At 39.0% G+C, this 138,818-nt stretch overlaps 7 protein-coding genes across 20 annotated transcripts; 4 read left to right on the forward strand and 3 right to left on the reverse strand.

Annotated features, from left to right (window-relative positions):
* Window positions 1-7,459: 7,459 nt before the first annotated feature.
* On the forward strand, window positions 7,460-24,967 carry LOC137183592 (BTB/POZ domain-containing protein kctd15-like). Its single transcript, XM_067590754.1, has 5 exons — window positions 7,460-8,370; window positions 14,598-14,773; window positions 17,778-17,922; window positions 23,199-23,501; window positions 24,531-24,967. Exons 1-5 carry the CDS (start codon window positions 8,344-8,346, stop codon window positions 24,690-24,692), a joined length of 813 nt encoding a protein of 270 aa, XP_067446855.1. The 5' UTR covers window positions 7,460-8,343; the 3' UTR covers window positions 24,693-24,967.
* Window positions 24,968-25,859: 892 nt separating this feature from the next.
* On the reverse strand, window positions 25,860-58,870 carry LOC137183593 (transcription initiation factor TFIID subunit 4-like). Of its 2 annotated transcripts, none has more exons than XM_067590756.1 (15): window positions 57,460-58,870; window positions 55,167-55,333; window positions 54,143-54,232; window positions 52,152-52,343; window positions 51,845-51,967; window positions 51,646-51,735; window positions 50,167-50,358; window positions 49,282-49,357; window positions 48,976-49,081; window positions 45,910-46,079; window positions 42,136-42,266; window positions 40,340-40,465; window positions 38,452-38,508; window positions 34,817-34,939; window positions 25,860-28,603 (listed from the first exon to the last, which is right to left on the reverse strand). In XM_067590756.1, exons 1-15 carry the CDS (start codon window positions 58,781-58,783, stop codon window positions 28,442-28,444), a joined length of 3,129 nt encoding a protein of 1,042 aa, XP_067446857.1. In that variant the 5' UTR covers window positions 58,784-58,870; the 3' UTR covers window positions 25,860-28,441. The 2 variants fall into 2 exon arrangements, with proteins under 2 accessions (XP_067446857.1, XP_067446856.1); XM_067590755.1 differs by having other exon boundaries at window positions 52,152-52,346; window positions 57,460-58,866.
* Window positions 58,871-62,431: 3,561 nt separating this feature from the next.
* On the forward strand, window positions 62,432-72,700 carry lsm14aa (LSM14A mRNA processing body assembly factor a). Of its 7 annotated transcripts, none has more exons than XM_067590758.1 (11): window positions 62,432-62,765; window positions 66,051-66,214; window positions 66,295-66,454; window positions 67,250-67,369; window positions 68,723-69,064; window positions 69,291-69,371; window positions 69,927-70,109; window positions 70,871-71,045; window positions 71,221-71,259; window positions 71,618-71,858; window positions 72,619-72,700. In XM_067590758.1, the coding sequence occupies exons 1-11, from the start codon at window positions 62,645-62,647 to the stop codon at window positions 72,637-72,639; spliced, it is 1,647 nt and encodes a 548-aa protein (XP_067446859.1). In that variant the 5' UTR covers window positions 62,432-62,644; the 3' UTR covers window positions 72,640-72,700. The 7 variants fall into 7 exon arrangements, with proteins under 7 accessions (XP_067446859.1, XP_067446858.1, XP_067446861.1 ...); XM_067590757.1 differs by having other exon boundaries at window positions 62,434-62,765; window positions 72,616-72,700; XM_067590760.1 differs by lacking the exon at window positions 69,291-69,371 and having other exon boundaries at window positions 62,436-62,765; window positions 69,930-70,109; window positions 72,616-72,700.
* A 7,428-nt stretch (window positions 72,701-80,128) lies between these two features.
* gpia (glucose-6-phosphate isomerase a) lies at window positions 80,129-101,465 on the forward strand. The gene is made up of 18 exons (XM_067590764.1): window positions 80,129-80,403; window positions 82,979-83,069; window positions 84,618-84,686; window positions 87,162-87,281; window positions 87,407-87,490; window positions 88,856-89,002; window positions 89,348-89,419; window positions 89,692-89,736; window positions 90,212-90,265; window positions 90,626-90,686; window positions 92,602-92,645; window positions 93,457-93,609; window positions 93,927-94,056; window positions 95,665-95,741; window positions 96,720-96,848; window positions 97,396-97,471; window positions 99,298-99,364; window positions 101,040-101,465. Exons 1-18 carry the CDS (start codon window positions 80,285-80,287, stop codon window positions 101,161-101,163), a joined length of 1,662 nt encoding a protein of 553 aa, XP_067446865.1. The 5' UTR covers window positions 80,129-80,284; the 3' UTR covers window positions 101,164-101,465.
* Window positions 101,466-103,649: 2,184 nt separating this feature from the next.
* hsd17b2 (hydroxysteroid (17-beta) dehydrogenase 2) lies at window positions 103,650-117,159 on the forward strand. Its single transcript, XM_067590765.1, has 5 exons — window positions 103,650-105,275; window positions 108,060-108,272; window positions 110,163-110,348; window positions 114,623-114,760; window positions 115,257-117,159. The coding sequence occupies exons 1-5, from the start codon at window positions 105,029-105,031 to the stop codon at window positions 115,601-115,603; spliced, it is 1,131 nt and encodes a 376-aa protein (XP_067446866.1). The 5' UTR covers window positions 103,650-105,028; the 3' UTR covers window positions 115,604-117,159.
* Window positions 117,160-117,996: 837 nt separating this feature from the next.
* On the reverse strand, window positions 117,997-123,100 carry mphosph6 (M-phase phosphoprotein 6). Its single transcript, XM_067590774.1, has 5 exons — window positions 122,921-123,100; window positions 121,085-121,197; window positions 119,993-120,083; window positions 118,673-118,776; window positions 117,997-118,422 (listed from the first exon to the last, which is right to left on the reverse strand). Exons 1-5 carry the CDS (start codon window positions 122,966-122,968, stop codon window positions 118,284-118,286), a joined length of 495 nt encoding a protein of 164 aa, XP_067446875.1. The 5' UTR covers window positions 122,969-123,100; the 3' UTR covers window positions 117,997-118,283.
* Window positions 123,101-124,931: 1,831 nt separating this feature from the next.
* snx20 (sorting nexin 20) lies at window positions 124,932-133,658 on the reverse strand. Of its 7 annotated transcripts, none has more exons than XM_067590771.1 (6): window positions 133,149-133,658; window positions 132,400-132,450; window positions 131,831-132,314; window positions 131,010-131,061; window positions 129,451-129,593; window positions 124,932-128,110 (listed from the first exon to the last, which is right to left on the reverse strand). In XM_067590771.1, exons 4-6 carry the CDS (start codon window positions 131,050-131,052, stop codon window positions 127,439-127,441), a joined length of 858 nt encoding a protein of 285 aa, XP_067446872.1. In that variant the 5' UTR covers window positions 131,053-131,061; window positions 131,831-132,314; window positions 132,400-132,450; window positions 133,149-133,658; the 3' UTR covers window positions 124,932-127,438. The 7 variants fall into 7 exon arrangements, with proteins under 7 accessions (XP_067446872.1, XP_067446870.1, XP_067446868.1 ...); XM_067590769.1 differs by having other exon boundaries at window positions 131,010-131,064; window positions 131,827-132,314; XM_067590767.1 differs by having other exon boundaries at window positions 131,827-132,314; window positions 133,149-133,657.
* Window positions 133,659-138,818: the final 5,160 nt, after the last annotated feature.

Raw genomic sequence — 138,818 nt, forward strand, 5'->3', positions numbered from 1 at the left:
ATCACAGGTATAAAACATGTCTTTGATGTCTTTGTCACAAAATGTACATCAAAAATTAAAACTCAAAAACTCAGTACAGGGTAGTTTGAATTAGCTTGAATCAGTATCTTACTGATTTAAAATACTGTACTTAATTTTCATGTACAGTAATAGTATTATAACTGTAAAATAAAACAGTACTTGTTAATTAGACTTAAATTAAACTAATATTTCAGTTTCCTTCAAAGATCCAAGAAGGATAAGTACTGTACAATTTTAAGGTATTAATACTTTATTTGAGCATTTCCATTTTATGCTACTTCATACTTCTACTTCATTACATCTCAGAGGGAAATATTGTACTTTTTACTGCATTTATCTGACAGCGAATTATTGGTTTCCTCATTCAGATTTTACATAAAAACGTGATCAGTTTATAGATGAACTGCAGCACAGACTAGTAAAAATCATCCAACTACAACGTGAAATTTATTTTATACATCCATACATATAATAGTGAAATAGTATAATAATAAATAATTATATAGGGGCTATTCTGCATAATAAGTACTTTTACTTATGATACTAAGTACAGTTTACTGCATATATTTCTGTACTTTAACTTCAGAACTCTTTTATATAGAGTTCTTTTATTTGTAACTGAGAGTATTTTACATTGTGCTTCTTTTGGTTTCAATACTTTTTCCACCACTGATGTTCACCATGTTCACTGTGTTAGTTTAGCATGTTAACATGCTAACGTCTATGCTAATTGCAGAGGTAGGCAGGTTTAAAGTACTCCTGAAGACATTGATGTGATTTTTGTGATCTTGGTTGTTGTCGAGGATGAAATTCATTTTGTATTCCGTTCCCTGACTTGAGGAATTATTTGTTTGAAAAGATCCAATTGAAGCTGATATGTTGAGTTATTTTTTTAATATGGAGATTTTTGTTTTGATTTATAGGAGATGTTTGGCAGCTAAGACAAAGAACACTGCATCCATCATCATTCTCTTTCTGAATCTGTCATAATTATAATTTGTCATGTGGCTGTCCTGGTTTCTGTTGTTTAGTGTCTTGTGAGCCCATCTGGGCTGGACAGCAGAAAGATGGAGGACACTTAAATAAACAATCAATCAATCAGTGAATTAAAGTACAGCTAAAGCAGCTATGTCATAAGTTTAGAAGGTATTTGGTCATAAACAAAAGACATTTTGACCAAATGGTGGTGCTGGATGAAAAGTCAGAGGATCACTAAGGTCAGTAGGATTCATCTCCTGGGGAACAGATAGTTAAGATATTTCAGTCTGGACCGAAGTGACCAACTAACTGAACGTCCACAGATCGACGATTTTAAAAATCAGGCAGAACAGATGAAAGTTCCTTTTTACTTAGTTACTTTTACTTCCTTTTTGCTCTGAAGGACTTTAAGAAGGAGGAAATTTTAAACACTTTGTGACGTCTGCTCGTGAAAGGTTCCATGTAAATAAACGTACTTACACAGTGACAGTACTGCTGCATTTAAAATTAGCTGATGTGGCTAATGTTAGCTCATAATCGCTAATAGAGCTGCAATGATTAAACAATTAGCTGTCAACTATTAAATTAATCACCAACTATTTTGATAATTGATTAATCATTTTAAGTCATTTTTTAATGAAAAAAGGTCCAAATTCTGTGATTCCAGCTTCTTAAATGTGAATATTTATATAGTCCTAGTTTAGTAGTTCCTAGTTTATTTAGTCCTCTCTGACAGTAAACTGAATATTTTTGAGTTGCGGACAAAACAAGACATTTTGAAGATGTCACTTTGGGCTCTGGGAAACACTGATCAACATTTTTCACCATTTTCAGACATTTTATGGATCAAACAACCAATCAATTAATCAAGAAGATAATCAACAGATTAATTGATAATGAAGCCCTGGTTTCAATCAGCTGCAGGTGAACCCTGCTGGCACTGTAAATTATGGTAGTTTTGTTGAAATAAGCCAGTCAAACACTGATTTCATATTTTAGGTTTTTCTTGGCTAAAAAGAAGATTTTTTATTTTAAATACTGTATTTTTAGTAGCAGTATTATAATTCTAAAATAAAACTTTGGATACTGTAATTTCAGGTACAGTAGTATTGTAATTGTAAAATAACACATAATAACTTCTTAATACTGTATTTTCAAGGACAATAATAGTATTGTAATTGTAAAATATCAGTAAAACACTTATTTCATATTCTACGTTCTGCTTGGTTAAAAAGAAGAATTTTTATTTTAAATACTGTACTTTTAGTAGTAGTATTATTATTCTAAAATAAAACTTTTAACACTGTAATTTCAGGTACAGTAGTAATGTAACTGTAAAATAACACATAATAACTTCTTAATACTGTATTTTTAGTAGTAGTATTATAATTCTAAAATAAAACTTTTAATACTGTAATTTCAGGTACAGTAGTATTATAACTGTAAAATAATACATAATAACTTATTAATACTGTATTTTCAAGGACAATAATAGTATTGTAATTGTAAAATATCAGTAAAACACTGATTTCATATTTCAGGTTCTTCTTGGTTTTATAAGTAGACAGACTCAGAATGATGTTCTTCCTCATGATGTGTTGAAGAACAAAGAGATGTTTGTGTCCTGAAGCATCAGCTCGATGTCTCACAGTGTGGCGTCTGTCACCTTTTCATGGACTCTCAGGGCGTCTCACTCTCTCGTGCCTTCAGGGGGGGCAGCCTAGTACCCGACACCCCCTCCTCCCCCCCAACATCCCTTTGTCTTATGAGGCCTTAGATGCCCTGAGGGTCACTGTCAGGAGAAACCTTCACCCTCCCCAGCTCCCCCTCCTCCACCTCTTCATCAACACATCATATATATACATAAATATAAAGTGTTTTTATGTAAATCCTATTGTAATTATTTAATTTAAAGGACCTCTGAAAGCTGCTTCATCCAACCAATCAAAGCTAATCTACACTGACAGGCAGCATTCAGCTCCCCTCAATATGCTGCTGTAGTTATTCTGGCTGATATCTGAACTCCACAGCAGCACCTGATAATGTGTTCAAAGCTATAATGTACAATGTTATGCTTTAATGTGATGTACGCTTGCTAACTTAGCATTGTTCAGTTGGGCTATTGGCTGCCTATATAAGCTGAGTCCAAAGGCCGATTATGGATATGGCTTGTTTTTTCTTCTCGTTATTTGTCTTTATATTGTTCTTCTCATTATTTGTGTTTGTGTATACTTGTATATATTATGAACGAGTATTCTTGATGTGTGTGTGTGTCTAATGACTGTGACTGATTCATTATACTTGTGTAATAGATGGGTGTTTATGGGATGCATTGTTGTCAAGTGCTCTGCTAAACTACGTCTTCATTATGTCTAAACTTATTGATAGAAACATTCAAACTGTGTATTCTGCATCACTGTAACTATTTCCTGTAATATGCTGCCTGGAGACGTCGTTTTTTAAGCCCCTGGAGGGTTTTTAGGGAAATTCTCCTTCACGTTTCCACGAAAATTATATGTTGTATGTTTTTTAAAATGTGTATATGTGTATATAAAGAAACAGAATGATTCACATACCCACTTATTGTGATAAAAAAAAATTGGACAAAACACTGCAAACAGATGGCTTAAAATTCAGTTGGACAGAAATAAAGGCATCCCATAATAAATGCTGCATGTAATGTGACATGAAGATGTGATATTTACAGTAATTAACTGGCAGCAAAATTATAATTCAATTTTAAGATAATTATAATTTGATTGCATTTATAGTTACAGTTACAGTAGCAATGATGTGACTGTACAATAAAACACAGCAATTTTAAATACTGTATTGTTAGTTACAGTAATACCACTGTAATTATAAAACGTTAATACTATAATTGTACTGTCATTGTAATATAAATCATTTTCAATACTGTGTTTTTTGACATAGTAATAGTATTGTATCATCATCATCACTGTTATTGTCATCATCATCATCTTCTTTCCTTTGGCCTCAAAACGTCAAGACTGACGGAGGACCAACCGCCCCTCCTCCCCTCCTCCTGCTGCGCTCTTCTTCCTCCCTTCTTCATCTTCATCCTCCCCTCCCTCCATGCATAAAGAGAAGTCAGAGATTACAAACGGAGCAGGCGGCGCCTCTGGCAGGTTTAGGAGATATTGAAATCTTTAAATTGGTAACACGGCTCCTCCGTACTTCATCTAATTGAAGTTACTGCAGGGTTTCTTTAATTAGGAGGAAAATAGCAGACGGAGAGAATCAAGTGTTTCTGCTGGTTTGCACAGTAAAGAGAGACACACTCAGCCCAGAGCCAAAACACATAAAACACATGGAAGCAGAGCATGTGTGTGTGTGTATATGTGTGTGTGTGTGAGTGTGTGTGTGTGTGTGTATGTGAGTGTATGTGTGTGTGAGTCCTTCAGACAAATGAAGACATGTAACTGGTTCAGTGTGTCTCTGTGTCACTAGTCTTGCATAGTCAGACCTACAGTACGGCTGCATCCATTATCATTGTGATACAGGGGAAAAAAACCTGCTTTGGCTTGTTTGTATTTCTTTAAACCAATCACAATCATCTTGGGCGGCACTAAGAACAGGATGCAGCGATGGGGCCTTTGTAAAATATTGTAGGGGGGGGGGACTAGTTTTGGTGGAACATTTCCATGTGGGGAGGCAAGGCCTGGCATTAAAGTCGAGATGAAATATCTTTTTAACTCTTTTAGATCACATCCCCGGTCATACTGTGCATCTATTTAAGAATATATGCCAAAAAAACAAAAAATTCTTATATCAAAATATCTTCTCATGCGTTTTTTTCAATTTGTACACAACAAAATGTGAATGGAAACACTGGAAATTCAAAAAAAAAAAAAAAAAGTCAAAATATATCAAAAATATACTTGGATGCAAAGTTACATATCAGACAGAAAAGCACCGGACAGGATGGTACGACCGAACTTGTGGGCTCGCCTGAGGAAGCCGCTTGGACCATCACTTCCTCTTGATGATGTCATCAGGAAACATAACATACAGTAAACCTTCATAGCTACGCTGATGATATGCAGTTTGTATATACATCCTTTAATCTTTCAGATACTGACATCATTAACCTCTTCAACTAGCGGATGCAGAATAACTTTTTAAAACTAAATGAGGACAAAACAGAGATATTATTGATTGGGCCAAAACCTAAAGGGACTGAGTGCTCTGCTAAATGGGACAATTGACTAACAAAACTACATCAGAAGTTACCAGTCCGGTAGTCTTAACTTAAAATTTAACTCCCACATAAATTATATCACAATAACAGCCTTTTTTCACCTCAAGAGTATCAAGAGACTTCGATCACTCTTAACAAAAAAAGATGCAGAAAAACTCACATCTTGACTACACTGTAACGCAGTTTTTACAGGACTCGCCAAAGAAATCAGTAAAACAACTATGTGTCATTCAGAACTCAGCTACCAGAACCAGGAAGAGTGAGCACATTATTAATGTATTTTCATGTTTTATTCTCTTATTTTTAATCTACTTAATATTCTGTTATTTTTAATGTATTTCACATATTTTTAATGTTTGAACCTTGACTTACAACTACCGTAGGAAACGTGCTATACAAATAAATAAACTTAACTTAAAAGTTGATGTGTTAATAAAAGACAAGAAAAGACACCAACGGAGGTCTAAGACACAGAGGAATAAGATATATCAGACTTTGGATACACACACAATATTTGTTAGTAGATCAGTTCATTGCTGGTTTGGCTCCAAACATGAGATTTGTTGACAATAAGAAAAACATTAAAAAATGGCTGGCCTTACCCTTTAATGTGATGTTAAATTTACAGTAAATATGAGCTAAAAACAATCTGCACCTTTGTTCCCACCGGTGGTGATTTCAGGTAATACAGGTGAGACGTTTCACTCAGTAGTTTGATGTCATGTTAAAGGTGCAGTGTGCAGAATTTAGTGGCATCTAGCAGAACAGACTTGGCAGAAATGGAATACAATATTCATAAATATGTTTTAATTACTGTTTAATCACCTGAAAATAAGAATCGTTGTGTTTTTGTTACCTTTATATCTACAGAGTGAGCGGGTCCTCTTCCACGGAGGCCGCCATGTTTCTACAGTAGCCCAGAGCAGACAAACCAAACAATCACTCTAGAGATGGACTTTCACGTTTTTCACAAGTTTTGCGGCCACTGTAGATTCTCCTACACACTTAGAGGGAGAGGGGTATTAAGTTGGTTGCAATCTGCAACCTCACCACTAGATGCCACTAAATTCTACACACTGCACCTTTAAGTCTGCTGTACAAAACATGATGACACTCTCTTTACTGAGACATGAAGAAGAACCTGATTGGACAAAAGCATTTGGAAACACTGACATCACATCACGCATTCAAACGCCACATCAAAAAATATGTTTTATAAAAAATCGTTAAGGAAAAATGCCTAAAATTCACTGATTTAAATCTTCTCAAATGTGAATATTTGCTGTGACAGTAAACTGAATCATTTTGGGTTTTGGACGGTTGGTTGAAAAAACCTTTAAATATATCAACTTGTGCTCTGGTGAACTGTGAGGTCTACAGGCCAACATTTTATAATATACTATATATGACATTTCATTTAGAAAATCATTAGCAGACTAATCACTAATAGTAAGTGTTTGTTGCAGACCTATAATCAGTTTAAAAAGCTGGAACGACCTTATTGTGCATTTTTACAGTGTGGATGATTGAATTAAACTGCTCCACTGCTCATTAAAAATATCCATTTGACTCTTCCAGTCACCTCTCTGCTCTGCAGAGGGCGACAACATGCAGGACGTTACAGAGTTCAGCTTCTCTACCAATGATGGAACAACAACATGACATCCTGCTGCTGCTGTCACTGTCCTGATGTTTCCCCCCGGAGCCTCCACAGCTTACACACAAAGACAGGAGAGGACGTTCATAACAAATATATAATTACTGCTGGTTCTGATGCACACAGACAGACAGACATGGACATTTTCCACATTACTGTTTATGAAACATTGATTTTTTTTTTGTAGCACTTTTTAAATCAATGTCACAAAGTGTTAAAGGTGTAGAAACAGATGCGGGCAGACAGGTGTCTTTTTCTCTGGAAACTGTAAAATCTCTGTGACCTTCTGACCTCAGTCTGGGTTTCTCTTGTATCACAGCTCAAGATATAAAAGTGTTGCTCAATTAACTGGAGTTCGGATATTCTGAAGCGAGCCGAGCCAGAGCAGATGTGTGGATCTGATTTGTCTTTTCGGTTGTGGAGGTAAAAAAAAAAACAAAAAACGAGACAGTGGAGCTGCTGGATGCTTCAGTAAACTGCAGCAGAAGTGATGAGTGACTGAGTGGGAGTCGGTGGGTGAAATGTGACAGCCGGGAGCCACATCACAGCCCGGCTGAGGTCTCTGCGTAAAGCCGTGCGCACTGGAACACAAAATGGTTCCTGACGGCGCCGAGCGGACCAAAACTCCGCTGAATTATCACTGAATCCGATCCTTTCTCCTGATCTCAGAGAGACGCAGCAGCGCGGAGATATTCTGGATTCATTCCGAGAGATGAGGAGAATAAAACGGATCTGTGTGCGCACCCTCCCGGCGCACATCTCCATCTACCAGTGCGCAATAATTGAAATGGCGCATTTGGCCGCAGGCTGCTGGAAGGGCATAATGCATGACGATAGACGTCATTTGGCTCCAGAGCCAGAGGGATGTTTGGTGTTGCTAAAATATATGAGTTATCGGGCAGAAAGACGTGGATGTGCAGGGCAGACAGTGAAGATGTGTGCAGGCCAGCTCCATATTGGAAACACACAGAAGGAGTAAGAAGCTGCAGAAAACAGATTGTTGTATTTCTCAACAACAAGACGGATTTTTTTTTTTGTTTAAAGGCTCAGATGGTTTGATGGGTAATAAATTCCTCTGATAAATCATCCAAGATATTTCTAAACAGGCGGAGGATCGCGCTTTTTTTCTCTCTCTCTTGACAGAAACGAGTTTGGGCGAGAGAACAGAACAAACCGCCCGCGTTATTGTAACCTAATCCTGGCCCCTGGGGGTCTGAAGGGCCCCGGGCGAGACTTCTCTTTCAGCCCTCCTCTTTATTTTTGCGGAGGAGACGCGGGCTGGCTTGGTTTTTTTTTCTCTCCTTCTGCTTCACACACACACACATACACACACACACACACACACACACACACACACATAGAGACCGGAGGACAGAGAGAGGCAGACTGACGAGGACGTGAAGTGAAGAGCAGCCGGTATCCTCAGATTTACACGCCGGGAGGGAGCACACAGACGCCGGTCTCCATGTCTTCTGTGTCGGTGTCTTCTCAGGTAAGCAGAACCGGTTTGACTCTATGAGAGATTTAAGCGCAAAGTGTCCCAAGTTTACGATTTCAAAGCCCCCTTATTTCGGAAACATTCGCGGGGGTTTCGAGTAGTCTTGACGCACTGGTCTTTACCGTATCACCAAACTCCCATTTAAAATACACCCGTTTAAAGTCTCCAGTGATATCGACACACGTATATACAAAGGATAGAAAAACATTTTGTATTTTCTGTATTGATATTATGCACTCTTAAATTCGGCGTACATTAACTGCACCAAAGCTGGACTTATTTAAGCAAAACTTGAAGTTTTACTGTTTGCTCGCCTGTTGTTTCTGCCATCTTTCTCCTTTTAAAAAAGCGCCGAATTTGGCGAAGCGACTTCTGTGACTCTGTGATAAAAGTAAAGTCTACAGAAACTAATCAGTACTCTGTGGCTTATTTATATCCCGAATTTACCAAAAGACCATTAACTAAAGATAAAAGCTCTTAAATCGTGGTTATGTGATATTTAGCATCTGCCGATCAACAAGTCAACGTTAAATGTTGAGATTTTTTAATGGAGTCTGGCGCGTGACGTTCACACACGAGCGAGACCGGCGTATGAATCTGAACAGGTTATCTCTCCGGATCTGACGATTTCGCAACGATTCAGTTTAAAAGTATTAAAGTTAACATCCAAAATTTAAAGCTCCCAAAGCTCAGTTTTTTTTTTTATAGGCCTTCATGTTTAATGTGTTCACATGTGTTCACTTGATTTATAGGCCAGAGTTTGACAGTTTATGTGATTCTCAGCTGGTTTTCCTGGTTTTTTTTTTTACTGATGCACACGCACACTTTCATCATCACAGAACATATTGGATGTAGCTCCTGTTTAGTTTCACTGTGTGTATTTAAAGACACGTCAATCAAATGGAGAGAAAGCTTCCAGTATTTTGATTAGACAGTTTGTAGTCAAGCAGACAGAGATGGAAGAAGTATTCAAATCGTTTATTTAAGTAAAAGTACCAATACATCAATGTAAAAATACTTCATTACAAGTAAAAGTCCTGCATGAAAAATCCTGCTTAAGTAAAAGTACATAAGTATTATGAGCTTGATGTAGTTAAAGTATTGCAGTAAAAGTACATAAGTATTATGAGCTTGATGTAGTTAAAGTATTGCAGTAAAAGTACATAAGTATTATGAGCTTGATGTAGTTAAAGTATTGCAGTAAAAGTAGTGGTTTGGTCCCTCTGACTGATATATTATTATATATGACATCATTAGATTATTAATAGTGAAGCATCAGTGTTAGAGCAGCATGTTACTGTTGTAGCTGCTGGAGGTGGAGCTAGTTTACACTACTTTATATACAGTTAGCTAGTTTAGTCCAGTGGTTCCCAACCTAGGGGTCGGGCCCCTCCAAAGGGTCAGCAGATAAATCTGAGGGGTGGTGAGATGATTAATGGGAGAGGAAAGAAGAAAAAACAAAGTTCTGATACACAAATCTGTTTTCAGTTTTTTGGACTTTTTCTCTAATCTTTGATTTTTGCTGAAATATTGGATCATTTGAACATTTATTGAAATGAAAGCATGTGAGAAGTTTAGAGGGAAAAATCAATATTTGGTGGAGCTGTTAACAACTCATAGACATGTGAAATGTGACCCCGACTACACACTGCTTTTTGTAAGATGTCAAAAATCAAAAAGGTTGGAAACCACTGGTTAAAAAGTGCAGTGTGCAGAATATAGTGGCATCTAGTGAAACAGACTTGACAGAAATGGAATATAATATTCATAATTATGTTTTAATTAGTGTTTAATCACCTGAAAATAGACTGTTGTGTATTTGGTACCTTACAATGAGCCCTTTATATCTACATAGGGAGTGGGTCCTCTTCCATGGAGGCCGCCATGTTGCTACAGTAGCCCAGAATGGACAAACCAAACATTGTCTCTAGAGAGGGCCTTATGCGGCCACTGCATACGTTCTTGTACACACTTGGAGGGGGAGGGGTATTCAGTTGGTTGCAATCTGCGACCTCACCTCTAGATGCCACTAAATCTCACACACTGCACCTTTAATCTTTAACAATGTGTTGTATTTTAAAAGCTTGTTATATTATCCATTGTGTCAAATCTTCATCTGAAAAGTAACTAAAGCTGTCAAATAAATGTAGTGGAGTGGAAGTATAAAGTAGCATCAAACGGAAATACTCAAGTAAAGTACTTCAATATTCTGATTAAGTACAGTACTTGATTAAATACACTTTCCACCACTGGTTCAGCTCATTAAATGTTTTATCTGGTATCTTTAATGTAACAGCTGAAACATTATGTTAGATTATAACCTGTGACTGAATAACTGGAGCCTGTAATCGTCAGAGAGCTGCAGACGGGAGTGCAGTCGGTTATTTCCTGTGATTCCTGGTGCTCCAGTTTCCAGAGGAGTTCTTTAGTTTCACCACAGCAGCAGCAGCAGCAGCAGCAGACAGAGACAGAAAGAGGAGAGCAGTGTTTGTCAGTTTGGCCCGGGGCGTCGTGCAGGCCGCGGGGCAGAGACTCTGAAAGCTGCAGCCCGCCTCCTGTTCACCTTTCATGCTTCAAAGCTCTTCTTTACAATTGAGAGACTTTCTGTGAAGGGGGGAGGGGGAGGGAGGGGGGGGTCAATTAATCCAGAGTGTGCCTGGCCCTGCAGCCCCTCAGGTCGTCACCATCCTCTGTTTCATCAGTGAGGCTGCCCTCCTCAACCACCGCAGCTCCATGAATATTACATTCATGGAAATCTGGAGACGAGGTTGTTTTTAATCTAACGGGGGAGTCACTTCACCGAAACCCCCCGAGGAGGAGCTACGTCCGACTGTCTGACAGATCCACGACTGTAGTACAGCGAGAAGTACTCACAGTCTTTAGTAAAAGTACTAATACCACAGTGTAGAAATACTATTACAAGTAAAAGTTTAGACTCCTGCTTCTGTAAAAATACACAAGTATTATCAGCTTCATGTAGTCAAAGTATCACAATAAAAGTACAAAAGTACACAAGTATTTTCAGCTTTGTGTAGTTTAAGTATCACAGTAAAAGTACAAAAGTACACAAGTATTTTCAGCTTTGTGTAGTTAAAGTATTGCAGTAAAAGTACACAAGTATTATCAGCTTTGTGTAGTTTAAGTATCACAGTAAAAGTACAAAAGTACACAAGTATTATCAGCTTTGTGTAGTTTAAGTATCACAGTAAAAGTACAAAAGTACACAAGTATTATCAGCTTTGTGTAGTTAAAGTATTGCAGTAAAAGTACAAAAGTACACAAGTATTATCAGCTTTGTGTAGTTTAAGTATCACAGTAAAAGTACAAAAGTACACAAGTATTATCAGCTTTGTGTAGTTAAAGTATTGCAGTAAAAGTACAAAAGTACACAAGTATTATCAGCTTTGTGTAGTTTAAGTATCACAGTAAAAGTACAAAAGTACACAAGTATTATCAGCTTTGTGTAGTTAAAGTATTGCAGTAAAAGTACACAAGTATTATCAGGTTTGTGTAGTTTAAGTATCACAGTAAAAGTACAAAAGTACACAAGTATTTTCAGCTTTGTGTAGTTTAAGTATCACAGTAAAAGTACAAAAGTACACAAGTATTTTCAGCTTTGTGTAGTTTAAGTATCACAGTAAAAGTACAAAAGTACACAAGTATTTTCAGCTTTGTGTAGTTAAAGTATTGCAGTAAAAGTACACAAGTATTATCAGCTTTGTGTAGTTTAAGTATCACAGTAAAAGTACAAAAGTACACAAGTATTATCAGCTTTGTGTAGTTAAAGTATTGCAGTAAAAGTACAAAAGTACACAAGTATTATCAGCTTTGTGTAGTTTAAGTATCACAGTAAAAGTACAAAAGTACACAAGTATTATCAGCTTTGTGTAGTTAAAGTATTGCAGTAAAAGTACAAAAGTACACAAGTATTATCAGCTTTGTGTAGTTAAAGTATTGCAGTAAAAGTACAAAAGTACACAAGTATTATCAGCTTTGTGTAGTTAAAGTATTGCAGTAAAAGTACAAAAGTACACAAGTATTATCAGCTTTGTGTAGTTTAAGTATCACAGTAAAAGTACAAAGGTACACAAGTATCATCAGCTTTGTGTAGTTAAAGTATTGCAGTAAAAGTACACAAGCATTATCAGCTTTGTGTAGTTAAAATATCACAAGTATTATAAGCTTCATGTAGTTAAAGTACTGCAGTAAAAGTACCTTTTACTTCAGAGAGGGTTTTCTCTTCACTCAGGCGATGGATCTTCTTCTTCATGTGTCTGACTGGATGAAACTTGCTCTCACTGTTAAATGAAGCCAGTTAGAGAGCCGGCAGCAGAGTGAAGCCTGCAGACTTCAAACAGACGACGGTTCAGACAGCAGCTCTGCAGCTCGACTCCTGATAGTCAAAGTTATAGAAGAAACTCAGAGCGAGAAGCTGCTGCGACCAACACATCATCCTGCTGCGACACACCTCACATCACTCAGCTAGATCAGGTTCAATCTGCAGTCTGAGAGATTTATTGAGATATTGAGTTTAAAAGATATGTTAATAATTCTTCAAGTGTGTCTTAAACCAGCAGTCAGGTGTTCATATGAGCAGTGAAAGAGGTTTTCCTCGCTGTAATCATTCCTCCTGTTCATACTGGATATTAAAAGATCCTTCAAATGTGTTTTCAATGTAAATGATGGAGACCAAAATCCACAGTGTGTCCACACAGTCATTTAAAAGTTGATGTGAAACTTATATGAGGCTTCAGCAGTCTGAGTTAGTCATATCAAGTGGATATCTGACACGTTTACAGTCTTTTTAGCATCAAATTCCCTCTTTGTATTTCCTCGGACAGTGTTTCCCTGTTGAGCTGCAGGTGGAAGTATAGTAACAAAAAGAGGGACTTTGACACTAAAAAGACTGTAACGTTGAAAGATATCTACTTGATTTGACTCATTTGGACGCTGAAGCTTCATATTAGCTTCAAATAAACTTTTATGAAGGGATCTTCTAATGGTCAGTATGAACAGGAGGAAGATTACTGCAAGAAAAACAGGTTTCACTGCTCATTTGGGCTCCTGACTGTTGTTTTAAGACAGACTTGAAAGATTGTGAACTCGTCCTTTAAAGGAGACATCAGGCTTTTATGGATTTATATTCTGTTCTGATGTCGGATGTTAAACATGCTTAAAGTTCCAAAACTTGAGGTGAATGTATGTAGAAATGCTCCCTGCAAGTCAAAATCCAGGGCTTCAGCCTGCTCTGAACACTTCATTTGCATCAGGAGGCGGGTCTTAAAGAGACAGGAGCTAAAACGGCCTGTTTCAGACAGAGGCTGAACTGAGGGGCTGCATAAAGGACCAGTAGAAGATAAATAAGGAGTTTTTTAACTGTAAATCATGCAAATATATGCAGAATATACTTCACATCCTAGAGAACAAAACTGATACACAGTAAAGTTTTCTTTTACTGGTTAAAATAACTTAAGAACCTGAAGGTACTGCAATGATCAGTCAATCGATTACTTAACAAAAAATTAATCTGCAATTATTTTGATAATCAATTTTTCAAGCAAAAATGCCAAATATTTGATGTTTCCAGCTTTCCAAATGTTATTTGTCATATATGACAGTTTATTGAATATCTTAACATTTTAATAAGACAAAACAAGCAAACTGAACACATCAGTGGGCTCTGAGAGATTGTGAACGCCGACTTTTCACTATTTACTACAACTACACTACTACAACTACTACCACTATCACATTTTCCACATGGTTTTCCATCGTTTAAGCTTTGACTGCTGCTCTTTTAATGACGTCATCTCGTTGTGTCTTCTTCTTCTGCGGTGGTTTAATGGCACCGACTGGAGAATTAGCGCCACCAGCTGTTTATCTCCTAATAATCACACAGCAGTAGTGGATGGAAACAAACATTCAGAATATTTTCTTTTGATAATTTTCTGAAAAGTCAGTTAAAGTTTGAGCTACGTTTGGATTAAAAACTTCACTAGAAAGCAGTGAGGTGGTTCCTTTTTTCATGTTTTAGGGTCATTCAATCATAAAACATGAAAAACAAATGTACATAAAGTGTTTATAAGTTGTCAAAGAAATGTTTCACACAGCAACAATGTCACATAAGGTCATGAAACGTCTCCTCACTCTGACATTGAGCTTGTTGTCAGAGATGTTGTTCAGGTTAAAGGTTTGTTCTGACGTGTTGTTGTCTGTGACAGGAGGGGCGGAGCATGTCCAGGATGTCTCTGAGTCGCTCGCCAGTGTCGCCTATGACCGCCCAGGGCATCCCGTCACCCGCCCAGCTCACCAAGGCCAACGCCCCGGTCCACATCGACGTAGGGGGGCACATGTACACCAGCAGCCTGGCAACGCTCACCAAATACCCCGAGTCCAGGTAAGACCGGGTCAAGGACACCTGTGACAGGTTCATTTTGTTCCTGGTGGTTCTGTTCAGTTCCCATCAGAGACTAAAAATGTTATTGTGAGAGTTTTGTCTGCTTTAGTCTCAGTGTTTCAGCTGTTTTTCAGAGAAAAAGCTCTAAAAAATCACTGTGCACTACCTGTTCAGCACCAAACAGACACAGTTAGCTGTAGACTAGCTGGTGAACATAGTGGAGCATTTAGCAGCTAAAGAGTCAGATATTTCCCTCAGGAGTTGGTAGAGAGTAAAAACAGCTAAAAGAGAGTGAATATTGGACTTACATTCACCAGGTGGACAGAAACACGACTCCACATGAATGATAATGTTGCTCCGTAACTGCTGGATGTGGAAATAAGCTTCAACATATCAACTTAAAAAGTGATGACATGTCAGAGTTCTGCTGAAAACTAGAGGACAAAATGTTCAGGTTTAAGTTCAGAGTCGTCTGTACTTTACTGACATCATGTTTGTGTCTTTGTCTCGTGCAGCAAAGTTCAATAATATGCAGAAAGTCACTTGTCTCCTCTTTACACACTGAGAACTGAGTCTAGTTTACGTGACATCATTTCCAAAGGATTTCTGGGAGATTGAGGGTTTATAATTGAACTCTGTACTGTCAGTGTAATGTGAGTATTTGGCATATTGGTACATTTGAAAATGTCAACATTACTAGTTAAATTTGCACGGCACACATAATGAAATAACATGATAATAATCCCTCATTTAATGCTTATTTTATGATATATTTTTTAACTTATACTTTACATATTTTGTTTATATAATTTCCTACGTATGAAATATTTTTATCATATATATATTATATTGTTTAGTTGCAACGATTAGTTGGTTGACAGAAAATGTATCTTATTTATTATTTAACTAATTTGATAATCGATTTAATGCTTTTCTGTATCAAACATGATAATAAACTGATTATTTTTGGATTTTGTACAAAGCAAAACATCTGAAAACGTCACCTCGGACTTTTTGGAGTTTTTGTTTATTTTTGACTTTACTACTTTCTGACATTTTTTAGACCAAATAATTGATTTATCGATTGAAAAAAATAATTGTTAGTTTCAGCTTTAATTCAGATGTCTTGTTTTGTCCGACCAACATTAAAAAGCACAAATATATTAATTTTAACACCATATACATACACAAGAAAAGCAGCAAATATTCACCTTGAAGAAGAATTGTTTGGCATCTTTACTTTAAAAAATTACTTATAAACAATTAATCAATTATCAAAATAGTTGCTAGTAAATTTCCTGTCAAGTCAATTTATTTATAGAGCAGAATTAAAGTTCTTCACATCACATAAAAACACATAATAATGAGGATCAAGGGGAGAAAAAATGAAAGTTTAGAATAAAAAAAAAAAACACAACATCAAATATATAATATAAAAAAACTATAATAATAATAATAATAATAAAAGTTATAATAATGATTAATGATCCGTCGTCTCCGCTTTAACAGAATATAAGAAAAGAGCAAACATGCAGCAGTGTCGTGTCAGCAGCTGACCTTGGATCATTAACTTCCTCTCACATGTTGGTTCAGCTCTGCTTTCCAGTGTGTGAGAATAAAGAGAGAGAGAGAGAGAGAGTCAGGGCAGAGGAGGGGGGAGGAGAAGAGGAGGGAGGAGGGGGGTTTAATTGGGTTTTGGAGGACAGAGAGGAGGTGCAGCGGTGGCCTGCAGCGAGGAGGTGAAGCTCCTGCTGCAGCAGCTCCTCGGGGCGGCGAGCAGCGACGGGCCAGGGCTCTTAGAGAAGGACCCGCATTGATTTAAAAAGAAAGGCAGAAAGAAAGCAGAGAAAGAGAGAGAGAGAGAAGTTATTTTGCCCAGAGTGCAAATGAACCTTGACACAGACTTCAAACATCATGAAGGACTTTGTTGAAATTCACATAATGCAGTCCTGAGGTCAGAACTTCATCCTGCAGTGTTCATATGCAGAGAGACTCTCTGACCTCTATACTTAAAGTCTCCCTCCACTCAAAAATATGTTTTATTTTTCTTCTTGTTCCTTCACTGTGATGTTTAAGCTTCGCTGTGCAGAATGATAAATGTGCAGAGTTTGACACTGGGAGGCTGTTTTCACATCGTAGGGGACTACAAGCCTGATGTGTGACATCACGACTAGTTTGGAGCCAATCGTGGTCCAGTATGCAACTTAATGTGATGTGGAAACTTGAAGCCTCCGGTGCACAAACACTGAGACTATATTTACATATTCAGATAATCTGGAGGGAGAAGGAGTAGATGTCATTTTATATTTCTAACTAGGTAATTGAACTTTTTTTTGTGGGAAAACTGAATCAGATTATTATCATATCAGACATTATTATTCAAAACAGATTGATTTTATGTCTTTAAACATGTCAGTAAGGGAACTTTAACTATTCTACTGACTGCAGACATCTGTAGTTCACACTGAAAACACTGATGTTAACCAGACTGCAGCTAACATGCTAGCAGCTCTGTGATGCTCACAATGATAAAGCTAGCATGCTGATATTTGCCTTTCACGCCCTGGAAACTGCTATCAGGGCAGGTAAGGTCATCAAGTAACATAGAAACTTAGTGAAATGTTGTGACGATAGTGTGACTGAGTCCTAGAGCAGCAGGTGAGCCAACTGTCAATCACAGCTGTCAATCAACACCCACACGGCAGACGTCAAAGCTACTATAAGTCTTCAAATCTTATTAACGGGGCAATAATTTCCAAAATTAGAAGACTTTTTTAAAAGGGAGTCGGTTGGAGCATCTAGCGGCTGTCGGTGACACTTTGAGGTATCTTCACATTGGCTTCAGGCTCAAGTGGTGGTAGCTGCTGCTCGGATATGAAGGCTTGAGTTTGAGCAGTCAGTCATTCCTGGACACCTGAAAGTAGAACTATGTTCCTTTAAAACTTCCAAAGTAAAGTAACCGCAGCCGTGATTCATTCTGGTGTTTCTCTGTGTGTGTTTGCAGGATCAGTCGTCTGTTTAACGGCACCGAGCCCATCGTGTTGGACAGTTTGAAGCAGCACTACTTCATCGACAGAGACGGAGATATCTTCCGCTACATCCTCAGCTTCCTGCGGACCTGCAAACTGCTTCTGCCAGAAGACTTCAAGGTACTTCAGCTCAGAAACGATCTGAGAGTCGTAACAATCATCTGCAGTAGAAATAGAATACATACATAATAGAGCTGCTTTTAACTGACGCAGATATGAAATTGATGTTAATATTTTACATCTGATTCTCGGTGAGACGTCAGAGAAGCAAACTGCTTAAAGATCAAAACATCAAACGCTGCTTGTGTTTCCCCCTAAAATCAAAAGACAAAAGTCTTTGTTGTTGAGTTTTTATTAAAGTCAAACTCAACTGAACTTTGACCCCAAACGCCGTCGTCTGCAACACACATTCAGAGATCATAATAAGAAATGAAGTTACAAAGTGTTTTACATGGTTGAACCGGGATTAAAACATTTCAGGCAGACAATTAAACTGGATTACTTTCTTGATTAATCGATTAGTTTTTTGGTCTTTAAAATGTCATAAATTGGCGAAAAATGTTGATCAGTGTTTCCCAAAGCTCATGATTCAACCTAAAATATCTAATCAACAGTCGACAACCCAAAGATATTCAGTTTATTATCATAGAAAACTAAAGAAACCAGAAAATACTCACGTTTAAGAAACTGGAACCAGATCATTTTAGCATTTTGTCTTTAAGAAAATGACTCATACGATTAATCAATTATCAAAATAGTTGCCTATTTATTTTCTATTGATCAGCTGATTGTTGCAGCTTTACAGTCATTCATCAAAACTACCACAACATCTGGTAAGCAGTTATTTTATGTCCATGACGTCGTCTGATAAAATGTTGTGATTTAATCTCATCTCATGAGTATTACATGTTAACCAGCAGTAATTCTCAGCCTGTTTCTTAAAAAAAAATTAAAACTTATTAATTGATGATGTAAATAGTTGCTGATTAATATTCTGTCAATCGACTAATCAACTAATTGTTGCAGCTCTAGTTTTTACTGTTTCTGTTCTCAGTGGTGGAAAGTAATTAAGTACATTTACTCAAGTACTGTACTGAAGTACAGTTTTGAGGTACTTGTATTTTACTTGAGTATTTCCATGTGATGCTACTTTCTACATTTCAGAGGGAAATATTGTACTTTCTACTCCACTACATTTATTTGACAGCTTTAGTTACTTTTCAGATGAAGATTTGACACAATGGATAATATAACAAGCTTTTAAAATACAACACATTGTTAAAGATGAAACCAGTGGTTTCCAACCTTTTTGGCTTTTGACGTCTTACAAAAAGCAGTGTGTAGTCGGGGTCACATTTCACATGTTCTTTCCTCTCCCATTAATCATCTCACGACCCCTCAGATTTATCTGCTGACCCTTTGGAGGGTCACGACCCCTAGGTTGGGAACCACTGGACTAAACTAGCTAACTGTATATAAAGTAGTGTAAACTAGCTCCACCTCCAGCAGCTACAACAGTAACATGCTGCTCTAACACTGATGCTTCACTATTAATAATCTAATGATGTCATATATAATAATATATCAGTCAGAGGGACCAAACCACTACTTTTACTGCAATACTTTAACTACATCAAGCTCATAATACTTATGTACTTTTACTGCAATACTTTAACTACATCAAGCTCATAATACTTATGTACTTTTACTTAAATAGAATCTTTCATGCAGGACTTTTACTTGTAATGGAGTATTTTTACTTTGCTGTATTGGTACTTTTACTAAAGTAAAGGATCTGAATACTGAATAGTGTTTTATACGGAGAGGATGAAGACAGTAAATGTTCACTGAAAGCTGATTTCATCCTGATTGTTTACAGTCATTTTAAAACAGTGAAAGCAGTCGTGTTTTTATCTCAGCTGCTGTATCGACTGACTCTGTAACGATGAGCTGTGGCTCACAGCGAATCCAGCAAAGATATGCAAAGATGGAGAAACATGACCTTGAGGTGAAAGAAATTATTTGTCTTTGTCCAGCAGCACATCGTTATCTTGGTTAGTCTGAGCAAACAGCAGCGAGTCTTTTAACGCTGAGGAAACTTTAATCAGCGCGGCGCTGCGCCCGAGGGCTGCACAGCTCCATCCAGTGTAGCTTACAGCACAGACGAGTGTGTGTTTTACTAAATTAATGTGCGAGGTGTGTGTCTGAGTGAACCGACGTGTCTGTTCATGTGTGTGTATGTGTGTGAGTCAGCGGGCATATTGCATCTCTCTCATCTCCCTCCCTGTAGTTAGCGAGCGCTGCCTCTGTTATTCTGTGCTCAGGATGACTAAAAAGCCCCGCAGACACAACCCCTTTTTATAAAACACATCTATCCCTCGCTTCCAGCCTGCGATGGGGGAGGAGAGGAGGGGGCAGGGAGTGAAGGAGGCGAGGCTTTGATACAGCGTGAAGCCTCGGGCCAGCAGCAGCTCCTCGTCAGGAACAGTATGGAGGAAAAAGCCAGAAAAAAAAAAAACAAAACACAAGAAGCCTCCTCTGTATTTCACCAGCGGAGGAAGAAGCACTCAGATCTGTTACTGCAGGAAAAGTTGGCACAACACAGTGAAATAATGCTTCATTATAGTGCTTATATCCTTCAGTACATTATGCAGTGGTGGGAGAAGTATTCACATCCTTTACTTTAGTAAAAGTACCAATACAGCAATGTAGAAATACTTCATTACAAGTCCTACATGGAAAATCCTACTACAGTAAAAGTATATAAGTATTATGAGCTTGATGTAGTTAAAGTATTGCAGTAAAAGTACATAAGTATTATGAGCTTGATGTAGTTAAAGTATTGCAGTAAAAGTACATAAGTATTATGAGCTTGATGTAGTTAAAGTATTGCAGTAAAAGTACATAAGTATTATGAGCTTGATGTAGTTAAAGTATTGCAGTAAAAGTACATAAGTATTATGAGCTTGATGTAGTTAAAGTATTGCAGTAAAAGTAGTGGTTTGGTCCCTCTGACTGATATATTATTATATATGACATCATTAGATTATTAATAGTGAAGCATCAGTGTTAGAGCAGCATGTTACTGTTGTAGCTGCTGGAGGTGGAGCTAGTTTACACTACTTTATATACAGTTAGCTAGTTTAGTCCAGTGGTTCCCAACCTAGGGGTCGGGCCCCTCCAAAGGGTCAGCAGATAAATCTGAGGGGTGGTGAGATGATTAATGGGAGAGGAAAGAACATGAAATGTGACCCCGACTACACACTGCTTTTTGTAAGACGTCAAAAGCCAAAAAGGTTGGAAACCACTGGTTTCATCTTTAACAATGTGTTGTATTTTAAAAGCTTGTTATATTATCCATTGTGTCAAATCTTCATCTGAAAAGTAACTAAAGCTGTTAAATAAATGTAGTGGAGTAGAAAGTACAATATTTCCCTCTGAAATGTAGTGGAGTGGCATCAAATGGAAATACTCAAGTAAAGTACAAGTACTTCAAAATTGTACTTGTACAGTAAATGTACACTGCTCAAAACACTGACTGTTCATTACAGACTTGCTGTAACTTCGACTGTAACAGTTCAGACTGAAATATCTGAACAACTATCAAAGAAATTGCTGAGAAGTTTTATTCAGATATTCTTGTAATGGAGTATTCTTACATTGCTTTATTGCAGGTGTGTAATCGCTGCGGGAGACGGGGGGGTCACGTCCCCCCCAAAATATGAAACACAGGACTTTGTTCCCCTCTCACAGTATTTGTAATTGACACATCAGATTCCCCCAAAAAGCTGAAAGAAAGCTGATTTATTCCCTCAATATTCAGTATTAAACCGAATCCAAACGCACCGGATGTTCATCATTCACAGAAAAACCTGCTGCGTCTCGTTTCTGTTCATGTTCGGGTCCGTCCTGTAGGTCCAGAGGGCCGCCGCCGCTTCAGCCCCGAATATTATGAGCCCAGATGCATGTTTCTGCTCCTCAAAACTGGTATTTTAATTTAACAGAGAGGAACTTAAATGTGTTGCTGCATATAACCAGGCCGTTGATGTATTTACAGGCAGTAATGTTATTGTTTACAGTGAGCAGAGCGGTTTCCAGCATTTCAGGCTTTTCTCCACATTTCAGCAGAGAGATTTGTCCATAATGAAAGCTGCAGACAGTTTGTGTAGCTTTAAGTAACACACACACACACACAGAGAGCTCTCCAACATCACAAATCCACTTTCATGTATTTTACTGCTTGTACTTCTCCAGTATTTCACATCTATTAAACAGCCTATTGAAACGTCCATCAAAACACAGCTATTAATGCGACTCGGGCGAGTCTGTAACATGTCAGATTAACGTCTGAGTCTCACGATAACGTCGTTCAGGTGTCACTGAATGTAATCTGGGATGTTGCAGAGACGTCAGTGCTGATGCTGTTTGTTGCTCACAGCTGCTGTGCGTCAGATTCTTTCCTTTCGACTTTATTAAACACCTGCAGCGTCACGACAGCAGCAGAAACCACAAGAGTGTGTCTTTTTAAATTGTAGAGAGCGATGTGTGCGTTTACACATACACATGTGGCACAGCAGCGGTGACGTCATTAACATCAGGATCTGACAGTGATGGATGTGTGTTCTGCTGCACATCCGACAGCTCAGCTGTTACACACTGATTGCAGGTTTATAAGGTGGGATTGATGGTAATAAAGCAGCCTCTTATAGATGAATCCTGAGTTCCATCAGAGCTGACTGGATATATTTATTTTAAGCTAAAAGTCCAAGATAAGCTGCATTATGTACATCATGGAATTTCAGTGTTTTAATTGTGTTCTTGGGCTGCAGAGGTGAACTCTCTAGCTGCTCAGACAAATTCCCCCCCCCCCATACCTCTAGTATTATCTCTCCATTCATAAAGATTTACGTTTATTTGTCCAGGTTTGGAGATTTCTATCTCAGAGATTTCAATACTTTGGCTCCTCAACAAACCTGATCATTTATTTGGTTGATTTTCTACCAAAAATATGATGACTACGAATAACCTAGTGCACCCCCCCCTCCCACTGGGTCCCCCCCAGTGTCTGACTGTACTGTATTGGTGCTTTTACTGAAGTAAAGGATCTGAATACTTCTTCCATCATTGATCCAAAGTGATGAAAACAAGTGCAGTCCTTTCCTGCTCACACTTGTAAATGTTTTACTTCTGTTTGATTAGTTAGTCATTCTTCTTTGGGTTTTTTTCAGTTTGTTTGTTTGTTTTTGTCCCCACTCCTCTTCCTTCCTCTTTCAAGTGTCTTCTGGCGCTTACCAGGCTGTCATAGTAAATATAAAACTGTTCCTAGTGTCTTGCCTGGTGAAATTAAGACACTTGAGTCATCTGGTCTCTAACTGTGCGCCTCTCTGTCCCGTCAGGACTTCCCTCAGCTGTACGAGGAGGCTCGTTTCTACCAGCTGACCCCGATGGTTCGGGAGTTGGAGCGCTGGCAGGCGGAGCGCGAGGCCCAGCGGGCGCCGCTCTGCGAGTGTCTGGTGGTCCGCGTCACGCCCGACCTGGGCGAGAGGATCGCGCTGAGCGGGGAGAAGGTGCTGATCGAGGAGATCTTCCCGGAGACCGGAGACGTCATGTGCAACTCGGTGAACGCCGGCTGGAACCAGGACCCCACGCACGTCATCCGCTTCCCCCTCAACGGATACTGCAGACTCAACTCCGTGCAGGTCGGTTCCCATGACGACGTCTCTGCCGCATCACACGTACTTTTAAAGGCTCAGTTCACCCAAATCACACACAATAGATATATTTACTCCAGTAGCGTTTATCCGTGTAGATAGTTTTGGTTTCATGTGTCGAGGTTTTGAGATTTCTGGAGGCCTAAAGAAGTTAGAGAAGTGAGCTTGTGACTGGGAGATAAAACCTCCCTCATTACCACCACCGAGGTGCCTTTGAGCAAGACCTTCAGCTCCAACTGCTCAAGTGGAGCTGCTCAGTGGCCAGCAGATCAGACTGTGGTTGTACTGGGCAGCTTCCAGGTGTGTAAGTGTGTGAATGTGATCAGGGCGTCCTCTCAGTGAAACTCCCCTGAATAAATAAAGGTTTTAAGTTAAATGGAATGGAGTGATAAAATAAAGAAGAAAGAAATATGAAAGCAAAAAATATTTGACAAAATAAGAGAAAGGCTGTAACTCTGAAGATAATTGAAGTCATTCTTGTTTGACAGCAGTTTGACAAAAAAAATCCTGACTCAAGGTCCACTTACTGGCTGTTTCTGGAGCTTATTCTCATTGAAAACTCAGAAGAAGCTATTAAGGGAACTTTTAAAGCAGCACTGACTGATTATTTGGTCACTTTGGGAGCAACTAAACGAGCTGAAAACACAACAGTAACAAATTTTTAAAGAAAAATCTGAAAAAAAACCCAAACAAAATATTTTCTGTATTATTATTATTATTATGTAACTACGCTGATAGTTTTTAGTCCAGGTTGTGAGATTTCTGCCTCCACACCAATTAAAATAGAGTTGAAAGGAATTGAGTTTGAAAAATGACAAATTAGTGGGCAGAAAATTAGCATAACCGCTGCTGCTACGTGCAATAATCAACATGTATTAACATATTTTTAAATGTTTTTGTATGTTTATATTTTGCACATTGAGTTGGGAGTAACGTTTACTATGAACACCTGCGCCTGGTGCTGCAGATCATCTGAAAAGACTTTTAACAGCCGTCTGCGTTTGTGTGTGTCCGCAGGTCCTCGAGCGTCTGTTTCAGAAAGGTTTCAGCATTAAGGCGTCCTGCGGCGGAGGAGTCGACTCGTCCCAGTTCAGCGAGTACGTCTTGTGTCGCGACCTGAGACACAGCCAGTCCATCAACAGCACTCCCATCCGGATCAAACAGGAACCTCTGGACTAATGACAAACTCATATACAGTCATTTTATTCACATCCGGATCCTTCAAAATGTCTTCTGGAGCTGCTCTGAACGGCGGCGCTGAGCTGAGAAACCTCAAGATTTAAAAATATCACAAGAGTTTTAACAGACATTTGACTCTGATCACTGCAGATATCAGAACTTTGGTTTGAGCCTGACGACCAGGTAAAAGAAACAATACATACATAAAACAGCTGTCACATGTAGATATTTATGTAATAAGAATCTCTCTTTGATATTAAAGGACAGTTTCACAATTTTTCAAGTCTGTCTTAAAACAACAGTCAGGAGCTGAGATGAATATCAAACCTGTTTTTCTTGCTGTAATCATTCCTTCTGTTCATACTGACCATTAGAAGATCCCTTCATAATGACCTTACAATGGAAGTGATGGAGGGCAAAATCCACAGTCCTCCTTCTGTGCAACAAATGTATTTAAAAAGTTTATTTGAAGCTAATTTGAAGCTTCAGCGTCCAAATGAGTCAAATCAAGTAGATATCTTTCAACGTTACAGTCTTTTTAGTGCCAAAGTTCCTCTTTTTGTTACTATACTTCCACCTGCAGCTCAACAGGGAAACACTGTCTGAGGAAACACAAAGAGGGAATTTGATGCTAAAAAGACTGTAAATGTGTCAGATATCCACTTGATATGACTAACTCAGACTGCTGAAGCTGAATAGAAGCTTCACATCAACTTTTAAATGACTGTGTGGACACACTGTGGATTTTGTCCTCCATCACTTTACATTGAAAGCACATTTGAAGGATCTTTTAATATCCAGTATGAACAGGAGGAATGATTACAGCGAGGAAAACCTCTTTCACTGTTCATATGGACACCTGACTGCTGGTTTAAGAGATTTGAAAAATTGTGAACGTGTCCCTTTAACGGCTCGCTTGGTGAATATTGTCTACTGTGTATACAAATGAATGGAAAGGTCATTTTTATAAGTGTGTGAGGATGCCACGGGGCGCATAATTTAATTCTTTTTATATAACTGTCATTTTGAAAATGTATATTTAATGTATTTGTTAGCTTACTTTGTGTGACACTTTTTAATTTGTACAGATGTATTGATAAAAAGATAAAAAAAAGCTCTCGGCCGTCTTGTTTTTATGTCGCAAAATCCAGATGAAATCAAACCTGCTTCTTTATCATTTTCTTTATTTCATTTTTTTTGCAAAGGTACAAACAACTGTAAAATTGCATTGCCTGAAATGCGTCAGGATTGAATACAGAATGTAGGAAATATAAATAGTCGCAAAAATTGTGTCCTTCCAACAGATGATACTTTAGCTAGGTGCTCTGAAGCCCCCCGACAGACTGAATACAGTACATACACCACAGCTTCAATTATCAGTTAGAGCTATATACTATACAAACCAAATGCCCGTTATGGGGGAAAAAAAAACATTTAAAGCGTTAAAAACCTTCAATGTACACACCCTTTCCAAAAAAGTCTTCTTAAAAACTGCCTTTCAACAGCAAACTGTGAAGCAAAACTGCATATTCAACTACTAGGACAAATTAATATTTTCAACAGTACAAGGTCAATATTTTCAGACTGTGATTTGTATTCTAATGTTTTCATAGTCGCACGTTGAGCTAAAAGTTAAATCACACGTCAGCCGGGATGAAGAGGAGGAGGAGGAGGAGGAGGAGGAGGAGAGGAAACTGCAGGAATGTTTGTTTGATCCGAAGAGGAGTTAAATGTTTGTTAGCCTTCATGAATGCAGCCTGAGTGAGTTTTTTACTGTCTGTAGGAGAGCCAGCTCCCTGTGATGACTGGAACTTAAAAACTGTCAAAAGTGAATCGTTCGTGTTAAAGGAAAAGTTCAACATCTGTTCTCTTCCTGGCAGATGAGTCAGACGTTCAGATCGATTCCTCTCTCGCGTCGTAAAATTTGAAGCTAGCGGCTGGTTAGCTTAGCTTAGCATAAAGAGTGGAAACAAGTGGAAACTGCTAGCCTGGCGCTGTCCAAAGGTAACAAAATCCACCTACTAGCACCTTTAAATCTCTCTGATTAACATGTTCTTAATGTATCTCGTTGAGTTTTAACTGATGACCATCGAGCTAATGAGTCCATGTTTGTGATGACAGTATGAAGCTGTCCTCATAAAGGCCTTTAAAGCTGCAACGATTAGTCCATTAATCAATTAGTCGATTGAAAAAAAATGACTAAAATTATTATTTGATTATGAAAATAGTTGCAGGTTAATTTCCGAAGGAAAAGTGCCAAAAATTGTAGTTTAAGTTTGACATTTTGCTGCAATGATTAGTCAGATTATTGATTAGTCAATAGACAGAAGATTAATCACAACCATTTTGATAATTGAATAATCATTTTAGTAATTTTTTTTATTCTGGTTTCAACTTCTAAAATATCTCATATATGAATAGTTTTGGACTGTTGGTCAGACAAATGAGACATTTGAGGAAAATCACCTTTGACTCTGGGAGATTATGATTTTCTTATAAATTTTCACATTTTATTTGTTAAATTGTAAATTTACACAACTTCCCTTTAAAACAACAAGGTGAATTTTGCACTTTAGTTTTTGTTCAGATTAAACAAACAAGATATAACATGTTAATCAGAGAGCTTTAGAAGTGCTGGTAGGTAGATTTTGTTATCTTTGGACAGAGTCAGGCTAGCAGTTTCCACTTGTTTCCAGTCTTTATGCTAAGCTAAGCTAACCAGCTGCTAGCTATAGCTTCATATTAAGACACGAGAGAGTAATCAATCTGAACATCTGACTCTCTGCCAGAAAGAAAACAAACGTTAAACTTTTCCTTTCAACCTTTCAAGTCTGTCGAGTGTCACCGTCCTCAGCATGATTATCTCTCACACACACACACACACACACATTGAAAAACACACACACACACACACACACATACATTAAAATGATCTACCAACCAACTCTCCAACTGTTCTGTTACCTTTCATACGACCAGCGAAGCTTCACAGTAGTCGCGGTACACACTCCTCTGACGACAACACACACTCACACATACACACACACATACATACACACACACACACACACACACACACACACTATGCTGAATAAAACATTCCCTAAACTCGTTCCCACCCTGTAGCTGTAAGATGAGTTAAAATGCAGGTTGAGTGAGTGAGCGTACCAGCCTCTCTACAGTCGAGACTTTCTCACAGATCTGACCATGATTAGAAAACTCAAAAAAACAAAACAAAACAAAAAAAAAAACAAAACTGAGCAGCCCACGAGCCCGGCGTCCTGAGTGGGTAGCTGAGTGGGCTACTGATCGCGAGAGACGGAAATAAAATCTTATGTTGCTATGGAGAGGTGAGGAGAGCTCAGACTCGAAGGCACCTCTTTAGGTACAGCGCTGGAGTCGAAACAAGAAGAATCCTGGCAGCGTTGGCAGCAGGATCTGCTCATCTCACAGTCTGGAAAACACTTTGAAACTCTCGGTTAAGAGTGCCTCGTTTCAGACCTGCAGCATTCACACTTCAACTCTGCGTGTTTTTTTTATATCTGTCGTTATTAACAAACACCGAGTTGAGAAGTTTTGTGCTGTCTCAAGCTAGGCACGAGGATGAGCTAAAATGAGACGTAAAGGTCGATGTAAAAGGTGAGCGTTCAGGTGACAGACTGAGGATGAGGATACGTGGGGGGGAGCAGGTGAAGTGTAATCCAGTTTGAGATCTGCAGTGGGCCGAGGTCGCTTCCTTGAGGGACACCTTATTTGAGTAGCGCCTTGTAGAGCATTAGCGAGCGCGCCGTGGTGCGGTCCTGCTCCAGACAGAAGATGAAGTCCCTGAGGTTAACTCTCGTGATCCGCTGACGGACCTGCTGTCGGGAGGAGGCGGCGGGGGAGGAGCCTGCGCCCGAGCCTGAAGCCACCTAGAGGGGAAGAGACAGAAGAGTGTTAGACCCAGACTGGGTTGGCGGAGTCCACCTCCAGCCTCCTGAGACTGAAGTGTAAAGACAAACAGACACAAATAAGAATTCAGCACGAGACAAAGCTAAAAAATTCACAGAGGAGTCACAGTACTTCATTTTTAAACTGAAATACTAAAACAGACCAAGAATCACACCAACACCACAGCTGGAGATGGAAACCAGTTGCTTTTTGCAGCTGGATTTATTTTGTCCACTTCCTGAAAGTCATTTAGCTCAAATTCAATCAGTTCTTCAATAATGCAGTAGAAACGATTAGTCGATCAGTTGATTAGTCAGCCGTCATATTTCAAGCAAAAATACAGATTCTTTCACTTTGGACAGAGTCAGGCTAGCAGTTTCCTCCTGTTTCCAGTCTTTATGCTAAGCTAGGCTAACGGTCTCCTCACCTTCTCATCTAACTCTCCCAGGCCTGCAACTAACGATTATTTTCATTATCAATTAATCTACTGATTATTATCAGTTAATCATTTTGTCTATTAAATGTCAGAAAACAGTGAAAAATGTGTTTTATAGATCCCAACAGTCAAAGGTGACGTCCTAAAATGTCTTATTTGTCAGACTAACAGTTTAAAAACCTAAAAATATTCAGTTTACTGTCACGTTCGATAAAGAAAAGCATCAAATTATCACATTTAAGAAGCTGGAACCAGCTAATTTTTTGGCATTCTTGCTTAAAAAATTAATAAAACAAGTATTTGATTATCAAAATAGTTGTAATTAATCTTCTGTTGACTGACTAATCAATTATTTGTCTAATTATTGCAGCTCTAAAATAAGCATATTTCACAAAATGTCAAACTATTGATTAAAGATTCTTGTTATCAGGTATCAAAGATTATAAATTCTTTACTTTGATAGAAAAACATTAAAACATGTCATGTTTAATATTTTCTGACATTTTATTGACCAAATTGATTAGAGAAAATCATTGCTAGGTTAATTGATGCTCTATTAAACTCTACTGGAAACCTGGAGTTTAGACCGAGTGGTGGTTTTGTATTTTCTCACACTATAATGTGTTTGATCAGAACTCCCCTGCTTTAACCTCTGCAGTGTTGGTTTTACCTGCAGACGCACCTGAATCATCAGTAACAGCATTAATTTATATCTCCCACACTAATCACTCTTTCAGTCCAGACCTGTGAGGATCACCACACCTTCCTAGTCTAAGGTGTGTTTGCAGCCTGAGGCCAGGTAACGCCCGGGCCCTGCAGCTATCAGCCAAACACAACTCCTCTGCACTCCCAGAGATGTTGCTCCAACAAGCCCTCTTTCCCAAAATGGTCTATTAAACAGAAAGTCACAGTTCAGAGCGTTAATGACTCGGAGCGTCGCTTCCCATGCACCCAATGTCCCGGGGCGAGCCGAGCCTCTCCGAGAGCCTCACAAACGAACTTCTGTTTGAAACAGAATAACGTGGGAGTGAGAAGTTTCCTGAATTGACCCCGAGGTGACGGTAGAGAAATATGGCGCTATGAGGGTGGCGGGACAAGGACGGTTTACCTGACAGGACATTGAAAGAATTACGCTCACAGTGAACTTCACCCCGGCTGAGAACGGCCTGAGACATAAACCGTTTTACACTCTTCTCCCACGTGGCACCATATGATGTTTGGAGCCAGCGGTGCAAACTATTGTACAGACAACTGAGCTACTATTTTCTGCAGGAGCAGAGCCTGAGGGCTGAACCAACACAAGACCAACTGAAAAACCAAAGTGAGAATTACTTTTAAATTTTTACATTTAAATTTAAGGCAACGAGCTCCCCTCACTACCTTGTGTCAACATTTCCTACTGTACCCAAATAAAACGATATTTCTCTGCCTCGCGTTGTTGTGTATATCTGATCTTTTCAAGCTGCAAGCGACGCAATAAATCTCTCATCGAGTGTATATGAGAAGGTGGTTGAGTAGACTTCCAGGGTGGAGACGACCAGGGCGTCTTTCTGGGAGTTAGAGGGGAATATTTTTGGGTGAGAGGCCAATGAGAGGGGGAAGGGTCAATGATTGCTTCTAATGCTTTAGAAATAGAGTCAAAAAAATGATTTCCAGAATATAAATAATGTGCATCAATGCAGCAGCTTGCATCTATCACACAGAGGAAAGACGTCAGAGGTTTAATTTTAGACAGCCTGTCCAGCCTGACCAGTATATTCCATGAATGAGCTTCAGCTGGATAAGACGGTGACGGCCGCAGATGTGATACCACCACAGAATAAGAAGTGTTGGTTCCAGCTTCAGCTTCAGCTGATTTATATCTTTGTAAACTGAAGCTCTTTGAGTTTTGGACTGTTGGTCAGACAAACAAGATGTTTCAAGATGTTTGGGCCCTTTTTTATGACTTTTTGACATTTCATAGAGTAAACAAGTCATTGTGAGAATAACCTGAAGATTAATAGATGATGAAAATAATCATTGGCTGCAGCTCTAACTGACGGAGGTGTTTCTTAAAGAACATTTAAAGCTGATCTGCTCTCTCTGTGGATAATCTGTGTAATTAAAACACTTATTAAAGCCTCTCAGCTTCCGTATTTTATAACTGTACGCATAAACCAGCCTATATGTACACTTTGAAGCTTCCTCTCTCGGCTTCTGTGGAGCCAGCAGCTGAAAAGCTATTGTACAGAGAACTGGGCTGCCATTTTGTGCAGGAGCGGAGCCTGAAGGCAGAGCTGACAGCAGAGGATAGGAATGAAGCTCCAGGTCCATACAGGAACACAATCAGAGCATTACGAAGCTACACAGCCTGCAGGCATGTCAACCTGCTTCACACATACACGTCTGCACGCACCACACACACACACACACAGGTGTGGCTTCTATACTGGGATCACACACTATGTCCATAAATGTCACCAGTTTGTTCATTTATAGACTTAAACTTGCTTTAACTTATGTTTTGTCTGCTTGTTTTCAGTAGAAACGAGTAGTGAACACAACACTTACATGTTGAACTTGTTAGCAAACGGTTGCTTATTTCCACATCCAGCAGTTACGGAGCAACATTATCATTCATGTGGAGTCGTGTTTCTGTCCACCTGGTGAATATAAGTCCAATATTCACTCTCATTTAGCTGTTTTTACTCTCTACCGACTCCTGAGGGAAATATCTGGCTGTTTGGTGCTGAGCAGGTAGTGTACAGTGGCTTTTTCTCTGAAAACAGCTGCCAGCTGCGGCTGAAGACGACGCTATGAGAGCACTGAGAGTGAACTAAAACAGTGAAGTTGCAGCCGGACACATAAACAATGAGCTGAAACTCACTATAAAGCTCCGTAAAGCCGAGAGGAGCTGCAGAGTCTCTGTAGGTTCATCACTACGAGCCACGACCAACACATTACACACTGACAGCTAAAAATATTGATTATATCTGCTTTAAATATCAAATATATACTCAAATAACAAAAACATCAGGTCAGGACTCTTCTGCAGCTCTGATTCATATCAGCAGACAGAAGTGATGCTTTTACTCTTTCTCCTAAAAGTAGAACCAAAACGCATCACTCTGAGAGTTTCTGGCCAGTGAGGAGTGACTTCCTGCTCCGTGACTCTTGATAAATATGGCCCCTGCTTCCATACAGAAGCTTTCAAACTCCACCATGTAGACACTACAAAGATCCTTTCTTCCGTCTTTTCTCTGCGAGACTCTGAATTCACACCAAACTCGCCTGGAAACTTCCAGCACAAATGATTTTCTGTTCTTTCAGCCTTCCCTGGCTGCCTCGTCTATCTAATCTGCCCCGGAGCTGCTGCAGCCCTTTAGCTCCAGACTGCAGGCCTGATCAGGCTTCAGATCGTCCCATCCTCCCCCCCCCCCCACCTCCGCGGCCCGGGGCGGCCCGCTGTTATGAATACAGGCTAGCAACGCAGCAGCTTTGTTTTCCTCTCTGAAAAAAAAACAATAAATAAGCAGCCATACCTTTTCACCTGAGGCCAAGAGGAGACTGAGCTGCTCCAAAAAACCTGGTCAACATGTATTTACTGGAGCTCTGACAGACCTGAGCTGCTTAAAACAACATGCAGACATATTAAACCTGACTAATGCAGCTTCATTACTGACTGCCAGGCAGCACATCGCTCACACATCCCAGAGTTCATCGCCCCCCCATCAGAGGCTTAAACCACCCCCAAAATGTTGGATTTCTCCGCAGGGTCCCCCCCCTCTCCTCATCATCACTCTGCTGCCTTTGTCTGGGCCTGCTAGGGGGCGAGCCTCAGGCTGGATGTGTGTGTGTGTGTATGGGGGGGGGGGGACAGAGAGAGCATGCGGGTGAGGGTGGGGTGAGCACGAGGCAAGCACCCATACTGCACTGCAGCCTGCCCCCCGGGCCACGATAACCCCCCCCCAACCCGCCTCCAACACCCTGCCCCGAGCTCATTTCTGCAGAGCCCAAATCTATGGCTGCCCTCAAGGGTGGAGGGGAAGGGGGAGGCGGGGGGGGGAGTCACACCCACAACAAGCCTCCAGGCCGGAGCTGACCCCCTTCACTCAACTGTGGTCACATTCACTCACTGGATTAGAGAGGAGGGAGTGTGTGTGTGTGTGTGTGTGTGTTGATGGAAAAGGTCAGGAGAGTTTGTCTCTCTCTGCAGTCATCCTCACTCAGGATCAGTGTTCAGTGCAAGTTACTTAAAAATACAATTAGTTACTTGTTACTACAGCTGAGCTGATATATCAGCTGATATCAGCTTAATGCAGATATGTGGTATCAGAGCATGTCGGCCGATAAGTAAGAAGAAATACTAAACTGGATTTGAGCTCATTCAGAGTTTGTCCACCAGAGAGCGTTTAATTACACTGTAAAAATGACGCACTTAATGTAAGACCTTCTGCTGGCCATTTGGTACACTGACAACAGACGGTGTTTTATTTCCAGGTCTATATTTATATTCTGGGGCTCTACTGGATTATCTTTGCTTCATTTACAGTTTAAAAAAACTCTTTATTTATCTTATAATGACCCTCAGCAGCCCCTCAGTTCAGCCTCTGTCTGAAACAGGCCAGTTTAGCTCCTGTCTCTTTAAGGCCCCGCCTCCCGATCAGCCCACTCTGTTCTGATTGGTCAGCTTCAGGAAGCTTCCTCCTGCTAAGGAGGCTACGTAAACAAACTATACTATTAAGATTACTCCAAATGGAAACTTCGCAAACACATCCACACATGTTCGAGCCCAAATCAGATCCCAAATATGCGAGTGGACAACTTTAGTAAGTAGTAGTAGTTTTATAATACCACGTGTTTAAAACGATACGACCTCCGTTAATTATACCCTCAGTAGTATCAAAAGTACTGAAGCTATAATAAATAAATAAATAAATAAGCAGATCTACAATCAGATTTTCAACCCAAGGCTGCACAGATGAAACAACGGGGAAGAAAATCAACTGGTCCTCAACCTGTTGCTAGAGTTAGCCACGGCAATAATAATAAAGAAAAAAAAAAATATTTTGTGTGCCTAGGATTTTTTTTCTTTTTGCTGTGGTATCGAGCATCGTTTTTTATATTGGTATTGTGTCAAATTTTCAAACTCTGGTATCGTGACAACCTTATTAGCAACAAAGGCTACAGAACAGATGACCATTAACGGATGTGTGATGAGTTGACGTCGTCTCGTCTGGAAAGTAAAACAACATTGCAAACGAAGCGTTCAGGACAGACTGAAGCATTTTAAATGAAAACATTCCTTTTGTTTGTGCATTTGATTTGTTTTCTTTCAGTGTGTTCAAAGTGTAACAGATTGTTTATTTCTATGGTGTCTATACATGTGTGTATGATTTGTCTGTGTGTGTGTATATGCTGTATGTGTATATGTATACATACTGTATATACATACATGTTTCTATGTGAAGCACATTGAATCTCCCCTTGAATGTAAATGCTATGTAAATAAAGTTTGCTTTGCACACTACTAAACTGCTGTTTAATACTTGCTTGTGCTGTCATTCTACAGTTTTATAAGGTTTCTGTTGTGTTTCATTCTTATATATTATTTTAAGTGGCGCTCAAGATAAAAACTGCCACCGTTGATGTTCCATCACTGACATTTTGAGTCTGAAAAAGCTTTAACTGCTGTCTTTGTGACCCTCCTCCATCCTGACACACCAGCAGATCATGTGACCGGTTACTTACACTACACTACACTGTTAATTTGACGTACCTCTGAGCCGGCTGTGGCACCGCCCGGCGAGTCGAGCTTGCGTTTCTTTCGCGGCCCGATGGCAGCGAGGGCCGTGAGGTTGGCGTCTCGTTGCCGCATCTGAGCCAACTCCTGCTGCTGCATCTGTGAAGGAAATCAAAGAGAGGGGATGTCCTCAGAAATTAATACATATTTATTTTATTTATGTGATCAAAGTGTTGACCTCTTTATTGAATATTTACATGAAACTACACACACATTAGGATTAAAAAGGTACGGTGACATTCTGGCCAGTCCAGACTTGGTTTTAAGGTTAGAATCAGGTTTAGGTTTAGTTCAGGGTAAAGGGTTACGGGTTAGGTGTTTAGTTATGATGCATAATGTCAATGAGGGGCCTCACAAGTATGGACGTACATACATATGTGTGTGTGTGTGTGTGTGCAGTTGACGGAGATCAGAGCAGACAGAAAACGTAATTCGAGGCAACATTTACATTCTCATTAACACACTGTAATGTTAATTAGAAGGGAAGGAGGGCACATGGTGTACACACACACACACACACACACACACACACACACACACACACACACACACGAGGACACTTTGAGGACACAGATGTACAGTAACACAGATAGATAAATAAATAAATAAATAAGGCTACAGCTAACCATGATTTTTCTCATCAATTAATCTGATTATTTTCTTGATTAATAAATTAATTGTTTAATCGATTAAATGTTAAAAAAGCGCCCAGTGATTTCTTCAATTAGCTTGTTTTGTCTGTTTAACAGTATAAAACCTTCAGATATTCAATTATCTGTCATATGACAAAGAAAAACAGCAAATTATCACATTTGAGAATGTGGGAGGACAGTTTTTCTTACTGAAACAATTAATTATCAAATTAGCTGCTGATTTAGATCAAACACTCAGCAGCTCGTCACTGTGTACAAAGATAATCTGCATTTCTGCTTCTCGTTCACTCGTTACATCAAACATCAGAATCGTCAACAGTAAATACAAAGAACACAACGACTCTGTTGTTGTTTCACGTGTGAAAACTGATTTTTTTACATCCTCGTGGGTCTAATTTGCATAATCTACCTGGTTCCTCAGATGAGGTGGAAACACAAACAGGAATGCACAACAGAGACTTTTAGTTCCTAGTTTAGTTCCTGAGATTAGTTCCAGGAACTGTTTGGTTTTATAGATGCTGCTCTGATATCTTGGTGGAATTAAAGGAGCTGGTTTGATCGCAAAAACGATTCTCAGTGCATTTTGAGGCGTCTGATCACATAATCATTAATATGCATAATGAAGAGTTAGATTCATTCACTGGACTGAGGTTACATGTGTGTTACTGCGGCTTGTCAACTTCTCTCTAGAAATACAAAGGGCATTATCACACCTGCGCTTTTAAGTCCTGTTGAATTGGACTCTGGTTCTTTTCCCCCCTTATTCATTTGGGCAGGTCTGAACACAGTAATGGCACTCAGGTGTGGACCAAAACAACTGTACCGAGACCCTTTAAGGAGGTGGTCTGGGTCCAGTCCTGAACAAACTTCAGAGTGATTTGTTTGTGGTGGAAACGTGATCCTACCTTGATCCGACCGACTAGCAGGCATACTCTACTATATTAGCATACAGTTGCTAATAACTAGCCGAAGAATGAATCGAGATCCAGCCTGGATTAGCGCAATGTAGAATATATATTATTATCTTAACCAGACATTTTAGCAACTTGTTTGTACGTTTTATGTCATTTTTTACAAACTTGTCATCTCTTCAGACCGTCCACACCACTCTGACATGCCTCCACTTGGCTCTCACTGCCCCCCCCAATCCCCTCAGGCCTCAGCAGAGAGACTTATGGGTAATGACCCCTGACCTCTGCTAGCCTCGGGGAACGCCTGAAGCCTCGGACAGACTCGATGCCTGGCTGTTGCCTCGAGGTGACACTGCGGCAGACAAAGAGTCCACACGGGGACTCTGTGTGTGTGTGTGTGTGTGTGTGTGAACCAGGTATTCCTCATGTTGCGGGGACATAAATCTGTTTACACACTCACATTATGGTGAGTGCCTCCCTTTAGGGGACAAAAAGCAAGTCCCCATAACGTAAATCATTGGTTTAAGGTTAAGGTAAGTCTCCAGGAAATGAACGTAAGTCAATGTGGAGGTGGAGGTGGAGGTGGGACAGTCAGTCAGCTTCATGTTATTATAAATGAGGCTTATATGGTTATTAAACTACATTAATAATATCAACAGTATAATATGGTATATTATTAATGGAATGTATATTAAATTAAAAACTCTCTTAAGCTTCCATCCACCTGTTTTTATGCAAAGTTTGGAATGCAAACATGAAATATTTAACTGGAAATGCTTTTAATTTAAAGAATATAATAAACATCTGAGACGCTGTTGATTTTTCATGTCAGGGAAAAGTATTGATAAAGAAAAGAAGTACACAAGGGCAAGAGAAACTTTTTTCAAGTAATTGATAACATTGTTGGACCTGAACTGTATATTCACTGTATGAACTGTATATCCACTGTATGAACTGTATATCCACTGTATGAACTGTATATTCACTGTATGAACTATATATTCACTGTATGGACTGTATATTCACTGTATGAACTGTATATTCACTGTATGAACTATATATTCACTGTATGAACTGTATATCCACTGTATGAACTGTATATTCACTGTATGAACTATATATTCACTGTATGAACTGTATATTCACTGTATGGACTGTATATTCACTGTATGAACTATATATTCACTGTATGAACTGTATATCCACTGTATGAACTGTATATCCACTGTATGAACTGTATATTCACTGTATGAACTGTATATTCACTATATGAACTATATATTCACTGTATGAACTATATATTCACTGTATGAACTATATATTCACTGTATGAACTTTATATTCACTGTATAAACTGTATATTCACTGTATGGACTGTATATTCACTGTATGAACTGTATATTCACTGTATGAACTGTATATCCACTGTATGAACTATATATTCACTGTATGAACTGTATATTCACTATATGAACTATATATTCACTGTATGAACTGTATATTCACTGTATGAACTATATATTCACTGTATGAACTGTATATTCACTGTATGAACTATATATTCACTGTATGGACTGTATATTCACTGTATGAACTGTATATTCACTGTATGAACTGTATATTCACTGTATGGACTGTATATTCACTGTATGAACTGTATATTCACTGTATGAACTATATATTCACTGTATGAACTGTATATTCACTGTATGAACTGTATATTCACTATATGAACTATATATTCACTGTATGAACTATATATTCACTGCATGAACTGTATATTCACTGTATGAACTGTATATTCACTGTATGAACTTTATATTCACTGTATGGACTGTATATTCACTGTATGAACTATATATTCACTGTATGAACTATATATTCACTGTATGGACTGTATATTCACTGTATGAACTATATATTCACTGTATGAACTATATATTCACTGTATGAACTGTATATTCACTATATGAACTGTATATTCACTGTATAGACTGTATATTCACTGTATGGACTGTGTATGAAGACGTCATTAAAACACACGTACCTCTTTAGCCTTCTGCTTCAGACGAGCTTGTTCAGGATCTTCTTGCCTGGCACGACTCTGGAAGTGAAACACACACAGAAGTTCAGATTACTGTTTTTAATCAGATAACATTTAAACACCAGACGCCTGCTCACAGCTCTTCTGTGCTAGACGAAGCTGACATGCTGCAAATATTTATCATTTTACAAGGTAAAAGTCATCATTTATACAAATATAATACATACATAAACATAATATTTTGTGGATAATTTAACTAAAGTGAATAAAATTCCTCAATAAACAATAATCATGTTATTTGTCAAATCTGAATATTTAATTATTTTTATTAATAGGCATATCGGTTGTATTTGGGTCCATTTTCTACATATAAAAACTTAAATTATTTTCTAGTCTAAATGATTTTTTCCCCGTAATTGCCAGTTAGAATGTGGCATTTCAGAATGAAGTGTTTAATTTCAGGCTATAATAAAGACATTTTTACACAGTTATAATGATGTTGGTAATGAGCAGCTGAATCTATGTGACAGGTTTAATTTTAATATGATGAGGGAATATTGTTCAGGAATAACAGACATGTCACCTCCTCGGTGACGTCTCTGTTAAAGATCAAGGTAATTAGCTGAGTGTGTGTGTGTGTTAGTGTGTGTAGTGATGTATGTAAAAGGTCATTTCTGTAATTATCTCTGCTTTCATGTGTCACTTCCTCCTCATGGGACACACACACACACACACACACACACACACACACACACACACACACACACACACACACACACACACACACATTTAAGTGACTAGTGCAGCGCCCATTCAAAACACGCCTGTTCGTAATGGGTTGATTGTTTGGCCTCCGGTATTGCTGCTTGCAGCTTTCTCGAGAAATGCTCATCAAAACAACTTCACACCACTTTGTTGGGTCGTCAGCAATACGCCTGCTAAGTTTGAAGTCGATTGGATGAACAGTTGTAGAGCAAATCAAAGGACGGACAGACAGACAGAGACTTCTTTAGCTGCTGTATGTTACAGCTATGAGTCTGTGCAGCCGCCATATTGGAGAGGTCAAGATTCACTCATAAACAAATCCAGCACAAGTATTTATGCTGGTATTTGTGGCTGCCATATTAAAGATGTCCACTGTTTTTTTTTAATGATATCTTTAACATTTTTCATTCAAACAACTTCACATGACACTTCCTTTGGTCCCCAGTAATGCACCCGCCAAGTGTGAAGTAGATCGGATGAACGGTTCTCGAGATATGTGAAGGACATACATACATACAGCCAAACTGAGAGTCCTTGCTTCATAGTTAAATAATCTCAAAGATTTTCAAATAAATGTCTGTTAAGTCTATCTATCGCTGAATGAGGTAACACAATGGTGACTGAGCCTTTGGCCCGCTGATGAAAGCCCTGGCATTTACAGTATTATGTGTATCACGAACTGGGTGTCTGTGGTGACATTCCCGGGAAAAATCACAAATGACAAGTTTATTGTAATTTACTTATACAGCACACATTTTCTGTAGTCTAACCATTTTATTTTTTATTATTTTATCACTTGTTTATTTATCAATTGCACCACAATAAGACCTCATTTACTGTGAACTGCAGTGATAAAACAAACAAGGAAACAACAACTTTTGAATGTGTGTGAACATAAAATCCAGAGCAACATTGCTTTAAAATCTATTTTCTCTTTTTAAAAACCTGCAAAAACAAAAAAATCCTCCAAACTAAACAGAAATGCACCCTAAACTTCTTTTTTCCCCAACAAAGCTGAGGAAACTGTGTGTATACATTTGTGTGAATATACATATATATATATATATATATATATATATATATGTATATACAGACATATTTAATATATGAGTGTGTGTGTTTGTACCTTGGCAGCCTTAAGCAGCATCTCTCTCTCTTGCTCGTCTTTTCTTTGCTTCTCCATCCGCTCCAATTGCTCGAAGAAACGAAGCTGAGAACGAACGTCTGACGTCTGTTCATGATGCTCTTCATCCTGGTGGAAGGAGGAGGAGGAGGAGGAGGAGGAGGAGGCGATTAATATGAGGGATAAATATGAGGGTGAAGGGAGAAGTAAGTAGGAGAGAAAACGAGGACAGGAAATGAAGTAGAGGAAAAGAAACAAAAAGGGTGTGTGAAAATGATAAAAATTATGAAAGTAAAACAGATAAATAGAGATGTTTTATATTAAAACAACAACAACAATAATAATAATAATAATAATAATAATAATACAGATATGGACCATAAAATGAATAAATGGAAGATTAATCAGCAACAATTTTGGCTAAAATTTCACTGTCAAATGTGACTATTTGATGCTTTTCTTTGTCATATATGAAAATAAACTAATATTACTAAAATATTTTAGGGTTTTTGAATGTGTTTTTGGGAAACTGTGATTCATTTTTCACTTTTGATTCACGATTAATCAAGTAAATAATCTTTAGTTGAAGCTCTATGAAGTGGACGAGCTCACAAAATTTAGTGTCACATTCATATTTTAAATCAGTGTTGATGATTGTGAACATTTTCTAATTAACGTTTCACATTCTGCGAATGTTTTGACAGATAGAAATTCAGTCGACATGTTTGTCAGACCTTCAGGATAAACAACAGTCAACAGTCTGGACACCTTCTCGTTCCCTTGAATGAGAGAAGTGTCCAAACTTTTGACTGGTTCTGTATTTTGCAGAAAGACGTTTACAGAATGATTGTGTTCAACAGTAACTGCTGAGTCCTTGTACCATCTTTGCCTTCAAAAAGGTTTCGAGAAGTTAACGACCAATGATGAATTTACATAACTGCTTTCTGTTTATACTGTCTGTAACATTATACTGGCGTCAATTATTATGGCCAAAAATATCACAGCAACTGCTAAGAGTTAGTAAAATGACTTCACATTGTGATCAGCTTGGGTTTAATCAAACAAACTGAACAGTGAACTATAAATCACAGCTCTGTTGGCTGTTTTGGAGCTGAATATTTACTGGTTTCTGTTCATGCTGACATATGATAGCTGCATTCACTCAGACTCTACATCTTGTTTATTGTTTGGTTTATCTTCATATATATTTATTTATGCACTGTTGCTACTGTTTGTTCTATCAGTTTCAATGCAAAACTGTATTTCACTGAACTGGCACTTTACGTGTGCAATGAAAATACACCTGAATCTCATTTCTGGAGGCAAAATCTCTTCAAAATGAAAAGTATTCTCTTATAGATCCCTTTCAGACATGTATTAAGACACATAAAAATACTCTGCTTGGAACAACAGTGTGTGTCTGATATGTTTTTTCCACAAAAAAAATATGATTACCACTTTAAAATCCTTAAAATAACATCTACTCCTTCTCCCTCATTAAATATCCAGAATCTACAAATATGTAAATATTGTTCATTTCTCCAACTGCAGTTTCTCAGATGTGATGATTTAATGCTTTCCTGTGTTATACATGATAGTAAACTGAATATCTTTAGGTTTTGGACTGTTGTTCGGACAACTGTTGTATCTGGGAAATTATAAACGGCACTATTTTCTGACATTTTACAGACAAAACAATTCATTGATTGAGCAAACAATCCACAGATTAATAGATAATGAAAATAATCATTAGTTGCAACCATAAATCAGTGAGTGTGTGTGTGTGAGTTTGTTCTTGCCTTTCCCCCGTCTGTGCGGTGCTGAGCGACCGCTGAAACCTTCTCCAGCAGCGAGCGGAGTCTGGACTGGGTGGCGTGAGAGATGAAGTTCACCACCTCCAGCGGCACCTCGGTCACACCGAGCTTCTTAGCTGCAGACGAGAGAAGAATCAAGAAGAGTCAGAGGAAACATTTCCACCTGTGAAACAACCGGACTCTTCTTGTTTTGAGGTGGATGTTTCCTCTGCAGCACCTGTCAGGGCTCTACTTTTTGTCCTTGACTTTGACTAATTTTAGACTCTCTGTGTTCTGTTACTAAAAACGGGCACGAGTGCTTGAAGGGGATTTAGTCTGCTCTCAGTCAAGAGTTGAACGAACATTAACCAGGGTTTTCTGCCGCGAGCGAGTTTAAAAATAACTGACAGAGGCAGCAGAACAAATCTCCACTTAAACATGACAGATGATCGCTGCTGAACGAAGTTTAATTTCTCTCCTATAATCAAACTGAATCTCTCAGAGATTCTATGGAAATATTATGAGTTCATGTGTAACGTAACTGTTACGACAATATCTACGTTTGAGAGTTTTAAAACATAGATTTTTAACATGAGCATATAATTAAACTGACACTGAAGTCACAGTGAAACAGAAATTAGAGCATCAGTGATGTGAAAGTGAAGCAGAAACAGAATTTGTGGGTCACATGTGGCATTTCAGTGACATCACAATGAAACTATTTACAAAACGTAAAAAAAAAAATTAAAGTCAAACTTAACTTGACTGATTATACAAACTTCATCATTAGTTATTATTGTCACTGGTGGAGATAATGTTTATAAATGACCATAAACACATCTTTTTGCTTTCCTGTAGCAGCTTCTTGTCACATTTCAGCTGATATATATCCGCTGATATCTAAACCTCATTGATAAGTTAAAGAGTGCTGATGCCAGCTGACAGCAATAATTAACTGTTCATATCTCCAACGCATCAATGTAAGCACTGGAGAGTTATTAGCTAGGTTTCCATCCAACTGTAGCTCAAATTTTAACCAGTAAATGGTTGAAAGAAAATTGGAATTAATGCTAATTTCCATCTATCAGCTTTTGTGTGAATATTAGGAGATAAACAGCAGGTGGCGCTAATTCTCCAGTCGGTGCCATTAAACCGTTGCAGAAGAAGAAGACACAACGAGATGACGTCATTAAAAGAGCAGCAGTCAAAGCTCAAACGATGGAAAACCACGTAGAAATATGACATTTCTGTTTGTTTCATGTATTGATTTGAGGAAGGTTACCGTCTCCTCATCATCGCTCAACACACAGATCTGATGTTTTCAGCTCTTCAGTGGAGTGGAAACATAAGTGATGCTTTTATCAATACTTCAATAACTTTTCCACCTCAGACAAGCATAACAACTATTTCTGTGATATTCACAGATTGTTTTTTTTTCACCGTTAAAAACAACTGAATGGAAATTTATTTATTGTAACACCCAAAGAGCAGATAAATGCAGGTTTATAGGGAATATGACTACAGTTAGATGACAGGAAATAATGTAACAGTAACACAAAGAGCCTTTTCTCTTTGATGTGTTTAGATATTAAAAACCAAAATAGTTAAATAGTCATCATGTTGTTCTTCACATTGATCCAAACTGGAAATCACATTTTATCATTTTTCATTCTCAAACATGTGAGAAATCATTCTGAGAGACTCAAGAAATGTTTTAGACCAACGTCAAAATTACCAAACATTTCCAAAATTCTTGAGAAACTTGTTTTAGAACTACAGCATAACAACAGCATCTTTGAGAAATTTCAATCTGGATTTCCCCGAGCTACACAGCACCGAAACAGCTCTTCAAAATGATTTATTAACGGCTGCAGACTCTGGACACTGCTCTGTACTGGTGCTGCAACATTCAACACCATCACTCTAATTAATAGACTTGAAAGATTGTGTGGGCATTTCCGGAGCCGCCCTGGTTCTCCTCCTATCTGTCAAATAGAAAATTATATGTCTCTGTTGATTCTTTCATCTCTTCAACTGCACAGACAACATGTGGCGTACCTCAAGGATCAACTCTAGGACCACTTCTGTTCTCTCTGTCACCATAACATCTCATTTCACTGTTAATGCAGACGATACACAGTTATATCTCTCCATTAAACCCTCTAAATGCAACAAGCTGGCCGCACTATAGAGCTGTTTCATGTGAGAAACTGGATGTCACAAAACTGTTTGCAGTTAAACTCTGACAAAACGGACGTGCTTATCATCGGCCCCGGGCACCTCCGTATATATTCCAATATTAACCCATAAGAACCCGGACCCATTTCTCCTTAAAGGAAAATTATGAGGAATATAAAACAGACCAAATGGACCACAAGGAACACATTTATGAACTTTTTTTTTTTTTTGAAATTCTACGTTTAGTGTCAAAGATCTGTAACGTAACATGTATGTCATAACGATATTTCCCTAACTTGTTTTATATCAATTTGTTCAAGAAATGTGGTGAGAACAGGTTAAATGTAATACAGGACTTCTTATTAAATGGGTTGAAACCTACCTTTAGTAACAAAAAACAAGCTTTTTTAAAATTAGCTAGTTCTGTCACATTTGCTGACCAACCACACTGCCGTTTTGGAAGTGATGTCATGGGTACACAGATTCACGCATTGTCACATGACTGCACCAGGATGTTCAGTAGATGTCACTTTGGGACTTCATGAGTTAAAATCAAGGACCTGTGTCACCGTGGGTTCTTATGGGTTAAGGGCGCTGCTAAGAACCTGGTCGTTATCTTCAACATACAAAAAACTGGTACAATCATGTTTCTACCAACTCAGGTATATTTCCAAGATCAGAGCAATCTTATTTTTGAACAATACAGAGAAAATTATTCATGCTATGACTATTGTTAACACCTTGTTTACCCGCCTCAGTGCTCGAGCTGCAGCTCAGCTTCAGACTGTGCAGAACTCTGCAGCCAAACGCTCTTCTCACTAGAAGAATCTCACTCTAGAATCCATTTTAAAGTCTTACTCATGACTCACAAGGCTTTACGTGGCCAGGCGCCAGAGTACATCAGTGAACTCTTAACCCCTTTCTGTCCAAAATGGCCTCTTCTATCCGCTGGGTTCGGCCTGCTGGCTGTTCCAGGTTAAGGTCAAAGGGTGATCGAGCTTTTTCTGTACTGGCAGCTCAGCTTTGGAACAGTCTTCTAGTTCGTATTCAATCCGCTGACACTGTTTCTGCTTTTAAAATCATTCTTGAGACACATTTTAACAACTAGTCTTATTAATTTACATAAAACAGCTCAGTTGTGCAACCACCTGATTTTACGTTTATTTTAATAGTTTCACTCGTTTTACCTTTTGGATGATTTTTGTGTAAATTTCTTTTAATTTTGTCCTTGTATTTTGCTGTTCTTGTGTCTTTCTTTGTATATTTGTGATTATTTTTTATGCCGTCTAACTTGAAAAGTGCTAAACAAATAACAATATAATAATGATAACAATAATTTAACATAGACTAAATATTATGTATCATTTATGATATTTAACAATCACAAAATATGATTGCAATCACGGATGATACACAGTAAAAACAGGATCTATTTCCTCCTCAAACGTTTGGAGCTTCTTATCAAACATTTGAGGTTACAGATCAAAGTCTGACCCCGAAGTTTCACTGATCCGAACCACCACACACACACATATACACACACACACACACACACACACACACACACACACACACACACTAACCGCTGACAGGTGACCGTACCTGTGTCCAGGATGCGGCGGTGCAGCAGGCCCGTGGGCAGGAAAGACTCGTCCTTACAGGAGCGAATCTTGGTGCCGACGAGCTCCGAGCTGGTCGCTAGGATACGGGCGTTTTCCTCGTTGAGGTTGACGCCGGCCATGGACGCCACGTCGTTGATGTCGTCGTCATCTCTGAGGACAGTCGAGAGGCAGAGCGGAGAGGTTAGCTGCGTTCAGCCGCATGTTTTCTTCACGTTAATACACAAATATTAGAATTAAGACACAACGGGAAACTGACCTCCCAGTTACCTCAGGAGTTACCAGGGTAACCAGTAGTTTTACTGTAGTAGTTTTAACATAAGGTGTAAGGTTATTTTAGGTGCATCACCTGTGTTCAGCTTTTTATTCACCGAGTGATTCACATGACTTTAATATGTGTTAGTTTGTGTGTTAGTGATCGAGCTTTTGAGGCCGTGGCACCTAAAGCTTTGGAGTCTTCTGCCTGCACCCTCACTGCTCTGCTGATTCATTTAAAAAGCATCTAAAAACACACCTTTTTAGACAGGTGTTTGAGTATGCTTCCATGTTTTTATTGTGTATTTTTATTTTGTGTTTTTTACTGTGTACTTTTATTACAGATTGTGTATTTCTTTGTGGCATCATGCTCATGTAAAGCACTTTATGACTAATGTCTGTGAAAAGTGCTATATAAATACATTTTACTTACTTACTTAGTGTTAATACTGTTGTAACAGTATGTTTCTGATGTTTTCTGTTTCAGTATGTTTCTGACTTCAGATTCTTGTCGTGTCACTGCGGCCGTGTGACCAAACTAGTTTCAAAAATGTCTAAATATTTCCAGGTTGCTATAAATCAATCACTTTTTCATGTCAGATGGAAATGTCTGCTTGTCGTGTGTGTGTGTAGGTGCATTATCCTTATCATCTCACTAAAAAAAAAAAGAAACTTTTAGTTAAATAAATGCATTAAAAGCACTTTATTCTGACTGTACTAAAGTTGGCTCATTCAGAGTTACATGGGAGGGTTGAGGAGGTGCCACCTGCAGTAAAACCTCCTCCCTCCTGCTCCGTGAAGTGTGTGTGCACAGATGTTTCCCTGTCAGACATCATGAGATCAACTCACACAGCCAGAACTGTGATCCATCTGGACCACAGCTGAAACACTGCAGGAAAAGTTTGTTCCCCTGGTGCTCGGCGGCGACATGTGATGAGAGAGGCGAGTTATCGGCACTGTGAACACATGCCGCCATCTGGTGGCTCGTAGGTGAACTACAAGTTCAACACTGAGCGTCAAGAGGCTGAAAGCGACGACAGGCAACATGTGGAAACATAAAAATGACAGATGTTTTCTTCTGATCGGAGCTCTTAAATGAGAACATGCATCTTGTCATTATGAGATGTTGTAATTATGAGCTCAGTTGTGATCTGATCAACAGAACATTAATCATCATCTATCAACACAGATGATTGATGATTAATCCTGTAATTTAAATCTCATCTGGAGCGACGTTCTTGTATTTTAAAGTTTTTTTTAAACACTTTTTGCAAACCTGATAGATGGAAACATGCTAACACCAGCATATCGGCCAATTTGGGAGCCAATATGATGACAGAATAAAATAAAACCATCAAGACCCCATAAAAGCTCATCTAATGGTCTGTTGTAATGTCCGCTGCAGGCAGGTACTGCTGTTCCCTTTCAGACCCGTTTTTACACCATATTTGTTTATATTGTGTGTGAGGGACTTTTACATATAAATGAACATCTGTTACATTCGAGCTCTTGCCAAACGAGTTCACGTAATGCTGATTAAGCCTGTCACTGCCAGGTAAATCTCTCTGTATCACCTGAGGGCCGAGCACCAGTCAGGATGGGACGGGATGCCGAACATGATGTAATATCCTCAGCAAATCTGACGCAACAGACTAGAAGGTGTTGTAATTTTCAGTGTAGGACTGTTAATGTCACTTTTTTAAAGTTTTAATATTTTTTCAGATGAGAAAGTCACCATTTAGATTCCAAATATGTGGTCAGTTTCTCCAAATTACACCTATTTGGACATTTGCTCTGATGTTTTTGGTAGAGATACAGCATGTACACCTGAGACTTCTAGTTTAGCCCTCCACTAACTTGACTGGGGAGAAAATAATTTAATCATGCAGCTCTTCTAGACTTTCCAAATGTTATTAAACTGAATGGATCAAATTCAGATAGCAGAACAAGTCATTTCTTGGAGGTCGTGACGCTCAAAACAATTTATCCACCGTTTTACAGCCACAACAGTAGTGACGGAGGAGTCTATGGAGGAGTCTATGACATGAGCACATGTCAACAGTGTTTGTGTAATTACTCTCACTACCAGAAGGGGGAGACAAAAGTCACTGCAGGTTTAAAGTCTGCTGAATTAGCAGCTCCTGTTTGCAGTGTTGCCATGGATGTAAAGACAACTATCACTGGATTACTGAAGAAAACTTAAAAATCTGATGATTCTCAGGCAAGTTCTGAAGCTTCTTTTTTCTATAATTTAACGTATTTATGGAGGTTTACCGTTAAAGGACATTAGAGATAATGATATTCTTGGGAAGTGTAAGTCACACTGAATGAAATCAATGTCTGTGTGTTCAGATTTGACTGAGTTATGCCTCCGAGCAGTAGGAGTACGATTTCTGACTCTCACCTCACGCGGTATCTTTCCCCTCATCTTTACGTCTCCAGCGCCATGTCTATCACAGATCCTGTCATTTCCACGTGGTTAAAACGCCGCCCAGAACCAAGAGTTCAATTATCGAGAAGCACCACCTCCCCCTGTGATGTTCCTCCTGTCTGAATACGGCTTTAGTGCAGCTTTTATGCCCTTAAAGTCATTTGTGATATCCTTGGTAAATATCCTACATAGTTTTCCAATAAGGTGATGTCATAATTATATGATATTGAATTCATAAGTATGAGAAAACGTCTCCATGTTTGTTGTGTGATGAAGACAACGTGTGTGTGATTTATATAATGTTTGGCCTCCAGCTGCTTTAATCTGACCTCCAAACAGCCTGCCAATGAGTTTCTACTTCACCTGAAAGTCCCGCCCCCTGGGTCACTCAGTTTCTTCTGATTGGCCTGGGCTGCAAGGTGAATAGGACTTTTGCCCACTATGGTGGCGGGCCCTCTTACAAGTGCACCTGATGGAGGGGGAGAAAAAAAAACAACCAACATTTAATATCAAATAACAAGATCAGCTGACATCTTTTCCACTAAATCTGGAGATTTTTTACAGTAAAGAAAGAATATTTCCGCTGTGTTAGTTAGAAGAAGTGAATCCTGCCATCTGCTGGTTGGACTCCAGCAGCTCGGAGTGAACTGCAGACGCTGCTGGACTCACCTTGAGGTCTGAGAGTCTGATTGACGACAACAGGTGAACGAGTCTGCACAGTCTGCACTCCTGCTCTGCCCACAGCCTGAAGACAAAAGAAAAATTAAAAAGGGGACATTAAAAAATACAAAAACAGCAGAAACTCTGAGAGTCTGAGATGTAGATTTAGTTCCCCTCCACTCTAAAATGTGTTTTTCTTCTTGTTCTTGACTGTGATGATGTTGCAGAATGATGCATGTGCAGAGGTTGTTTTGAACGTTTCTCTGTGTTCACTGGACGTACCTGCAGGATTTATGACATCACAACTGGTTTGGAGCCAATCGTAGTCCAGTATGCAACTAACTCCAGTGCACAAACACTGAGAAAGGACTTTTCAGTGAAGCAGGAGACATCTTGTGTCCAGCAGTTAAACTTTAGAAGTATTTTTAACAAGGTAATTTAACTTTTTTGTGGAAAAAAAAGAAGAGAAAAACTATTATTCCATGTAGAGTATTCTTACATATGTCTTAAAACACGTCTAGAGGGGATCTTTAATGGAGAGTTTTAGCAGTTTTCATTTTAAAAAATACTTTTTTTCATGATAGTTGACTGTCGATCACACACAAACACTGTGATGCAGGATTTTCAACATGTGTTTGACTTTTCATACATGACTTCCATCATGTTTCTGCGTTAAAACAAAGTCGCTATGATGTTGTTTTTACACCGGAGATCCAGCGAGGTCAACAACGCTCCAACAAGCCCTTAAATTAGGATTTTCTTTTCTGTAATCCGTCACATGAGGAGACGATTCAGCAACTATTAATCTACAGCACAGTAATGTGTCGCGTCAGACGAAAGCGAAGCAGCAGCGGAGTTTTAAAATGTTTTTCTGGGGATGTTTCATCTTCGTACCAGAGCTGTGTTTGTGAGCGGTGCGTTCAGTCGGACGGTGCTGGTGGCGGGACTGATGGGCAGCCGCGGTTGGATGGCGGTGGTGGTGACGGCGCCGGGGGCAGCCAGAGGGGGCGCGGAGGTGCTGGGGGGGACTGTCGTCAGAGACTGCTGGCTGTTGAGAAGAGACTGACGCAGGGCGGGGAGACTTTTCTGTGGAGGAAAAACAGAAAACACACGTCAGGGTTAAACAGCTGGTGGTGCTACGATGAAGTGATCTTAGTTAGTTAGTTAGTTTGATTTGACAAAAGTCTGGATTTCTCATGATCTAGAGCTGTTGTCATAGCAACAAATCCAAAAGCCCAAACCTATAAAAGTCCAGGCTTATTCACAGTGAGATGGTTCAAGACGTTTTAGGATGAACATACTGTAAGAGCTAATTTCCAGATGATGATGATTCACTTTCATACAGGTGTGAACGTGGAGAAATTTTTAGATTATTTTAGCCTGATATCAACATGTTAGCCTGGATTAGCTGAGATACATTAGAAGAAGAGGATCCAGAGATGAAGAGCAGGCAACATTTCCTCATGTTATTATATCATATATGACATAAAGCAATAACACACACTTTAACAATTAAACAACATTACTTCCATTCTTCTTATACATTTCACTTTATACCTTATTGAATTTTATTATCTACAGAAACTAAACCATAAAGCCACAACTATTATTCGAAAATTAATTGGCAACGACTTTGATAATCGATTAATCATTCAGGTAACTTATTTTAAACAAAAATGCCAAATATTTGATAGTTTTGGTTCTTAAACTTGAGAATTTGCTACTTTTCTTCGTCTTACATTATACTTAATTATTGCTTGGACAAAACAGGACATTAAACGGCGTCATCTCAGGCTCTAGGAAAATGTGACGGACATGTTTCACTGTTTTTTCATGTTTTATAGACTAAATGATTATCAAAATAATCGTTAACTGCAGCTCTACTAAACTGCAAATACTGTTAAAGAATTGCAATAAAAAAATCCAAACTAATACAATTCTAAAAAAAGTGTAAAATGTAAAAAAAAACTTATACATGTATCTCTGTTCTTCTCTGCAGTAACAGTAATACCGCAGACAATAATGGTGCTAATAGTGCTATTAATATAACAGCAGCAGCAGCGATGGTTCGCGTTCTCAGGAAGTGGTTAGTGGTGCTGCTGATGGTAGCTGTAGTGGGTGTTAAAGTACCAGTGCCCATAGAAGCAGTGGAATAAGTACTAACAGTAGTACTAGTAGTATTAGCAGCAGTAGTGAAGCAGAGTTAAAAGATAAGAAGTGTAATATTAGCAGCAGCAGCAGCAGTAGAATAAAGAATTTTCAGAATAAGAGCAGTAGTGACTGTACGGTACTGTAACAGGTACACAGGTTGTGATGTGGTAATATCACTGATAGTAGTACTTTAGACTGCAGTGTGTGTGAGTGTGTTGTTACCTTGAGGAAAGGGATGAGGTAGGGCTGTGGAGACGACTTCAGCTCCGCCTGCAGCCGAGTGGTGAACTCCTCCGGCTCAATCTTAGCATCCTGAACAAACACACGGCGGGAGTTAGACTCAAGGAAAAAAAAAAACAACACAAGTCGGTCATTGGAAACCCCTGAATGAATCCACACATGAAATTAAAAAACTGCTTACGAGTAGGTCCTGCACCAGGGCCTTCACATTCTTGGAGGTATCTGGGGAGGGGGAGTTGTGGGACGCCAGCTTGATCAGCGTGGCCAGAAAGTTCTTGCATTTCTTCACGTTTTCTTGCATCTCCTGTCAGGAGTTTGAGAGACACGATAAAAGACAACAACGCTGATTAGTTTGTCAGGTAACACTCACATGAACTCAAACTTTCTTTCTTATTTTATATGTTTAAGTGTCTCTTGAATGTGTCGTAGATGAGTCTAACACAGTGAACCAGGATGAACTCAGAGCTGGTGTTGCTCTGGACCCTGACCTGGGACACCACGGTCACTCTGGCAGCAGGCGTGGCGGCCGGAGCCGGCGTCGTGCTGGTCATCGGGGGGGTGGACGGCACGCCGGCGGGCTTCGCCACAGGCGTCCCCCCCGGCGTTATCACCGTCGGAGCCTTCTGAGCGGGGGCCATCTTCACCGACACCGCTGTACCGCCAGGAGCCACCGTGATGGCCTTCTGAGAAACGACACAGTAAAAAGGAGAGAATGAATTTTATTATAATCATTATTTAATGATCTGCTCTCTTCCTCAGAAGGATTCACAGTATAATCAGCGTTTCTTTTGGTCCAATTTTACTGTATTCATTTGGAAGTTAATACTACTGAATTAGCAGCTTGTAAAAGAAGTCACATGGAGCCTAAACCTTCCAAAATCAGCCACAGATACGTTTAAGTGCATACAGTCAGACTGAAAACCGCCTGGAGAAATTTACTCGTACCGCTCGGCCAACAGGAAAGAGAGACAGGAAACAGCGTGTGTAGGGATGCAACCATAACCTGCGGGAGCTAGCATGACTAGCGTGCTAACAACAGTCCACAAAAGTTGTTAATTATGCAACGTTTAATCAAACACTGAACTGTCATAAACATCTGTCACTCTCCTTACACACTCACACAGCATCTCTTCTTCTCTGGTGTTACTTCAGATGCAGTTATAACAAGAATACTTCCTGTATGAGAGGTCAGTCCCTCCCCTCCTCATACAAGCTGGACACTGAAGAACCTCCAGATTTGAAAGATTAATCGGATTGAATCATAACGGGGAATTATGGGCTGTATTATATCGGTGTTTCCGGCGGCGCTGCTCCGCTGGCGACCAGGACTCTGGTGCTTAGGTTGATTGCAGCTGTGTGCAGAACTAACGTCAAAGTCCATTTTTCCCCCTTCAGGGACAATCAAGTATATCTAATATCGGACATTCTTTACATTTTTCTGACATTTTATAGACTAAACAATGAATCAAGAAAATAATCAGCACATTACTCATAATGGAAATAATTGTTAGAGCCAATCATAAGTCTATCATGTAATCTGTGGTGTGTTTACTGCACACAGGAGACTTTTGTTCCCTGACTTTAATCTTTAAAAAGGAACACCGTCAGACATGTGCACCGCCGACAAAATGTGACAACCTGAGGCAAAATTTAAGAGCAAATCCTCACAACGTGACTGTTGCCACGACTACAAACAAACCAATCAAGAGCACGACACGAAACGACACAGAACGAACCGGCCAAACGTGACCTTTCGTAAGCGAAGTTGTTCAATAAAGTTTAGGTGAAACAAAAAGCAGCTTGTGTGACGTTTCTCTGCTTTCGTTTCCTTTTTTCTATTTACCTCGCAGCGACTACGATTCACCGACATTTATCTCACGATCTGAAAGCCTCAGACTGACATCGTACAGTCTGACACACAGACCGCAACCAAGATTTTTTTATGCACAATATGACATGCAATAAACTCACAAACTCACACGATTGTTGTTGTCGCACAGCCTGAAGGCGCCTTACATAAGTAAGGTTTTGTTTTATATTTATTTGTGTTTAAGTGATAAGACAGTTCCTTTTATTATAATCATTTATTTGATTTCGTACCACATGCTGGCCCTTCTCATTGTTGCTCTTCTAAGATCTCCTTATCATTGTCCAGCATCCAAAAGTCAAGTCTTTCCAACTAAACAATAAGTAGTCGATCTTGCCAGAATACACTGGCATTAGGTTGCTTCCCTTTCCTCACACCTCAGGGTTGGAACAACTACTTCTGTGATGAAATCTGATCCAGTCTGAATAACAGATCCATGAGTCTGAAGGTTTATCAGACACCAGAACACAATGCACAGAGGTTTATAAAACTATCATGGCATCAAATATTCTATCTTTCGTCTCAACAATCGCAAGATAAACAGTAGAAATGCAACGTTACAACGTCATCTACCAGGAATGAGTTTGGTTCAGCTGGTGATGGGAAACACACCTGTACAGTGGTGGTGGAGGGAGAGGGAGACTGAACCAGTCTGGTCTGAGCGGGAGAAGCCAGGCGGACGGTCTGAGTCGTACCAGGAACCTGCGGACAACAGGGGGGGACAAACAGATGATGTTATGTAACAACAAAGCATCATGGGACATCTTAGTATGAGCAGTAACACCGTCAGCTCAAAGTTCATATAAAGACACAACGAACTAGAGCTGCAACCAACGATTATTTTCATTATCGATTAATCTGCTGACAAAAAAACTGTGAGAAATGTCCGTCACGTTGTTCTAGAGCACAGAGTGACGTCATCGAACATCTTGTTTTATTCGACTAACAGTCCAAAACTCACAACTGCAATGATTAGCTGATAAATCGATCGATAAAACATTAACCTACAACTATTTGGATAACTGATTAATTGTTTAGTCGTTTTTTTAAAGCAAAAATGCCAAATATTTGATGGCTTGATGTTCTTAAATTTGAGAATTTGATGCTTGTCCTTGTCTTATATGATAGTCGACTGAATATTAAAGGGCTGCAACTAATGATTATTTTCATTATGAATTAATTGATAGTTGTTTTGTCTATAATCTGTCAGAAAAAACGTTGATCGCAGTTCCCCAAAACCCCTAAAATGTCTTGTTTTGTCCACAACCCAAAGATATTCAGTTTATTGTCGTAGAAGACTACAGTATCCAGAAAATATTCACATTTGAGAAGCTGGAATCACAGAATTTGCACATTTTTTTCTTAAAAAAATGACCCAAAATGATTACAGATTAATGATCCAAATAGTTGGCGATTAGTTTAACAGTCTAGAATATTATTTTTATGTTGAAGGTCTCCTGCAAGATCGAAACAAAATATAAAAAAGTTACTACAGCAGGAAAGAGACAGTATAACTTTAAGACTTTTTAATACTGAAGGACGTTTTGAGGAGACTAAATGAAAGACTTCTCAGGACCTGCAGATACCCGACATCTGACATCTACAGTCCCTGAAGCGTTGTCGGTATTAAACCTACCGGGTTGGCGGTGGTGACCCGGATGGTGGCCCCCGCCGTCGGTGTCCCGGGTCTCTGGGTGATGTTGGTCACCGTTTGGCCCTGCTGCGTCTTGACCTGCGCCTGGGCCAGGACCTGCTGAGGGACCATCACCAGCTGGCCCGTCTCCGTCCGGACCAGAACCATACCTGAAGGAGACAGAAACATCATCGGTCTGAAACGCGTCGTCTCTTTACTGAAACGACGACGGGCGACCTGCCGAGTGGACAGTCATGATGAAGAGATCCTAATGAGCGTGTAAGTGCTTCTTTATTACAGTGTTAGACGGCAACAGTAAATATTCACGTGCTCGTCTGTTCATTATCACAACATCTTACTCGGACTAACACTCAGTCACACCAGCGCTGAAACAAAGAGCTCCTAAAAACTTGTCGTCTGTGAAAGTGGCTCATAAATTTACCAATAACTTGTTGCGGTAAAAACGACTTAATGTCCTGCTCTCATGTATTTAGCAACTGAAACTAATGATTATTTCATTATCAATTAATCTGCTGACTAATTGTTTGGTCTGTAAAATATCAAAACATGAAAAAAGTCCATCACAATTTCCTAATGTCCGATGTCACATCTTGAAATGTTTTGTTTTGTCCAACAAACAAACCAAAACCCCCCAAAGAATGTCAATTTACAGGACTGTGAAGGAAGACCCGAGAAAAGCAACAAATTCTTACATTTGAGAATCTGGAACCATGAAATATTTGACATTTTTGCTTAAGAACGACTTCAAACAATTACTTGATTATCAAAATATTTGTCGATTCATTTTCTGTTGATCAACTGAACGATTAATCTGCTAATCGTCGCAGCTCTTATGTATCAATATATATATTCAGGTTTAGAGCTGCAACGGTTAGTCGATTAGTCGTCAACTGTTAAATGAATCGACAACTATTTTGATAATCAGTTAATTGTTTGGAGCCATTCTCTGGTTCCAGCTTCTCAAATGTGAATATTTTCTGGTTTCTTTAGTCTCTACGACAGTAAACTGAGTATCTTTGAGTTGTGAACTGTTGATCAGGTCAAAACAAGACATGTCAGGACGCCATCTTGGGCTTTGAGACACAGTGATCAGCATGTTTCACCATTTTCTGACATTTTATAAACCAAACTAGTCAATTAATCGAGAAAATAATCAACAGATAAATCAATAATGAGAACTCTGTTCAGTTTCTATAAGAGATAATTTACCAGCGACGTTTGAAAAACCCAGACGGTCTTTTAACAAAACTTCCTGCTGTTCTGAAGGTGTTTACAGAATCCTCAAAGACTCTTCTGAACATCTGGATGAAAAAATATTCTGTTTGCTGAACAATTAAAAAAACATTTTGAACTAGTTCCCCAAGTTGTGCCTCTGCTTCTGAATCAAAACAAAGATGGCGGCCTGCCGGCTACCTGGATAAAGAACAGAGTCACAGCTTGGAAAACAGGTGAAAAATCAGTTATCGTACATCAGTTTCATCCAGATGTTTAGAGGAGTCTTTGAGGATCCTGGACTGTATCTTGTATGATAAAACATGAACTACAGAGATGTTAGCTCCCTGCGTGTTCGTCTCATAATGTTTTACATTACACCTCAGTCTCAGAGCAAAGCATCTGATCTTAAAAATGAGTATCTGTGATGTTTGAAAAACCCTGAAGATTGTTTAAAAACACTTCCTGTTGACTCTGGAAACTCTCCTCTAACTATCTGAATTAAAATATAGTGTCCACTCGTGTCTCAACTCCGTTTCCTGATCCAAACAAAGATGGCGGCTGGATATAACATGTCCATGCTCAGTTTATACAATGTGAAACAAAATCTAAAGTTTCACTTTCAGTTATATTGATGTTTCATTCCAATATTTTATATTTTCTAACAAAACACGCCTTAATATTTTGCTTTTGTTTTACAAAACGAGCAACAATGTGTCATCTCCAGCTGCCTAGATTAGGAAAACAAACAATCGCAACTTAGAAAATGTGTTAAAAGTCTGATCTTTGATGCAGAAGATAAAATATTTTTTTGTCCAGATGGTTTGAGGAGTTTTTGAGGATTCATTCAGAACAGCAGGAACTTTTGTTGAAGCACCTTCTAGGTATTTATTTGTAGGTAAGTCAGATGTTTAGCTCTGTGACTCAAATGTAATGTTAAAAGATGAGAGGAACAAACTGAGCGTGACCTCAGTGTGCATGCAGTGTCATGAGAGGTGACATCACCCCACCACAGGTGAGTCTTCGGGTGAGGTGAGAGTGCAGCATCCTTGTGTCAGCTCACCAGGAGGCATGGTGAACCCCGGGGGCAGTTGGATGGTGGTCTGCTGCTGAGGCCGGACTGCCAGTGGAGGCTGAGGAGCAGCCGCTCTGGTGGAGGTGGCCACCAGCCCTGCTCTCTGTTGCTGGATGGAGGTGGCCACCACCGGAGCACCGAGCGGCCTCACGACAGCTACTGCAGGCTGGCCCACTCCGTTGACCGCAGGCTTCACCCCAGCAGCAGCAAGGGTGACAGTAGCCTGGCCTGGACTGGTCCCGGTCTGAGTCTGGCTGATGGGGGACTGGGTTGCAGCAGACGGAGGGGTGCTGGCCAGGATGACAGAGTTTCCAGAGACAGGCTGACTGGGCACCAACATCTTGGTGTGCATCAGAGGGTTGCTGTGGTTCATGACCTGAGACGTGGAGGCTGATGGGGAAGGTGCACACTGGGTCACCAGCTGGCCACCCTTAGGGTCGACCCCGTTGTGGGCGACGCTGGGCGTCGGACTGGGGTGCCTCTGCACAGCTGCAGCGGGAGACGCCACTGAGGACTGAGGTACAGGAAAATTAGGTTGTGAAGCCATGGAGGCGATAATAGTGGAGCCACCGGTACTGACAGCACTTATTACAGTGTTGGCCCCGGCTGGAGGAGTGACAGCGGGCGAGTTCACCAACTTCACAGCTCCAGTGTTGCCGTTTAAACTTTGTAATCCGGGAGAAGCGGTGCTGACAGCCTCCGCCGCGGGGACGACGTTGGTACTCGGACCCGGGACCGCAGCCCGGTGGAAGCTAGCAGCGGCGGGCTGAGTGCTCAAAGTTACGGGTCCCGGTACCGGGGAGATAGTGGGAGGAGACGCTCCAACTGTTTGTAGACTCGCTCCGGTGGTTATTACGGCCCCGGCGGTGGCAGAGGAGGTAGAGGAGGTGAGGGCTCTACCGGAGAGCGGCTCATTAGCGCCGGGCTCCGGGTTTAACCCCGCTCTCGGATGCCCTTGTTGCGGCTCCAGAGACCCCACTTGATCGCGCACTTTCCCTGAGAATTGACTGACGGCGCCCGGAGCTCCCTCCCGTTTCACGTCGGAATATGAAGCAGCGGGAGCCTTTCGATCGCCGAGTTGTGATTCCAGAGAGCCAACTAAGTCGCTAACTGCCTTTTCATCCACCTCATTGAAGAGCATGTCCTCCAGTAGGTCGGAGGCTCCCGCCATCTTTGATGTTGGACCGTTGTGCAAATCGTATTTTAGAATGTACGCATGCGCGGAGGATCCGTGTTGTTTTCGAGCATAGAAATAGAAAACACAGATTTCATCCTTTTGTGAGGAGCTCAGATTATTTGGTTTTACCCACATACAAAACAACTGTGGAGTAAAATGTCAAGATTTATTGCCGATCATATCTACTCTCACTTTACATTACTTAAGAAAAAATGTAGTGCTTGGATTCACTGAATATAATAATAATAATAATAATAATAATAATAATAACAATTTTTGCACCATTTCCTGGTCCGTACGGAAGTCCTTTGTACAGTCAATATTTAATTTCAAGTTTTATATCCCATTTCAAAAATATTATTATCCCATTCTGTAAATAGACTTTAAATTTTATTTTTTTCATTTAATTTTAGTTCTACTTTGTTAATTTTATTATTTCATTATTATTATTATTACCTTACTCTAAAAAAGGTAAACGCCAAAACAAAACAACAAACAAAACAACACACAGATTCTGATTCTGATTTGTGTAGCACATTTCATACAAGGATTGCACCTCAAAGTGCTTTACATGGCAAATGACAGAGTCAGAGCACCAGGAACAAATGTAAAAACAAAGATCAACAAAAACAGATAAGAAGAAAAAAACAAAAACAAACAAATAAAACAAAGAGGAAAAAAGAAATAGAAGATACAACCAGGATATGTAAGTAAAACAATAAAAGGTCATTAAAAACAGAGGAGGGGTAAAAATGCCAGGTTGTACTATTGTGTTTTTAGCTGTTTTTTTTTTTAAAATAGCTACTCGGTTAGCCTCTCTGATATGTCTCAGCAGAAAATTCCATAATTTTGTAGTTAGTTAAAGAAAGCAGCATCCCCAATTTTCTTAAGGCCCAATTTCCAACCTGTCAAAGACCAGCAGCAGGTGGCATAAGGGAAAGGTGCTTAATATTTTGACCAAATTTTATATTCACAAGTAAAAATTCTTCAGCAAAAAGTCAAACTTTTCAGAGCTGACTGTCCATATCAAGCAATACATTTCTAGTATTTCTGATTGTATGAACAAAAAAGCTTTTAAAATGTATAACTCCTGTAAACTTTAAAAAGTTATTTATTTAACTATTTCTTTTTCTTTTATTACAACCTTTTGTTACCCAGCATGTTTATAGACACAAGTTGTTTACACAAGGTGCTGGAAACTGGTTGTATACTTGTTTCGATAAAGTTTTTTGGGTTTTTTTTAAATAAAAATAATAATAAATAGATTTTATATGGGTGATGTGGCACCACATACAGGTGTGTTTGTAAAACTCACTTTAAACTGAGTTCATAGTCAATCACAGTTTAAAAGTGACAAGTGAAATATTGATATTGATTGTTGTTTTTTTTCCCTCAATTTTATTGAAAACAGTCAAATTCAAAAGACAGTAAAAAACAGGACTATGTAAACAAATATGAAGAACAAAAAGAGGAGAGACAGTGCCAGCGAATTCAATTATGACATCATAATAATAATAATAAAAAATAATAATAAAAACATTTGGTAAAGGGATTGTGCAAGAAGCCTTTTACATGCAGTAAAAATAAAATAATACATAGGAAGATTAGTCAATTAATTGATTAGTCAATTGACAAAAAAAGATGAGCAATTTTTTAAAAAACAACCGCAATAAATTCCAAACATTTGATAGTTCCAGCTTTTTAAACTTTATAAACTTTATTAAATCGTGGCATTAAGGACTATAAAGGTCTCTTTTTTGTTCATGTTATCTACATGTGTAAAGTGAATTTACTGTATCTCCAATATTCTTATTTTACATACTGTCTGTGAAGAAAGTATTACTCTATATCAGTAAAAGCTAAATTTCAGTAAAGTGATGTGAATATTCAGCATAATTTCTAGCATTAATTTAAAACCATCCTATTTGTATTTGTATAGAAGTATGGAAGCCAAAAGATGCCATGGTTATCAATATATATGTTTTAGACCTGTCATCTTGATTATAATTTTGTTTTCCTACAGTCACTTTGTATTATTCAGGCCAACATACTTCATTCACTTTTGCTGTCATCTGTAACTTCAACTTGGATAATCATCTTTTGTATAAACTTTAATTAGTAAGGAAACCATGTTTAAAATGTAATGGTATTATAACATTTATAGCTGATAATTGTATGATTAAAGTGTTATCACACAATAACAGGCTTTAAAATCTAAAAACAGCACCATTTGTTATCTCAAGGTAATAAGTTAATGAAGTTTTAATGATAAGATAATGGTTCTTTGACACAATAAACCTAAAAAATTGTCTGCAGATACTAAATCTCATGCCTGCAGTTCCTATACTTTAATGTTTTTTTTGTTGTGTTCGGTTTTAGGCTGTTATATGTGTCATATTACACGTTCCATGAATATCTCGGTACAATTAATATTTCAGTTAGATCCAGACCCATACTGGATTTTTGAGGCTTGAAACAATAATATTTTTTTGAGTTCATAAAATCTGATAAAAACATAGTCTGCAAAAAAATATGGACGTAGCCACCATGATGTCACTCATTGGTTTCTGAAGAGTGGTTTTGAAGCTTAAAGTGCGCGGCTTTGGCCGTCGCCATCTTGGCAGTGCCTAACTCCCGGCTAATCCAAAATGGGCAAAGAGGTGGAGCTGAGGCAGGCTGAATGAAGCCTGGATCCTGAAACAAGCCACCTAGTGGCTAACAACCTGTCACTCAAAGCAGCCATGTTCTTATTATGTATAACCTTACAGCTTAATAAAATTTAAACAGGCTAGTTATAAAAAAATTCACCCCTCTACAGTTATGAAAAGAAAAAATTTGTTATAGAGACCAAAACCATTTTTTGTACCAGGCTGTAAACATGTTTATTTCTGCTGTAAAGTTGGGCATTTTAACATGGAGGTCTATGGGGATTGACTCGCATTTGGAGCCTCAAGTGGCCATTTGAGGAACTGCAGTTTTTGGCACTTCTTCTTTGGCTTCAGTTTTCAGCCCTGGAGGTTGCCGCTTGGATAAAAGATAAAAGTTGGATAAAAGATAAAAGTGGATAAAATGTTTTTTTTTAACATGAACAAGTAAGTATATGTCCTGTTTTGTCTGGTCAACAATCCAAAATCCTAAGATTTTCAGTTTACTATATACAAAGATTTGCCATTTTTGCCTAAAAAAAATGCTGAAAACGATTCTTCAGTTATCAAAATTGTTGCCGGTTACTTTTCTGTCTATCATCTAATCAATTAATCGACTAATTGTTGCAACTCTAATATAAATACTTATACTCTATATAAATATTTAAGAATACTAGGTATAGTATTAAAATCTACCTTTAAAAGTTAAGTACAGTTTTGAGGTACTTGTACTTTATTTGTATTTCCATTTGATGCTACTTTATATTCCCTCTCAACTAAATTTCAGAGGGAAATATTGTACTTTCTTATCCACTACATTTATTTAACAGCTTTAGTTACTTTTCAGATGAAGATTTGACACAATGGATAATATAACAAGCTTTTAAAATACAACACATCGTTAAAGATGAAACCAGTGGTTTCCAACCTTTTTGGAACTACTAACCTACTTTATATACAGTTAGCTAGATTAGTCCGGTGGAACGTCAAAATTGCACTAGAGTACAGTAGTTGAGGAAATGTCATAAATGTTCTTAGTTACTCTCCACCGCTGTGTGTAATGATGTTTGATAGCTCTTCTATCCTGCACGGATCTAGTTTCCACGGCGGAGCGTAAACGCGCGAGATTATGATTTCCCGTTAGCCCCCGCGTTCACCGAGAGCCGTTGGTGCGATGGAGGAGGGTGAGGTAGCCATGTTGTAGCGGCGAAGAAGAAGAAGAAGCGCACAAACCGCCCGGAGGATTTTTTTTCTTTGTTTTTGGTGTAGAAACTGTAACTGTTAAACCACACGGCTCAGAGGGGCCGTCCATCCTGTTCCCTGTTTGGTCTGCCGAGCTGTGGGAGACACCATGAGCGGCGGGACGCCCTACCTCGGGAGCAAAATCAGCCTCATCTCGAAGGCCGAGATCCGCTACGAAGGGATCCTGTACACCATCGATACCGAGAACTCCACTGTCGCACTCGCTAAAGGTAACACAGCTAGTCTAATGCTAAGCTAGTCTAGGCTAATGCTATTCCTAAGCGGCGAGTGGTAACCTATAGTTTGAAAACAACACGTTTGAAAATGGATTCTTTGTGTGAATAATCCGCTGCGTGTAGGTTTAGCTAATCCAAAAACGCAACATGAAAAATTAGTAACCTTTAGCGTCAGTTTGCTAGCGTGAGCTAACAGGCTAACGTCGCTACCATTATCAAGCAGAAAGCTAGGATGCTAATTGCAACGTAACTTTGGTCAGACGAAGAGTTTAATCGTATTCTTCGACACAACAAACCTGATTAATTATCTGTAGAAGCCAAATCACATGGCTACCCTTCTTACACTTTATTTTTTTCTTTTGTTTTTGTTTTGTTTTAGGCTATTTTATGTGAGATATTACACATGGCATGTATGTCAGAGTTAAGTTTCTATCTCCTGCTGCTGTTCTGTACACTTTTTAATCCCTAAAACACATATTTTCTATTTCAATTAAAGCCTGACCTATATTGGATTCTGAGGCTGACAACAATAATGTTTTGAGTTTATAAATTCTAGGATGCTAATTGCAATGTTACTTTGGTCAGACGAGGAGTTTAATCGCCTTCAGCGACGTAAGAACCCTAAATAATTATCTGCATAAACTAAATCACATGGCTGCCCTTCATATACTTATCTTTTGTTTTGTTTCAGGCTGTTTGACGTGAGATATGACACATGGAATGTCTGTCTCAGTACGATCTTCTGCACGCTTTTAAGTCCCTAAAAACCTTTTTTTTTTTTTTTTTTTAAACATTTCAATTGAAGTCTGACCCATATTTGATTTTTGAGGCTGACAGTGATAAATTTTTGAGTTTATAAAATGCGTTCATCTAGGAAGCTAACAGCCACGTTACTTTAGTCGGACGAGGAGTTTCATTGCAGACACGAAACAATTAGGCGACGTGTTAATAATCTGAAAGTCATGTATGAATTGTAAGTATTAACCTGAGTTTCCAACATGAGTCAGCTTCATTCAGGCATTGCCTGTAACAGCCCCGCTGTAATGCTAACGCTAGCTGAGATAATGTTTATGTAACGCTGACTGACCGACAGGTGTTACAGGTGTTGCTGCTGTCTGTGCAATCACTTCCATTCACTGACGAAGCGGCAGCCAGAACACCTGACGTCATAGAGTGCGCACTCATCTCACCTGTTCTACACGCATTATGACGCCAAGCTATTCACTGAAACATCTCATTAATGTTATCCATATTCTAGAAGCAATGTAGACTAATGAACTGGTGCAAACACGTTTGACAGTGAAGTACAGCAGTGGTGGAAGAAGTATTCAGAGCCTTTACTTGAGCAAAAGTACCGATGTAGCGATGTAAAAATATTATATTACAAGTAAAAGTCCTGCATTAAAGATCCTACTTAAGTAAAAGTATTATCAGCTTGATGTAGTTAAAGTATTGCAGTAAAAGTAGTGGTTTGGTCCCTCTGACTGATATATTATTATATATGACATCATTAGATTATTAATAGTGAAGCATCAGTGTTAGAGCAGCATGTTACTGTTGTAGCTGCTGGAGGTGGAGCTAGTTTACACTACTTTATATACAGTTAGCTAGTTTAGTCCAATGGTTCCCAACCACTGGATTGAACTAGCGTGGGCCCCCTCCAAAGGGTCAGCAGATAAATCTGAGGGGTCGTGAGAAATTTAATGGGAGAGGAAAGAAGAAAAAAGTTCTGATACACAAATCTGTTTTCAGTTTGTTGACTTTTCCTCTAATCTTTGATTTTTGCTGAAATATTTGGATCATTTGAACATTTATTGAAATGAAAGCATGTGAGAAGTTTAGAGGGAATAATCACTATTTGGTGGAGCTGTTCACAACTCATAGACATGTGAAATGTGACCCGACTACACACTGCTTTTTGTAAGACGTCAAAAGCCAAAAAGGTTGGAAACCACTGGTTTCATCTTTAACAATGTGTTGTATTTTAAAAGCTTGTTATATTATCCATTGTGTCAAATCTTCATCTGAAAAGTAACTAAAGTTGTCAAATAAATGTAGTGGAGTAGAAAACACCATATGGATTCAACTCAATATTTTCAATTAGGGCTGTGCAATATATCTAATATATCAATATTGTGATATGAGACTAGATATTGTCTTAGATGTTGGATATTGTAATATTGTGATATGGCATAAGTCTTGTCTTTTCCTGGTTTCAAAGGCTGCATTACAGTGAAGTGATGTCATTCTCTGAACTTACCAGACTGTTCTAGCTCTTCTATTATTTGCCTTTAGTCATTATATCCATGTTACTGATGACTATTTATCAAAAAATCTCATTGTATAAACATTTTGTAAAAGCACCAATAGTCATCCCTACAATACTGTTGCAATATCGATATTGAGGTATTAAGTATTTGATATTTGATTTTGTCGACATCACCCAACCTCATTTACAGTAGAACTGAAACAATTAGTCGATAAATCGTTTAGTTTATCGACAGCAAATTAATCTGAAACTGTTAATCTAATAAATTATTGTTAAAGTAATTTTGAAACAAAATAGCCAAACATTTTCCAGTGTCTCAATAGTGATGATTTGCTGCATTTATTTGTCTCAAGATGATAAACTTGAATGTTTTTTGGTTTTAACATTTCATTTCATAATTCTTCTAATCTACCGTCCAAGGTAACGTCTACTGATCTCATGTTTTGTCCAACCAGCAGCAAATATATTTAGTTTACTATCACTGAAGACTGAGAAAACCAGAAAACATTCACAGTGGAAGATGTAAAAAATTAACCGACCATCTTTGCTGATATGTTTTATGTGGCTGGCCGTGTGGCTGTTAATCGTGCAGCTCTTCTAGACTTTCCAAATGTTATCAGACCAAATGGATCAAATTCTGATAGTTAAACGAGTCATTTTGTGGGGCTTGTGTGACGCTCAAAACAATCTATGTGTTTTCCAGCCACAACAGTAGGTCACAGCCAGTGGTGTACTGGACAGCAGGCATATTGGGACAAATCCTAGTGGGCTGTCTAAACATACCCGCTTTACCGGCCCTCTCAGTGTGCCTGTCATTCGGGGTGCACATGAGTGTGCTGCTCGCAATCACATCCAAGCGCCCCCTTTACTCTCACTGCCAGAAGGGGGAGACAAAAGTCTCACACTCCAGCTTTAAGTGATATAGTTACTGTACTAATTTCACGTTCCATCCCTGAGTTAGTTGACGTTTGACCTGTGATGCTAACTTCAATCTGTATCCTCCTTGTCAGTACGTTCCTTTGGTACGGAGGACCGCCCCACCGACAGGCCCATCCCGCCTCGAGATGACACCTTCGAGTACATCATCTTCAGAGGCAGCGACATCAAGGACCTGACTGTGTGTGAGCCACCCAAACCGACATGCTCTCTCCCTCAGGACCCCGCCATTGTCCAGGTGAGGTTTCACCTCGACCTCGGTTTTTAGTATTTAAATGTGAAGCTGTAACATTAACCACCTTTTGATCTCCTCCTCAGTCGTCCATGAGCTCTAGCTCCTCGTCTTCTGCTGCCGCGGCCCCGACCCCGTTCCAGTCCGCCGGCTCCTATGGCCTCTTCAACCGTGCTCCAGTTCCTGCCTACAACCAGTTCAGCACCAGCCCCCTGGTGTCCCCCCAGTTTGGACCAGTTGGCGTCGGTAAGCACAGACATGTTCGATCATGATGGTGGAGAATATTTTTTTGGTGATACAACGCTGTTCTTTAGCCTGTCGTGTGTCTAACTATAAAAGACAAACTACGGGGAGAAGTTGTGCATGACATCCAAGGGTTCGGGGTCTCTCCGTGACTCTCGCACCACGAAGATCATGCCACAAAAACTGAGGAGATTTTGATTCATGGCATCGAAGTGACTTAATCACTCCTGGCCTTCACTTCCTCCCTCTACATGTGTCGTTGTTACTCGGGTTGTGCTGATTACTGAATGTTTATTTTACATTTTGCGTCAGATACATAATACTGAGTATAACCTTCACTGAAGAGCAGGTGGATTTAATAGTTTAAGCAACAGCCGCTTCACATTTATCGCATATCGTATTAAAGTTTTCCAAGGTCTTTCTGGAGCTTTCTAACCACCAACCACTATTGATTAAATTATTTTTTAGCAGTGAGCAGCTCCTTTTATTGTGTTCGTGCATTGCATTGTGGGGAAATCAATCAACTGCACACTCTAAATGGACTGTATTTACTCTGCATTCTGTCTGCTGTTTAGTAAACTTTATTTAGTCACTTTTACACATAAAACACATTCTTAAAACCTGCTTATGTTGGGTGTTTGTGGTGTCTGTCTGGTGATGTCATGATATCAGCACAGCCCTGGCTATCAAACACGCTACATCACATGACAGTAGAGTGCATCGGGAGGTACACAGTGATGCATAGCAGCACACAGCATTTAAAGGTACTCTTTATTCCTGCTGTTCCTCCCCATACAGGACGATCAGTGCCGTCCTTTGTGAGCGACACAAGCACAGCCGCAGCCCAGTCTCAGAGAAGCGCTGTCGGCTCTGCTTGCCACTCTGACTTGAGCTCTCTGGGTACTCTTGTAACCGAAGGTAAAAACCTGAAGGAAGCAGGTTGAAAAGGCAGTGGCAGATCTGTGTGTCTACTCACCACACCGAGTGGTTCTAAATGACTAAATTACACTCACACACAGTTGAAAACTCTGCACTAATAAAAAGTTGCTCTTTTACAAAACTATTTGACTTATAAGCCAGATCAATCTAGATGTTGCTCACTGACATTTGCAGTGTTTAGACGTTTACATGTTTGGTCTTTCTTTGCTCATATGTTTAAATCTTTCTGTCTAATTGTGATTCTAAGTTGTTGACAACACAGATGTAAGAATGCCTCCAGTACCAAATCTTGCACGGTTGTCAATTTGACAGAAGAATTGTTTCCTCATGCCTAAACGTAACCGCACGCTCCACATCATAACCTGCATGTCCTGTTGAATCAGTCTTGTGCTGGTCGGCTTAAAGCCTTCGTAAGATTTGAAACTACTTTCAGAAAACACATCTTTGTTTGTGTTTGTTTCAGCTGCCGTCCAGACTAAAATAACATTTTCTTCCCCCAAAAACTGATCATTTCCAAAACATTCTGGAGAGTTTATAAATGTTTACGAGGAAAACAGATTTTACAAAATGATGACATGAGCTGCACAGTGAGAGTCTGTGTCCTGTTCTGTTCTTCTCTGACTTCACTGTGGTCAGTCTGGAGCTGCAACAGTTAATTGATTTGTACTTTTATTCAAATGTTTTTATTGGATTTTCAAACATTTGCATATTATTTCAAGGCCTCAAGTTCCCGTATCACGCTCACCCCGTACCCTGGAGGGCTGCCAGTCATTTTTAAGAAGAAATATTAATTAAATGTGAATTATAATATAATATAAAGTAACATTTTCGTGTTTCTTTAGTCTTCTATGACAGTAAACTGAGTATCTTTGGGTTGTGGACTGTTGGTCAGAACAAAACAAGACATTTGAGGACGTCATCTTGGGCTTTGGGAAACACTGATGAATATTTTTCACCATTTTCTGACATTTTATAAATCAAATGACTGATCAATTGATAATCAAAAAAATGGTTAGTGCAGCCCTACATGTGGGATGACATTTTGTTGTTTGACAATAGAAAAGAAGGTGAAGAAGAAGAGATTTTCTTCAGATGTTTCACTGTAAGCAAACGTCTCCATGGTGTTGAGAAGACGTGTTGAGGTTCAGCTGCTGCTTGTTTTAGTTTGTGTTGAGGAAGTGAGCCCAGCTGGTTCCCTTTAAACAACATGACTGACTGTCTGGGTGCGGTTGGTGGTTCAATCAACACTAAGAAATGATGAGGTTGATGTATTTGAGTCATAGTGAGCGGCGTGATCCACTAACCCCGATCTCCGTCCTGTTTCTCCTCCAGGCCGCAGCAGCCCCAGCCTGGACCCTCTGCGGAAGAGCCCCTCCCTGGAGCAGGTGATCCAATCTGCCCCGTCGGCCCCCACCGCCGCCACCACGGCCCCGGCCCCCGGCTTGGGACGCAGGAGCCCCGCCCACGCTCGCACGGCCCCCTCCGCCGCCGGCCCGAGCAGCCAGAAGGCCCAGCAGCAGGATGGCGTGGACACAAGGAGGGGTGAGACTGTCAGGGGAGGCCGCGGCAGCAGCCAGGGCTGGCCTGCACCCCGAACCATCTCAGCCTCTCACATCAGTGCTGTAGATAGGGCTTCCACTGCAGGGCTTACCCACTCTATCTTTAGCCACTCAGGTGAGACCTCAGGCCAGAGAACAGCACACTGCTATGTTCTGTGCTGCTGTCTTTCAGTGAAGAGTCTTTTCCCTCTTTGTGTGATTTGTTAACGTTTTGTTCCAGAGGTCCCACATTTGAAAGCGTTGTGCCTTTGTCTGAAGGTAGGACACTAGTGCCACCAGGGCTGCTCTCTCTCATGACTGTTGCCTTTGTTATGGAAGACTAAAAGACTCTGCTATTCCAGGCACAGACGTCCAGAAAGTCCCCAAACCAGAGAGCGAGCAGGCGCGAGGTGAAGGCAGGGATACCAGTAAACGTTCCACAGGTTAAACCTCCCCCCCCCCCCTCTCTGCTCCGAAACCATCCTCAACAGCCTAGCTCCATGCTCATTAAGACTCTGCATGCCTTTCCTGTCGGACAGTGGAGCCCATACACTCATACCTCTACAACCTCTCGACCCCCTCCGATCATCCCTCTTTGACATGTTTTTCTTTGCTAGTGAACATGTGTGCAGATTGACATGCTGTTCATGTCAATGGACTCGAGACGATGAGACTTGTCTCCTCGGTGATAATGCTCTCTGTGCTGTGGTGGTGCTATTTGATTAGTAACTGAATGATTTTTTTACTGCATTTTTTCTCCATGTTGGATGTGAATTTTATTTCTGTGACACCGGTATACAGCTAACATCTGAAGCCAAGCTGCTGTTTTTATGGCTCTTGGCTCTTGGCTAACTCATTTTGAAAGTGGATGTGTGCATTGATGTGTTGCCATGTGATTTGTTTACTGGTGTTTCTGTTCTGTACTACCCCCTTCAAACTTTTTTTTTTTTTTTTTTTAAATTAAAATAGCAACTAATGTTTTTACTCTTGTTGTTCAGCAGCTGCCGGCGCACCGGCTAACCGACGCGGGCGAGGCGGCGGACACCGCGGCCGAGGACGCTTCAACGTACGCCGAGACGGACCCATGAAGTTTGAGAAAGACTTTGACTTCGAGAGCGCCAACGCTCAGTTCAACAAGGAGGAGATCGACAGAGAGTTTCAGAGCAAGCTGAAGTTGAAAGGTAGCAGAAAGCATTCAGCCGTGAACGCTGTGAAGATACTCTGTTACTAGTCAGGAATGAAATAATGTTTCATTTTAAGTTTTTGCATTTAAGCTTTTTTCAATTTTACATTTCAGGATTTTAAATTACATTTAAGTCCTAGTAACAGTCCTTATGTACAATAAGTATCATCAGCAAAATGTACTATCTAAAGTAAAGTACTCATAATACATAAAAACTAACTATTATATAATTATTATTATAGATGCATTCATGTGTAAACAGCATTTTACTGTTTGTTTGGGGTAGAGATGGTTTTATATATTTTCTATAATGTTGGGTGTTTAAACATATATAACAGTGCTTCATCACATAGAAGCCCTTAATGTTTTATATGTAAACTCTAAACTAAAGTTGTCCAGTAAATGTTGTGTAGTAAAAAGTACAATGTTTCCGTTTTAAAAAGAAAATTTGCCAAAAGTCTCCGTTTCAAGCTTCTCAAACATGAATATTTGCTGGTTTCCTTCCTTCTTGTACTGAATATCTTTGGGTTTTGACTGCTGGTCGGACAAAACAAGAAGTTTAAAGACGTCACCTTTGACTCTGAGAAGCTGTGATGCTTATTTCACAGTTTTCTGACTTTGTATTAAAAGAATAATTGACAAATTAATCAATAACTTGTATTTTACCCACTCAAGTAAAATACAAGTAGCTCAAAACTTTAGTAAATATACTTAAGTTAGGTTAAGTGTAAAGTGCGACCGTCCGTTCTCGTTACTCAGACGAGAAGACCGAGAAGCCGGAGAAAGCGGTGAACGGAGAGGACAAAGGCGACTCCGGCGTCGAGACTCAGAACAGCGAGAACAACGCTGAGGAAGAGTGCGACCCGCTCGGCCCGAACTGCTACTACGACAAATCCAAGTCCTTCTTCGACAACATCTCCTGTGACGACACTAGGTACGAGCCGCGGTCAGACACTAGTTGGTAGAAGGACAGTGTGACACATGACGGTAGCATCACTATCACTGTGTACATACTTCCTTCACCTCCCAGGACTCGCACTGTAAGGATGAATGAAAGATGTTTCTTTTATGATGACATGACTGTTTTTTGTTTGTTTGTTTTTCACCAGGAAAGCAAATGACAAGTCTGGAAGCTCAGGGTTCCCACGGTAAGTGTTTATCTTGTCATGTGAAAGCCAGTTTAAACTTCTCCATCACTGATAATATTGACTAATTGTCTAAATCCTGCAATCCTGAGTTGTTGCATTTATCAATCAAATAAAAGTTATTGTCCCCAAGCAGGATATTAGATTTGTAGCCAGGTGACATCAATCATACAGTGTGTTTACATGCACTCCTCAGTCTGTTTCCTGAAACCTGGTTTCTGTAATCGGGGTAGAGGATTAGAGAAACCTGGAGAACACTGATTACTGATTATTATGATTTCCCTGCAGAATGTGAGTATTGGTAAAGCTGCCGTTTCCCTCCATCACTTCATCTGTGACGTGTTTTTCCCTCCTGCTGCAGGGAGCGGAGGCAGACCTGGGCGGAGGAGAGGCGGATGAATGCCGAGACATTCGGCATCCCTCTGCGTCAGAGCAGAGGCCGCGGAGGTTACCGCGGGCGCGGCGGTATGGGCTTCCGCGGAGGACGGGGTCGTTCGGCTAGCCGAGGTTCCTTCGGCCCGCCACAAGGAGGCGGCGGCTTCAGGGGAGGATACAGAGGAAACCAGGCCGGCCGCGAGTTCGCCGACTTATCAGCATACAGGGTAAAGTTCAGTTAAATGCAGATTCTTTCATTACAGGCCACCGTATTTCCTTTAATAGTGGTCAAGACCTTTATTTACCTCAACTGTTAACTAAAGTTCTTAACTGTGAGGATTTACTGCTTTATTTTGTTGTATGTGACAGTAAAGTTAACTTTTATGGACTGTTGGTCAGATAAACAAGACATTTAGAGATGTAACTTGTGGCATTAGGAAATTATGGTGGACATTTTTCACTATTTTGTCACTTATTACATTTATTTTATAGAATAATCAAGAAAATAATTGATAAATTAATTGAGAATAAAAATAGTTTTTGACACAGGAAAGAGAGAATATGACCAGTAGGGCTGCCACTAATGATTATTTTCATTATTGATTAATCTGCAGACTACTCTCTCTATTAATTGTTTAGTCTATAAATGTCAGAAAATTGTGAAAAATGCACAGAGAAAGAGCCCACAGCCCAAGGTGACATCTTTTTCAAATGTCTTGTTCAGTCCAAAACTCAAAGATAATCAGTTTATAATTATATATAAAACAGAAAAGTATAAAATCTCCACATATGAGAATCTGGAGTCAGAGAATGTTAAAAAAAAAAAAAATTATTTGATCATCAAATAGTTGCAACTCAGACTGAGCAAATAAAACTTAAACGTCTTTCCTCATGCACACATATTTAACCTGCTAAATCTGAACGTTTCAATTCTAAATGTTTGTTTGTTTGTTTGTTTGTTTTTTTCCTTCCCTTTTTTTCCAGAAGGACAACAAAGTGGCAGCGTAGTCTCAACGGGAGGAAGGCTCTACAGAAAGGTGCAACGCTTAAAAAAAAAAAAAAAGGAAAATCGTTTTTTGGTTGCTACTCTTCTTGACTAAAAGAATGAAGATTGTGTACTAGTTGTATATTTGTCACCAGCACTGGGGTAGACTGCTTGAATGCAACTTAACTTTCCACCTTTCAACGGTGGAAACAACAACAACAACAACGCAGTTTGTCAGAGAAAAAAAAAAAAAAGTCGATCTTTACAAAATAATTTCTGAAATAATTATGTATAAAATGTCATATTTCAGAGGGATGTTAGTATTTTTTTTTGTTTTTCAATGAATTATCTTCCCGCCCCCTTTCCTAAACCTGTATTTGATAATATTTTGTTAGCTGTCGAGGGTCGTCCACATAAGTTCTTGACTGTGATGCTCACTGACATAGCTTTATTTGGGAGGGGTGGGGGGGGGGAGTGGGGTGGGAGGGTGTGGGTGTGGTGGGTGGGGGTTGTTATGTCCTGTAATGTAACTTCAGCACCAAAATAGCCCACAGGGTCTCAGTCACACCTTTCTAACATGTATTTTTCTACTATCACACACTTCATCCCGTCATGTAGTCAGCCCGCTCACACTCGCATCTCTCCCGCCTTCTTCAGTGGCAGTGCTCGTGATTTTTTTTTTTTTTTTCTCTAGATCATTTCACTTTAAAATATTTCAGTCGCTCTTCTGCAGCTTTTTTTTTTTTTTTTTGTCGTCATTTTCATTTGATTTTAAAGTGTTTACATTACAGTGTAGGTTTAATATCATTTGAAGATGTTTCTTCACTCGGTGTCACTTTCTAACAGTATAGTAGGGAGGTTGTAGCCGTCAGCGTCAGTGTGTACTCTTCTTCTGGTTTTTTGTGGTAGTTTTTTTTTTTTTTTAACCCCCAGTCCCCACAAGCTAACTCGGGCTGGGTCGCAGATGGATCATAAGTCAAATCTCAGTTTTTCTTTTGATCTTTTTTTTTTCCCTCCTCCTCCTCCTCCTGTGATTTCATTCACTGACCACTGGTACTTGTGTGACGAGTTTTGAGGTGCTTTCAAGAGTTAGACCTGCAGTGTAACCTACACAGACGAGGACTGAAAAATCCATCTTTGCTAGTTTACGGCAGCGTCCCCGGCAGACAGGCCACATGAAGGTGAACGCACTTTTTCTAAGAAGTTGTTTGATTATATTATTACTCATTCATTCATACAATATGTACATTTTGTTTCTTGGGCTGCTTCCTCAGACACACTAACTTATACTGCTCTAAATTTTTAGCGTCTTTGGACTTCAAATCTCGATCATCACAGGAATACACACACACACACACACACAAAGCCATAAGCTCACTAGGTCTAATTTTATCCACCTGTTATAGAAAAAAAACTCCACATTCACCTCTTTAAAAAAAAACCTGATGCCACTAACTTTGTCCCGCGGCACTGCATGGTGGTCGACAGCCCGCTAAAGCTACAGAAGTGATGTCAAACTTAAATATAGAAAAAAAAAAACAAAAGCCTAGAAAAACGAGCTAGCTGTCTGGGTGTAGCAACTTAGTTTCCTAGCAATATTCATTTTTATTTTTGAGGTTACGAAGGATCGGGTCTGATGAATTATGACTGAATAATATGAAGCCATCTTGACTTGGTATGATTTAAGTACTTAAAAACTCTCTTTTCAGTGGCATTTTTCATCTGATTTGGCAAGAAATGTATAGAGTTGTACTTTTTGCAATGTTGGAAAAGAAAAAAAAATAATGCTGTGTCCTGATAATCTGTCCTGAGATTGTTTCCTGCTAATGAAGACTGTAATGTCACAATAACCGGCTCCCCCCTGATAACAAACTGGAGTTTAAAGTGGAGATGATTTCAGGAGTATTGATCTGCACAGACCTGGATCAAACGCTGTCAACAGTTCATTGTGGTTTTGGGAACATTTTCCATCAGAGAAAAGTAAGAAATGAGCTTTCTTAGCAGTTTAAAATCTACAGAAATTTGCATGAAGATGTGTTTGACCCAGGTCTGTTTTCTGTTTTTAAACACTGTCTGCATCACGGCTCTGACTCCAGAATGACAGATCCCTAAATTTTGTGGAAAAACAAACATGCAAAGCTACCTTTAAAGTACTTAATTGTGCTCAGGAAATGTAGAGAAAATATTTTTCTCTCGATTTGCCTTAATGCGAGAGAATAACCGTTAACATCCTGTTTTCTCGCTGTTGTTGTCGTCGCTATTCCTTTGCATTAAGGCACTAAAATCATTTGTTTTTACCCCATGAGAGAATTGTCGGGAGCCTTCAGAAAAATTTTGAGTTGGACACAACAAGAAAAAACCTGCATCCAGCTGCAGAGCTGCAACACCAAACAGATGTGGTTTCATACTGAAGGCATGTTTCTATGGAGCCTGAATGATGTCACCAGAATAAATATGTACTTACAGTGATTAATCAATTAATAAGTGAATTTATTTAAAAAAAAAAAAAAAGTATGTTACTCAATTAAATTGTATTTAAATGATACATTAGCAAACTATAAGGTAAAATAAAAACATAAAAAGCACATTAATTTTGCAACCAAAAAAAAAATCTGTTTGCTGTTTTTGGCTATTAAAGGTAAAATAGAAAGTGAATTTGAAGATGGAGTCACAGAATTCTTTTTTTTTTTATATATATATATAGGCTTCTGTATTTCATCTCATAGCTCATTTGTTTAAATTAAAGTGATCATGAAAATGTTAAACCAGGATAATTAATTGTGAGAAAATTAAAAATGAAAGGCAGACAGAAAAATAAAGTAAAACTTAAAAGCCGTTGTAAAAATTACAAAAAAAATCACAGTTATTCATCAAATTTAAAACCTATTTTTTATTTTGGGTTTTGAAATGTGTAGTTTAATGACTTTCTGATATCTTTTTTTTTAAACGATCAATGTATGTATTTATTATGTATTAATTGACAATAATTAAACACTAATTATTCTAGTGGAACACTGTTTTCATTCATCTTCAGCCCATAAAATCCAAACCATCCTCGGCAGACGTGTGTTGTGTGAGACTGTCGGTGCTGCGGCTCTGCAGCCGGATGCTTCTCAGTCTCACGGAGAATTTCTCAGATTCATAGATGTCAAAACAAGCTGAAAGATTTTCAATTTTCTTGATGTGTCCGAACTAATTTGGTACTTTATCCAAGCGTCCAACCCAGGACAGAAATCTTTTTTTTTTTTTTTTTTTTTCTTTGTCTTCTTTGTTGGAAACATTTCAGATGATTATTCGGGGAGGGGTTGACTTGATTGCAGCAGTGGTTCTCAACTGTTTCAGCGTTGTGGCAAATCAGAGCAGCAAAGAAAAGTCTTTAACCAGGCTTCACTTTGAACAAATCAAACTATAGAGAAGCTAGCGGCAGGGCTGGATCACCAACCAGGCACAACTGCCCCGGCCCCCCATGTGGCAATTAGTTTATGGTAACTTAATTAATAACAATTTAGTTTATTTAATCCGTATGCGCCATTTAAACTGGAATCATAGGGGCCATGTTTGGTTTAAACCAACACGATATAACATGTTAATCAGGTTGATTTTGTTACCTTCGGACAGAGCCGGGAGCCAGCAGGCTAGCAGTTTCCCCCTGTTTCCAGTCTTTATGCTAAGCTAAGCTAACCAGCTGCTTGTTGTAGCTTCATGTTAAGCATACAAATAAGAGATGAATCAATCTGAACATCTGTGTTTCCCTCCACATGTTGAATTTTTGCTAGTTTTAAAGCCTTTACTAGTTTGTGCTGACATGGTGCATTTTACTGAATAAATTTGAGCTTGAGCAAGTTACTAGAAACTAATTACTAATATATATATATATATATATATATATATATATATATATATATATATAAAGTATACAGACTGGGAGAAATGGGGGGTGTGGGAGGTTAAATAGAGCCCCTGGTGTGTTAATCCAGCTCTGCCTGTATTCATAGATTTTTCCACATTTTCTCAGAAGGCTAAAGGCGTGTTTTTTGTTTCTCTGAGGTGAACAAGTTGAGAACCAGAGTTGTAAGTGTCTTTTAGATTATCTGATTTAGAAAAGACACTTCAGGTTTGGGGGTTTGGTTTTGTGCCTGGATTTTTAAAGGAAGCCGTGTAGTTCTCCACGTCAACTTTTGACCGGTGTTGTATTCAAACGCACACAACACTACATGATGCTCGTTATTAGTCGGTCACCACTAAATTGGGTGTGAAAAAGAAGAAAAACTAAATAACTGTTCGTAAAAAAGAAATTGCCATGGTTGTTGATGCAATAACTGAAAGGAGTGGTGGCGGTTTGAGCATCAGGAGGTGGAAAGCAGACGGGCCACGGCTCGTGTTTGCTTTTCGCTTCTGGCTTCCTTTAACACTCTTTGGAGTCACAGCCACATGTTAAGTCCTTGAAACCCAGCATGGTGTCCTCCTCTGTGGGCCTCAGTGGACTGGGGTTTTTATTAAGAGCAAATAATAAACAGTTGTTCATTACTCTGTCTCGTCTCATTTGTTACTCTGTCTCGTCTCATTGAATGTGAACGACAAAATAAATCTAGATGCATGAAACATTTTATCTTAATTACAGACAGTATGCTGGAGTCTCTACAGTCCAAAAGATTTTATCTGTTCACATTTAAATTATTATATAACCTGCATGACTGGTGCTAAGTGCCAGAGAGCAGGACAGCACAAGATTTAAAAATGTTAGAAAAACCAGGACAGCACTTTGTGAAATACTTTACCTGGACAGAAGCATTTGAGTGCAAGGCACCGACTTCATATGTAATCTAAAATAACTCAATGTTTGTTGCTCACTTTTTTATTGCAATAGCCTACTGTATAGTGTTAGTACCAGTGGTGGAAGAAGTACTCAGTAATGTAAGTAAAAGTACCAATACAGCAATGTAAAAATACTCCATTACAAGTAAAAGTCCTGCATTGAGTAGAAGTACATAAGTATTATGAGCTTGATGTAGTTAAAGTATTGCAGTAAAAGTACATAAGTATTATGAGCTTGATCTAGTTAAAGTATTGCAGTAAAAGTACATAAGTATTATGAGCTTGATGTAGTTAAAGTATTGCAGTAAAAGTAGTGGTTTGGTCCCTCTGACTGATATATTATTATATATGACATCATTAGATTATTAATAATGAAGCATCAGTGTTAGAGCAGCATGTTACTGTTGTAGCTGCTGGAGGTGGAGCTAGTTTACACTACTTTATATACAGTTAGCTAGTTTAGTCCAGTGGTTCCCAACCTAGGGGTCGGGCCCCTCCAAAGGGTCAGCAGATAAATCTGAGGGGTCGTGAGATGATTAATGGGAGAGGAAAGAAGTGTTTTTAGAAACACCGATGCTCACCTAAAGCTGTCATATGTGCACCAAAAATTGTATGGTGTGCACGAAAAGACAAAAACAAACTATCTGATGTGGACCAGAAAGTATTTGGTTTGCACCTGAGACGGTCCAGTTTTAGCTCATGTCCCTTCAGGGGCTCAGTATATATCTGTTGCTTTATAAATTCAATTTCTGTGTGCAAATATTCCACTTAACGTAATTATCTTGCTGCATACTACATACTGCCTCATCATATGGAGGTTGATTACTTTCACTTTACATAATGAAGACATGGTTCGTATTACAGGCACTTAACTCCTTCCATACACACATACATCCCATTATATTGAGCATGGTCACTTTCACTTTACATATTTAAAGGGAAACTTCAGTATTTTTCAACCTTGACCCTATTTTCCCGTCTTTTTGTGACTAAGCGACTAATGGAGACAACAATTTTGGAAATTGGTCCAGTATTGAGTGAGAGCGCTGCAGGTGGCAGCGGGATAACGGGCTGCAATGTAATCCGACAGGGCAATAGCGCCCCGTTAAAATACATCCACTAAAAGTGCTTGTTTTTGCCACTGACAGGCTCAGATTGTTATTATAAGTGTCTGACAACATTATTTAAAGGACCAAACAGAGAAATAAAACGTTTTTCTTTACCTTTCTCTTGACCCAGTCTGTTTGTTATTGTGTCTAAGTCTCGCTCAAAGAGAAGTACTGTTCTGACGTTGCCTGGGAGTTGAGTTGTTGCAGAAATCAGCTAAATATTCAGTCATGACTTTGAAAATCTTTTAGATAACACCAAGCTACACTTTCTGTGCTCCAACACAACAAACTCCTCCTGGCCCTCCTCTCTCCAACTCTGTCATGGCTGAATATTAGTGTTTCTCCGGCTGGCCCCGCCCACAAATTTCAGCACGGCCCCATAGACTTTACATTGTGATGACGTCACAGATTTTTAAATCGCTTTTCTCGACTTGAGGAAAGTTTTACAAATATAAAATGTCCATAGATCAAAAATTCATAATAGAGAGAGTCATAATTGACTTTGTTTGCAGTTCGAGGTGTCCTGTCAACAGTTTTACAGACGTCTCAACAGCAAAAAAATCCCCCTGTGGCCCCATAGACCATCACTGTAAAAATGGTGGTGTATGTGGGATTTTTGCTGCAATACCACGAGTGGCCACTGGGAAAAATTGGCTGCAAGGCTGAGCAGCTGCCCTATCCAGCTCTTATTATACATCCATGATCTACATAGGAAGCAGGTCCTCTTCCACGGGGCCCGCCAGGTTGCAGCCATCGACTGTATATAAATAGTATTGCAGCGAAAAATCCACTTTTTCATCAAAATTTTCCCCATAGACCACCACTGTAAAATAGACATCTGTAAAACTGTTGACAGGACACCTCGAACTGCAAACGTCAATTATGACTCTTTCTGTAATGATCCATGGAAGTTTTATATTTGTGGAACTTTCCTCGAGCCGAGAAAAGCGATTTAAAGATCTGTGATGTCATCACAATGTAAAGTCTATGGGCTGAGCGGGAACTCGTGGGGGAAACATTACTGCGCATATTCAGTGGGCCGCACAATGCAGAAGCAAACCCGGAAGCTAGAAACTTTTTTTGGCATATGCGTCAGCCAAGCAAATTCTAATGGGTGCCATTTTTAGTCCAATATCCAGCCCTCATAATACATCCATGTTGCACCACCATGTTTCTACAGTAGCCCAGAATGGACAAACCAAACAGCAGGTCTAGAGAGGGCCTTCCGCAAGTTTTGCGGCCACCGTAGGTTCCCCTACCCTCGGAAGGGGACGGGTATTCAGTTGGTTGCAATCTGCAACCTCATTGCTAGATGTCACCAAATCTTACAAACTAGTCCTTTAAGTAAAGGATCTGAATACTTCTTCCACCGCTGATTGTCACTAATCTGCTTCCATTCTTACATTCAGTCCCATAAGCACGATCACTTCCACTCTGCATATTTAAGGCACAGTCTGTACTATTGACACTAATCTGCCTCCATACATATGCATACATTCAGTCCCATTATCTGTGATCGTATCAGTACATTGGGAGGAGTTGTACCAGCGGGTGGGGCGAGGCCTCGGCTGTCATTGGTGCAGACTGGTCTAACCCTCTCCGTCCGTCCCTGACAGCTCTCTAACGGCCCCATCCTGTCCTCATCATCCCCTCCGCAGCACCGAGCACACGGAGACCAGTTCACCACCTCAGAGGTTGGAGTTACACGGGGGCCGCTTCCAAGTTCTCACCGCAGACCACCATCATGGCTTTAACTAACGACCCCAGCTACAAGAAGCTGGAGCAGTGGTACAAAGCTAACGCCGGCAGCCTCAACATGAGGGACATGTTTGACGCCGACAAGGACAGATTCAGCAAATTCAGGTTGGAAACAAAAACAGATTGATAAAAAAATTCTTTAAGGAAGTAAAAGTGGGCACGATGGTGATGAATGGAGGGGAGGTGGGAAGTGATGCTGGCAGAGTTGCACTTTTGGGAGAGACGTGACAGACATTACGGCCTCCTCGACAGCACATAGTGAAGCTAAAAGGTGTAATGTAGCAAACATAACACAAAAGTGCCGCTTTTAATATTTAATTCCCTGCATATCCTTCCATACACAGCGCTCCTAGGTTTACGACTCCTTTACTTTGAGTTGCAAGGTCATCGTTTCATATCAGTACTTTTCCGCATTTCCCTTTTTTGGAAACGATCCCAAATATAATTCTCAGACCTGCTCTGACTTGTCAGGTAAAATCTTCCGCTTGTGCGCCGTAAAATCTCCCCAAAAAACAAGCGACAGGCCTGCTGTCGACAGTGAATTAAACAACCTGGCTAACGTTAGCTCGCTTGCTAATGTCGCAAGCGTCCATTATCGGACATCATCGTCCTTAGCTAACGAATAACTGCGGTGACATTTCCGTGTTGTTTGTTAAACACGTGGAGTTGTTTTAGTGTTTTAGCAAAAAGCACTGTGATTGGAAACTCACTATTTTTTACATGTTGACTGCTATTAATGCATCTGATAAATGATCGATCATTAATTCATGGCATGGCTGCTAAACACGCTGTGGAACACGCTGGTAAATTTGCTCGCTATCACCACTTTAAACCAGATTTTGTTTATTTTATCTTGTGTTAGCATCATTTCCAACCTATAACTCGTCTGTTTCTATTTAATTTAGACGTTTGACATGTTACACAATTGACAATTTATATTGTATAATATCCGATAAACACGACAGGACAGTTACCTGTAGCTGCAGACGAGCTAACTAGATCAAACTTGTTGAACTTTGTACTCTGTAATCGTGTATGAGATGAAGTCTCAAATGCCATTATGCTCATAAAAAAATGTTGGCATAGATGTGTAAGGAGGGGAGACAGGGGTGTGTCCGATAATGAACGCTACGTTTTGCGTTAAAAACACTTTTACTATTTTTTTTGCACGTAACGTTATTTGTATAATCCATTCATTCACATTTTTTGAGCTCTTTCATCGGCAACCTCGCCTACTGATTATTTTCAATGACACAGAGTAAAAGCGTCCCTGCAGGCAGGTTTATAATGATGCCATGTTGAGGGCGGATGTCTGCGGTCCGCGGCGGCTACGTGCGATGCGGCACATCCGCACATAAACCGGGGAAGCGCGATGATGTTCCGTTAAAGGACATATTAACAATTTTTCCAAGTCTGCTTTAAAACCACAGTCAGCTGCTCATATGAACACAGAAAAAGGTTTTCCTCACTGTGATCATTCCTCCTGTTCATCCTGGCTATTATAAGATCCTTCAAATGTGCTTTCAGTGTAAGTGATGGGGGGGAAAATCCACAGTGTGTCCACACAGTCATTTATCTGAAGCTTATGAAGCTCCAGCAGTCTGAGTTAGTTATATCACGTGGATATTTGCTATGTTTAGTATTTTTAGCATCAAATTCCCTCTTTGTGTCTCCTCGGACAGTGTTTCCCTGTTGAGCTGCAGGTGGAAGTATAGTAACAAAAAGAGGGACTTTGGCACTAAAAAGACTGTAACGTTGAAAGATATCTACTTGATTTGACTCATTTGGACGCTGAAGCTTCATATTAGCTTCAGATAAACTTTTAAATACATTTTTGCACAGCAGGAGGACTGTGGATTTCCATCACTTCCATTATAAGTGCATTATAAAGGGATCTTCTAATGGTCAGTATGAACAGGAGGAATGATTACAGCAAGAAAAACAGGTTTCAGTGTTCATTTGGGGAACCTGACTGTTCCATTCTTTCCATCCGTCCATTTTCTTGCACTGGAGCTGAAGTCAATCTCAGCTGACATTTGCCGAGAGGCGAAGTACACACTGGACAGGTCACCAGTCAATCACAGTCAATCACTGAAACACAGAGACAGACAACCGTTCACACTCACATTCACACCTACAGGCAATTTAGAGATGCTAGTCAACCTAACCTGCATGTTTTGTGGTCTGGAAGCCGGAGCACCCGGAGAGAACATGCAAACCTCACACAGAAGACAGACTTTAAAAATTGTGAACCTGTCCTTTAATGTCAATTAGACTATAGAAATGTTTTTATAAAATATTTTTACAAAATGAGGACTCAAGGGATCTTTTACTAGTACGAGCAGGAGGGACGATTGCTTTATAATGGTTGCAACTAATTATTATTTTCACTATTTTCTCGATTAATCGATTAGTTGTTTGGTCCAGAAAATGGCGAAAAATGTCAATCACTGTTTCCCAAAGCCCAAGGTGACATCCTCAAACCAAAAGAGTTTCAGTTTATCATCATCGAGGATTAAAGAAACCAGAAAATATTCACATTTGAGAAGCTGGAATCAGAGAAAAATGACCTAAAACTATTAATCAATTATCAAAATAGTGGCGATTAATTAAATAGTTGACAACTAATCGATTAATGGTTGCAGCTTTAGTTAAATTTGTGTAACTGTGTGTCTGACAGCACAACTGTTGAGACGGACGATGGAGACATTCTGCTGGATTACTCCAAGAACCTCATCAACCAGGAAGTCATGGGCATGCTGCTCGCCATGGTAACACACACACACACACACACACACACACACACTCATACACGCTCCCACACGCTCCCTTTAACAGTGTTTTCTGTTCAGACAACACACACACACTCACTGCAGGTACACACAGCGACTGAAGCTGTCGCCTCTAATCAACTTTAAGCCCGTCCGCTCATTGTAACTCGGCTTGAGCTTCTGTCCAATCCAACCTCTCCATGTGATCTGATGATCGTCCTCCCGACACTCGTTAAACGGTTGTGACACTTGTAAACAATGCTGCCGGTGCGTTTCTGCAGGTGAGGTCACAGGTGAGGCCTGAGACCGTATTTAACCGCTAAAAGTCAAATTTTGGACTCGAGTGAAAGATAAAAGTAGAAATTCTTTACTTTTATTCACAAAGTTAAGAATAAAAACAGATTTATCAAACTAGTTTTGAGCAGTCAAACCAGGAGAAACACTGAATTAACTGTCAGGATATTTTTTAAATATGAAAAGTTGCTCCTATAAGTGACACGTGTCAGTCAGGAGGAGGAAGTCACCTGATGATAAATGTGTCGTGGTGAAGGAATTTCCCCTGTGGTGATTCACCGTGGCTGAATAATGTGGTATGCCATCTATGTGGTATAAGTGCCACGTTGTTGTTTTGTTTTGTTTTATGAAAATCAAAGTATGTTAATGTGATTATGTGTCGGCTGAGTTGAGCAGCAGTACCTGATGAACAACATCATCGTCCTACATCTGAATCCCCTTAAATCTATGAACAGAGTTTGGCTGCATGCGCCTTTTAGATCGTATGATTGGTGGAAAACTACTTTACCTCGCGGGTTAAATGGCAGCCTGCTTGGCCGCACGGTGACCCGGGAGAGTTTAAACATATAACCAAGAAAAAAAAAGTTCATACACTTCTGACCCCCGGTCAGCTCACCCTGAGCCCGGCTCTGTTACGAGGGCTGGGCGCCAGGTTAGCTGGCACTCAGCGGGCGGGATCCTCCGGCGCCAAACATTCAATACACACGCAAAAAGAAAAAAGCATGAACAAAGCGCAGGTGTAGCAGTTGCCCGCTGTCCACCGTGGTTGACTTGTCTATAGTACTGTATTGCAATATTGAGGTTACTGCGAAAGCCTTACTCAGAGAAGAACTATTTTCCTCTTTGTTTGTCTTTTTTTTTTAGAGCGTTCTGAAGTTTGATAGATAGAGGATCTGGTCTCAACACTTGTGCTGGAGGATACAATGAAACAGGATTAGATTACAACAGTGTATTTTGAAAGAGGAAGCACATATCTGAACCGTAGCGAGGGCAGAACGACGGCTTTGTCCCGCAGCGTTATGTTAACATCGGCGGGAATGTGGAAACACAACAAAACCTCCGACACTTCCTCCTCACGCTGCAGTAAAAGGAAGGATTGCTACACAAATGGAAGTTTTGTCACAAGCACACACTGTTGCTGTAATATAACCTCCCATTGTTTGCGTTTTGAGATATGAAGAGCAGATATGATGCTGAACATGCCTCCGTGTCTGAGTTAACTGCACTGTTTGTTTTTTTTTATAATGTTCACAGGCCAAGTCGAGGGGAGTGGAGGAAGCCAGAGAGAAGATGTTCTCCGGAGAGAAAATCAACTTCACTGAGGTACTGACTAATACCTGAAGACAGGTTTTAAACAGGTTCATGTGGTTGGTAAATGTTACAGAGAAACACAAGAGGAAATCCACATTAATCAGGAAGTTTCAGGTCACCTAACACACTTCTGGCGGCCATATTGACCGTATTTAACACTCTACAACTCCAGCTGTGGACAGCTGAGCGTGTTAAAGGAAACACAACAAACACACCAATTTATGTTCTTATAAAAGACATTTAACTAACTGATGTTGGTCAGTAAATCACACTTTCATTTCATTATTCTCATACAGGCAGAAGACTTTAAGATGCTTCCAATTAATTAACGCGGTTAACTTTTTAAAATCAGAAAGCTGCGTTCTCTCCCACGCTTTTCTCTACTGACGGTGACCTTCATCAAGATCATTTATCTTTACTGCAGGTTTTGTTTCATGTTGCATTTCAGTGGATTGAGGACACCAGTGAATGGTTTGGCACACAGTGTACTGGAGTAAGAGACTGAAAATAGCGACGCTTTTTCTATTTATGCAACTGAGAATCGATTCTGAAGCGAATCTATCGGCAAAATATTCATTTCCCAGAGATTCCCCACGCCTGGATGGGACACATATGCATTTTTAATCAGATCATAATGACAGGACATCACTAGTGGACCTTTTATAATGGATCCACACATGATTCCCAGCAGTCTGCGTGATGTTCCTTTTACATTCGTTGCAGTGTTACAGCACCGAGCTGACAAAGTTATCTGAAGCAGAACAGACTCAGATTCCTGAAAACAACGAGCAGCGTCCAGACAGACAAAAGCTGAACTCACAGTGACTGTGTGTGTGTGTGTGTGTGTGTGTGTGTGTGTGTGTGTGTGTGTGTGTGTGTGTGTGCACGCTGCTTAGTCATTCAGGGGACCTCCCCTCCCCCCTCTCTACACACACAGGTCATGATGCAATGATGTTGCATAACAGCATCTTCCTCTGTGACATTGCAGTTTGTGAAGAAACGTTGATTTATGAGTAAATTTCATTTCAACTGCAACCATTTATTTATTTTCATTATCAATCAATCTATTTTTTTCTGAATAATCAATTAAAGTTATAATCCTATAATGATTTTCATCATGTCAAACCCAACTGACACAATTTCTAGTCGTCATTCTTTGTGTTTTAACCGTTAAATGTCAAAATAAAATCACAATTCCCTAAAGACCGTCAAACAGTCGGAAAACCCAAATAATATTTACGATATGAAACAGAAAATCTTTATAAATGAGACGCTGGAACCAGATCATTTTTTGGCATTTTAGCTAAATGACTGAAATGATTAATCAATTATCCAGAGCTGCAACAATCAGTCGATCAACAGAAAATTAATTGCAACTGTTTTAATAGTCGATTAATCGTTTTGAGTCATCAAAAAAGCCAAAATTCTCTGGTTCCAGCTCCTCAAATGAATATAATATAGTATGAATGAATATTTTCTGGTTTCTTTAGTCTTTGACAGTAAACTGAATATCTTTGAGTCGTGGACTGACGGTCGGAACGAAACAAGACATTAGAGGACGTCATGTCGGGCTTTAGGAAACAGTGATGGACGTTATTCACTATTTTCTGTCATTTTATTAATAAAAAAGGAAAAATAATCATTAGCTGCAGCTCTACAATTATCAAAATAGCCGCAGCTTATTTTTCTGTCGATCAGTTAATGGATTAATCGACTAATCGTTTCAGCTTTATTTACGTTCATGAGTCACCTCTAAACATAGTGGTTGATGTTCTCAGTGGTGGAGTCCGTCGTTCCTGCGCTGGATTTAAACAGCGTCTGTATCTCAGGAAACGATGTTTGCACGCTGTGGACGACATGCAGAAGATCAGAGCTGATTCATGTGCATCCATGTGTGTGATGCTGTTACATAATCCAGATGAACAGAGCAGACGATCCTCTTATTAATATTTGTCATTATGGACGAACAACGAGGGAAGAACCCGAGTTGTGTCGTCTTCTGTTGTATTTTTGACAGAGTAGCTTCTCAAAGCGCATTTGATCAATAAACGTGTCCTTTCAAACAGACTTTTTACCACCAGTAACCACAGCAGTCGCCACGTCAACCTAAACTGAAGTCTTTTAGTTTATAAAATGTCAAAAATAATGACAAACTCTCCTCTGAAGTGTTTCATTTACAGTGTTGTGAAATATGAAAATCAAGCAAAGACTCATTTTAGAAGCTGTAACAGCTGCATGATTGATATTTATACATAATAATCGATTTACATTATTGTCAAAACTGATTATCGATCAATTCTTTGTGAATTAAATAATCAATACAGATTCACCACCAGATATAATGTTACCTGCAGGTGATGAAGTGGTTAAATATTAAACAGAGTATGTTAGAGGAATCAATAAACTGCATTTTACCTGACTGCTGTGTATGTTTTGTTTACGTGTGTGTGTGTGTGTGCGTGTGTGTGTGCGTGCGTGCGCGCGCAGGGCCGTGCCGTGCTCCACATCGCCCTGCGGAACCGCTCCAACACACCGATCCAAGTCGACGGTAAAGACGTGATGCCAGAGGTCAACCGGGTGCTGGACAAGATGAAGGTCTTCTGTCATGTGAGTAGCGTGTGTGTGTGTGTGTGTGTGTGTTTATGTGTGTGTGTGTGGTGTAAAGAATTGAATTACACACTTAAAGACTTAACATACTTAAAGGTCATGACCTCTCGTTATGCCGTTTACAGAAAGTACGCAGCGGTGAGTGGAAGGGCTTCAATGGGAAATCCATCACTGACGTGGTGAACATCGGCATCGGGGGCTCCGACCTGGTGAGTGACCCGCCAGACACAGAACACACACACACACACACACAGTGCAGACCAAAGTCCATTAAAATCAATACATCTCGTCTCCAGGACAACATGTGTCATTCACGCAGTCAGTGTGTCTGAGGCTACTTCCTGTCTCCTTAAAGGTGCATTAATTAAGATTTTACACATTTACTATTGATTGATCAAATGATTATCTGATATGAGGCGGTGTCACTGAGCATTACTATCACTCTCAGTCGTACTGTGCTGCCTGCAGCCCTTCTATTATTGTGAGCCTGTGTGGTCAAAGTACGGTCCGTAACGCCCGCCATCTAGCAGAGGTTAGAAAGTCGCAAACAGCAGCCAGACAGACGGACGATCCTGCAGCTGCTGACGGTCAGACTGAGTCCCAACACATTAACAGTTAAACTAAAAATATGGCGTTAGCAGGACAGAGAAAGAGCTGAAACAAGGATGAACACAGGTTTGATGTTTGATGAAGAGCATTAAAAGAGGCCAAAGGACTGAAACTAGTTGTTTGGACTTGTATCCAGGCGTCAGTAGTTTGAAGGGTGAAGGCGTAGGAAACAGGACGGGGTGAGGAGTTTGTTTTAGACTCTCACTTAGCCTCTAGCAGTCAGATAAGTTGATTTAAATACAATTCATTGATCTATTGTGTGACCATAAATCAACATAGATACCAGAAGAACTAATAACTAAATATCATCAGTCTTTATTGAAAGAAAAATCGCAGAGAAATATAAATGATTAAAAATACAAAACATAACATTACAATCATCTTTTCACAAAATTCTTTAGCGAATACACTTTTTCATATTATTAACACATCAACGGGTTAAAAGCTTGAATGTTCTGTTTTCTTTCAGCCTTGCTTTAATATTTCAAACATTTCACAGGAAGCTGAAAACGTTTGGTGAATAAAAGAGTTGTGGAGCGTGTTTTAATTTTGATGGACGTGGAAAAGGAGTTCTGATCATTTCCAGATCTGATAATGTGACGTTCTGGAAAAAAATATTTTCCATCTGCTGCTAAAACTGCTCTTTTTATGTAGCAGCAGTCTCCATTTACTTCAGATATGAAGTCATGTGGACAAATGAGCTCAAATAATTAAAAAAAACAAGTAACAGACATCAGAAAGTAGAACAGCAGCGTGTTTGTTTAGAAATTCAGTGACTGTTGAAAGCTTGATGTCTGCATGTAGAGTAACAAATATAATATCAAGGCATCAAACATTAAAACCAATCAAAGAGAAATCCAAACGCTGACAAAAAGGCGATTTCATCACGATGGAGACATGAGATGTCCCAACGGTACGACCGCTGTTTCTCTAACTTCCTCTGTAACTCTCCGTGTTGCGTTCAGGGTCCTCTGATGGTGACGGAGGCTCTGAAGCCGTACTCGGCCGGCGGACCGAACGTCTGGTTCGTCTCCAACATCGACGGGACTCACATGGCCAAGACGCTCGCGAAGCTCAACGCCGAGACCACGCTGTTCATCATCGCCTCCAAGGTAAGACACACACACACATCTGTACACACACACACACACACACACACACACACACACACACACACACACACACACACACACAGCTGCTTAACACCAGCTAGTTGCCAAATGTTTAGCTTAACGAGCTGGTAACTCTTCAAACTTTAATAACTTTAATAATATGTTAAATGCATTCATAAACTTCTGTGTAGTTTAATGAGATAAACAGAAAGTGATAAAATCTGTCTCACTGCACATGTGAGACTTTGTGTTTTTGTGAACGTCACATGAGCTCAGTGTGTTTCAGTTCTGTTGGTTCACTGACGACAGTCGATGTGTTTGTCTCACTTTTTCTTTTTTTTTTAGACGTTCACCACTCAGGAGACCATCACCAACGCTGAGTCTGCCAGAGACTGGTTCCTCAAGACAGCCAAGGATGTGAGTGGATTTTTATCCCTGACAGCCAATAGGAGGACAGAGATCTATCTGCCTGCAGGCACTGAAGGAAAGACATAAATCTGATTTGTGACGGTTCGAGTGAGCAGAGAGGAGGACTGCACAGACAAACACCTGCTCTGAGAAAATGAAATCTATCTGGTCATATCTTAATATCCAGTCCTCTGTATAGTTGTTTACGTGTGTGTAGCTGCAGGGAGGAGCATCAGCTGTCTCTGATTCAGTGTCTCATTACATCTTTTCTCCTCTTATAGAAATCTGCTGTCGCCAAGCATTTCGTCGCGCTGTCCACCAACGCAGTAAGTGTCCATTTTCAGTTTTATCATGTAAATAAATTGTTGTTTTAGACGCAGCACTCATCAGGCTCCATCTAGAACAAGACTAACTAAAACATCCTCTTCTCATTTGCAGTTATCCTGTGAATCTTTTCTTTATCTTAAAGGGGACATATTATGCTTTTTGAGATTGTCTGTTATTTTATCCTGTTATAATGTCGGATATCTATGTTAAACATGGTTAAAGTTCTGAAAACTTGAGGTGAACATATGTAGAAATGCTGCCCGCAAGTCTATCTCATCAGCTTGTTGCGTGTGCTCATAAATGGCTGTAAAGGTGTTTTGTACACACTGGTTTCTGTCTTTAGATTTTTTTAGTTTTGTGTTAATCCCTCTGTAACATTTGTTTTAAGTAAACTATAACTTTAAAACTATTATTATTATTATTATTATTATTATAACGTTTCTAACCTCTGCTCTGCTCTCGTCTCTTCTTCAGGCCAAAGTGAAGGATTTCGGCATCGACACGGCGAACATGTTTGAGTTCTGGGATGTAAGTTGTTTTTTTTTTTTTTTATGCAACACTTAATATTTACTGCTGAGGATGATTATTTGTCTGAAGGTTGATGTGCAATGTTCTGGCCTGCAGTAATATACTAATGTGAACCTGTTCATATTGTATGTGTGGTTTTGTAAAGCAGCATGTGTAGAAGCAAATGATATGTAGTTTTTTTATTCTCTGTCTGTTTAACTGATTCAAAGATTTTATAAAAAAATACCTGAAGTGTTTCTGCATGAACTGAAAGGATTTAAAATGTTTCCGCTCTAGTTTTAAATCGTGTCGTTTGTTGTTGCTCTGCCTGCGCTCTGATTGGTGGAATGATTCTGTGATGTCATGTTTGCTCATCCTCAGTGGGTCGGAGGTCGTTACTCACTGTGGTCAGCCATCGGTCTGTCCATCGCTCTGCATATAGGTACGTCCTAACCTTCACTAACATCTACTCACACCAGGGCTGGGTATTGATTACTAATATATTGATTCATGTCCATCAGCACTCCACTCATCTTCAAAAAATTCAACTGAAATCGGAAACTTATCAGAAAGAAAATGTAGAATTTTCCACCAAACTTATTGATATATTTGCTAAATTCAAAATGTTTTGTTAATTTACAAAATGATGAAGCTGAAAATAATTTTGTCTTTTTATTATGAAAGAATACAAATAATTTACATATAATTACATTTAACATTTAAGAAGTTACACATGTTAAAAACTAAATACTCAGCCTCAGTTTCAGCTGCAGTACAACAAATATTTATTATTTATTTAACATTTAAAGTCTTGATGATGAAGCTTTGCTGATGTTTTGTTGCATCATGTGACTCACAAACACACAAACATGTTGGTTTTATTTATTACTTGTTATTATCTAAATGTATTTTACTTTTTATTTTATTTTGTTGTTTTTTAATCAACTTCTTGTTCTTTGTTTCCGTCTTTCAAACCAAAGTTTACTGAAGTACTTTTATTTATTTATTTATTTTCTATTTCATGCAACTTAATACTTTGTTACTTCAATATATTTCAAAGGCAAATATTGTACTTTTTTACTACATTTATCTGGCCGCTATAAGCAGATTTTTCACACAAAACATAATTTGCTTCTAAAATAAAATGCTTTGTTCAGTTCTCAGTGTCTCATGAAGTCAGTTTAGTTTGTAACTTAAAGTCTTATTTTCATTTCAGATATTTTCTAAAACAAAGTTTCATTTTTCATAGTTGTGATGCAGCGAACTGCTCTCATTCTTTCAGCCGCGTGTTTCTGGAGCATTTTAAACAAATTGAATTAAAATAAAAACTGGTTGAACACAGTTTTCTTGCTGTTCTGACAGATTTTAGGATGAAATTATAAACAGAAACATCTTCTTTGGGTTGTACAGATGAAACTGCCGAACATGAGAACTTTTATTTTTGATACTTACGTAAATTTTGTTGATAATATTTCTGTATTTGTACTGAAGTAAACAGGACTTTAACTTTAAAGGAGTATTTTTACAACTTTTCATAAAACTTATTTTATCTTTTCTGTAAACATTTATAAGCCTCGTCGCTGGCTGCAGCCGCAGGCGGAGGCTTTACGTTTTCAGGTCGTCCGTCCGTCCCGTTCTCTCGTGAACGCGACATCTCAGGAACGCCTTGAGAGAGTTTCTTCAAATTTGGCACAGAACACGTTTTTGGCCATAACTCGATAATTCATTTGCTAATTATGACACAAATGTCTAATAGGATAAAATGATGTGAAGTGATGACCTTTTATATCCAAAAGGTCAAAGGTCAACTTCACTGTGGCGTTTTAATGTTCTGCAAAAACACTTTTCTGGCCGTTATTCAGCTCCATAACTCAGGAACAGAAGGGCAGATTGTGACCATATTTCACATTTGGTCGGATACTGAATCGGTGACACTAATCTTGGTTCCCACCTTGAAACTGAGGTGATTGTTTAAATCTTCTGCCAAGTTGAAGATGTGTGTGAAGTGTCCGCGTTTTAGAGTTTATAGCTTCTTTGCAGCAAAATCCATATCTGAAGCTTCGTCTACTGTCATGGCTACAACTTTGTGTTCTATTAGAAACAGTTTTATTGGCCAAACGTGACATACAAGGAAAATACACTTAAATTAATGAAATTTAAAGTCTTCACTACAAATAATATGATGAGTCTGGACAAACATGGATGTAAACTGCAACTTGACTGGTTGACGGAGGCAACGCGAGGCGCTATTTCTACTTTTTAGTTTTTGTTTATCACGTTCCAGAGTCCTTAACTAAAGTTATTTTTTTGTATTTATCACTGTGTGTAAAACAAACTATCATCACTGTGTGTTTCAGGTTTTGACAACTTTGAGCAGCTTCTTGCTGGAGCTCACTGGATGGTAGGAAAACATTTTCTTCTTCTTCTCTACTTTACATTTATAACGTTTTATCTGCTGTTGTGTTGCTTCAAGATGAAGAATTTCAGTCATCAAAACACTCAAAAATAAGATTTGAAACTTTTACATTTACATTTTTTCTCGTTAGTTCAAATGCAAGAAGTTGTAACGACTGAATCTGTGAGAATGTGTTTTTATTATTGGGAGATAAAAAAGCTTCAGATCAAATAATGATTGTAACTGTAAAATACTAATTATTAAAATAAGTTTTATTTGTTGAATAAGAAGTAAAAGAAATTGTTGCAAAAATTAAATGTTAATTCATTAATTAATTCATGACAAAATAAGATTTGTTGTACAAAAAGAATTACAGTTAAAAGGTAAAAATATCTATATGAGTTTGATTCTTTTAAGAGGTGAATGATGCTTGTTGATACTTATTATTTAATATTAGAATATAGAGCTGATATTGATATTTTATACTAAAAAAACAATATATATATGTATATATGACTATATGTCACCTATATTTTGTTTTATGTCACATGAGTTTTGTTGTTTTTAAGAAGCAGAGACGACAGTAAACTACACTGGAAATTACATTATTTAAAATTACACCAATTAAGTAAATAAGACCACAAATAAAACATAAATATGTTAAATTATGGAGAAGAAAAGGACAATACTCTTCTGTTTTTAAATAAATACAAAGAAATTCAAACATTTAACAAAAAGCTTACGCTGTATTTGTTGTATTTTGTCTGTTGTGTGTTTTTTATTGTATCTCCGTTAACCGGTCTCGTCACCTCTGCAGGACAACCATTTCCGCAGCACCCCTCTGGAGCAGAACCTGCCCGTCCTTCTGGCCATTCTGGGCGTCTGGTACATCAACTTCTTCCAGGCGGAGACTCACGCCATGCTGCCCTACGACCAGTACATGCACCGCTTCGCTGCATACTTCCAACAGGTCAGAGCGGCAGAAAGAGACACAACCAGAGACCATCTGTTCACCACTGAGTCCTCTGCTGCACCCACATCACAACACTAAATAATAATAAACTTGATTTATTTTGAGACTAAATGCTTCACAGGAAAAAAAGCAAAAAATTTAAATAGCAGAAATGCAAATACAAAGAAGTTAAAAGTGATAAACATGTGTTTTTTGCTGCATTTGCACGACGACTCCTGTAAAGTGAAATTATCAGCTGATATGAGGTGGAAAATATTTAGTATTACACACTTTGTTATTGTGACTAACAGTGAGCGTTGCGTTCGGGTCCGCAGGGCGACATGGAGTCTAACGGGAAGTACATCACCAAAGATGGCACCCGTGTCAACTATCACACCGGACCAATCGTGTGGGGCGAGCCCGGGACCAACGGACAGCACGCCTTCTACCAGCTCATCCACCAAGGTGACACACCCGACTCCTCCATCATAACGCCGTAACAGACAGAGAGCGCCATCTAAAACACACACAGAGCAGCATGTTTATATAGTAACCAGGTTTCTAATCAGCTTTTTATATGTGCAGGACAGAAGACTGCAGGACAGGGAAAGTAACAGCAGAGCAAGAGATGAAAGGAGAAAGAAACTGGACGGGTTCACAATTATTCTAGTGTGTCTTAAAACAATAGTCAAAGATCCCAAATGAACATTGAAACATGTTTTTCTTGCTGTAATCATTCCTCCTGTTCATACTGACCATTAGAAGATCCCTTCATAATCAATCAATCTTTATTTATATAGCGCCATATCACAACAGAAGTCATCTCAAGGCACTTTTCACATAGAGCAGGTCAAGACCATACTCTTTAATTTACAGAGACCCAACAATTCCCCCATGAGCAAGCACTTGCTCATGCACTTACAATGTAGGTGATGGAAACCCACAGTCCTCCTTCTGTGCAAAAATGTATTTCAAATGTATTTTCAAATTTATCTGAAGCTAATATGAAGCTTCAGCGTCCAAATGAGTCAAATCAAGTAGATATCTTTCAACATTACAGTCTTTTTAGTGCCAAAGTTCCTCTTTTTGTTACTATACTTCCACCTGCAGCTCAACAGGGAAACACTGTCTGAGGAAACACAAAGAGGGAATTTGATGCTAAAAAGACTGTAAATGTGTCAGATATCCACTTGATATGACTAACTCAGACTGCTGAAGCCTCATATAAGCTTCACATCAACTTTTAAATGACTGTGTGGACACACTGTGGATTTTGGCCTCCATCACTTCCATTGAAAGCACATTTGAAGGATCTTTTAATATAATAATATAATATAATAACAGGAGGAATGATTACAGCGAGGAAAACCTCTTTCACTGTTCATATGGACACCTGACTGCTGGTTTAAGACACTTGAAAAACTTTGAACCTGTCCTTTAAGTCTTTAAATCCATCAGTGACGCAACCTGAGAGGAAACATTAGTGTGTCTTTTTGTAAACATCCTGTCATGTCTGAATTAGAGCTGCAAACAATTAGTCGATTAATCGGTTAGTTGCCAACTATTTTGATAATCGATTAATCATTTTGAGTCCAAATTCTCTGATTCCAGCTTCTCAAATGTGAATATTTTCTGGTTTCTTCAGTCTCTATGACAGTAAACTGAATATCTTTGTGTTGTGGACGTTTCAGGACGTCATCTTGCACTTTGGGAAACATTTTTCACCATTTTCCAGACCAAATAATTAATCGATTAATCAAGAAAATAATCGTTAATTGCAGCTGTAGTCTGAATGAATCTGTGAGGAGCATTAACCTTAAACCCTCCTCTTTCTGAATGACACATGATGAAGCAGCAATGTTATGTATTTCATGTCTGAACTGAGCTCTGCATACACTCAGCTGTCCAGGAATATAAAGTAAACAAATACAGGAAGCTAAAAGCTGATACAGTGTTCTCTTAAAAACTCAAGATAAACAGAATGACATTCAGTAAGATAATAAAGACTAATCATGGTGTAATAATCAGCATCTTGTCTGTGAAGAGTTAACTGACTCGCTCTCATCTCGCCAGGCACTCGTATGATTCCTGCCGACTTCCTCATTCCTGCTCAGTCACAGCATCCAATCAGGGACAACCTTCACCACAAGGTAACGCTCGCCGCTCCGCTCTGTGTGTCTTCATATCTGATGTAGAAACACTCGCACCAACAGTCTGCAGTCGAACAGACAAAGAAACCGTTTCTGTTGCACAAGACCGAATTATTAGTAGAACGTGAAAACAGCCTCGAGTTTGACTCTCAGCTCTTCTGTAATCAGCTGTTATCAGTTATGTATCGAGATAAAAATACGTCTGCTTCATCGCTGAGTTTCTCTTCTCACGTATTCATACGTTCAGTTTGAGTTCAAAACTTTATTGACACACTTTCTAAATATGTGTACAACCTCACTGCACCTTTCAACTTGAGAAGGTTTGATCTAAAAGGATATAAAAATGTGATAAACCAAGTTTCCATAAAAACGTAGCTCAAATTTTAACAGATTTTCCCAGAAAGTTATTATGTAAATAAGTGAAGTGAACACTTGTTTCCATCCACTACTGTTTACTACTGTTGTGTGAATATTAAAGGAGCAGTCTGGTGATTTTCTATATTTTTCTTATTGTCAACAAATCTTCATGTTTGGAGCCAAACTAGCAATGAACTGATCTACTTACAGGGATTGTGTGTGTATCCAAAGCCTGATTATATCTTATCCGTCTGTGCCGTAGACCTCAGTTGTCCTAAAACTATTAAAAACACGTCAGTGAGCCACTCCGCTGCACTGGGTCACATGTTCCTTCGTCCCTGAAGGGAATGATTATCGTAGTTTGTTTAGAAACCGGTCCAGACTAATAACAGTGATAAGATTGTGAAGACATTGTCAGAAAGGTGATAATTCTACTTAGTTCATTATTTAGGTCATAGTGGGGGGGTGGAGGTCTACTGGAGTGCGTTATATTGGAGGCAAAATATTAAGCACATGATGACAGGAGCTCCCCGACTAACCTTTAACACTGTTAAAATGATGTTCAGATATCTCATCCCGTCTGTCTGCCGGAGGCTGACGTTGATGGTTTTTGCGTTTCAGATCCTGGTGGCTAACTTCCTGGCCCAGACAGAAGCTCTGATGAAGGGTAAAACCTCAGATGAGGCTCGTAAGGAGCTGGAGGCCAGCGGCATGAAAGGAGACGCTCTTGATAAGCTGCTGCCGCACAAAGTAAGAGGAACTATCACATGTCTGATTTTTTTTTTTTTATTAGTGGCAACAAAGATGGTGTTGTAATTTATCTGGAAAGCTCTGTGAGGCTCATGTTTCCTCTTAAGAAAAGCAGCACTTCTGTTTGTTTTAACACTTTACTGATACACTTGTTTTGTGTTTCAGTTTGACGTGAAACAAACTGAAGGTCCCTGTCAAATCTTTCTTTTTTGCTTTCGTTAATCAAATAAATTTGTTTGTTTTGTGGTCGTCTGACAAGAAAACTGAAACATATATCCATGACGACAGCTGTGAGCACTAGTTTTGTGTTTCAAGTGAGTCTAAGATACGACAGAGGTCAAGGGTCAAAGTCAGACTATTAAACAAAGTCTGTAAAAAAGTTAGAGTTTGATGTTTTGAAACTAAAACAAACATTTTATTGGCTGTTGAGACCTTTATGTCTTTTATTTTTTTTAAAATGTCCTGAATTTGCAGTAAAAGTTAAGATTTTAAAAACTTTTTAAAAAAAGCTTATTCTGTGATTCTTCTTCCTCTTTTTTATTATAAGGTATTCGAAGGGAACAAGCCAAGCAACTCCATTGTTTTCAAGAAGCTGACTCCGTTCATACTGGGAGCTCTGGTTGGTAAGTGGTGGGCGTTAAATCATCTAAACTGAAGACAGGAAACAAACACTGGCACTAAATCAGAAGGTCATGAACAGTTTCAATCAGAGGTTTTCAAACTGTGAGCAACATGAACTGCTTTTTGCTTTAAAAATGACTCCTTTGACTCATAAATCAGTCAAATCTGAACACGCAGACATGAAACACGTGTTTTTAGATTCAGTGTGACTTAAACATCCTGAATGAATCACCATGAAACGTCCATCAGTCTGCTTATAAATCATAGAAAAAACAGGCTTCAGAACTTGAGAATCATCACGTTCAAGTTTTCTTCAGTATCAAAGTTTTCTGTACGTCCATGTTACACCTCAAACAGGAGCTGATGATAAATAATGCAGCAGACTTTTAATGGAGCCAATTTGCCAAAATGTAAAAAAAAAAAAAAAAAAAGACTGAAAACGGTGCTCAAGATATAGCTCACAGCTAATTCACTGCACTGACTCCATGGCAAAGTTATACTTCCTGTTTACATTCCCCCAAAGAATTATGGGAACTGTAGTACCGATAGCATGATGAAATCAAGTCAGACAAGAAACAAAGAATAAAATCCATTAATACTCTCCTCTGTCCCTACACACACACACACACATATACACACACACATATACACACATATATATACACACATGCATATATATATATTTGTCTTGTGTTGAAGGCCAGTGGACATACAGACAAAAAACTCACTATTCACCCCCTGAAGGGGGGGTCACAGTGTTTACAGCTGTGTAGAAATCACTGACTGCCACTAGAGGTCACTAGAGGTCACTGTATCTGAAGCCAAACCTGCTACACAGAGAGGATCACGACTGTTTTATTGCTCAGATTATTTTAATGAATTACATTTTCTGTTATTGTAGTATTGTAGTATATAACTCTGCCTAAAACACACCACAGACTGATAAAAGCCAGAAGCAGAGTGCTGCGTTTACATTTCCAAACAACAGAGAAAGTCTAAAAATAAATGACAATAAATTTGACAAATGTACAGTCAGATCTTATCCAGGCTAATATATTTAATTTATTAATTAAACACTGTAAGTACAGACAAGAGGATCTACAGTGTGAAAGCTAATGGCCCTTCACATGTATTTAAATTTAGAAATATCGTATAAATAATAGCTTCGTTAAATAGTTAATTGGAAAATTAACACAGGCACGTTTTTCTTGAACAGTCCAAAAATTGTAACTGTGATTTCTGCACACGAGTTCTCACCTTTTAATATTTCTATTTGTTTTTAACCATTGTTTTTATTCTGTTTAAACAAACTTAAAATGCAAAAAATAATTCGGCTTAAACAAAAAAAAAAAACTACTGAAATCCAAACAAAATTTATACATAAAAAAAATACAAAAAATAATTCAACAATAAGAAAAAAAATACAAATTCTGATAAAAATACACTTCAGAAAACGCAAAATACAAATCTATACACATGTATGTACACACACACATACAGTATATAAGTAAAATAGTATTAAAGACAACAGAATATATTAAATTGATGAGTAATTAAACAAATAGAACATGAATGATGGTGTACAGTTTTTCCGAACTTACTGAAGTCATACTTATACTTTTAAGACAAATAAAGTTCTTGTATTAAAGAATTTATCACATTAGAAAAAGTCATCTGAAAATTACCTACCTATATTATAATAATAATAATAATAATAATAATAATAATAATACCTGAAAATTTAGCAAGTGATGTATCTTCATCTGTCCACTCATGTGATCTCTCCTGTTTGTTTGTTTGTTTGTTTGTTTGTTTGTTTGTTTTCCAGCCATGTATGAGCACAAGATCTTTGTTCAGGGAGTCATGTGGGACGTCAACAGCTACGATCAGTGGGGGTAAGAAACTCGGATTTACCTTCAAAAACACACAGACTAATGTTGAAACTGCAGTTTTTTTAGTTAAGATTGAAAGTTTTGCTTTAAAACTTAAAAATAATCTTAACTCAAGGTCCACTTACTGTCTTTTTCTGGGGCGTCTTCCTCAGCAGATGGAGTCTGCTCAGTTGTCATGGAGATATTTCAGTTTCTCTGTGGAAATATTCTCTTGTATGATACTCAGATTGTTTCATTATGAGTTTGGGTTAGAGGGGTTTTAGAAGGGATGATTGAAGGGAAACGAGGAGACGATGCATGATATGGCTTAATGACATAAAGAGATGAAGCAGTGAAAGAAGATATGAACAACTCAAGGAAAAGGCCCATGACCATGAAAGCCGACCTTCTTATCGAAGACGGCACGAATGATTGATACGCACTGCATCTGTGTAGTTAATCTCATGACATTAATGAAGTCACTCTTCTTGTTTATCAGACTTGTGAACGCTACCAGCAGCTCTGTGTGAGAGGCACAAACAGAGGAACACAGTCAGCCAGTGTTCTCATGTTTATACTCGGCAGCAGCTGATATGAAACAGACCTCGAGGTCTTGCCTGTTACGATTACAGAGGGGCGGAGGATGCGGCTGATCTGAATTTTCAAATCCAAGCAGACAGAAATAAGCTAATTTTGAGCACCAACATAGACCTACAGTATGTGATTATGTAAACAGTGTTACCCTTTAAAAAAACACACAAAATAATTCTTATAACAAGATTCTTTTCATGTTATGACACATTTTCTTGTTTCTACTAGATATCAGATTAAATCAAAACATTTCACCATCATTCTACCTGATGAAGGTAGAAGTGAGTATCTTCTACAGATTGTCAACACATCACAGGCCCTGAAGACTGCCGTCAACAAGCCACTCTTACAAAAGAACAATCTAGACACTTCACTAATGAGCAGCTATCAAACCTCCCGTTTTTAAGCAAGATCGTTGAAAAAGCTGTTTTTCCAACAACGTAACAACTTTGTGGCACTAAACAACTGCTTTGAGACTATTCTTCTTAAAGTCTTCTATGACATACACTTAAACACCGACAGTGGCAGAATTACAGTATTAGTATTACTGGATCTCAGTCCTGCATTTGACACAGTTGACCACAACATATTACTAGACAGACTGGAAAACTGGTCGGGACTTTCTGGCACAGTGCTAAACTGGTTTGAATCTTACTTAAAGGACAGGGACTACTGTGTGTTTATAGGTAATTACACATCTGAGCTGACAAAAACGACATGCGGAGTTCCCCAAGGCTCCATACTGGGGCCTCTTCTGTTCAACATCTACATGCTTATGGAAAACAACAAAATACCACAGTTATGCGGATGACACACAAATTTACACACATAACACTTTTTAATTGTTTTTATGTCTTTCTACTTGTGTTGCTTTTATATTCTGTTTTAATGCCTTTAACGCTCTATGTAAAGCACTTTGAATCGCCTCGTTGTTGAAATGTGCTGTGATGGACATTGTTCGGGATGTTTTTGGTTCTTTCATTTTAAAAAGATTTAGTGACACATGTTGGCTGTTCCTTATCACTGCTCCATTTTTTTTTTTTTTTTTTTTACAAGTTGCAGATGTGTAAATGATAACTTATCACTGCTCTCCTCCCCCCGCTGACAGCGTCGAACTGGGGAAGCAGCTGGCCAAGAAGATCGAGCCGGAGCTGCAGGACAAGTCTGAGGTCACCTCCCACGACTCCTCCACCAACGGCCTCATCAGCTTCCTGAAGAAGAACTTCGCCTGATTCCTCCTCCTCCTCCTCCTCCTCCTCACCGTGTAGTCCTCTCATCGGCTGAATCCTCCACAGTCCTGTCCTCTGTCTGACCCACGGGAACGAGCACTTTAATGTTTGTGATGATGTGTTGAATCTGTGAGACTCGACTTTACATGTAGACGTGTTAAATCAGAAAGGGAATTTATCAGTTGCTTTTATGTGAGAGGGCAGATAAACGTCCCTCTAAGGTGCAGATATTACTGTAGGTGACAACACGCCCACAATTAACATAGTCAGCACTGACTGAAAATAAAGTCCTGTCTGTCACTGAATCATGCTGTCTCGGCTGCTTTTTTGTTTTATTTTAATATCTTAATTTTAAACTTAAAGTAGACAAACAATATAAAAGAAACATGTAAGAGCAAATTATTCTTCATAGAATAATCTGAACAAAATCACACACGGCAGTAAAGAGACAGTAAAAAACAAAATACTACATCATTAAAAAACTAAAAAACTACATTAAAAACTACAACTCCTAACAAAATAAAAACATTTTTTTAAAAAACACCAAAAAAGGAATAAAAAAAATAAAAATACAAACAAAATAAATGCATAGAACAGAATAGAATACATACAACAAATAAGTTAGCAATAAGAAAAAAATACAATTTCAAGAAAATACATTTTAAAAAAACAAAAAATTAAGCAATAAGAAAAAAAAGATAAAAAATCCAAACTCCTCTCTCTCTCTCTCTCTCTCTCTCTCGCTCTCTCTCTCTCTCTCTCTCTCTCTCTCTCTCTCTCTCTCTCTCTCTCTCTCTCTCTCTCTCTCTCTCTCTCTCTCTGTCTCAAAAGGTCACACTCTAACATTTCGTTGGACCGCCTGTAGCTGTGATTACGGCACTCATTCGCTGTGGCATTGATTCGATAAGCTTCTGCAATGTCACATTGATTTATTTCCATCCAGTGTTGCATTAATTTTTCACCGAGATCTTGTATCGATGACGGGAGAGTCGGACCACTGTGCAAAGCCTTCTCCAGCACATCCCAAAGATCCTCAATGGGGGTTAAGGTCTGGACTCTGTCTCATGCTCCCTGAACTACTCTTTCACAATTTGAGCCCGATGAATCCTGCGATTGTCATCTTGGAATATGCCCGTGCCATCAGGGAAGAAAAAAATCCATTGATGGAATAATCTGGTCATTCAGTATATTCAGGTAGTCAGCTGACCTCATTCTGTGGGAGCATAATGTTGCTGAACCTAGACCCGACCAACTGCAGCAACCCCAGATCATAGCACTGCCCCCGCAGGCTTGTACAGTTGGCACTAGGCATGATGGGTGCATCACTTCATCTGCCTCTCTTCCTACTCTGATGCACCCATCACTCTGGAACAGAGTAAATCTGGACTCATCAGACCACATGACCTCCTTCCATTGCTCCAGAGTCCAATCTTTATGCTCCCTAGCAAATTGAAGCCTTTTTTTCCAATTAGTGGTTTTCTTAGGGCTACACAGCTGTTCAGTCCCAATCCCTTGAGTTCCCTTTGCATTGTGCACATGGAAATGCTCTTACTTTCACTATTAAACATAGCCCTGAGTTCTACTGTTGTTTTTCTGCGACTTGATTTCACCAAACATTTAAGTTATCGCCGATCACGATCAGCAAGGATTTTTTTTCCGACCACATTTCTTCCTCGAAGATGATGGTTCCCCACTATCCTTCCAGTTTTTAATAATGCGTTGGACAGTTCTTAACCCAATTTTAGTAGTTTCTGCAATCTCCTTAGATGTTTTCTCTTGATGCATGCCAATGATTTGACCCTTCTCAAACAGACTGACATCTTTCCACGACCATGGGATGTGTCTTTTGACATGGTTGTTTAAGAAATGAGAAGCTATTCATTGCATCAGTTGGGGTTTAATAACTTGTTGCCAGCTGAAAGATAATCGTCCATGCAGTAATTATCCAATAGGAGGCTCTTACCTATTTGCTTAGTTAAATCCAGGTGGTGACTTTTTTTTTGGCCAGGCAGTGTATATATAATTATTGATTATACTCAAAACAGTCAGTAAAAATACCAAATCTGTAACATTTTTTGGTCCCCCTACCTCTAAGTCACCATATTTCTCATCTGTAATCAAATCAAGTGAATTTTATTTATATAGCGCCAAATCACAACAGAAGTTATCTCATTACACACACACAGATAGAGCAGAACCGGACTCTAGACGGGCGACTGTCTGCCTTGACCAGTTGGGTTGAGAGAGGAAGAAGGAGGGAGGAGGAGAGAGAGAGACACAGAGAAGCACAACAACAAAAATTATAACAATAACAACAACAATAATAATAGAAATATGACTAATATTAAAAATAATAGCAGGTGCACGCATCAACCACGATCCATAGAAACCTGCAAGATGACAAAGCACAAAAACTGCAGAAGATGCCAAGTTAGTAACATGTATTAACGGGACATGAATGTGTACAGATGGAGAAGGGGAGAAGGGGGAGCTCAGTGCATCATGGGAAGTCCCCTGGCAGTCTAGGCCTATAGCAGCATAACTAAGGGCAGATCCGAGGCGAGCCTGGTCGGCACTAACTATAAGCTTTATCAAAAAGGAAAGTTTTAAACCGACTCTTAAACGTAGAGAGGGAGTCTGCCTCCCGGATAAGATCTGGAAGATGGTTCCACAGGAAAGGAGCCTGATAGCTGAAGGCTCTGCCTCCCATCCTACTTCCGGAGACTGTAGGATCCACAAGTAAGCCTGATTACTGGGAACACAGTGTTCTAGTGGCGTAATAAGGTACTATGAGCTCTTTAAGATATGATGATGTCTTACCCTTAAGGGCTTTGTAAGTGAGGAGAAGGATTTTAAATGATATTCTGGATTTTACGGGAGGCCAGTTCAGCAAAGTTAAAATGGGAGAAACGTGATCTTTTTCTAGGTTTCGTCAGTACACGTGCAGCTGCATTCTGGACAAGCTGGAGAGTCTATAGAGACTTGTTAGGGCAGCCTGATAAACTTGTTATGAAGAAAGTCACACAAAACTGACTGGCGACTGCTTTCTCAAGGATCTTAGTGAGAAAGGGAAGATTAGATATAGGTCTATAGATGGCTAAAACACGTGAGTCAACGGTAGACTTTTTACCAAGAGGTTTAATCTTAGTGGTGCAAGCCCGTTACAAAAGAATGATCGATCATATCTAGTAAAAGAATGTGTTTGAATGTTTTAAGACTATCTGGACTAAGCGAAATTCTTCCAGTTTGGTGGAACATCATATCCTTTCAGATTTTTTTCCATGTTTGCTTTGACTTGCGGGTTAATTAGTGAAGTGCTTATTTAGTTGGATACACATTTGACCTACCGCAGTGTAGAGGCAGCAGATGACTCATTGCCAATAAGGTGAAACATTTACTAATTTGAAAACTGAGAAACTTGAACTTTGGCCAAAACATTCAAGATCATTTTGAATTTTTTCAAAAGAAACATCTGATGGTTTTAATTTCTCCTGCTGAGTTTTAAATATGTTCTGTAAGCAGGAAAACAAGGTCGGAAACAAGAAAAAACAAATATGTAAATACAAAAGTTTTATTTAGAGAAGGAGGAGGAGGAGACTGATGATCATGATAAGAGCAGGAACTGCAAGATATGAGCAAGATCTGCCTCTGATAGAACAGCGTCATATGTCACGGTGAAAACATGGTCCTCTCTGCTTTTCTTACAGACAAGGAACAGGTTTTTTGAAAACACACCTGTTGGCAGGAGCACAAATACCTGTCTGCAGGTCAGATAGGGCAGGACGAATCATGACTCAGCTTTTCAGATCAGAATGAACACCTGGGTCACTGGTGAAGGAGGCAGAAACACTGATTCCTCTGCTGGAGGATGGATGCCTGTTTCTGTGTTGCAGCTGCAGCAGCGTTCACTTTCACGGTGGTTTGGACGCTGAAGCAGGGCTGTGATGCTGGATACTGGTCTGTTGCGTTCGGGGCCCTTGGGGCCTCTCTGTACTTCACAGCTCCTCTGGTGTACTGCGGGGTCGCCTTACTGTGCTGCAGCCTCGCTCTGGTGTGTGTGACTGCGAGGACGGCCGAGCTGCTGCCGCTGCAGGGCAGAGCGGTGCTGGTTACAGGTGAGGCTTCGAATATAGAGACACACCTGCAACCAACTGCAGCAAACATATATTATATAAGTCAGCTGAGTGACTATTAAATCATTTAAACATCTTAAAAGAAGCACTGATTTTTGGTCCAGAGTGAAGTATCCCAACAACTACCGGATTGCTTTTTATTTACTTGATTTAATTCGATAATTTAAATAATATGCACCTGGTGATCACATGACCTTTTCTTTAGTAGCTCCAGCTGGTCAAAACTTTTGCTTGTCCAAAACTTAAAGATCCTTCTGAAATTAATGACTAAATTCCAGTCAGCTGGATTAGTGTGATTTTCTTGATATTATTCCATTGATTGCTATCAATTGTTAATTCATTTTATTATTATTATTATTAATTTGCTTAATTATATCTGTTAATTTCCATGTTTTTTGTGTCAGAGGAAAGCTACACATTAATGTTAGTATGCAGCACATTAACATATCAACATGTTAAAGTTAGCATAACATGCAAACACCATTAACATGTGACACTATACAAAATATTAGCATGTTACCATTGATTCTCACTGTTAATGTGCTAAATCAAGCAAGCTGGATTCATCTTTAGACTGTTAGTTATGTTTTTTGTTTCTGTTTTCAGCATTAAAGTTATTTGAATGATATAATAACAGTCGGACTCAACATGTTGTGAATGTAACTCTGCATTATTTGTGTTATTAAGTCAGTGACATTTCAGGCATCTCTGCTTCAGTGAGCAGCAGTCTGCACCGACTGGACAAACAGGAAAGAGAGATAAAATATAAAAGGTTGTTGTGTCAAATCGATGGAAGACAGTTGAAGAAAACACCAGATCAAAAACTGCTTTTTGAAGATAAAAATCAGGAATCAGAGGTCCAAGCAGCAAAATGTTCTTTAATGCTGGCAATAAAGGAGAGCAAATTAGCGCATACAAGATGAACCAGGTCGCTCTGACGGTTTTAGGTCACACCTCCTTATTTTTGGCCAATTACACCATTATTTTTATCTTCGTCACTCGTTGTTGGTCAAAACTCTTCAAGACAGGTTTTGAGCTGTTGTGGATATGTACTGGCATATTCAATTCTATCTGGTTATGTCCAATTTTTTATATAAGTATTGGGGATCATTTTACACCAATATAGCCAAGTTGTCTTCTAGCCTTTATTTTTAAGTTATTCTAGTCACTTTACACCCTTATTTCTTGATCTTTTCCAGAGTGTATTTTTAAAAAAGGTGAAGACTTTAATGCAGACCCAAGCAAAGTGACATGTAATACAAACACACTCAAATTTCTCCAGTGTATGATTATGATTCTTTTACCGTGCCTCTATACGTATATCGTGATTACATGTGATTCATGAGATTACAAATACATCATCAATAAGATTCTAACACACTAGCACTTATTGTTTATAAATTTATAAAATCAATCTGCATAGCTCAATATTGTCTTTATGCACACCAATGACGCTTAATGAAAATACACCACAAGGCTCAGATTTTTTTTTTCACATTGTTTGATCAGAATATGCACCTTACTCTAACTTTTAATCAACTATAATGTCTCTTCATCTCTTAAACCTACAGCTAGTCTCCATGCAACACATTCACAGAGCTCATAACATGTCTGAAGAAGAAAATTAAAACTATCTGCATCAGAGCTAAGAGAGAAAATACATTTTAGTAATTGGTTGAAGTGACCCTTTAATTATGGGCCAGGAGTGTGTGAGTTATAGTACAGTGAAATGTGTTAATATTAATATCTATTACCATATTTTGTTGTTATTCAGTGATTAGAGAGGGAGTGTTTAGTACACGCTGTCATGTGTTCAGTTTGCTACTAATGTCACCAGGTGTTTGATCATAAACCAAAGTATTGGACAAATTAAATGTTGACCAGATGATGGTGCCAGATGAGAAGTCAGAGGATCAAAAGTTTTTATCCTGAGGGGAACATGAATGTTTGAACCAAATTTCAGAGCAATCCATCCAAATGAGGAGCTAAAAATTCAACCTCATGGTGGCGCCAGAGGAAAAGTCAGAAGATCACCAAACTCAATAGGATTCATCCTCTGAAGAGCATGAATGTCTGAACCAAATTTCAATCATGATGATGTCAATCCATCTAATTTTTGTTGAGATATTTGAGTCTGGACCAAATTTATTGACCTAGAGACAGACAGACCCCTTATCCTTTATGCCCTGTGCCTCTTCGCTGCAGAGAAAACAGAATAACGTCACCTTCCTAAAATAATGGACATAAAATAAGGACAAAAATTATTTAGTCTTTTTATTCAGTCATTTTAGTCAGCAAAATGGCTAAGTCCATAAAGCTAGCATTTAGCAAAGAGTGGAAAGGCTCTAGAATCTGTGGCTGTTGCAAGTGATAGGCTTTTCTGCCTTTTAAACAATATTTCATCTACAGTTTTTGTCTAATTGTTTCCACATTACATCATCTAATTAAGAAAGATTTGAATACCGTATTGTAATCTAACAGCTAGAAATTGTGTGTATAGCTAAAAAATGACAAAGGATCCTCTTTACTTTTGTGTTTTTATTTAATGAAAATCTCACTTGAACATAATATTAGTAATCATGACATAATTTGACCGGTATTATAGTAGCCTGTTGTGCAGTGTCTAGAGGCAGCTTGTGCACACCATGGTGATTTTTTTTGTGTTTTCTGAGAAACCTGAAAGAATGACATAGGCCATTATTTTAGGAAGGTGACGATAAATAAGTTTCATTTAAAGCTTCATAATTGCATTTCTTCCACTTTTAGGTTGTGATTCAGGTTTCGGTCATGCGCTGGCGAAGCGGCTGAGCAAGATGGGAGTGCAGGTGTTCGCAGGTGTGCTGGATGTGAACGGTGCTGGAGCTCAGCAGCTGAGAGACCAAGTATGTGAAAACCTGCAGGTCCTGCAGCTCGACGTGACCGACAGCTCCCAGATAGAGACGACACACCTGCACATCCGCGCTCAGGTCGGAGACTCAGGTGAGACTGAACGCTGTTGTTGTCATCATCCACTGAGAAGACGAGGAGGTGTGAAACTCAACCTAATACAACCTTACTAAATTTAACTTTCACTGTTCAAGTCACGGAAGTAACTTCAAATAGCTAAAGCTGACCAGTGGTGGAAAGTAACTAAGTACATTTACTACAGTTTTGAGGAACTTGTACTTTACTTGAGTATTTCTACTACTGTACTTTCTACTCTGATACATTTTTTTGACAGCTTTAGTTACTTTTCAGATGAAGATTTGACACAATGGATAATAAAACAAGCTTTTAAAATACAACACATTGTTATAGATGAAACCAGTGGTTTCCAACCTTTTTGGCTTTTGACGTCTTACAAAAAGCAGTGTGTAGTCGGTAGGGGTGTGCCCGAATACAAATACGTTATTTGGCAAAGCACAAATGGTGGGTTATTTACAAATATTTGTGTCATACAAATGTTTTAAAAATGATTTGTTTTCAGGAAGAAAAAAAACAAAACATGTCAAATACCAGGGAGCAGGCCGGTTACATCGCTATCTCAGTGTCTCTCCTCTGCTCCGCTGTGACGTCTATCAGCAGGTCTCAACGAGGGGAGTCACATCCACCTGCTACATGACGCACATTTCCTAATTTGGACATCACTCCTGGAGTTGGGGGTGTTCCCCAGAGATAAAGCTGAGCCACTGACACACACTTCATGAACACTTATTGTAATACTTTAATTTTCTAAAATTAAAAGCGTCATAAAAACTAAAACAGGATTTTTAAGCCTCTTTTCACTTTTATTCAAATACAAATACAAATACAAATAATTTTACTGCCTCAACAAATACAGATACAGATACAAATACAAATACAGGGCCCTCTGAACATCCCTAGTAGTCGGGGTCACATTTCACATGTCTATGAGTTGTTAACAGCTCCACCAAATAGTGATTTTTCCCTCTAAACTTCTCACATGCTTTCATTTCAATAAATGTTCAAATGATCCAATATTTCAGCAAAAATCAAAGATTAGAGAAAAAGTCCAAAAACTGAAAACAGATTTGTGTATCAGAACTTTGTTTTTTCTTCTTTCCTCTCCCATTAATCATCTCACCACCCCTCAGATTTATCTGCTGACCCTTTGGAGGGGCCCGACCCCTAGGTTGGGAACCACTGGACTAAACTAGCTAACTGTATATAAAGTAGTGTAAACTAGCTCCACCTCCAGCAGCTACAACAGTAACATGCTGCTCTAACACTGATGCTTCACTATTAATAATCTAATGATGTCATATATAATAATATATCAGTCAGAGGGACCAAACCACTACTTTTACTGCAATACTTTAACTACATGAAGCTCATAATACTTATGTACTTTTACTGCAATACTTTAACTACATGAAGCTCATAATACTTATGTACTTTTACTGCAATACTTTAACTACATCAAGCTCATAATACTTATGTACTTTTACTGTAGTAGGATTTTTCATGCAGTACTTTTACTTGTAATGGAGTATTTTTACATTGCTGTATTGGTACTTTTACTTAAGTATCTAAGTAGGTAGGATCTGAATACTTCTTCCACCACTGCAGTTAATGTAATCTGCCATCTGTGTGTTTGTCATTTTAATCGCTGAATGTGACAATCAGTTCAGTAATGGGGATAAAAATGAAAAGTCTATTGCCTAAAAGTTTTTTATATCACTCTCTACTAATAAATAACAAGAACAGCTTAAAAGGTCAGTAAGAGATTCAGCATCATCATCATTAACATCAAGGTATTTTACTAACTTGAAACCAGATCCAAATCTGCTGGAAAGCAACTTTTCACCTCCTTACCACCACGATGAATAAAACATGACAAATGTTTTGTCACTTTTTGTGTCTCTGCAGGTTTGTGGGGTTTAGTGAATAACGCAGGAATCCTTCACTGTCCTCTGGATGCAGAGCTGCATCCTGTCACATTGTACAGACGCGTCATGGACGTCAACTTCCTGTCTGCGGTGAAGATGTGTCAGGTGTTCCTGCCTCTGCTGCGCAGGTCCAGAGGACGCATCGTCAACGTGGCCAGCATGGCAGGTACATCTGACCGCAGAGACACGAGACACCAGCAGAATGATGCAAACTGGCATGTTTGAACAAATAAACAACAAATCAACAAGTATAGATTACATGACTGCTGCCAGTTTTCTAAACTACATGTAGCCACCGACAGACCGACTTTTCCATCCACAGAGCCGTGCTGCTCTGTGGATGGCAGTCGGTCTGTCGGTCCACCACTTTGCTCCAGACTGAAATATCTCAGAAATTATGGGATGGGTTGTCACATTATTTTGATCACACATTCATGTTCCTCAGAGGATGAATCCTAACTTGTGATCCCTGAAGTTTATACCTTCCAGAGAGTCTTTGGTTTCAGTTTGTGTTATATTAAAATAAGACTTCAAACCTTATGTAAACAAATGATTTGTCTCGCTTATTACTGGAATATTGATTAGTTCTAGGGCTGCAACTAACTATTATTTTTATTATCAATTAATCTGCAGATTATTTTCTTGATTAATGGATTGTTGTTTTATATATAAAATTAATTTTGTCAGTGACGAAGGAGGCAAAGTCATTACAAGCCTTGGTGGATAAAAGTTAAGGGGCTACTGACACAGGAGGGTTTGTTAGCCTGTCGACAGCAGCAAATAAGGCACGTGCATTATTATTGTTTTTGGCAATGCAATGATGTCAGAGAAGAAGGACCGCCTTGCATTTCTCAGTTCCAAATGATAAATGTGAAGTCTCTCTTTGTAGATCTCATAATGAACCTGGAGATTTGTTTTTTGCCACCTGCGTTCAGCTTTTCAACACTCCTTTTTCCATTCTGACCAGTGTGGCATTTCTCCATGGAGATCTTTTCTTACCAGAGACAACCTTCACCTTAGTGGTTGCTATGGCATCAATAACACTTTAGATTTAATTTTAAAACTGAAATTATCTACAAGCTCATTGACTGATACTCAGGAGAGGGCAAATGTGGAGGAGAAGGCCTGAATAAATATTTCACTGGTGTTTTCAGTGATATACCATTATGTGATTATTTCTGTTTGAACATTTGTGTACACAGAGATAGCACTCGCAAAGAAAACACAGGAATGATCAGAGAGAGCAACGTCAGCCACCACAACCTTAGAAATGTTCAGACCCTTGAAGATGATTAAGTCCAGAGTGTGCCCCTTGTTGTGTGTGGGCTCCGTCACATGATGAGTCAATCCATAGTTATCAAGAACACAACACAATTCTTTAGTCTCTGTCCTGGGGGTTGTCAACATGGATGTTAACATCACCAACAATAACTACGCAGTCAAAGTTAATACAGATAATAGACAGCAGTTCAGCAAAATCATCGAAAAAGGTTGCACAGTAGTTAGGTGGCCTGTAGATATTTAGAACTATAGCTTAATGATTGCAAACAGCATTGGAGGGAATCATTTAACAATATGGCAACTCCACCTCCTTTCTTATGCACTCTAGCTTCACTCATAAAACTGAAGTTGGGAGGGGTTGACTTGATTAGAACAGCTGCACTGTTATCTTGGTCTATCCAAGTTTCAGTTAAAAACATAAGGTGAAGGTTGTGCTCGATGATAAAATCATTGATTAAAAATGTTTTTCCTGACAAAGACCTGACATTTAATAAAGCTAGATTTAATATGTTAAAAATATTATCTAACATTTTTTAGGAACAGCCTGTAGCTGGTGAAGAATGGATGCTAAATTTGACAAATTTGCAGAACCGGTTGAGTGCTTCCTGTTTCTTAGCAGACTCACCATTCTTTTCCTGTTACCTATCATGACAGGAATTGGGCAAGCTACCGGCACACTGGGCCCCGGCTTTTCCTGGGAAGAGACATGAATGCCATCAGCCTTGCAGCCTGGACCCAGCACATATCAGTTATCGCTTGCTGTATTTTGTACATTAATAATTGGATGTGCTATGCTTTTATCAGACTGGGGAGAGAGAGGATGATACTGTAGCCGTCGTGGAGGGGGTGGGCGCCATAACTGTGACGAATATGTCGAGACTGGTCTAGGACTTAAAGCCATTGGTGGAGGTGGACGCTGAGGGGGGTTTAGAGGAGAGAAAATGGGAGTAGGGCGGGATGTAAGTTTGGTCCCTGCAGTGACCAGCTCTTTCATCTGGTCAGTGAACTCCAAGAGGGGGGAGGAGAGGGTAAGGGTGATTTGAGAGGAGAGTGACCTGGATGGGGTTTGGGGGGGTGAAGAGGGTGAATCCTCAAAGGTGGAAGTTGGTGAGGGGGGTGGAGACGCCTTCTCTCGACTCTGATGACTGTCATATTTAAAGCTGTCTTCAGGTGGAGGCTGAGGCGGCTCTCTGTCAAGGTTTCTGTTGTGTTTTGTTATGTCCTCTTCTTGTTTTGATTCCTCTTGTCTCTTGTCCTTGGCAGAGGGAACAGATGGGTGAAACAGGAGGTAAAATAGGTGAGAGATAAACAATTTTACTCCTGACTTGTTAAGGAAAAGTACATCTGCCTTAAAAAGATGTCTGCAGTCCCAGAGAAAGTTGAAATTGTCAATAAAGTGCGGTGAATGGACGGTACATGCAGTTGAGAGCCATGTGTTTAGTGCCAACAATCTGCTGAATCTTTCTCAGAGGTGGTAAAGGGCCACTGATTAACACCTCAGCAAGAGCTGACTGTGTTCAACAGATCACTAAAGTCTTGTTTCAGCACTTCAGACTGTTGTTTCACAACATCATTGGTCCCTATGTGCAGTATGATGTTTTCCACATTTGGATGTGCAGCCATGATACGCAGGATTCTCTCAGTCATGTTAGAGACCTTATCCTTGGGAAAGCAGAGTACTTTGGTGTTTTTTTCCTGCACATGCTTCTGAAATCTTTTATAACACAGTCACCCAAAATCAGAGTTTGAGTCCCAGTCGTTAGCTTTCCCTGTAGCCTTTTACTTTCAGACGTACTCTCAGTCTTTACCCTGCTGTGTGAAGACGAGAGGTTTTCCAGGTCATCAGACGGAGATCCAGGGTCCTGCAGCAGTGGAGCAAATCTGTTCTTCAGTTGTACACTGGGTTGTTGGGGAGGTTTGTTGCTAATTCTCCCTTTCGCAGCTGTCCACGGCTGTGTCCTATTAAGAACAGCTGTTGAAGAGGCGCTCTGCCTGGATGATAATGCAGGCCAGCCTGTTGCATCACAAATCTCAGGGCGCTGGGCTCTGCCTGTTACTTGTCCTCCCACTTTTCCGGAAAATGATTTATACTTAGGCTTTGCTACAAGAGAGTTCCAAGGAGGACTATCACTTGTAGATTTATTATCCAGTTCACAGGCCTCCTGTTTCTTGGTAGTCTTGGTGGTGCCAATAAGCTGTGTGTTAGCATGCTCTTGTCCACCGTTTTGAGTCCATGGTAAAGTGGTGTCGTTCGCACATAGTCCATTCACTTCCACGTTCACTTCTAACCGGTGAATTTTGGTTTCCAGCACTGCAATCTTCTGTAGAAGTTTGTGGAAGTTGTTGGTGGAGAAGGGAGGCATCTTGCTGCTAATTAGCTTTAGCTAAGTGCCACGTACAGGCTTGTGCTGCTGGTAGGCCTCACTGAGGAGGTCATAAAAATGTTAAAATTATAAGTATCCAGGAGCCGCTGCTCATAGTTTATTGCAGAAGAAAAACAAGAATATCAGCAGAAAAATGCAAGCAGAGGCGATAGCAAGTAGAAAAGCGTCTGCACTGTAAGAGAGCAGGAAGTATTCATTGGTAATCAACGATAAGCAAACATGGACGTTTGTAAAAATGATGTTAATTTGGTGGCTTTATGCATTAAAATATTTCTATTAAAGCAATATTGTGACTCTATAAATATTCATACAGAGAGTCAGATGTTCCGATCGATTCCTCTCATGTCTAAATATGAAGCTACAGCCAGCAGCTGGTTAGCTTAGCTTAGCATAAAGACTGGAAACAGGGGGAAACTGCTAGCCTGGCTCTGTCCAAAAGTAACAAAATCCTTCATAACTTCATATTCAGAGAGGAATCAATCTGTACATCTGACTCTCTGCCAGAAAGAGAAGAAACATACAACATTCACAAAATATTGAACTAGTCCTTTAAGTAACCGTCTGTCAAGTTCTAGATATTGGAGCTTCTCACAAGCACATGACATTATTTACTGCTTTACAAAAGGGTTTCATAACAGTAAATTCTTCAATAAAAATACAGCATCAACACAACTTTTATGAGAAATAAATCTCTCTATGATTTCATTTCTACCAACAACTCTGGAGGCCATTTTTCCTTGACTTTGCATTAATGCAGTGATGGTTTCTCCTGCAGCTGAGGTGCCGATGCCCATGTTCGCTGCTTACGGAGCATCGAAGGCGGCGCTGAGTGTTTTCTCCAAAGTCATGAGGCTGGAGTTGTCTGTGTGGGGCGTCAGAGTGGCTTTAATTCAGCCTTCAGGCTTCAGAACAAGTGAGTCTGGTTTAATCTGTGACTTATGATCACATTCAGTTTGTAATGTAAGCGTTTATTATCTGATACGAATAAAAGAAAGGGAAGTTACAGCATAAAGACAGACATTAAATTGTTTTTGGTTCAAACCAGAGAAACATTTACAGTCTAATAGAAAGTGTTTTCTTTGTTTAGTTTTTACATTTGTGTCTAAAGGCAGGCTGCAAGTTCCAAACAGCCACCAAACTACATTACACACTGTTTTGTTTCTCTTTCATTCTAATTCTCATTTCTCCTTTTCTTATTTGCACTGTCATACATAACATACGCTCAAAATATGGCGACGATTCTCATGATCTTGCTGCTTTTTTTTTTTTGTCCAACACTTTGGTTTGTGATCAAATATCTGCAAAACTAATGACATGACACTGTTTGTGAGGCAGATCCAGTAAAGTGTTATAAAAGCTGTGGCGTTTACAGCAAAATAAAACCACATGTTTATGTTTTTTCCTTTCAGATATCTTTGGGAACAGTGACACCATCAGTCGCTACCGAGACGAGATCCTCGCAGGTGTCTCCTCTGATGCCAGAGAGGATTATGGGGAGGCGTACATCTCGTCTCTCCCCAGCAGTTTGACCAAACTGTCCCAGATGTCAGTGGAGGATCTGTCTCCTGTGGTGGACAACATGTGTCATGCTCTGCTGTCCGTCCAGCCCAGACCTCTGTACACCCCCGGAAAGATGGGATGGTTCCTTCCATTTCTTCACCGCCACCTTCCCACCACGCTGTTTGATTGCGTCATCATGAACCTCCAGAAATACACCGACTGTGAGCCTGCAGGCCTCCACGTCAACTCAGGTTAAAGGGAAATGTGGTTATACTGGTATCCTGTAATCCAGAGCAACTTCCAAAGACTTCAGACTTCAAATCCATCAAAACAAACATTTATTACCTTTTTTCTGGAGGAGCAGGAGTCAAACTGCATTATTGTCTTGTGGTGATGGAAGAAGAATTCAGATCCTTTACTTAAGTAAAAATACCAAAATCCACTCCACTCCATTACAAGTAAAAGTCCTGCATGAAAAATCCTACTGAAGTTAAAGTACATAAGTATTATGAGCTTGAGGTAGTTAAAGTATAGTAAAGTAAAAAAACAAAGTTCTGATTCACAAATCTGTTTTCAGTTTTTGGACTTTTTCTATAATCTTTGATTTTTGGTGAAATATTGGATCATTTGAACATTTATTGTATGTAACCATCCAAAACAACTCATTCTCAACATTCCTGTTGGTCAATTCTTGAGATGAAAGATCGTTTCCAGCATCGTGTTTACCCTACATCATGTATCTCTTCAGCCTATCACAGGGCCTTACATACACAGAGAGAATCCCTGTTAGCTAAGAAAACTAGAACTACCGCTACTTCCTCATGGATCACTTTCTCTACTAGTTACTCTCCTCTGGCATGCAGGGTCAACAATGTTATCCTTAAACATTGGAATGCCCTCAAAAGTGACCCATCTCTAAATAATATCAACTATGTGCCTCCCCTGCAATCTGAGAGACAGACTGGTTCATTCTGACACTAGAAAACCACATAACACTGTCTCCTGGCTGTCTAATCCAGTGTTTATCAAACACATCAAGGACCCCTTAAGTGACACAAATTAGACCACAAACCCCCATCTGATAAGATTTCTGCTGTTAAGATGGTTTATTACAGTAAGTGTATGAAACCTATGATCAAAACAGTTACATTCTGTCATTGTGTTACTTATGGATGTAATTATAGTGAAAATAAATTATTCCCCATTTTGCTGGGGAACCCCTGGAACCCTCTCAAGGACCCCTGGGGGTCCCTGAACCCCACTTTGAGTCCCATCGGTCTAATCAACCTACTGGTTTTTTCCACTGTGGCCACTGTGCACAATGTCCTAACTCGTCGGACACCAATTACTTTACACATCCACGCACTGGTAAAATATACTCCATTAAATCCTTCATTAACTGCAGCAGCAACAAACAAAAAGAGCTTTAAAGACTCGCATGCCTGAACATAAGACATGTATTATGTCATCATAAAACATGGATTATGCTATTACTCAACACTATGCACAGGCTAACCACAACAGTTTCTCTTAGAGGTGGTGACATCATCGACTCGCCGCTCCACAGAGAGGCGGATTGGATTCACACTCTGAACGCAGCGGAGCTCTTTGGCATAAATGAAGAACTGAATTTGTCATGTTTCCTCTAATATGTTACCCATGACGGATGTTTGTACTTTTTATAGTTTTGTCTGTGTAACTTTCAGAGAAGTCTGTGTTCTCTTGTTTCTGACATGGTGTTAGCGGTGTGGCACTTTGACAGCTCCCACCATTTGCTTTATTTTCCAGTAAATTTGAAACCCTGTTCAACCAATTATCCAACAACAAGTGTACACCTGGTCTAGGTTGACGATATGTTGTTTGCCTCAAGTCTTTGTCCACTTTGACTGATTCAGCTGGATTTTGCACCACTGGAGAACAAGGACTGTTATTAAAACTTATGTTTTCGATGTGTTGAGAGATGTTGTTAGACAACCAAACAGAACATTATGAAAAGTAGTTTGTTGCTGATTTGTAGACAAATTCCTGACAGCTAGAAGGCATTTTTGATAAAGACAGACTGTCTCTGTGAGTAAAGCTGCACACTGACTCTAAACAGCACAGTGGCTCAGTGGTCAGCACCGCTGCCTCATAGCCAGAAGGTCCTGGGTTTGAACCCCAGCTGTCCCAGGTTCTTCCTGTGTTTGTGTGGGTTTCCTTCCTCCATCAATGACATGTATGTTAGGGTTAATACTCCTGTCAGTGACACTGGCAAAAGAACTGGAATCGGTTCCTAGGAGCTGCACTGCGGCTGCCCACTGCTCCTAGTGTGTGTGTATAGGATGGGTCAAATGCATTGATCCCCACAGGGATCAATAAAGTTCTTCTTCTTCTTCTAAATCACTTCAATTGACAATGTTTCAATCCCATTTAGATCTTCATCAGATGACAGTAAACTGAGTATCTTTGGACTGATGGTCGGGACAAAACAAGACATCTGACGTCATCTTTGGAAACAGTGATCGTTTTTCACCATTTTATGACATTTTATAGACCAAACAACTGATCTATTAATTGAGATAAATAATGAAAATAGTAGTTTAGTTGCAACCCTAAATTGAATGATAGTCTGATAGTTACTCTCCTTGACACACAGACACATACTGTAGATACACTGTGCTCTGCTTTTAATGGAAGTCGTCCAGGCTGCACAGACGGTAAAAACACGTTACACTGGATGTTCTCAGCATCTCAAAAGATACATCATCTTCTTTTTTAAAAAAACAGGATGTATAACATCCATTCAGCCTTAAAATACTCATTCTGCTCGTCACAATCTCTGATGCTCACTCTCTATATATAAACACCTTTATGCACACAGTTAAAAAAAAAAAAAAAGTATTTTGAGTCATTTACATAAAAAAATACACGTCTCTCCAGTCCATCACACAATGATCTCAGTCCTGCGGTTTCAGAAAAACTCTCTTTGTGTTTGTTTCCACAACGTTGTGGTTCATGTCGTCTTCCTCTTCTACGGCTGCTCGCTCTCGCTTCTTTGCAAACTTTTTCTTCATGCTTCCTACTAAACTCTCGTACCTGAAAAAGACGAAAAACACAGTTAGAAACAGTCGTAAAATAGAAAAAATATAAACTTTCAGATCCTGTGGAGCACAGCAGGTCAGCTTGTTAGAAGAATATAAACCTCTATGATCTTCATCTAGTCGGAAACATGTTTGGCTTTGTTTACTTACTTCTCCATGTCATGAATAGTTTTTACTGTTTTACAGTTAACATTAGATACATTTACTCATCTGCAAGTTATAACCACCAAGTCAGATATTCGTACCTCAGCGCCATTTCCTCATCTGTGACATCTGTTTGCATTCGGCTGACCTCCTCTTCCTCTCGTTTCTCCGCTTCGTCCTTCGGATTCATCAGAGCCATCAGTTTCTGTGTCGGACGCAGAACGATGACAACATTTAAATGAAATGTGGTCACATTTATATTTTAAACACTCTTGTCTCAAATCATTTTATTTTTCATTTTGCAACTTTATCTGTAGAAAAGGTTTGAATTTGTCTCAGATTATTTTACTGACACATCCTGACAAATATCACGTTTATTAAAAGGACAACAGCAGTTAAAAGTCAAGCTGAAACAATTAATTGATCATTAGAAAATCAATCAGCAACTATTTTAATTGGTCTATTTTTAACTATTTTTCCAGCAAAATGCCAAAAATCACTGTCAAATGTGACTATTTGATGCTTTTGTTTGTTATATGTGAAAAATAAACAGAATATTTTCAGGTTTTGCACTTCTGGTCGACTAAAATGACACTTTTGAATATGTTAACTAAGGTTTTGGGAAATTGTGATGGAATTTATCACCTTTTTCTGATGTTTTATTGACTCATTAACTAAAATAATTGTTAGTTGCAGCCGAAGTTAAAAGATAAGTAGAGCTGCTACAATTTATCGAATAGTTGCAGACTATTAATTTAATCTCTAATTATTTGGATAATTGATTAATTGTTTTGAGTCATAATTTAAGAAAAAAAAAAGGTCCAAATTCTCTGATTTCAGCTTCTTAAATGTGAATATTTTCTGGTTTCTTCGGTCCTCTGTGACAGTAAACTGAATATCTTTGTGTTGTGGACAAAACAAGACATTTGATGACGTCGTCTTGGGTTTCAGGAAACTATTTCTCATTTTCAACATTTTATACTTATATACTTGTCCCACCATGATTATGAGACTTAAGAAAAATGGTTTTTGAGTTTTAAGTTTATTTAACTATCTTGCATCCTGTTGGAGGAAACTGTAAACACATCTGCTACACTGCAAATATGACAAGAAAACAAATAGTTTTACAACAAATGTAGGAAATTCTCATATTAACTGTAAACTTTGGAACCAAAATAACTTTTCTTTTCATGCACTCATGAATTCTTCAGTCGGTTGAGAAAATTCACACAAGTTAATGAAACATTTTTAAAATGCAGAGTTGTCACGTAGGAGGATTTTTTTTTTTTTTTTGAAAGAAAAAGACATTTTGAAGATACATGATCAAATGTCTATGAAATGATTTATGCAGTAAACAGAAAGCAGAGTTCAGAAGAAGCAGCAGAGAAACGACAGAACTAATAAACGGATTAAAAACAAACCTCGACTTCAGGATTAAAACCCTTGAACGACATGCGACCGTAATTCAGGTCTTCACACGGCACAAAACTCTTCTCCTCTATGATGAGGTTCCTGAAAGAAGAAAATGAATATCAATGAAGGAAAACATGATATAATACAATAAAACAGCATCACAAGTGAGTGACAGCCTCCAACGTGATCATAAAGTTGAACCGACGCCTCTAAAACTTAATGAAAGTAGGATTTATCACACGGCTGTTGAAGTTTTGTTTTAAAAGTTGTTCTCTATAGAAAACACTTTCACACCAGATTTCATTCAAAAATGTGTGTTTTAATAGTTTCCTTGCTCATTACTTAACAGACACACTTTGTCCACTAGAGCTTCAATAATTAGTTGATTAATCGCAAACTGTTTTGATAATTGATTGTTTGGAGACATTTTTAAGAAAGAAGAAAGTCCAAACGATTCGGTTGCAGCTTCTGGAATGTGAATATTTTCTGCTTTCTTTAGTCCTTTATGACAATTAACTGAATATCTTTGTGTTGTGAACTGTTGGTCGAGACAAAACAAGACATTCGAGGACGGCGTCTTGGGCTTTGGAAACACTGATCGACATGTTTGACCAATTTCTGACATTTCATAGACAAAACAACTAATCGATTCATTGAGAAGATAATCGACAGATGAACCAATAATGGAAATAATCGTTAGTTACAGCCTCTATTGTCTGAATTACTAAAATGTGCATAAAAAGACTTTTTTTTTGCAGTTTTGCCAATCTAGTCGTCAGCATACAACTAATCATCAAGACACATTTTAAATAATATTCAAACATGTATAATTCCTTCCTGCAGCTACTCACGTTTCCCTGAAAGTTGACACATTATCAGATTAACTTCTGGCTGGAGGATTAAATTTAAACTGAAATTATTTGTGGATCTCACTGTTCAAACCAAGAATATCAGGAAAGTTTTACTATGTGTGTAAGTTTGACTATGAACTTATCAAAACTAAACTGGCATATTTCTGAATGGAGTTCTCTAAGGAGTGCAGGCTGTATATATATATATATAAAGCTATTGAATGTTTGTATGTAGAATTTGACACCTACTCTTTTGCTTTAAGCTCTGGCAGGTCCAGATACCAGTGTTCATCACTTATGATTCTCTTCTCGTCTTCTTCCAGCTGCTTCTTTGTCTCAGCGTCCAGACCTCTCTGCATGAACTGTGGAAACAAACACACACGCACACACGCACACACATACACACACGCACGTCACACTTTTTATTTCATCAAAACAACAACAACAACAACTTTGGAGGAGGAGACAGTTGAGCAGCAATCTGGTTTATTAAACTGCTTATAATGAACTGCTCTTAAACTTATGACAAAGAACTGGTTTCAAAAGTGAAGCTCTAGTGTTGAGAAATGGAGCAGTTAATGTATAAAACCAGAGGAAATCTTAGACTGAGACACATATTATGGATCAAATGGGAGAATTATATAGAAAGTGGGCAGCATTATTATTAATTTTATTATTGTTATTTTCAGCATTATTATTAATTTTATTATTGTTATTATTATCATGTATTTATTTGCTTCCAGTTGTTTTATGTTTATTATATATGAGATTAATATAGATTGGTTATCTAACTTGTATCCTTTTTATTTATTAACATTCACTTTTCCCTCGTGCTACATGAAATTTACTGTATGACTTACTCTCTAATGATGTTTTATCTAATGAAGTTTTAGGTTTTATTTTTATTTCTGTGTCATGTCAAACATTTGGCCCACATGGGATTAAAAGACACCAATATTTAACAAAACATGTCAAAGTTAAATCCACATGAACGTCAGCAGGTTTCCCAGCAGAACTTTGCTCGGAGCATCACAGTCTGCCTTCTTCCCATAATGCATCCTGGTGCCATCTCTTCCCCGGGTAAATGACGCACTCAGCCGTCCACATGATTCATCAGACCAGGCCACCTTCTTCCATTGCTCCACGGTCCGGTTCTGATGCTCACGTGCCCACTTGCAGCAGTGAACAAGGGTCAGCATGGACCCCATACACAACAAGCTGATACACTGTGTGTTCTGTCTGTCATAGCCAGCATTAACGTTTTTTGTGCAACAGTAGCTCTTCTGTGGGATCAGACCACACAGGCTGGTCATCGCTCCCCGTGTGCATCACTGAGCCTTCAGAGCCCATCATCCTGTGTTGTAGGTTCTGACTACTGCATACTGGGAACACCCAGCAAGACTGTTTTGGTCATGGGTTTCATACACTTTCTGTAATAAAACATCTAAAAGCAAAAAATCTTATCAGAAGGGGGTCTGTGGTCTAAGTGTCAGTTTCAGGGTCATTGACCCTCGTCAGAGTCACTCAGATCCTTAAACTTGCCCAATTTTTCCTGCTTCCAACACACCAACTTCAAGAACTGACTGTTCACTTGCTGCCTGATATATCACGAGATCATCAATAACGAGATAATCAATATTATTCACTTGAGCCGTCAGTGGTTTTAATGTTGTGGCTGATCGGTGTTTGTATTTTATCTTTTTTTTAAAATAATTTTTATCATTTTTTTGTTGTTGTTTTCATATCACTATGGTGCCTCACATTTTATAAATAAAGTTATAAATAAAAGAAATAAACTGTAACCATAATATAATAAATAAATGATGATAAATTATGAATAAAGTGTCCATACACCAACATACACAGTTGGCCGCCGTGTAAATCAGCTAATTTGCTGACTTTGATCAGTTTAAGAACTGTTGTTATTTGCTGAATTAATCACTGGGTCAAACTTCACATTAAAATATCTTAAACTGACATTTTTCCACGAGTTACAGCTTCTAATAAAGCAGAAAATCAGCCATCGTGGCGTTTCAGAGCTAATGTTACGTGAACTCTGCTAGCTGATCGTTTCTCATCACTTACCTTCATGCGCAGGAGGTTTTTGGAGAGTTTCACAGAGTCGCTCGCCATCGATAAACCTGTTTACAGATAAATAACTGAACTACAGCAGATCCTGAAGGTTTGTTGGATCATTAAAGTTTATTGCTAAAACCTAAACCCACGAGCTGCAGCTGCTGGTAAAACTCAGGCCGAAGCAGCCGACTGTCGAGCAGCTTTGAGGATTCAGCAGTCCGGCTAATCGACCTTTGATATCATCGATGTTCGTGTACAATGTTGTCAAAATCAACATTATGTTTTTTGTCTTTGTGAGTAATAATTTCAAGGAATTCACATTAAACCACTTATCTATGAACACTTAAGTTATAAACTTCCTTGCTAAGTAAACAATTGGTTATTTTACAGAAATTTAAGAGCAATTTGCAGGTATTTAACAGTTAATTTTACAGAGAAGGTGCAATTTGGTACAAATTACAAGAAAAAAAAAGTATTGAAAACAGTATTAAGTTGATTTAGTTGGTAAGTATCCACACGTCTATTCTTCTTCTCTTCTATTCGGGTTGAAATTGTTAATTTGCAAAAAAAATGCTTAGTTTTTAGCGTGTAGGCTTGTGTGTCAAACTGCATAATAGATTTTTTTTGTATACAACAAATCATACAACCCTTCCACAGAGATGTACTAAGAATTAGACACTAATTTTTATAGTCCAGGTGATATGTGCCAAATTTGAGGTGATATGTTCACTTTTTCATAAAAGCATGAAACTTGGCACATTTGTACAGTTTGGGGCCCTGAACATTTTCAGAAATGGAGCCATTGCAAAAATGCCTTAATGAATGCACCATTAACTATTAACCTGAACAGTTTATGATGTTGTATATGGTATCATTGTAATCCTTGGCCATCAAAACATGGGGGTAGACATCACTTTTTCTGTGTTATCATGTTTGGTTCCAGAGATATGATGCAATATACATAATTAGGTTATGGCGGAAAGTAAATTGGTTGCCATGGCCACCACAAGGTGTTTTTGTGATGGCTCCATTTCTGAAAATGTTCAGGGCCCCAAATTGTACAAGTGTGCCAAGTTTTATGGTTTTATGAAACAGTGAACATAATTTTCACATATCACCTGGACTATTAGAACTAAGAATTAGTACTAAGACACAGCAGCTACTTTAGGAAATTAGTGAAAATATGTCCTGGAAATTACTGTAGTAGGACAGTAAGGTATCAGTAAAATGAATGTTACTGAGATTGTTGATAGCATTTTTAAGAAAAAACCTAATTTGCTGTGTATGTGTGCTATGTATCATTTGACACATTAAACTACAAACAGAAAGTATTTTCTGATTTCTAAAAAGTAGTCAATAATCTAATTTATAAAGAGTGTTTTCAGATTAGAAACCGTGTATGAACCCAAACATAATGAGTGGGAACTTTACCACCTAAACCAATTTAACATGTTTTTCTGTTTTTCTCATAATTTGTACCAAATTGCACCACCCTCTCCGTAAAATGTCTTAAAAACAAATTGATAAATATCTGCAAATTACTAAAGAAATTTCCAGGAAATTAGCATAAAATTAAAGGAGCTGTAAAATACCAAACACATGTAAGTAGGAAAACCTCATTAAAGGTACAGTATGTAGGATTGGAGTGGAGTCATGTGGCATGCTTCATATGTTTAGATAAGGATGAAGGTTTTCTGAAGAACAATCTAATATCATTTTTTATTCAGGATTTATGCTTTTTAGTGGCCTTTAATGAACATCATTTCCCATAAACGTCACGGCTCGACAGAAGAGGCGAGTCCATGAGCGAGTGGAGGGGTCTCTGTATATAACACAATTTCTAATTTGACTGTTCTTCTATGTGTGTGTGTGTCTTCTGTTAAAAGAAAAAAGTGAAAACACACACACACAGAGTGAAGTAGTTTGGGTAATTTTCAGGGGAGTACCGTCCTTGTTTTACTTTGTTGAAATACAGTTTGTCTGTTGATCAATCTGTGTTGAAAGCATGATGACACACAAGTTCCTCTGCAGAGAAGACAGCGCAGATTCACTTTAATAACTGCATACAGTAAATATTCAGAACAGTTTTCACTAATATGGAATTAATCGTTTGAAGGACACAGTATTTTCCATCCAACCCAAATATCTTTATATTCGACTGCTTGAAGGTAAAAAGTAATGAAATTGAAAGGGATTTAATATTTGTCCATTAGATGATGTCCTGTCAGTGGCTGTGAAACAGTAAACCACGATGCAGGGAAACAACATTTACAGCACATTATACAGCACATACGTTTTTTTGGAGGAGGGTTTCCCTGCCTTTAAATAAGATTTAAACCAGGAAGTAACGTAACAAATCTGGATTACCAACTGCCCAGGTTTACTCCACATCATTTGGGTTTACATAATCTGATTAATCTATAATTAGTTATAAATCAGCAGCAGTGAAGTCCAATCTGATCTCTGACAGGTTCTTCATCTTGTGGTCTTGAAGAAGGACTCTGTCAAAATCTAGTTTGAAGACTTTAATAGTTTCTTTATATTGAGCTCATTTGTAGTTCAACTTTAAGGCTGCAACGAATAGTTGATTAATCAATTAGTTTCAAACTATTTAATTAATCAGCAACTAATTTGATAATGATCGATTAATCGTTTTGAGTCCTTTTTTAAGAAAAAAAAAGTCAAAATTCTCTGATTCCAGCTTCTCAAATGCGAATATTTTCTGGTTTCTTTAGTATTCTGAGACAGAAAACTGAATATCTTTGGGTTGTGGACTGTTGGTCGAGTCAAAACAAGACATTTTAGGTTGCATCTTAGGCTCTGGGAAACAGTGTTTGACATTATTCACCATTTTCTGACATTTAATGGACCAAACGATGAATCAGTTAATTGAGAAAATAACAGATTAATCATTAGTTACAGCTCTAATTGTGTTTTATCAAACAGTTGACTGAGGGACAGGTAGTAGTATTATATCATAGGAGGACTGTAGGGATGTATTTATAAATAATCCATTAATTGTTAAGTGTCAGAAAATAGTGAAAAACGATCATTTTCCCTGAAGCTCAAGTTAACGTATTCAAAGAAGAAAAAACATTTCCTGAAGAACATGCGTGTGAGTGCTGGAAGTTGGTGATCGCTTAAAAGTTGCATGAAAGCTGTAAAAGTTCTGCAAAATAAAGAGAGGAAAGATTATCATTTTCTTTAATAATCCATTGATTGTTCAGTGAACTAAGTGACAGAAAATAGTGAAAAATGCTGATCATCATTCCCTGAAGAACAAATGAAAATATTGACTTGTTTTGTCTGAGCAACAGTAAAAAACACAAAGATGTTTACGATTGTGGAAAACTAGCAAACATTCACATCTGTGAAGCTGCTACCAGAGTATTTTTGACATCTTTGCTTACAAAATGACTTAATTACATTTTGTAAACAATTAATTTTCTGTCAATCATCTTATCAATTCAGCTCTAGAGTTCTACCATGTATAGTGGGGGTCAATAGAGACCCTCACAGGAGATTAATGTAACATTTTAGCTTCGCTACATTGGCTTCCTGTAAAATCTGGAATAGAATTTAAAATCCTTCTCCTAACTTACAAAGTCTGTCAAATAGTCAGGCACCATCATATCTTGAAGAGCTCATAATATCGTATTATCCCGCTAGAACACTGCGCTCCCAGTATGCAGCTTAATGGTGGCTCCTTCAGTCTTTAAAAGTAGAATGGGAGGCAGAGCCTTCAGCTATCAGGCTCCTCTCCTGTGGAACCATCTTCCAGATTCAGTCTGGGGTGCAGACACCCTCTCTATGTTTAAGAGTAGGCTTAAAACTTTCCTTTTTGATAAAGCTTATAGTTAGGGCCGACAAGGCTCGCCTTGGATCAGCTCTTAGTTATGCTGCTATAGGCCTAGACTGCTGGGGGACTTCCCATGATGCACTGAGCTCCTCTCTCCTCCTCCTCCTCTCCATCTGTATGCATTCATGTAACATCAATGCATGTCACTAACTTTGCTTCTTCCCAGGATTTTTTTGCGACTTCTCATCTCGCAGGAAACCCTGGGTTCTGGGCCGAGCCTTTGCGGTCCTTCACAGTCCTGTTGGCATCCTTCCCAGGCTGTTGCTTCTTATTGTTATTGTTATGATTGTTGTTATTCTGTCCCCCCCTCCCCATTTCCCTCTTTCTTTCTCTCTCTAAACCCAACCGTTCAAGGAAGATGGCCGCCCACCAAGAGCCGGGTTCTGCTTGAGGTTTCTACCCGTTAAAGGGGAGTTTTTCCTTCCCGCTGTCCCAAAGTGCTGCTCATGGGGGAATTGTTGGGTCTCTAAATTAAAGAGTACGGTCTATGTGAAAAGTGCCCTGAGATGACTTTTGTTGTGATTTGGCGCTATATAAATAAAAACTGATTGATGGATTGATTGATTGTATAACATGGCTGTTATAAGTGAGGAGTTCTTGTGCAAAAAGCTACAGAATCAGTCAGTAACTCTGATGATTGAGCTCCAGAATAGTTTGGAGTTTTGTCCTCAGATGAACTCCTTCACCACTAACTCTTTCAGGGAGCGGGAGGACACCTCTCCCCTCTCGGCGTCTCTCAGCGCAGTCAGCTCTTCCTGTAACTGAGCCACCGGCTGGCCCAGCTGGTATCCTAAATCCACCAGCAGGTCCAGCAGCGAGGCTCTGTAGTTCTTCAGTCCGTATCGTCTCACCGGAGGCAGAGCCCTCTGAGCAGACGTAAACGCTTGTTCAGGTTCCTCCAGGTCCCGGTAACAAACGGCGAGGGCAGCGAGCGTCGGTACGAGCAGGGTGGGTTTCTGCCACGGCACCAGCTTCTCCTGAATCCCCAGAATCGTCTGCAGCTGCTCCAGAGCCAGCCTGAACTGTCCCGCTCGCAGCAAACTGTGCGCTTTCTTCTGCTCCTGCTCCGTGAAGAATTTGGGGAAAAGAGGTGAATGTCGGACGCAACGTGTTGCGTAAAGTTTAGCCAGGTAGTCCTGGAGACCCAGGCGCCGCTCTGAGATGATTTCAGGGGAGAAGTTTCCAGTCAGGAGTTTGCGGGGAAGCACCACCTCCTCCAGCTCCTCGTTGAACTCCCTCAGCAGTGCCTGGTGAAAGCGGGAAAAGTCGCTGTAGCGGCGCTCCACGGACACGCGGCAAGAGTCGAAGCTGCCAGAGCGCATCACCACGACCTCATATAACTGGAAACACACGGAGGTTACATGTTAGAACAAAGATTTATCAGGCTGCTCTGCTGTCTTCCACTGGGCCTTTGTTACACTACCACAAGGTGGCGCAAAAGACAGACACTTTCAAATGTTCATGGTGACTTTAGTGGACGGGTTCACAATTTTTTCAGGTCTGTCAAGTTTATCTGAAGCTAATATGAAGCTTCAGCGTCCAAATGAGTCAAATCAAGTAGATATCTTTCAACGTTACAGTCTTTTTAGTGTTTAGTTCCTCTTTTTGTTACTATACTTCCACCGCAGCTCAACAGGGAAACACTGTCCGAGGAAACACAAAGAAAAATTGAAACAAATTTGACTTTGCGGCCAAACCGTGTAATTACAACGTCACGTGATGCACACTGGCCCAAAAAGACTTTTTCCCATAGACTTACATTGTGAAAGAGACGTCTGTAAATCAGCGGATAAATTTTTTCTGAGCGTCACAACCCCCCCGAAATGACTTGTCTCACTATCAGAATTAAATCCGTTCGGTTTGATCACATTTCAAAAGCCTAGAAGAGCCGCATAATTAAATTGTTTTATCTCCATTCAAGTTAGCTGGAGGGCTAAACTGGAAGTAGCCGACTCGGCCAGCGACAGTCACTAGTGCGCATGCACTATGGGCCGCACAATGCGGAAGATCTGGGTACTTTCATGCCGGGAAGTCGATTTTTTATTGCTTCATGCGCCACTGAGCAACTTTCATAGGAATGAACGGGGCCCCACCTCTAACGCTGTATTCTCTTTATACATCCATGGTCTGTGCCAGCCGAGCAATTCCTGTAGGACTGAATGGGCGCCATTTTTAGTCTGGTATCCATCTCTTATGATATATCCATGGGGATGCATCAGGGCGCTTTAATGTTTACACTACAAAAGATATATGGTCAAATGCGTCCCAGACCAAATGGGCAAGTGGTCTGAGTGATCGGATCACAATGCGTCTTGGTGGTCGTTTACATTTGTATTTAGCACTGTGCACTGTGTGTAAACAGGGTCTATGAGAGCGCTGAGAGTGAACCAAAACAGTAAAGTTGCTGAACAATGAGCTGAAACTCATAAAGTGAAACTATAAAGCTCCGTAAAGCCGAGGAGAGCTTCAGACAAGTCATCATGTGATCCATTATTAATATAAAAATACTGATTATAGCTGTCTAACTTAACAGTATTATTTGGAAGGTCCTGGCTTCAAACAGAACAGATGGCGCCGACCATGAGCTGCAACTCTGGGCTGCAAACTGGCTCCAATGCAAACCAGTGGGTGATGTCACACTTCGCTACGTCCGTCTTTTATACACAGTCTATAGTCTCACCACGTATTTGGACAGAGCCTGTTCAATGATACGAGTCGATGGGATTTCAAACAGCAGCCTGACGGGTCGCTCCCTCTGCTTCTCCGCCCTCAAGTTCTGCTGCAGCTCCTTAGTGGTTAAACTGGAAGAGGTGAGAAATTCACCTACACACACACACACACACACACACACACACACACACACACACACACACACAGAGTATACATTTATAAAGTTTTCTTTTCATTCTAAAGGAAAAATCCACTTCTAAAAACCGTTTGTGTGATGATTCTTCTTGCATTTCTATACTTCGTGTTTCAGTTTGGTGGATATTATTTCATCCCAGTGATAATATAATGTTGCCAAAATGATGACAGTGAAGTCACATCAAGATATTTGTAACAGTAACAATAAGAGTGTAAAAGCAGAAAAGTGCTCAGCAAGCTAAAACAGTTAGAGCTACAGCCAGCAGCCGGTTAGCTTAGCTTAGCATAAAGACTGGAAACAGAGGGAAACTGCTAGCCTGGTTCTGTCCAAAGGTAACAAAATCCACCTCCCAGGACCTCTAAAGCTCTAAGTACTCATGCAGAAAAATGTCCCATGTCAGTATTATATTGTTTGAGATTATTGAATTATAATTACTGATGCATTAGTAGCGTTTTTTTTCTGTTTTAACTACTTTATATAGTGTTGAGTAATTTAATGTGTAAGATTCCATCATATTTTACAGTATAAAGTCACTTGGTTAAAATTTTACCCAGTTTGGGTCAATATGACACCAACATAATACTGGGTTAATGTTTTCTAGAAAGCCCCTCAAGACAAGGGTACAAAGGTTGTTTTGACTCAGTTTAATGTTTCTTTTTATTTTACTCTTGAGTTATTTACCCAAACTAAAGCTCGTTATAATCTACTCCACTCTTTTTAAACTTACATGTCACAGTTACTCTGTTATTGATTGTTAATAACTTATCTTTTGAATGTCATACGCACATCGTTTTGTACAAGAAACAATACATTTGTGACAATTTTTAGCCAAAGCTTGTAATGTGTAACACTGGGTCAAAATAACAGATTGCTACTGGGTCAAGTTAACCCGATGTTGTAATGGTGCCATATTGACCCAAACTGGGTAAAAATTTAAGCCAGTGATTTTTTAGTGCGCACATTATATGTTTTTGTGTGTAAAATCTGAATCTGCAAAGTAACTACCGTTGTGAGATAAATGTAGCTCCATAAAAAGTACATATTTCTATCTGAAATGTAGTCAACTAGAAGCATAAAGTAGCAAAAAACTGAAATACTCAAGTAAAATCCAAGTATCTTAAAACTGTACTTAGGTACAGTACTTGAGTAAATGTACTTTCCACCTCCATTGATCAGTATGACAGCAAATGAGTGTATTTTCCCAAAATGTGTAAATATTCTTTTAACTGCAGGTTTTAGTATCAGTCCCTCAGAATCAAAGAGGGAAGTTAAGGAGAAGTAGAAGAAGATGCGGCAGGTTGAAAGGGAGTTAATGATTATGTAAAGAGCACAAAACTACATCATAAAACAACACATCCCAGACTGCGAAGTACCTGGAAACAAAGGGTCTTCAGTGTGTCTCCCTGGTTCTGCCATCGCACACAGCTGCTGAACAACATGGAGAAGATCAACAGAAAATGATGAAAGTAAAGCTTCCTTATTATCCTAACATGTCTTTACTCACTGTTCCAGTTAGTTATTTGTAAGCTTTCCCCTCACAGACTTTGCTTTATGTTTCTCTTACCTCTTAACAGTGAGGTGTTTAAAAGCTGTCGTCGCTCCAGAAAAGTAGAAAAAAAACCTGTCCTGAAGCACAAATATAAACATGTACCGTGTGGTTTTTGTGCTAACAGATAAGTACACAGAGAGAGGAAGTTCCTCTGAGGATAAATTCATACCAACGTGCAAGAGTGAAAGCAAGAGGAAGACAAAAAGGGTGCAGAGGGAAGTGAAATTTAACACCAGCGCTGTTGTAGACTGGGAGGTGTGTCTGTAAAGTCTAATTCAGAAGAGTGTGAGCAGATAAATGTATAGAGCTTCACTTTGGTTAAAATAAAGCTTAGCATATTGGTTTAATGGCTCTGGACATACCAGCTGGGTGGTGTTCAGACTATCACCACAATACATCTGACAGTGAATATAATCATCTAACATGACAGTATACATATGTTGAGTCTGTCTCCAACTTCAATTTCAATTCCAATTCCATTCTCAGTTTTATTTATATAGCACTACATCAAAGCAGAAGTTATCTCAGGGCACTTTTCACATAGAGCAGGTCTAGACCATACTCTTTATTTTACATTGACCCAACATTCCCCCCCCCCCCCCCCCCATGGGCAGCACTTGACGACAGCAGCAAGGAAAAACTCACCTTTAACAAGAAGAAACCTCAAGCAGAACCGGTTAGTAGGTGGACGGCCATCTGTCCGGACCGGTTGGATTGAGAGAGAAAGAGAAAGAGAAACCTGAGATGAACTCAAACCAAATCAAACAGTTGAGAGTGAATGAAAAAAACAATCTTGTTTGAAAAGAGGAAGGCCTTCACACTGACACATTTATTCAAATCGACAACGTGCGTAAGTCACATCTTAATAATTTACATATGCAGTATATATACAGTGAGCACTTTATTAGGAACACTTGTCTCCTCATGTGTTTTAATGGGGTAAACAAAATATTAGGAACACTTTTCAATATAATGTGTCCTCGTGCATGCACAGTGACCTCTTCCTAACATGGCAATACTTTCCAGAGAGTGAAAATGTTTGGCTCTTAACATGAAAAACATATAAAATCTCCAGACTTATCCTTTAAATGCCCGATCGTCAGACATGTTGCAGTTCCTCTCTGATCCTCTAGATGGAGACAGTTTCAAAGGATTTTCTGCCGTTTTTCAGTTTTCTCACAATTTATTTCCTCATCTGCTGAAGAGTTTTAAACCTTTTCACGGTTGAAGTATCGTCCAGGTCGACATTTTGGCCTCGATACGTGCTGTTTTGCAGAGATGGAAAGTACTGAGGATATACGTCTCACGACAGTAAATGCAGAAAGACTAAGACTTAGAAAACTCTAAGTCAAAGTCAAGGTTGCTTTTATTGTTTCCTGAAGGAACTGCTGCATATGAAATAGACATGTTACAAAGAAAGAAAAAAAAAACACTAGCAAACAAACACATTCACAAAAAACCTGCAGCAAATTACTGTAACACGGTTAAAAAGACAAGAATCTAAAACATTTTACTATGTCTGGAAAATATCACAGGTGATGTAAAGTATATATAACTCAGTATGAGCAGAACACAAAATATGACCTTATTATATATATATATATATATATATATATATATATATATATATATATATGTATGTATGAGGATGTCATGATTTAAAAGAGACCCATGTGTCTGTGGTGCATCATTTACAGGATTATTAAGACATTATTATTGTGAAAAAACATTAAATTAAATGACTCCTGACTGACTATGCACCTTCAGTTTTACTCAACCTGACAATTAAAACTGTTAAATCACTTTTTGTCTTTAATTTACGGTGGCCCTGAGGTGCAGAACACAACATTTCACAAAACACAACAACATTTGTATTTTATAATGTTGTGTTTGCTGAAATGTCCTCGTATTTTACATCTGAGGGCGACAAAATCAATGGGAAATACCATAAGTTTTGAAATACCAAGAGTTTGATGATGTGGTGAAGTAGCGTGGGATCATGGGAGTTGTTGTCTTCATTGTTAAACAACCAGCTTCTTCGGGTTAGGATTATTTCAGTGTTCATCGTTCAGGATGTTTTTACCAGGAGCCGAATTATCTGCAGAGGTCTCCTCCTCTCCAAAACAAACAGATCTGATGATTAAAACCGGTAAAAACACTGAATAAAGCAGTTTAACGTAAAAAATCAGTGTTTCTCCGACGCTGTCTGGCGGGCACAGGACGTCCGGTAGGGGCTGCTAGCCGAGCTGCTGCTAACGTTTGCTCAACTTGTTTCTCTGATAACTTAAGCTCTAGACGTCCGATGACTAAAATCCTTCATCCGGTTAAAAGATATAGTTAAAAACAACCAAGATCTACAAAGTTTATCATAAAAATGTGGCTTAAAACTCAATTTATGGCTGTTTCTGGTAGACAACCACAACGCCAACCTATTATCTTGTATGCCTATACTCTTTGGGAGACGCAATTGTAGCAGACAAACACGACGCCGCCGTGTGCATCTTGTCCGTGTTTACTCTTTGGTAGAGGAGGTATGATGCCTTTGACATGTGACCAAATGAAACGGTCCGTTACTTTGATTAAATTACAGATTTCTCTGGGTTTGAAAATTGTTGGAAACATTTGGGATAATGTAAGTATACAACATATATAACATAGGTCTAGTTGTTCTCAGACATTTTCAGCTTTAATAAACCCTGCAACCTTTAAATTAGAGATTAAATTAGTTTAATGTCTTTAAGTCTTTATCACTCTGAATGTTTTATTACTCACTAACTAAACAGTATTATTTTGAGGAAATAATGTGAGAATAATGTCAAATGTAATGTAATCTCCATCATTAGTAACACTGTGTTTAAATATACAAAAACAGGCCAATAAAAGGTCTTTATAGATATTTTTACACCAATATTAGAAATGTTTAATATATTTTAATTCCTAATGAGTCATGAGACAGTAGCAGCCGCCTGGTACGTCTCTCTTCACACCAGCGTTCATTCATGAAACAATCGTCCGTCTGTGGACGTCAGCGTCTCTTTCATACAGAAAATAAGCAGATAAATGAGTGTTTGTGATGGAAACAAAGGCATGTCTCTGAGGCCGTGTTGTTTTAACAGAGCAGGCTGCTGCTCGATGCATTTATTTATCAGTTTTGATACATTTCTGTCACTCTGTACCAACTGAACACATCTCTGTTTGTTCTTACAGTGAGACACAATCAGCTGACAGACCGGACTCGACCTCTTAAGCTGATTGAAGATGGAAAAAAGAAAAAAAAAACCTCACTGCTGCTTCTGTTCTTTGTAACACTGATTAGTCTGATTTTATTCTGTGATGCAGTTGTTCCCAACTTTTTGGGTTTGTGATCCTTGGCAACGAAGGTTATTTTATGTTTTAGAGTTGCAGTTCAACTAAACAATGATGATTCCCTCTAAGATTTTCCATTGGAATAGTTTATAGAGGCCTGATGAGGCAAAAACACTCAGTATTTCACAATGAAAAAGCAAAGATTAGAGAAAAGCAACCAAGTGGCAACTACCACTGCTTGAAGCTGAAGCCAATGCTTAAGTGTGATGCCATGGACCGCCGCTAGATGCTGACTCCAACTGACTCCCATTTTCAACGAGTAATTATGGACTCAATCGCTAAATTCAATCATACAGATGCTGCATCATTAGAGGACTTTGGATGAATCCGACAGACGAAGTTATAATCCTGTAAAAAGGTCACATTAAATGTCAGAACATTCACAGATTGATTGATAAACAGATGAAGCATCTCTGTACTTATTGAGACACTTTTTCACTAATGGATACAGCGGCATTCTGCCATCTCTGATCAATAATCAATTAACAGTATGGCTGGTAAAGAAAGGTCGCTCTCAGCAGGAAAATGGCTCCTTTGAGTGTTGTGGAAACATACAGATACAATCTGTTTTCTACAGAAAAAGGTCAGATTGTAGCCTGTTTAGGTCTAAGAGTGAAAATAAACTGCTGCTTTTGCATTTAAAGGAAGTGGTCACCATTATGGTCAAAAATGTTTGTGTTTCAGCTTGTAGCTTCCTGCTTCTCCTGCACGTTACCTTCATGTTCAGCTCAGTGTTGGTATGAATGTGTTTTATTATGTAAATGTCTTTGTGTTCGCATCAAATCTTTAAATCTTTTATAAAACCGGTGGTTTAATGTGCAGATAAATAATGCAAAAGAAGTTTTTACAACAAGAACATCATGTGACACCCCTTATCTTTAGACCCCCCCCCATTTAATTCAAGAAAATCTCCACTTAAAAGTCACATTGTGGGAGTTTTGTGTTGCTTCCTACTGACCCAGAATCAGTAGTTTTAAATGTTCTTGAAAGGTAAGATTAGCTTAGTTTAAATGCACACGTGTCGCTCGGATCGAAGAGTTAAAACTAATCGTGAAATGTAATTTTTCTCATCAAGGACAAGAGCTGCTGATCCGTTGATTGGCAGTGAGATAGTCCTGTCGGTTTATGCGCAAACCAAAAGTTATATAAAAATGAATTTAGTGTCACAGCGGTTTGAGGTTTGAGGTGAGCTTTTCTTGAATGAGTCAGACATGAGGTGACGGTTGGTCGGTGTTTTGTACAGACAGCTGGTGTAGGGATGATGTAATATTCCTGTGATGACAGATTGCGTCTGCAAAACTGTAATGTAGCATAATAACACTTCACCGCCTCCTCTCAGAAAAAAACATCAGCGGACTGTGAACTTTTGTTTGACAATTATAAATATAACATAGAATAAAAAAAACAAAACAAATCCATGACGCTGAAAAATTCATCCAGAGGAGAATAAGAAACTCTGATGTACGGCTGCTCGCGGTTCATTCTCCTCCTGTGTCTCATAACTTTTATATTGTCTTGTATAATTTTTGGGTTGCGTTCAGGGACGCTGTAGTCAAGGGCAAACAGCTCGTATGTGATGAGCAGAGCAGATAATCTCTCAGACTGACTGTGAACTGCTGATAAGGAAAGAAAATGTGAACCTTTAATGAATGTCGACGGCAGGTTTATTTTACAGCAGAGGTTACTGCGCAGCCTCTCTGAGTGTTCATCTACTCTGTGCAGGTTCACACCCAAACATTGATTAATATTTAGTTTCAAAATGACACACGGTGATGCATGGATCCTCTCCACACATGCAAATGAAACTTTTTTTTTGAGATTAATCGTCTCAAGCGAAGACTGTTTTATTTGCATGTTTATATTACAGGTTTCTGATGATATTTGGTGATAGCTGAGAGTCTTTGGGTTTGTCATTGCACCTCTACACTACACATTATCTGCAGCCATTTTCATCAAATTTGGATTCTGCAGCTCGAGCTGCAACGATTAGTCGATTAGCTGATCAGAAAAAAAAAGGAATCTGCAACTATTTTGGTGATATAATAATCATTTCACTCATTCTTCAAGCAAAAATACTAAAAGTTCTTTGGTTCCAGCCTCTAAAATCTAACAGTTTGCTGCTTTTCTTTGTCATATTTGACAGTAAATTAACATTTTAAGGTTTTGGACTGTTAGTCAGACTAAACAAGGGAATTGAAGACATCACCGTGGGCTCTGAGAAACAGTGAATGTCATTTTTTTCATTCTTTTTTAACATTTCATTGATTAAATGATCAAACAGATTAATTGATATCTCAAGTAATCGTTAGCTGCAGCCCTGCTGTAAACACAAACTCAGGTTTTAAATCAGCTCATCAAATCTACCAGAGACTTCCCAGTTGAATAAAACATCCTGACAAACACGAGAGTTGCAGGAAAGAGGCGGAAACTACATTTAAACACTGATGACGTGTACTACAGTGTAGCACAGCGCGCACTGAAGTGCTGTAGTACACTGCAAAAACAGTGTGTGGTAATATTTCACACCATTTCACACGCATTACAAATTTTTATAGAAAATTGTTGAGTGTCCAAACATTTACAGTTAATGGCTGTTTTTAGATTTTTTGCATCAATTTACAATAAAATTCTATAATTCTATATATATAAGGTCAGCACTTGTTTTTCTACAGCATGACTGTGTTTTCTTACAAGGTTTTGTCAGTAAAAACACACCAAGAAATTAATTTTACATTAAAAATTCATAATTTAAAAAAATAAAAGCAAGGCTTTCTGTTACAAAGACGGCCAATATCAGTGATCATACAACATGAAAGTACAACAAATGTGACACGTCTGTCTTTAAAAACATAAAGTCAAATGATGGTGATTCTACAGAACGGCTGTGATAGCAGGACATACACTGAAATTACATTTTACTGTTTAAATTCCATAATAACAAAAGTCTTTCTTTTAATAATATTGTGAAATGATGGTGATTCTACAACACAGGTGTATTTTTTTTTTACAAAGTTGTGTTAATAGAAGTACTCAGAGCTTTATTAAGGAACATATCTCTGATAAAGCAACAGTTGCCAATGAATTCAATGTTTTTTGTGTGGAGTCATTTGTTTGTTATAAGACATCAGCACTCCAGCAGCGTAACTGTCGCACTGCAATTTGCAAAACCTCATTTAGACAATAGGCAAAACTATGGAACTGTCTGAAAATACAACAATAGGGGTGTTAAATCATGGCTAAAAGAGAAAAAACACTCACCTGTATAGACACATCTGTATTTTAGTGGATGTATTTTTATTTTCATTTCTTATCCTTTTACTTTTTTTTCTTTTTTCTACTTTAACTATTTTAAAGCCTCCTGTGGACAGGTGTTAACATTGAATACAATGCATCTGGTGCTTGTGCATAATTATATGTTGCAGTTCCAATGCTATTGTGATGTACATGTCAAATAATATCAACTTAACTTATAGCAGGTTTCAGCTCATTGGTTTGCTGTGTTTTTGTTCATTCTCAGCGCTCTCATAGCGTCATTTTCAGAGCGTCTTCATTCAGTGATTTGTGAGTTTATGCAAATTGAAGCAACCAGGTAACATTTATCAGGAGTGATGAACGGCCCTGATAGTGTGACGACGAGCTGAGAGGATCAACGGCTGTAAACTGATGCTAATTAGTCTGACAGTTTAACGGAGATAACATCAGAACACAGCGCCGCTCTTCACCTGCTCACATGAAGAAGCTCATATAAAGTACCGAGCTGTCAGTGAAGGGAAGAGTGGAACCAAGAACCAAACATGGGAGGACGGGTTTGTTTTTATCTGTTTTTTATTATCTGGCTGAATGAATAGTTCGACAGAATATTTCTTTCTAAATGCGTGGTTTGACCATGTGACTCCAGAACTACTCGATAGGAGTGTTTTCTAATCTGGCGCCTCTATCGGCAGTAACAGGACAACATCATTTGTCTATCTATCACTGTTAAATAATGATGGCTGTATACTCCTCCAGACATGTTTGTCGGACGGTGGAAATGCCCATTAAACCTCCTCCCGCACCTTCTTTCCAATGACAGATAAGGGAGGGAGCTGTGCATTGCCATTTCTGCAACTTTCCAAAACAGACAAGCTAACATTCACACTTCACGCAGGGATTGGCCAGCTGTGTGGAGGTGGCTTTACTACTACTTCTGTCACTTTTCACGTGAAGAAACGAGTGCAACACTATGACCGGGAGAGACTGTCTGAAAATATGTGTTGTTATTCCTGTA

The sequence above is a fragment of the Thunnus thynnus genome, chromosome 5, assembly GCF_963924715.1.
Source record: "Thunnus thynnus chromosome 5, fThuThy2.1, whole genome shotgun sequence".
NCBI lineage: Eukaryota > Metazoa > Chordata > Actinopteri > Scombriformes > Scombridae > Thunnus > Thunnus thynnus.

Coding starts and splice junctions, on each gene's coding strand:
- LOC137183592 (XM_067590754.1), top strand. CDS start 8,344: ATGTCTTCTGTGTCGGTGTCTTCTCAG. Junction 8,371..14,597: donor CTGTGTCGGTGTCTTCTCAG/GTAAGCAGAACC, acceptor TGTCTGTGACAG/GAGGGGCGGAGCATGTCCAG. Junction 17,923..23,198: donor TTCTGCCAGAAGACTTCAAG/GTACTTCAGCTC, acceptor CTGTCCCGTCAG/GACTTCCCTCAGCTGTACGA.
- LOC137183593 (XM_067590755.1), bottom strand. CDS start 58,783: ATGTGGGTAAAACCAAATAATCTGAGCTCCTCACAAAAGGATGAAATC. Junction 50,359..51,645: donor ACCTCATCCCTTTCCTCAAG/GTAACAACACAC, acceptor TTTCCTCCACAG/AAAAGTCTCCCCGCCCTGCG. Junction 40,466..42,135: donor ACCGCACAGACGGGGGAAAG/GCAAGAACAAAC, acceptor TCCTTCCACCAG/GATGAAGAGCATCATGAACA.
- lsm14aa (XM_067590757.1), top strand. CDS start 62,645: ATGAGCGGCGGGACGCCCTACCTCGGGAGCAAAATCAGCCTCATCTCG. Junction 66,455..67,249: donor GTTTGGACCAGTTGGCGTCG/GTAAGCACAGAC, acceptor CTCCCCATACAG/GACGATCAGTGCCGTCCTTT. Junction 67,370..68,722: donor GGGTACTCTTGTAACCGAAG/GTAAAAACCTGA, acceptor TTTCTCCTCCAG/GCCGCAGCAGCCCCAGCCTG.
- gpia (XM_067590764.1), top strand. CDS start 80,285: ATGGCTTTAACTAACGACCCCAGCTACAAGAAGCTGGAGCAGTGGTAC. Junction 89,420..89,691: donor TCCTCAAGACAGCCAAGGAT/GTGAGTGGATTT, acceptor CTCCTCTTATAG/AAATCTGCTGTCGCCAAGCA. Junction 92,646..93,456: donor TTGCTGGAGCTCACTGGATG/GTAGGAAAACAT, acceptor TCACCTCTGCAG/GACAACCATTTCCGCAGCAC.
- hsd17b2 (XM_067590765.1), top strand. CDS start 105,029: ATGGATGCCTGTTTCTGTGTTGCAGCTGCAGCAGCGTTCACTTTCACG. Junction 108,273..110,162: donor CGCTCAGGTCGGAGACTCAG/GTGAGACTGAAC, acceptor GTGTCTCTGCAG/GTTTGTGGGGTTTAGTGAAT. Junction 114,761..115,256: donor GCCTTCAGGCTTCAGAACAA/GTGAGTCTGGTT, acceptor TTTTCCTTTCAG/ATATCTTTGGGAACAGTGAC.
- mphosph6 (XM_067590774.1), bottom strand. CDS start 122,968: ATGGCGAGCGACTCTGTGAAACTCTCCAAAAACCTCCTGCGCATGAAG. Junction 121,198..122,920: donor AAAACCTCCTGCGCATGAAG/GTAAGTGATGAG, acceptor TTGTTTCCACAG/TTCATGCAGAGAGGTCTGGA. Junction 120,084..121,084: donor CCAGAGCTTAAAGCAAAAGA/GTAGGTGTCAAA, acceptor TTCTTCTTTCAG/GAACCTCATCATAGAGGAGA.
- snx20 (XM_067590771.1), bottom strand. CDS start 131,052: ATGGCAGAACCAGGGAGACACACTGAAGACCCTTTGTTTCCAG. Junction 129,594..131,009: donor TGAAGACCCTTTGTTTCCAG/GTACTTCGCAGT, acceptor GTGTGTGTGTAG/GTGAATTTCTCACCTCTTCC. Junction 128,111..129,450: donor AGGCTCTGTCCAAATACGTG/GTGAGACTATAG, acceptor GTGTGTTTCCAG/TTATATGAGGTCGTGGTGAT.